At 44.0% G+C, this 111,785-nt stretch overlaps 2 protein-coding genes across 3 annotated transcripts in view; both read left to right on the top strand.

Moving 5' to 3' along the window:
• The first annotated feature begins 326 nt into the window (after positions 1-326).
• On the top strand, positions 327-68,695 carry LOC128693315 (protein masquerade). Its single transcript, XM_053782932.2, has 5 exons — positions 327-431; positions 30,274-30,326; positions 65,455-65,857; positions 66,889-67,035; positions 68,253-68,695. The coding sequence occupies exons 2-5, from the start codon at positions 30,291-30,293 to the stop codon at positions 68,522-68,524; spliced, it is 858 nt and encodes a 285-aa protein (XP_053638907.1). The 5' UTR covers positions 327-431; positions 30,274-30,290; the 3' UTR covers positions 68,525-68,695.
• A 32,624-nt stretch (positions 68,696-101,319) lies between these two features.
• Positions 101,320-111,785, top strand: part of ple (tyrosine hydroxylase ple) — a 127,969-nt gene continuing 117,503 nt past the window's right edge. For both annotated transcript variants that reach the window (XR_008407701.2, XM_053782931.2), the window contains exon 1: positions 101,320-101,815. Coding sequence is in view for 1 of the 2 variants with exons in the window: in XM_053782931.2 (XP_053638906.1) it covers positions 101,756-101,815 (60 nt within the window). In the remaining variant the exon portion in view is untranslated. The remainder of the gene's footprint in view (positions 101,816-111,785) is intronic.

Below are 111,785 nucleotides of genomic sequence, written 5' to 3' on the forward strand. Positions count from 1 at the left end.
ACATGGTGCGGTGTACATGGTGTGGTGTACATGGTGCGGTGTACAAGGTGTGGTGTACAAGGTGTGGTGTACATGGTGTGGTGTACATGATGTGGTGTACAAGGTGTGGTGTACAAGGTGTGTCTAGAGAAAGTCGTTCTTGACCTCCAGGGAAAGCTTCAATATTTCATCTGTTTCTTGTCTCGTAACTTAAATAATTCAATACTGAGAGTACAAAGCGCATTTTTTCTCATTTATAATGATCAATATTTCCACTGTATACATTTCCACATGAATAAATAAGGAGGAAAACGTCAATGTATACATTTGTATATTGGGAAGCGCATGCGCAAGTTGTGTCAGTAGTGAACCTGCTTCCTTACTTAGTACCATTGGGTTCAGTTGCGCTCTAGACACCGAGGTAGGACGTTGTTGTGCTCCTGTGCTTTCTGGTTAGTTTTGTTTCTTTATTTGGTTCTGAAATGTACGTTTAGTGTATTTATGTAGGTGGGTTTCCAAGATAGGACGTATCCTAGCTATTTTTAATTTGTAAAATGCGCTGAAATTCCTTATTAAAATGGAGTGCCTTGTTTTTCTCTATTTCGTTGTTTTCTGTATCAAGATTTTCAGGGATAAAACCACCACCCATGAGAGCGTCCGTATTAACTTCTATGTTCCTTGATTATATTCACGTCCATGTGGCATTAGATTCCTTCATTTTCCATTCCCTCTTTTAAAAAATATAACAATGAACACTGCAGTAGGCCTACTGGCCCATGCTAGGCAGCCCAAACTCGCATCCACTACTGCAGCTTTTCAACCCATGGTTCCATATTTGCCTACCCAAAGTTCAGCACAACTAGTACTTTCCTTTCTAAATCTAAATTTCTCTAACTTGAAACTTGCTGTGAGTACTGTCTTGATCTGGTATTTTCAATACGCTGTTTATATATATCTGCATGAATATACTAGATACAGGATATTGTGAAGGTGTCGTCAGGTCATATCATTAGTGTTCTTGTGTTCAGTATCTTTGTTATATTACCACTAATTGAGTCTGTGAATAAAACTGGATTCCTGGGCTGGGAGACATCTGGGAATGTCTTCCAACACCTGATGTCTTTCACCTAGCATAAATTAGATGGTTAGTGTTCATCCAACAGTAAATTAAGTGCCTGAGTGTTAACCTAACTGGGGGTTCGTCTAGCAGCAGTTAGGTACCAAGGTGTTCATCTAGCAGCAGTTAGGTACCAAGGTGTTCATCTAGCAGCAGTTAGGTACCTGGGTGTTTATCTAGCAGCATTTAGGTACCCTGGTGTTCATCTACCAGCAATTAGGTACCAGGGTGTTCATCTAGCAATAATTAGGTTCCTAGGTATTAATCCACTTCTGAGAGTCGCATCCTGGGGGAAGGATTAGAAGTGAGCTGAAGCACGATATTATTATTATTATTATTATTATTATTATTATTATTATTATTATTATTATTATTATTTCGGAGAAGCGCTAAACCCATATGGGCTGTTCAACTCGAGGAGTGGTGCAGACCCGATCCTCTTGTCCGCTAATCGTGAGACGGCTCCCTCACTTCTCCACAGCGGTAGGTGCTTTGCTATCTGTCAGGGGCTCCTGATCATATTCCGGGGTCACCACATCAAGAAGACCCGGGCCAGTACCTGTTCTGCCAAACCTGTCTCAACCTGGCTCTTGATCCAAAGAAGTGGGACATGTCTTCACCCTTCTTTGCACTGAACCTGAGTGCCTCTCCATTATTCTAGGCTCTGTGTAACCCCCTCTTAAGGGTTTGGCGGTCCCATCATGACTGAACAGTAAGGGCACAATGTGACCGCAGTAAGGGTACAATGTGACCGCAGTAAGGGTACAATGTGACCGCATTAAGGGCACAATGTGACCGCATTAAGGGCACAATGTGACCGCAGTAAGGGTACAGTGTGACCACATTAAGGGCACAAGCTGAGTTGCTCTCCTATTTCAGGTTCTACACTAACAACATGGAAATTTACTGCTGCCAGTACTAGGCTGCTACATTGTGTGGTCACTTACGAGGCTTGAAGGTGGCCTGGCAAGGTAGTTGTGGGCACAGAAACAACACATGCAAATCAGTGTGCACAAATGTAAGCTAATATTGGGAAACTATCACCATATCATTTGTAAATTCTCTAGATCTTAATCTATGGTTTGAGCCATCACGTAAGTCGCTCTGATTTGTTAAAATATCTTAATAAACAAAATTAAGATGGGAGATTTGAGAAAATATCATCAGTTTTCTTTAAACAAAGTATAATCTAACAACGGAAAATTTGAAGGGGAGTGTGCTTTTGCTGACCTTTTTACCACTGCAAAATTCGATTTATCTTAATACGGATGTCATAAAATGGATTATTATTATATTTAGGAGGGAACACTAAACTATTAGGAGCCATACAGCTCCCGGGGAGTGGAAAACAAACAGGTTAAAAACAAAGGAAGGACTCCTTCAGTTCCTTACAGCAAAATATCCGTCAATCACAAAACCCAGGGCAACACGGGTTTAGAGCAGGTCGCTCCTGCCTGTCACAGCTGCTGGATCACTATTGCAAACTCCTGGATGCTGTAGAGGGTAAACAAAATGCAGATGTAGTATACACAAATTTTGCGAAAACCTTCGACAGTTGTAATCACGATGTAATAGCGCACAAATTGCGTGATATAGGAATACCAGGAAAAATTGGTAGATGGATTTATAACTTCCTAACAAATAGAGCACAAAGAGTAATAGTAAACAGAGTAAAGTCTGAGGCAGCTACAGTGAAAAGCTCTGTTCCACAAGGCACAGTACTCGCTCTCATCCTGTTCCTCATCCTCATATCTGACATAGAGATGTAAGCTATAGCTCCGTGTCTTCCTTTGCGAATGACGCTCGAATTGCCATGACAAGTGTTCTCCATCGAAGACACCGCAAGACTCCAATCGGGCATAAACCAAATCTTCAAAGGGGCCACTCAGAACAATAAGTTCAGTGAAGATAAATTTCAACTGATCAGATATGGAAAACTTGAGGAAATTAAAATTGTATCAGAGTATACGACAAATTCTAACCATACAATAGAGCGAAAAAGTAATGTGAAGGACCTGGGAGTGATAATGTCAGAGGATCTCGCCTTCGATGGATAATGAGGACCTTCAAAACCAGGGACGCCAAGCCCATGATGATTCTCCTCACATCGCGTGTTCTCTCTAGGCTGGAATACTGCTGTACACTAACTGCCCCCTTCAAGGCAGGCGAAATGGCTGACCTGGAGAGTACAAAGAACTTTCACGGCACACATACGTACGATAAGGCACCTAAATTATTGGGAACGGTTGAAATCCCTTGATTTGTATTCCCTGGAACACAAGCGAGAGATATACATGATAATACATATACTGTGGAAAATTGCATTTATCTGAATGTAACTAATTATGTACATAACAGTAAATGATAACAAAGATAGTTATTATTTATCAATGTTACATAGACAAGTAGGAATTTGGGACACCTAGGTCGCAAAAAATGTCCCCCTTCGATACCTACCACTGTCATAACCACAAGTTGCTCTGGACCTATTAATTAAATGAAATATACATACACCAGGAATACTGGTAAATATATAAATTTGTGGACTGTATATTAAAAATAAATGGTTATATATATACACAATTACATAACAGAAGGAAAATATATCTTAATATCACTCACCAATTTGACTGGAGATTAATGTGTATCATACTCAGAAAACCTCACTCTAACTAAATCTATGAAAATAATGCTGGCCAGAATTACACTCAAATCTAGAGAGCTTATCTGAGGTTCCTGGAGCTGTCTTGTCCAGTCGTCTGATATCTCAAGTTATGCAGGAATGCACATCCACCAATTTCGCCTCCTATTTGAGAGGTGTCAACACAATTTTAACCTCTAGAGCACGAAAAATTCTTCCCATTACACCAACGTTTGTACAAAATTCAAAAACCAAGATGGTGAGTCTCCTCTTCTGCGCAGGCGCAGCTTCCCGTTTTCGATTACATAAATTTTAAATACAGTATGGCCATCTATTTACATTTAATAACTACTGTATTTCTGGAAAATATATACAGTATTTTCCACATATACACTTTGAAAATGCTAGAGGGATTAGTACCAAACTTGTACACGAAAATCACTCCCTATGAAAGCAAAAGACTCGGCAGGAGATGCAACATTCCCCCAATGAAAAGCAGGGACGCCACGAGTACACCGAGAGAGAACACAGTAAGTGTCAGGGGCCCAAGACTATTCAACTGCCTCCCAGCATACATAAAGGGGATTACCAACAGACCCCTGGCTGTCTTCAAGAAGGCACTGGACAGGCACCTAAAGTCAGTACCTGACCAGTCGGGCTGCGGTTCGTACGTCAGTTTGCGTGCGGCCAGCAATAACAGCCTGGTTGATCAGACCCTGATCCACCACGAGGCCTGGTCACAGACTAGGTCGCAGGGACGTTGACCCTCGAAACCCTCTCTAGGTATAGTCCAGGTAAGAGCCACTCGCTGGAATCAAGGATCTTCCTTGATGGAATCATGTATTATTCAATGTAAGGTCTGATGCATGTACCGTCTGATGATCACGTCCCTGATACTGTCCAGCCAGGCTGTTGGCGATCGTATTGGAGACAGTCCTCGGAATTTCCAGTCCTCCCTAGCACAGAAACAGTGTTTACAGTGAATGGAAATAGTCACAGGAAGAAAGTTAGGTTAGATTAGATTTAGTTTTGTTGACATTACAAGCAGATGCGCCTTTTTTTTTTCTTTTACCTGGGTTCGTATCCACGCGGTCACCCATCCAGTTACTGCCTGTGCTCTGGTTGTACGCAAACTGTAATCATGTACTATAATATAAGTACCACTACTAGGTATCAGTACCCACAGATTGTGAAATAAATTGCATGCATGAAAAAAGTTTGATTTTGTTTAATGAGTGGGAAGCATTAAACCCGTAGAGGAGATATAACACCTGGGGAATAGGAAGCATTCTCCTGGGAATGGGAGGCAGGTCCAATTCCCTGGATCAAGAGCACCCTCACCGGCATCACGGCACGTCATTTTAGGGGATTTTATTGAGAGGTTTGGATAACTTAGGGGTATTAGACTGAAAAAAACCCTAGGGACGAAACGTTTCTAAATAATATGTCCTGAGTGTTATACTTGCGTGTATTTCTCTGCAGTGTCAGTATACACTGCACTGTATACATGACACTCCCCACGAGGGAGGTTCCTTGTTGCTGGTGAGGGGCTCTTATTCTAAGGAATTGGGGGTGTTCTCTAATTCCCTGAATTAAGGCTGAATGCCTGCCATCCCTTCCCCCCTCACAGGCACTATATAATCCCTACGGGTTTAGCGCTCCCCCATAATACACGATGCTGTGTATTCCTGGTACTGCTGTATTTACACATTGCTCTTTTAACATAACAGAATCAGAATCCCTGCCGATAGCATGTGTGGTTCCCCAAGGTAGTATTCTGGGTCCCATATTATTCTTATGTTACGTAAATGACATGCCCACCAGTGTCAAGTGCAAACTCCTACTGTATGCAGATGACAGTGCTCAGTTAGTGTCAGGTAAAGATCCACAAGATATAGCTAATGTAATAACACTGGAACTGGAGTCCTGCAACAAATGGTTAGTAGACAATAAACTGTCGTTACACCTCGGGAAAACGGAAGCCATGCTCTGGCACGAAACATAAACTGAGGGTAAATAATTTTAATGTCCGGTGTAATGGGGAACCCATCACTTCAGTTTCCTCAGTAAAATACCGAGAATCCCCTTTGACCCATGCATGTCAGGAGAATTGATAAGGAACAGTGTAGTAAAGAAAGCGAATGCCAGACTGAAGTTCCTCTACAGACAAGCACAGTGTTTACCTACTGAGACTCGCAAGACTGTATGACTAGCTTTTATACGTTGTTATATGGACTACGCTTGTAGTAGTATAACCTTAACACTTCTGTTGCTTCTAGGAACTTTTTATTACATTCGTGGAGAGGGGAAGCTAAACCCATAGGAGTTATACAGCGCCTTGGGAATCCAATATCAAGGACGACACTTTATTTCCTCCGACAAGAGTCCCTCACAGGCTGGTGAGGGACTCTCAAGCCAAGGAATTGGACCTATCCTTCCTTTCCTTGAGATAAACCTTACTGTCTCCCATTGCCCTTAGGCGCCATTTGACTTATAAGGGTTTAGTACTTCCTCCTAAATAATAACGCTGGATGTGTTTCTCTCTCTCTCTCTCTTTCTCTCTTTCTCTTTTTCTCTCTCTCTCTCTCTCTCTCTCTCTCTCTCTCTCTCTCTCTCTCTCTCGTGTTGAGTGGCAATCTTATACACGAGTGTGTAAGTGTCTGTCAAAGTGAATGAATACACTGCAATTACTTTCATCAGTGTACACGCAAAACTGCCAAATGTAACCAAGCTTTAACCTGACTACATTATGCTATATCTGGCACTCGTCCCCTCAAGGGAGGTTCCTTGACGCTAGTGAGGGGCTCTCGTTATAGGGAGTTGGATCTGTGCTCCAGTTTCCTGAATTAAGCCTGAATACCTTCCACATACCCCCCACAGGCACTATATAATCGTATGGGTTTAGCGCTTCCCCCTTGATTATAATAATCTGGCACTCGTACGGGTTTACCATCTGTTCATTTTTTGTGTGTGAATATAAGGATAAATCCGTTAGTGTTTATAGTGAAAGTTGCTTCGTAAATTTATTTTATCTACATTTGTTACTATAGCTGCTTGTAGATTTACTAAGAATTTAACATTCCTGTGACATTCTAACTCATCATTTAACTACTATGATTCCCCTCAGCGGAGGTTCCTTGATGCTGGTGAGGGGCTCTTGATCTAGGGAATTGGATCTGTGCTCAAATTCCCTGAATTAAACCTTAATGCCTTCCCTCTCCCCCCCCCATCCCCCACAGGCTCTGTATAATCCCTATGGGTTTAACGCTCCCCATAATAATAATTTCCATGATAAAATTGTATTAGTTATCCTAGAGGGAGGTACCTTATATTAGCTGTTACAACAAATAAATCGATTACTAGATGCTTCTCGCTAGCAAGAAATTATGACTTTCTAATACCATAAAGAATGTTCTTCGTAAACAGTTAACTAGAGTGGAATTATTACCATTACTGTACTTAAATATATGCGTGCATGTAGTGTGAACTGCGTGTGGTGAATGGAAGTGTGTGTCGGAGCTCTGAAGTCACCTGGTCGAGCAAACGTAAATAACTTCAGCAAAGTGAGCACAGAAGAATAATGGCTCTACTGACCCAGCTGAGGGAACGCTGGTGACGCGCCACTGGTACCACCGCCAACACTGCCTGTCAACAACAGCTGCATACTTGTTCGTCATTTACTTTCTACACAAGATGAATGCACAGCATATATCATTATGAGCGTTTCTCTCTAATTGCTTAATGTGTAAACAAGATTTAGCGATATGATAAATAGATCCCGTCCTCATTCTTCAACCTTCCCTTTGACTAGAGGGCAGCAGGGAAGGACTTATAGCTAGATGGCAGCAGGTAAGGACCTATAGCTGGAGGGCAGCAAGGAAGGACCTATAGCTGGAGGGCAGCAAGGAAGGACCTATAGCTGGAGGGCAGCAGGGAAGGACCTATAGGTGGAGGGCAGCAAGGAAGGACCTATAGCTGGAGGGCAGCAGGGAAGGACCTATAGGTGGAGGGCAGCAAGGAGGGACTTATAGGTGGAGGGCAGCAAGGAGGGACCTATAGCTGGAGGTTGAAAGATTTGAAACTTTTATATTATGAATGTGAAAAATGTGAGCAATGATTGTAATTCTGAGTGTAATGTTAGAAAAATAAAAAAATAAATAAAAGTGTTTTGGAAAAACGTAGAATACGAGAATCTGTAGTTTCCAAGACTGCTGTATAGCCCATACGGGCTGAGACGTTTTTAAATATAATTTATCTTTGAAGACTGATAAATGTTTGCCACGTTGGGGTGACCATGTTGAACAAATAATGCCGAACAGGGGAGAAATTATTATTGAGTGAATCTGGCGGTAAGGAAAAAGAGAGGAAGGTGGAGGAGGGAGCACAAAGAAAGGAGAAAGTGGAAGAGAAAAGCTGACAACATACGGTATGAGAAAAAAAGTATGCAGGTGTGGAACACAAAAAATGACCGGATATCAGCGAGTGGTTGCATCGAGTCATGAAGAAAGAAGTGACGTTATTGTACTCCATGTTAAGAGGTAAACCCATATGGGTCACATTGCGAGAGCAGTTTTGGAGGCTCTACCATCATGTCAGGTGATCGTGAAACAACTGCTGCTCTGTGTTCTCAGGGAACAGCATGAATGCTGCAGCACGCATGAAATTATTTTGTTGCCATGATGGTGGTCAAGGTTTTGCTCGGTGGCACAGTGTACAAACTGCGTGGCATGTTGTCTGGTCAGCCACACACCAGCGGTGATGCCAGCCAAGAGCTCTGGAGATAATGTGACCTGGTGTCAAAGACAACTGCTACTTAACTACTGACAACAGTTTTCAAGATACTCTTCACGAGTCTGCGAGAGAGACTTCACGTGATCAACTTCATCCTCACATTATTCTCCCACTAAGGATATTAACAACCATAACTTCGTGTCCTACACTTATTTTTGCATTGTTTCCTGTCGTTATTATAATGGAAAGCGCAAAGCCTGTAAGGGTCACCTCGTTGGTGATAGTGTCTCCCTCGTTGGTGATAGTGTCTCCCTCGTTGGTGATAGTGCCTCCCTCGTTGGTGATAGTGCCTCCCTCGTTGGTGATAGTGCCTCCCTCGTTGGTGATAATGCCTCCCTCGTTGGTGATAGTGCCTCCCTCGTTGGTGATAGTGCCTCCCTCGTTGGTGATAGTGCCTCCCTCGTTGGTGATAGTGCCTCCCTCGTTGGTGATAGTGCCTCCCTCGTTGGTGATAGTGTCTCCCTCGTTGGTGATAGTGTCTCCCTCGTTGGTGATAGTGCCTCCCTCGTTGGTGATAGTGCCTCCCTCGTTGGTGATAGTGCCTCCCTCGTTGATGATAGTGCCTCCCTCGTTGGTGATAGTGCCTCCCTCGTTGGTGATAGTGCCTCCCTCGTTGGTGATAGTGCCTCCCTCGTTGGTGATAGTGCCTCCCTCGTTGGTGATAGTGTCTCCCTCGTTGGTGATAGTGCCTCCCTCGTTGATGATAGTGCCTCCCTCGTTGGTGATAGTGCCTCCCTCGTTGGTGATAGTGCCTCCCTCGTTGGTGATAGTGCCTCCCTCGTTGGTGATAGTGCCTCCCTCGTTGCTGATAGTGCCTCCCTCGTTGATGATAGTGCCTCCCTCGTTGATGATAGTGCCTCCCTCGTTGATGATAGTGTCTCCCTCGTTGATGATAGTGCCTCCCTCGTTGATGATAGTGTCTCCCTCGTTGGTGATAGTGCCTCCCTCGTTGATGATAGTGCCTCCCTCGTTGATGATAGTGCCTCCCTCGTTGATGATAGTGCCTCCCTCGTTGATGATAGTGCCTCCCTCGTTGATGATAGTGTCTCCCTCGTTGATGATAGTGCCTCGTTGATGATAGTGCCTCCCTCGTTGATGATAGTGCCTCCCTCGTTGATGATAGTGCCTCCCTCGTTGGTGATAGTGCCTCCCTCGTTGATGATAGTGCCTCCCTCGTTGATGATAGTGCCTCCCTCGTTGGTGATAGTGCCTCCCTCGTTGATGATAGTGCCTCCCTCGTTGATGATAGTGCCTCCCTCGTTGATGATAGTGCCTCCCTCGTTGATGATAGTGCCTCCATCGTTGGTGATAGTGCCTCCCTCGTTGATGATAGTGCCTCCCTCGTTGATGATAGTGCCTCCCTCGTTGGTGATAGTGCCTCCCTCGTTGGTGATAGTGCCTCCCTCGTTGGTGATAGTGCCTCCCTCGTTGATGATAGTGCCTCCCTCGTTGGTGATAGTGCCTCCCTCGTTGATGATAGTGCCTCCCTCGTTGGTGATAGTGCCTCCCTCGTTGGTGATAGTGCCTCCCTCGTTGGTGATAGTGCCTCCCTCGTTGGTGATAGTGCCTCCCTCGTTGATGATAGTGCCTCCCTCGTTGGTGATAGTGGCTCCCTCGTTGATGATAGTGCCTCCCTCGTTGGTGATAGTGCCTCCCTCGTTGATGATAGTGCCTCCCTCGTTGGTGATAGTGCCTCCCTCGTTGATGATAGTGCCTCCCTCGTTGGTGATAGTGCCTCCCTCGTTGATGATAGTGCCTCCCTCGTTGGTGATAGTGCCTCCCTCGTTGATGATACTTCCTCCGTCGTTGGTGATAGTGCCTCCCTCGTTGATGATACTTCCTCCGTCGTTGGTGATAGTGCCTCCCTCGTTGATGATAGTGCCTTTTCTTCGTGTCACACATAAATGTACAATACTCATGTGATAGAAAGTGTGCTTTGTTTTTGCCTGGTATTGTCATTCCCATGACTGGAAAAACCGTAAGACGCCTGCATGGGTTTAGTGCTTCTTTTAATTATAGTAATAAATCGCTTATAAACAACTGGGAACAAACAGGTTTCGATCCCATGGCAAGAGTAAGAACATAAGAACATAAGAACGAAGGAACACTGCAGAAGGCCTACTGGCCCATGCGAGGCAGGTCCAAGCCTCCTACCGGCTTAAGCCAATGCACCCAACCTAGTCAGGTCAGGTCACATTGACTTAACGGAGGAACACGGCAACCGACCTGGTAGCACAAGCTATCAGGTCTAACTCACACCCACCCACATCTACTCATGTATTTATCCAACCTATTTTTAAAGCTACACAACGTTCTGGCCTCTATAACGGTACTTGGGAGTTTGTTCCACTTATCCACAACTCTATTACCAAACCAGTACTTTCCTATATCCTTCCTGAATCTGAATTTTTCCAACTTAAAACCATTGCTGCGAGTCCTGTCTAGGCTAGATATTTTCAGCACACTATTTACATCCCCTTTATTTATTCCTGTCTTCCATTTATACACCTCAATCATATCCCCCCTAATTCTACGTCTTTCTAGAGAGTGCAGTTTCAGGGCACTTAGTCTATCCTCGATGGAAATAAATGGTATAAAATACCGACACAATGGCAATATAAACACAAATGCAGTATAATGTGATCCTTTATTGACTACGTTTCGCCCACACAGTGGGCTTTTTCAAGTCACAAACAGAACTACCTGGGGTGGAAGGAACGCGAGTATTTATAGTCCGGCTGAGGTCAGGTGAAGAATGCTGCATCTGATGATGTACCGAGTTGGGTTGTAGAGTCTAAAAACTTGGGCAGCTTGGAAAGGAGACTGGACAAGTCTGTGAGCAGACCCTCCACAGTGCTCCCATGTGCTGGCCATGGGCTCGAACCCTGAGTTACTAACACATTTTGAATATATAATATAATATATACATGTATATACAGGGAGGTACCGCCTATAGAACTATCCTGGGGACCCTCATCCTCAGAGAAAAGAATATATATCCATACACACACACACACACACACACACACACATATATATATATATATATATATATATATATATATATATATATATATATATATATATATATATATATATATATATATATATATATATATGACAATTTCATGAAAGATTGTGTGTTGCAGCGTGAAGTAAACTTTGTTTGTGTCTTGTTTACCTACGAGGCCCCTCAAGGAAGGTTCCTTGATGTTGGTGAGGGGCTCTTGATTTAGGGAATTGGATCTGTGCTCCAGTTCCCCGAATTAAGCCTGAATGCCTTCCACAACCCCCACCCCAGGCGCTGTATAATCCTCCGGGTTTAGCGCTTCCCCCTTGATTATAATAATAATAATACCTACGAGGCAGTGAAAGTCCAACATTCATTTCCGGTGTAACAGTGAGCGGTGCTTTTTATTCACCAGTGAGCGGTTGTGTGAATGTTTATTTATGTGCCTTTTTCTTTAACTATGATATAGTGATGACACTGGTCGTGATGTGATTACATTTAAGGACCCCACTGGAAATAAGTTACTCTGACTTTTCTGGGTTATCCTAGGTTCTCTACACATATGCTGCTATGTATGATAATTCTAGGTAACTGTATTTGTGTGTACCTGAATAAACTTACTGGAGCTGGTGGATGATCAGAATCACTTCACACTTTTGTTTTTCATTCTTCATTGCTTCAATTTCTTTCGTTCCTTCCTTGTCCTTCTCTTCACTCAGCACTCATCACCGTCTTATTGCTCACTCACTACTCACCAATAATTTCCTCATATCCATCAGTTAAATCTAAAAAGATGTCACCGTTAACGTCGAAGAACATCCTCGATATCTCGTGTTGTTCTGTCATTACATCAGAAGATTTAAAGATGGTAAAGCTTTAAATTGTGGTATTACTTCCTCTTTTCTCTTGTCGAGAAAATGTAAGAAAGACGAAGAAACTGCCAACTACCTTCCATGAGAGTTTCACTGATCAGAAGCGCAGGTGGTGTGCGTGTCGAGCCAATACAGTGATGCGACTTTCCACCAATCAGAGCATGGTACTCTGTCATCATTATACTGACGATCCATCAGATCACGGCGTTGTATCTACAGTCATTATATGATTAGTGGACGTAATAATGTAATTTCAACCCTTGTTTTAGCGCTTAGTTATGATTATAATAATAATCAGCCCTTGTTAGAAGGGCAAGGAATAAGATGAGTGTTAGTGGTAAGTAATTCAATCCATCCTGTAAATCGACGTTAGTACAAAACTTTGGCTAAGAACGTCATATGTGCGACTGTGATACTAGAATGATAAAGTGCGCTTGGTACGTTTATTTTTCCTCTTTCACCTTCAAAATCTTCCATCTTTATGTACTATGTATTTGTGTATTGCATTTGTTGCCCCTCATGGAAAGTTCCTTGACACTGGTGAGGGGCTCTTGTTCTAGGGAATTGGATCTGTGCTCCAGTTCCCTGAATTGAGCCTGAATACCTTCCATCCTTCCCCCCAGAGGCGCTGTAGTAATAGCTGATGGTTCAAGTTCCTCCTAACAAACCATCAGTTATTACTACAAACTGGTATAGTTCCGGTAAGAGGATAATGTCATATGTGATACCTATCTACAAAGCAGGAGATAAGTCGTTATATTCGAATTATAGACCAATTACCCTAACCTCTATCGTGGGAAAATTGATGGAATCAGTAATTGCTGAGGCTATTCGAAATCATCTTGAAAGACATAAATTGATCAGTGAATCTCAACACTGTACAAAGGCGCGTTCCTGCCTTACGAATTTACTAACTTTTTACACTAAGGTATTTGAGGCGGAAGATCATGGTAATGAATATGATTATTGTGTATATGGACTTCGGTAAGGCTTTTGATAGAGTTCCACACAAGAGATTGTTGAGGAAAGTAGAGGAACCAGAACAGGAGGGTAAATTTTACCTGGATGGAGGTGTGGTTGACAGACAGGCAAGAGAGAGTTTGACTAAATGGTGAGAAATCAGAGTGGAGACGTGTCACAAGCGGTGTTCCACAGCAGTCACTGTTGCTGACAATATACATAAAAGTCACAGATGGGGAAATAAATAGCAACCTACGCAAGTTTGCCGATGACACCAAAATAGTATGTCAGATTAATTCTGATGAGGACACTAGAGCGCTACAGGAAGATCTGAATAGATTGATGCAGTGCTCGGAAAAGTGGCAGATGCAGTTTAATGTAGGTAAATGTCGTCACCGCTCTACTGTCCTTACTTTTCCTTCCCTTCTTGCTGATGGACCTTCCTTTAACCCAAACTCTCTCATTGATTTTTTGACAGCAACTGATTTACGGCACAAACTCTGATGATGATGCCTCTAGTACTCCTCACAACCCTTTCTACCTCAATCTCTTGCTACCCTCTACCCCTGCACTATTCACTGTCCCGCTGCACTCCATGACCTAATAATCATGCCTCTCCCTCTTGCTACCCATTACTCATACATCCTTCCCTGCCTGGCGGAGCTGTATGACCCTTTTAGGTTTAGCGCTTCTATTTGATTATAATAATAATAATGTAGGCAAATGTAAAGTTCTAAGCCTGGGAAAAGTGAATAACCATAGTACTATAAACTGAATAATAAATTGAACAATGTACTTCTCAGTCACTGAAGGCGAACAAGATTTAGTTCTTATTAACTAATAGAATTCTTTGCTTCATATCAAAAAGTATAAATAACAAGAGTCGCCAGGTTATACTACAATTTTATATATTTTTGATAGTCTCATTCAGATTATACTGCACAGTTCTCGTCACCGTGTTACAGATGGAAATAAGTGCGATGGATTGCTTAGAGAAGGATGACAAAGTTGATCCTATGTATCAGAAATCTTTCCTACAGGGACAGACTGAAGGCACTGGACAGGCATAGAATTAGAGGGGGATATGACGTAGGTGTATAAATGGAAGACGAATAAAAAAGATATAAATAACGTGCTAAAAATATCTAACCAAGACAGTAGTTGCAACAGTGGATTCAGGTTGAAAAGGATATATAGAAAAGATATAGGAAAGCACTAGTTTGTTAAGAGTTGTGGATAAGTGGCTAACCCTTGTGGGTTTAGCTCCTAGTTTCCTCTTCAAGGGGGGCTCCTTGGCGTGGTGAAGAGGCTCTTGGTCTGAGGAATTAGCCCTGTCGGTCTTCTTCCTCAGACCGAACCTAATTACCCCCCATTCTCCCCTCCCCTATCCCATCCTCCCCATCCTCCCCTTTTTCCATTCCTCCTCCTCCTCTTCACCCCTCCCTTTTGCCCTTCCTCTTTTTGGCCTTCGGGATTTCTCCCACAGGCGCGCTAGTTCCTAGGTAGGGGAAAGGACACCGGGGTCCATCCCATTCCGTTGAGGTTCTTGGCGGTGGCGTAGTTTGCCGTGGAATCTGGATTGCCTGGGGATGTCCCGATCCCTCTCCGGTATCCCGGAGTAGCTTGGGGTGTCTTTTGGGCGACGGGTGTATCTCTGGAAGCCACCTTTCGGATTCCGGGGGTGGTGGCCGAAGGAGGTATGCTTTGTGGCGGATATCCGGCCGCCCTCTCTTTTGTCCACCGAGGTAGCTCGGCAGATGTGAGGTTGCTATCCCGGATTGCTGGTTTACTGGCATGAAGGGTAGGGTATGGCACAGGTTCCATGCTGCATCTGCGCTACTAGCGGTGTTGAGGTCCTCTTGGGCGCGGAGGGAGATTTTCGGCCCTTTCATTCCTCCTAGGAACTATTCCTCCCCGCTCCCCCCTTTTTTTATTCTTTTTTTATTTTTATTTTCTTTTCTTCTTTCTTTTTTTTTCTTAAAAACAAAAAGCAAAGGAGTAACCTAACCATGGAAGCCCTAGTCCATGAAACCACTACCCCCGGGCCCCTTCTTGATACCGCACCCCATTCTGACCCTGCCTTGTGTTTAGACCACTCTTCGGACACTCCTGATGCCCCTGTACCTCTTGCTGGTGCTGTTTCCTCACCCGCTTCAGGTACCGGGGCTTCGCCTGACTCCTTCGATTTGTCTGAACTCCGCTCTCCTTTGACTATGCTTCCGGCTTCTCCCTCTACGGTACGGCAATTTTCGAATCGCCCACCCATTTCATGCCGGACCAACTCCGGTCCTACTCCTAAACGCCAACGTCAATCTCCTGATGCTCTGTCGTTACCTTCCCATTCTACTCGGAAAAGACCGACACGTCAAGCACTCCCTCTCCACGCTCAGTTTCGGTCCACACAATGGACTAAATTCTTTACTTTAAGACCATCTTCTTCTTCTGCCTACCTTTCTGACCATAGTATTGCCAAAGCACTCCTGCATCATGTTGGCAGAGATATTTCATTTCACGCTCTCAAGAGCGGTACGTGCATCGTCACTGTCCAGAATGCTACCCAAGCTCATGATCTTTCTCTCCTTTCGAATATCGATACTACTCCTATCACTATTGAAAAACATCTTTCTCTCAATTCTTGTAGTGGTACTGTCATTCTGCCCCATACCATAGTCCAACAGAATTTCCAGTCATGTGGCAATGACATTTTTGAACAGCTGGAACTCCAGGATCTCCCAATCCTCAAAGTAGACACTTATGTCCTTCCTGCCCGGGGGCGGAGACGTTACCCTTGCAATGTGGCTCGTTTAACTTTTGACAGCCGAGAACTCCCGTCCTCTGTATATGTCGCGGGACATCGGTTACAAGTTCGAAAGGTGATACCTACACCGCAACAATGTAGAAATTGCTGGCGTTTTGGTCACCCAACGAAATATTGCAGATCTATGGCCGAATGCCCAGTCTGTGGTGCCGACGACCATTCTAATACATCTTGCAGTCAACCTCCATCTTGCCTTAATTGTAATGAAGCTCACCCTTCGTACTCCCGCCGTTGCCAGGTCTACTTAAATGAACGTGAAATCCGTTGCCTCAAAGAGGCAGAAGGTCTCCCTTATGCTATGGCAGTTACTCATCTCCGCCTCCAAGGGAGACTACCCCGTGTTTCTTATTCTCGTGTTTCCAAACGTCCCCCCACTTCTGGGGTCCCATCTTCTGCAGCCTCCTCTGTTGTTACCCCTCCCATAGCCACTACGGCATCTAATCCTTTAGCTGTCCTTGGCTCTGACGTCCCGACTACAACTCAGTCTGTTCTCACATCTTCGCGTCCTTCCTCACAAGCCCCAGTCTCGACAAGACCTCGTACGACACCTAATACCAATCGCCCCTCTACTCAGAAGTCCAAAAAATCCACATTGCTCAAATCTTCTTTGCCCCTTCCTTCCCTTCTTCCACCTCCACACTTTACCTTTCCAGTCTCTGTACCTAGTTCTTCCCCTCTCTCTGGCTCTATTACAAGTGTGGAGATTCACCCTCCTCCTCGTACTATGCCTTCCACCCCCGTCCCCTCCCAAGTTTCTCCCTCTTCTGTCACCTCCCAGGTTTCTGCCTCTTCTGTCCCCCCCCACACTTCATCTCCAGTCCCTTACACTTTTCCCTCCCCCTCTACTTTGGTACAGTCCATTACTGTCCCAATCTTTACTCACCCTCCTCCTCCTATCTCCAATATGGTCTCCCATACATCTTTGAATTCAGAAACACTTGAAGCCATTTCAGAATATATTGCAGAGACTAAACCTTCAATGGACACTGATTCACTTCCTGTTCCTTCTCTTCCCTCTCCTCCATCTTCACAACCCCATTCTTCGCAACGCTCCGTTCCTTCGCTACTTGAACATCTTCCAATGCCACCACATGTTGACTTTTCTAACCCCTCTAGTCCGTAGGTGCCTTTACCTACAGATTCCTGATATTTTCTTCATCGCCAATCATGGCCTGTTTACAGTGGAATATCCGTGGCCTCAGGGGTAATCGGGGTGAGCTTCAGATGTTGCTTTCCAGGTTTTCCCCTGTTGGTGCTTGCTTACAAGAACCCAAATTACACTCGGCTGTTTTCCAACCTATCTCAGGCTATAATTTATTGTATTCTTCGGATCCTTTCTGAGATGGGACCTTTAATGAAAGTGCCCTTCTTCTATGCAATGATATTCCGTACTGTCAACTATTTGTCCATACCTCGCTGCATTACACTGCAGCCCGTATCCACTTGAATAAGTGGTTTACAATATGTTTTTTATATCTCTCTCCTTCTCGAGCATTTTCTATCCCAGACTTTGCCTTTCTTGTTTCATCCTTACCACCACCACTTCTGTTACTTGGTGATTTTAATGCCCACCATTTCCTCTGGGGGGGTCTCATTGTGACTCACGTGGCATTCAGTTGGAGGCTTTTCTTGCCTCTCACCCCCTCCATGTTTTAAATACGGGTACTCCCACCCATTTTGATCCTCGTACTCATACTCTCTCTTGCATCGATCTATCAGTCTGCTCTTCCTCCACTGCACTAGACTTTACCTGGTCTGTTCTACCAGACTTACATGACAGCGATCATTTTCCGATCATTCTTACTTCTCCTTCCTATTCACCACCTTTCCGTAGCCCTCGCTGGCAATTTGATCGGGCAAATTGGGATCTTTACTCACACCTCACTGCTTTTAGTGAGGTTCCTTCTTCATCCTCCATTGATGAGCTCCTACACATCTTCTCGACATCAGTTTATACCGCAGCTTCTCATTCTATACCCCAAACCTCAGGCAGGCATTCTCAGAAGTGCGTGCCTTGGTGGTCTCCTGCTTGTGCTCGTGCAGTACGTTTGAAACGTGCTGCATGGGGCAGGTACCGGTACAATAGAACCGCTGAGAGACTTGTTGATTTTAAGCAGAAGCGTGCGATCGCTCGCCGTGTCATCCGTGAAGCTAAACGCACTTGTTGGCGAGACTATGTTTCCACCATCACCTCTGCTTCTTCTATGAGTGCAGTCTGGAAAAAAGTGAGGAAATTGAGTGGTAAATACTCTCCTGACCCGGCTCCTGTTCTACGGGTCAGTGGTGTTGATATAGCAAACCCTCTCGACGTTGCCATTGAACTTGGCACACATCTGGTCCGTATTTCCCTAGGGCTACATCTATGCCCCTCGTTTCTTTCCTCAAAGTCTGCCAGAGAGTTAGTACCCTTGGACTTTTCTTCTCTCGGAGAAGAACAGTATAATGTGCCTTTTACACTTCAAGAACTGGAGGCAACGCTCTCAGCTTGCCGATCATCGGCAGCTGGGCCTGATGACATTCATATTCGTATGTTACAACATTTACATCGGTCAGCCCTTGTAGTCCTCTTACACCTCTTCAATCTTATTTGGGCACAAGGAGTTCTTCCCCAGCTGTGGAAATCTGCCATTGTTCTCCCTTTCCGCAAACCGGGTACTACAGGACATGATGCCTCCCACTATCGCCCCATCGCTCTTACTAGTGCGGATAGGATAGGATAGGATAGGATTTCGTTCGGATTTTTAACCCCGGAGGGTTAGCCACCCAGGATAACCCAAGAAAGTCAGTGCGTCATCGAGGACTGTCTAACTTATTTCCATTGGGGTCCTTAATCTTGTCCCCCAGGATGCGACCCACACCAGTCGACTAACACCCAGGTACCTATTTGCTGCTAGGTGAACAGGACAATAGGTGTAAGGAAACGTGTCGGAATTTCCACCCGCCGGGAATCGAACCCGGGCCCTCCGTGTGTGAAGCGGGAGCTTTAGCCACCAGACCACCAGAACGCCTCGTAAATCGACGTTTAATGTGGTATTTAGAGACTCTCAACAGTCTCTCCGCTAGTCAATATGGCTTTCGTAAGGGTCGTTCTACCATAGACCCCTTACTACGCTTGGATACGTATGTTCGTAATGCCTTTGCGAATAATCACTCGGTTATTGCCATATTTTTTGACCTTGAGAAGGCATATGACACAACTTGGAGGTATAATATTTTGGCCCAGGCCCATTCCTTAGGCCTCCGAGGCAATCTACCATCCTTCCTTAAGAACTTTTTAACTGACAGACATTTCCGTGTTCGAGTCAATAATGTTCTTTCCCCGGACTTCGTTCAAGCTGAAGGTGTCCCTCAGGGATGTGTTCTAAGCACAACACTTTTTCTCCTTGCTATAAATGATTTGGCCTCTGTTCTTCCACCCAATATTTGGTCATCACTCTATGTTGATGACTTCGCTATTGCTTGTGCAGGCGCTGACTGTCACCTTATTGCAGTTTCTCTCCAGCATGCGGTCGACCGTGTTTCCACTTGGGCCACCACACATGGGTTTAAATTTTCAAGTACCAAAACTCACCAAATTACTTTCACTAGACGCTCTGTTATCTCCGATCATCCTTTGTATCGCTATGGCTCCCGTATCCCCGAACGTGATACAGTCAGGTTTCTAGGCCTTCTCTTTGACCGTCGGTTAACCTGGAAACCTCACATTACCTCTCTGAAGGCAACTTGTCACAGCCGGCTGAACCTTCTTAAAACCCTTGCTCATCTTTCTTGGGGAGCTGATCGTCGAACTCTGCTTCGCCTACATTCAGCCCTCGTTTTATCGAAACTCGATTATGGTGACCAGATTTATTCCGCGGCCTCTCCTGCTACTCTCTCTAGCCTTAACTCTATCCATCACCAAGGCTTACGTTTGTGCCTTGGTGCTTTTCGCTCTTCCCCTGTTGAGAGCCTCTATACAGAAGCAAATGTTCCATCCTTGTCTGATCGCCGTGATGCCCATTGCCCTCGTTACTATGTACGCTCTCACGATCTACACAATCCTTCCATTTATAGAATGGTCACCGATATTAGTAGACATTCTTTATTCGTTCGCCGCCCCTGTTTGCTCCGTCCCTTTTCTCTTCGCCTTCATTCACTCTTGTCTTCCCTTCAGTTACCACCTTTATATGTTCATGTAGCATCTCACTTTTCCCTACCCCCCTGGGAAGTTCCAGCTGTTCGGGTCTGTTCTTTCTCACTCCCTAGCTCGAAAGCTCAACTGCCTACGGTGGCTTCCCGCTCTCTTTTTCTTGATCACTTCCACTCCCATTCTCATGCCACCGCTGTGTACACAGATGGCTCTAAGTCTTCAGACGGCGTCGGATTCGCAGCAGTGTTTCCGGACAGCGTCGTACGGGGGCATTTACTATCTTCAGCTAGCATTTTTACTGCTGAATTGTATGCCATTCTTGCAGCACTTATTCGTATTGCATCTATGCCTGTGTCATCATTTGTAGTAGTCTCAGACTCCCTTAGTGCTCTACAGGCTATACGAAAATTTGATACATCTCATCCCCTAGTTCTCCGTATCCAACTTTGGCTACGCCGTATCTCTACCAAACATAAAGATATTGTTTTTTGTTGGGTCCCTGGTCATGTCGACGTACAGGGCAATGAACAGGCAGACACTGCTGCACGGTCAGCAGTACATGACCTACCAATTTCCTATCGAGGTGTTCCATTTCTGGACTATTTTGCTGCAATAGCTACCCACCTTCGCACCCGTTGGCAACAACGTTGGTCAACTCTGCTCGGTAACAAACTTCATTCTATTAAACCGAGCATAGGTGTGCAGCGCATGCGAATTGTGAGGTAATTACGTTTGATCCGAGGAAAGGGACGTTAGGTTAAATTCTAAGGATGTGGTGTGGTTCAGTATGATGGTGGCAGCAGTAGTGTTGTGGGAGGTTTAGTGTCAGAGCTTCAGGAATATAAAGGCACAATATGGTGATGGTAAATAAGACACTTGTTAGGTTAGGTTAGGTAAGGTTCGTCAGGAAACAGAACAAGTGTTTCCTGACACGGGTCTTTAGTCAGATGATGACCCGCCGTTGGAGCTTCTGGTCATCTGACCGAGACCTTCCGCTGACTTACCTGTCCACCCCTTTAAAAATAATGGTCATAATTATAACCTTTTAGTAAAGACACTTGTGCAACAGTTGGGAATTTTTCTTCTGGAAACGTTTCACCAGCCAGTGGCTTTTTCAGTCCATGCAGAGAAACGGTGGAAGATGAGGATGATGAGGTAATCAGTCCCTCAGCCTGGAGTCCATGTGTTCGGGTCATCAATCTTGGTCTGATGGACTGAACACATGGACTCCAGGCTGAGGGACTGATTACCTTCCACCGTTTCTCTGCATTGGACTGAAGAAGTCACTGGCTGGCGAAACGTTCCCAGAAGAAAGATTCCCAACTGTTGCACAAGTTCTTTTTTATCATCTTGTCGGTTTTCTAAATTATTTATTCCAACTCACAACATCATGGCTGGAGCAGTTCACTAAAATCCTCGTCAGGAAACACTTGCGCTGTTTCCTGACGCACCTGACCTGACCTACCGACCCGCACTGACGACAGGAACCTCGTGACTTTTCGGTCCTTCCTGAACCATTATTATTAACTTAGTAAAGGTTCAGGACGGACCAAAACCGCGTAATGAGATTCTTCTCTTCAGCGCCGTTTGTGTGTGTGTGTGTGTGTGTGTGTGTGTGTGTGTGTGTGTGTGTGTGTGTGTGTGTGTGTGTGTGTGTGTGTGTATGTGTATGTATGTGTGTATGTGTATGTGTATGTGTGTGTGTGTGTGTGTCTGTCTGTCTGTCTGTCTGTCTCTGTCTGTCTCTGTCTGTCTCTGTCTGTCTGTGTGAGAATTTTCAGGTTACGCATTACGACGTCATATGTTGATGTCTGCCAGGATGTCAGCAAGTACTCTTGTTTCCTAACGTGCTACATTGTGTATACAACCGCACATAGAGAGAAAAACTTAAAACGACGTTTGGGTCCGTCTTGGACCATTCACACTCCACACTGTGACTCGTGAGCTATCCAAGACGGACCCAAACCTCGTCATAAGCCTTTCTCCCGTGTGCGGGTTATTTGTATATTGTTCCAGTCTGTTGTCTGACTTTTTCTTCTTTACACTTAGTGTAATCAAAACAGTCTAATATTTACGAAATCGTAATAACATTATTGCATGACTGGCTTGCCATAGGTTCGAATCCTACCCGTCCTGTGAGCCATTCTAACCTGTTTTGAATCCATTTTAAATCGGTTATTTCATGATATGTGAGTAGTATATCAACTCTTTATTGCTTAACACTACCTTCTTCAGTGCTATCGTGAGGTCAGTCTGGCCTGGCTATCGTGAGGTCAGTCTGGCCTGGCTATCGTGAGGTCAGTCTGGCCTGGCTATCGTGAGGTCAGTCTGGCCTGGCTATCGTGAGGTCAGTCTGGCCTGGCTATCGTGAGGTCAGTCTGGCCTGGCTATCGTGAGGTCAGTCTGGCCTGGCTATCGTGAGGTCAGTCTGGACTGGCTATCGTGAGGTCAGTCTGGCCTGGCTATCGTGAGGTCAGTCTGGCCTGACTATCGTGAGGTCAGTCTGGACTGGCTATCGTGAGGTCAGTCTGGCCTGGCTATCGTGAGGTCAGTCTGGCCTGGCTATCGTGAGGTCAGTCTGGCCTGGCTATCGTGAGGTCAGTCTGGCCTGGCTATCGTGAGGTCAGTCTGGCCTGGCTATCATGAGGTCAGTCTGGGCTGGCTATCGTGAGGTCAGTCTGGACTGGCTATCATGAGGTCAGTCTGGCCTGGCTCTCGTGAGGTCAGTCTGGCCTGGCTATCATGAGGTCAGTCTGGCCTGACTATCGTGAGGTCAGTCTGGCCTGACTATCGTGAGGTGAGTCTGGTCTGGCTATCGTGAGGTCAGTCTGGCCTGGCTATCTTGAGGTCAGTCTGGCCTGGCTATCATGAGGTCAGTCTGGCCTGGCTATCATGAGGTCAGTCTGGACTGGCTATCATGAGGTCAGTCTGGACTGGCTATCATGAGGTCAGTCTGGCCTGGCTCTCGTGAGGTCAGTCTGGCCTGGCTATCATGAGGTCAGTCTGGCCTGACTATCGTGAGGTCAGTCTGGCCTGGCTATCATGAGGTCAGTCTGGCCTGGCTATCATGAGGTCAGTCTGGACTGGCTATCATGAGGTCAGTCTGGACTGGCTATCATGAGGTCAGTCTGGCCTGGCTATCATGAGGTCAGTCTGGACTGGCTATCATGAGGTCAGTCTGGACTGGCTATCATGAGGTCAGTCTGGACTGGCTATCATGAGGTCAGTCTGGCCTGGCTATCATGAGGTCAGTCTGGACTGGCTATCATGAGGTCAGTCTGGACTGGCTATCATGAGGTCAGTCTGGACTGGCCATCATGAGGTCAGTCTGGACTGGCCATCATGAGGTCAGTCTGGACTGGCCATCATGAGGTCAGTCTGGCCTGGCCATCATGACGTCAGTCTGGACTGGCTATCATGAAGTCAGTCTGGACTGGCTATCATGAGGTCAGTCTGGACTGGCTATCATGAGGTCAGTCTGGCCTGGCTATCATGAGGTCAGTCTGGCCTGGCTATCATGAGGTCAGTCTGGCCTGGCTATCATGAGGTCAGTCTGGACTGGCAATCATGAGGTCAGTCTGGCCTGGCTATCATGAGGTCAGTCTGGCCTGGCTATCATGAGGTCAGTCTGGACTGGCTATCATGAGGTCAGTCTGGACTGGCTATCATGAGGTCAGTCTGGCCTGGCTATCATGAGGTCAGTCTGGCCTGGCTATCATGAGGTCAGTCTGGACTGGCTATCATGAGGTCAGTCTGGCCTGGCTATCATGAGGTCAGTCTGGACTGGCTATCATGAGGTCAGTCTGGACTGGCTATCATGAGGTCAGTCTGGACTGGCTATCATGAGGTCAGTCTGGACTGGCTATCATGAGGTCAGTCTGGACTGGCTATCAAGAGGTCAGTCTGGACTGGGTATCATGAGGTCAGTCTGGACTGGCTATCATGAGGTCAGTCTGGACTGGCTATCATGAGGTCAGTCTGGACTGGCTATCATGAGGTCAGTCTGGCCTGGCTATCATGAGGTCAGTCTGGACTGGCTATCATGAGGTCAGTCTGGACTGGCTATCATGAGGTCAGTCTGGACTGGCTATCATGAGGTCAGTCTGGACTGGCTATCATGAGGTCAGTCTGGACTGGCTATCATGAGGTCAGTCTGGCCTGGCTATCATGAGGTCAGTCTGGACTGGCTATCATGAGGTCAGTCTGGCCTGGCTATCATGAGGTCAGTCTGGCCTGGCTATCATGAGGTCAGTCTGGACTGGCTATCATGAGGTCAGTCTGGACTGGCTATCATGAGGTCAGTCTGGCCTGGCTATCATGAGGTCAGTCTGGCCTGGCTATCATGAGGTCAGTCTGGACTGGCTATCATGAGGTTAGTCTGGACTGGCTATCATGAGGTCAGTCTGGACTGGCTATCATGAGGTCAGTCTGGACTGGCTATCATGAGGTCAGTCTGGACTGGCTATCATGAGGTCAGTCTGGCCTGGCTATCATGAGGTCAGTCTGGCTTGGCTATCATGAGGTCAGTCTGGACTGGCTATCATGAGGTCAGTCTGGACTGGCTATCATGAGGTCAGTCTGGCCTGGCTATCATGAGGTCAGTCTGGACTGGCTATCATGAGGTCAGTCTGGACTGGCTATCATGAGGTCAGTCTGGACTGGCTATCATGAGGTCAGTCTGGACTGGCTATCATGAGGTCAGTCTGGACTGGCTATCATGAGGTCAGTCTGGACTGGCTATCATGAGGTCAGTCTGGACTGGCTATCATGAGGTCAGTCTGGCCTGGCTATCATGAGGTCAGTCTGGACTGGCTATCATGAGGTCAGTCTGCACTGGCTATCATGAGGTCAGTCTGGACTGGCTATCATGAGGTCAGTCTGGACTGGCTATTATGAGGTCAGTCTGGACTGGCTATCATGAGGTCAGTCTGGCCTGGCTATCATGAGGTCAGTCTGGACTGGCTATCATGAGGTCAGTCTGGCCTGGCTACCATGAGGTCAGTCTGGACTGGCTATCATGAGGTCAGTCTGGACTGGCTATCATGAGGTCAGTCTGGACTGGCTATCATGAGGTCAGTCTGGCCTGGCTACCATGAGGTCAGTCTGGACTGGCTATCATGAGGTCAGTCTGGACTGGCTATCATGAGGTCAGTCTGGCCTGGCTACCATGAGGTCAGTCTGGACTGGCTACCATGAGGTCAGTCTGGACTGGCTATCATGAGGTCAGTCTGGACTGGCTACCATGAGGTCAGTCTGGACTGGCTATCATGAGGTCAGTCTGGATTAGCTACCATGAGGTCAGTCTGGACTGGCTATCATGAGGTCAGTCTGGCCTGGCTACCATGAGGTCAGTCTGGACTGGCTACCATGAGGTCAGTCTGGACTGGCTATCATGAGGTCAGTCTGGACTGGCTATCATGAGGTCAGTCTGGACTGGCTACCATGAGGTCAGTCTGGACTGGCTACCATGAGGTCAGTCTGGACTGGCTACCATGAGGTCAGTCTGGACTGGCTACCATGAGGTCAGTCTGGACTGGCTACCATGAGGTCAGTCTGGACTGGCTACCATGAGGTCAGTCTGGACTGGCTACCATGAGGTCAGTCTGGACTGGCTACCATGAGGTCAGTCTGGACTGGCTACCATGAGGTCAGTCTGGACTGGCTACCATGAGGTCAGTCTGGACTGGCTACCATGAGGTCAGTCTGGACTGGCTATCATGAGGTCAGTCTGGACTGGCTACCATGAGGTCAGTCTGGACTGGCTACCATGAGGTCAGTCTGGACTGGCTATCATGAGGTCAGTCTGGACTGGCTATCATGAGGTCAGTCTGGACTGGCTACCATGAGGTCAGTCTGGACTGGCTACCATGAGGTCAGTCTGGACTGGCTACCATGAGGTCAGTCTGGCCTGGCTACCATGAGGTCAGTCTGGACTGGCTACCATGAGGTCAGTCTGGCCTGGCTACCATGAGGTCAGTCTGGCCTGGCTACCATGAGGTCAGTCTGGCCTGGCTACCATGAGGTCAGTCTGGACTGGCTACCATGAGGTCAGTCTGGACTGGCTACCATGAGGTCAGTCTGGCCTGGCTTCCATGAGGTCAGTCTGGACTGGCTACCATGAGGTCAGTCTGGCCTGGCTACCATGAGGTCAGTCTGGACTGGCTACCATGAGGTCAGTCTGGCCTGGCTACCATGAGGTCAGTCTGGCCTGGCTACCATGAGGTCAGTCTGGCCTGGCTATCATGAGGTCAGTCTGGACTGGCTACCATGAGGTCAGTCTGGACTGGCTACCATGAGGTCAGTCTGGACTGGCTACCATGAGGTCAGTCTGGACTGGCTACCATGAGGTCAGTCTGGACTGGCTATCATGAGGTCAGTCTGGACTGGCTACCATGAGGTCAGTCTGGACTGGCTACCATGAGGTCAGTCTGGACTGGCTACCATGAGGTCAGTCTGGACTGGCTACCATGAGGTCAGTCTGGACTGGCTACCATGAGGTCAGTCTGGACTGGCTATCATGAGGTCAGTCTGGACTGGCTACCATGAGGTCACTCTGGACTGGCTATCATGAGGTCAGTCTGGACTGGCTACCGTGATCACAAGATAATATAATAATATATTTATTTACTACAAGTACATGTACTAGGTATACATTCCTAGATGACATCAGTGACATACTCTGCTACTCTCTAGAAAGCCCTTTGTTATGCAGAGCATTTCGAGCAAATTATGTCAGTTGTGTCCCAGGATGCGACCTTCACCAGGTTTACATAGTATCTTTCAAAGTTCATTTAGTATCGTTAAAAATTTATTTAGTGTCTTTAAGGTTCATTTAGTATCTTTTAGGGTTTATCTAGTACATGTATCTCTTTAAGGTATATTTAGTATCTTTTAAGGCTTATGTAGTATCTTTAAGGTTCATTATGTATGTTTTAAGGTTCATTTAGGGGTTATCAAGTGTTCACCAGCACTTACGCTGGGCAAAAATAATTTTTTATTACGTTTTTGGAACGCTAAACCCGTGGGGGTCACACAGCGCCTCGGGGAATGGGAGTTAATCAGGTTTGATCCAAAGAAAGGGAGGATAGTTTTAGTTCCTTCTAAAAGGAGCCTCTCACCTGTATCAAGGTGCCTTCAGAGGTAACAACCTTTAATGTAGCAACGTTAAGGCTAACTACTTGAAGGCTTAAAACTGCATCCTAATGATCTGAAGACTTAGCACACTTCAGTCAGGCACACTTCAGTCAGGCACACTTCAGTCAGGCACACTTCAGTCAGGCACACTTCAGTCAGGCACACTTCAGTCAGGCACACTTCAGTCAGGCACACGTCAGTCAGGCACACGTCAGTCAGGCACACGTCAGTCAGGTACACGTCAGTCAGGCACACGTCAGTCAGGCACACGTCAGTCAGGCACACTTCAGTCAGGCACACTTCAGTCAGGCACACTTCAGTCAGGCACACTTCAGTCGGGCACACTTCAGTCGGGCACACGTCAGTCAGGCACACTTCAGTCAGGCACACTTCAGTCAGGCACACGTCAGTCAGGCACACGTCAGTCAGGCACACGTCAGTCAGGCACACGTCAGTCAGGCACACGTCAGTCAGGCACACGTCAGTCAGGCACACTTCAATCAGGCACACGTCAGTCAGACACACGTCAGTCAGGCACACGTCAGTCAGGCACACGTCAGTCAGGCACACGTCAGTCAGGCACACGTCAGTCAGACACACGTCAGTCAGGCACACGTCAGTCAGGCACACGTCAGTCAGGCACACGTCAGTCAGGCACACGTCAGTCAGGCACACGTCAGTCAGGCACACTTCAATCAGACACACGTCAGTCAGGCACACGTCAGTCAGGCACACGTCAGTTAGACACACGTCAGTCAGGCACACTTCAGTCAGGCACACTTCAGTCAGGCACACTTCAGTCAGGCACACGTCAGTCAGGCGCACTTCAGTCAGGCACACGTCAGTCAGGCGCACTTCAGTCAGGCACACGTCAGTCAGGCACACGTCAGGCACACTTCAATCAGACACACGTCAGTCAGGTACACTTCAGTCAGGCACACGTCAGGCACACTTCAGCCAGGCACAAGTCGGTCAGGCACACGTCAGTCAGGCACACGTCAGGCAGGCACAAGTCAGCCAGGCACAAGTCAGTCAGGCACACGTCAGTCAGGTACACGTCAGTCAGGCGCACTTCAGTCAGGCACACGTCAGTCAGGCACACGTCAGTCAGGCACACGTCAGTCAAGCGCACGTCAGTCAGGTACACGTCAGTCAGGCGCACTTCAGTCAGGCACACGTCAGTCAGGCACACGTCAGTCAGGCACACGTCAGTCAGGCACACTTCAATCAGACGCACGTCAGTCAGGCACACGTCAGTCAGGCACACGTCAGCCAGGTACACGTCAGTCAGGCACACGTCAGTCAGGCACACTTCAATCAGACGCACGTCAGTCAGGCACACGTCAGTCAGGCACACGTCAGCCAGGTACACGTCAGTCAGGCACACGTCAGTCAGGCACACTTCAATCAGACGCACGTCAGTCAGGCGCACTTCAGTTAGGCACACGTCAGCCAGGTACACGTCAGTCAGGCACACGTCAGTCAGGCACAATTCAATCAGACGCACGTCAGTCAGGCACACGTCAGTCAGGTACACGTCAGTCAGGTACACTTCAGTCAGGCACACGTCAGTCAGGTACACGTCAGTCAGGTACACGTCAGTCAGGTACACTTCAGTCAGGCACACTTCAATCATACACACGTCAGTCAGGTACACTTCAGTCAGGCACACGTCAGTCAGGCACACGTCAGTCAGGCACACTTCAATCAGACGCACGTCAGTCAGGCACACGTCAGTCAGGCACACGTCAGCCAGGTACACGTCAGTCAGGCACACGTCAGTCAGGCACACTTCAATCAGACGCACGTCAGTCAGGCACACGTCAGTCAGGCACACGTCAGCCAGGTACACGTCAGTCAGGCACACGTCAGTCAGGCACACTTCAATCAGACGCACGTCAGTCAGGCGCACTTCAGTTAGGCACACGTCAGCCAGGTACACGTCAGTCAGGCACACGTCAGTCAGGCACAATTCAATCAGACGCACGTCAGTCAGGCACACGTCAGTCAGGTACACGTCAGTCAGGTACACTTCAGTCAGGCACACGTCAGTCAGGTACACGTCAGTCAGGTACACGTCAGTCAGGTACACTTCAGTCAGGCACACTTCAATCATACACACGTCAGTCAGGTACACTTCAGTCAGGCGCACGTCAGTCAGGTACACTTCAGTCAGGTACACTTCAGTCAGGCACACGTCAGTCAGGTACACGTCAGTCAGGTACACGTCAGTCAGGCACACTTCAATCAGACACACGTCAGTCAGGTACACGTCAGTCAGGTACACGTCAGTCAGGCACACTTCAATCAGACACACGTCAGTCAGGTACACGTCAGTCAGGTACACGTCAGTCAGGCGCACTTCAGTCAGGCACACGTCAGTCAGGTACACGTCAGTCAGGTACACGTCAGTCAGGCACACGTCAGTCAGGCACACGTCAGTCAGGCACACTTCAATCAGACACACGTCAGTCAGGTACACTTCAGTCAGGCGCACGTCAGTCAGGTACACGTCAGTCAGGTACACGTCAGTCAGGTACACGTCAGTCAGGCACTCTTCAATCAGACACACGTCAGCCAGGTACACTTCAGTCAGGCGCACGTCAGGCACACTTCAGCCAGGCACACGTCAGTCAGGCACACGTCAGTCAAGCACACGTCAATCAGGCACACGTCAGTCAAGCACATTTAATTCGAAATATTTTTGAACCCGAGAAACTGGTATTTGTTTTAAAATAAAAATAATATTGTGTAACCCACACGGGTTTAGCCCTTATATTTATAAATATAATAACTGACATGTTCTGTGTTTTTTCGTTCAGAGTTTTAAAACGAGAAGATGAAACCCGTGAACATCCTGGTGACGCTGCTGCTGGTAAGTCACAGTCTTACTGTGTTCTCTCTTGTCCTATCCACCTCCTAATTTATTTCTGTTCATTGTCACTTTTTCTTAAATTTACTTCTGTTTGCTGTTTATCCATAACTTTACTTATTTGATAGGGATTTTTTTTTTAATTTCGACAAGCTTTATTATGTCAGTGTTTTGTGTGTTAAGTTCTCCGAACCAGAATTACGGAAGACGTGACAAACATGAACTGCGTCTCCTTGTACACCTGTTGACACTCTACACCTAACAGTAAATAGGTCCCTGGATGTATGTCAACTATTGTGAGTGGTATCCTGGGGATGGGAGTAGTGTGAATGGTATCCTGGGGATGGGGGTTGTGTGAGTGGTATCCTGTTGATGGGGGTTGTGTGAGTGGTATCCTGTTGATGGGGGTTGTGTGAGTGGTATCCTGGGGATGGGGGTTGCGTGAGTGGTATCCTGGGGAGGGGGGTAGTATACCATAGTTAGGGTCAGTTTTTAACACAAACTGAGGTAGGATAACAGCTCTTACCTTGTACAAAAACAATAACCAGAGCGCCTCCACGTCATGAAGGCTAAAGGAGGTTTTACAGAATAATAACTGTAGGGACACAAATATGAACTAATGCGGCCAGCAGTAACACCCTCGTTAATGAGGCCCTGATCCACCAGGAGGCCTGGTCATGGACCGGGCCGCGGGCCATGTTTGAAACCAAGCTCACGTTATATATAAATTATGTAAGGTTATATAGTTGTAGCCATGTTGGAGACACAGGTTACTGATGTATACAACGTGATAGGTTATATGGTTATTTTTTCTGTATTGAAGGATACCGATCTAACTCTGATTTTCTTCTGATTTAAGTTAAATAACTTTCTTACGCTTATAAGGTGGAAAAAATAAACACAAATGCAGTATTTTACAACATAACTGAACCCCTTGCCAGGAAATTTCTTCATCCTTATCTTGCAGCTTTTGAAAATTGATGTTCAATGAGGACAAATTCCAACTACTCCGTTATGGAAAACTGGAGGAGATAATAACTAGAACAGAGTATACTACTGACTCCGGCCATACAATAGAGCGGAAAAATAATGTAAGGGACCTGGGAGTAGTAATGTCTGAGGATCTCACTTTCAAGGATCACAACAGTGCCACGATCGCACGTGCAAAGAAAATGATAGGATGGATAATGAGAACGTTCAAAACGAGAGATGCCAAGCCCATGATGATCCTTTTCAAATCACTTGTTCTCTCTAGGCTGGAATACTGCTGTACATTAACATCTCCATTCAAAGCAGGTGAAATCGCAGATCTAGAGAGTGTACAGAGATCTTTTACTGCACGTATAAGTTCTGTCAAACACCTTAACTACTGGGAACGCTTGGAAGCACTTGACTTGTACTCGTTGGAACGCAGGAGGGAGAGATATATCATAATCTACACTTGGAAAATCTTGGAAGGAATGGTCCCAAATCTGCACACAGAAATCACTCCCTACGAAAGTAAAAGACTGGGCAGGCGATGCAAAATGCCCCCAGTAAAAAGTAGGGGCGCCATTGGTACACTAAGGGAAAACACCGTAAGTGTCCGGGGCCCAAAACTGTTCAACAGCCTCCCATCAAGCATTAGGGGAATTGCCAATAAACCCCTGGCTGCCTTCAAGAGAGAGCTGGACAGATACCTAAAGTCAGTGCCGGATCAGCCGGGCTGTGGCTCGTACGTTGGACTGCGTGCGGCCAGCAGTAACAGCCTAGTTGATCAGGCCCTGATCCATCGGGAGGCCTGGCCATGGACCGGGCCGCGGGGGCGTTGATCCCCGGAATAACCTCCAGGTAACCACTGGAAAATCTCCCAACTCCTGCTCCAAATATCTTACTACTGGGAGATTTCAACTTGAGACACCTAAAATGGAGGAGTGTAGCAAATAATATTTTAGCAGAGATTCACACACACACGAGCTACTAAATCTCTGAATAAAATTCACCTTAAACCAGAAAATATTAGTGCCTACAAGACAAGAAAGTACGCTGGACCTCATCTTCAGTAACAACGACGATCTGATACGTAATATAACCGTATCAAAGACACACTCAAATCACAACATAACAGAAGTACAGACATGTATGCACAGGGCTGCTGACCAGCAAAATGTGATCAATCATGAGGGTGTCTTCACAAAATTCAACTTCAATAACAAAAACATACAATGGGAACAAGTCAACCATGTTCTCAATGAAACAAGCTAGGAAGATATCCTAAACAACACAGATCCCAACCCTTGCCTGGAAAAAATAAACTCTATGGTTCCTGAGATCTGCTCAAGGCACATTCCATTAAGAAAAAGAAAGATGTAAACTAGAAAGAGAGAGACGCTCCCTATATAGACGAAGCCGAAGAGCCACTGTGCTCCTGAAATACGAAGGGAGGTACTGGTCAATGAAATTGCAAATATCAAACTTAAGCTGAAGGAATCGTACAGGAGACAAGAATCGCAGGAAGAACTAAAAGCCATAAGGAAATTGAAAGAAATACTTATTCTGGTATGCCAAATCTAAGAGTAAAACAACCTCTAGTATTGGGCCCCTGCTAGGAGAGATGGGACATATATGACAGCCAAGAAATGAGTGAGATACTAAAGTCCCAATACGGCTCAATGTTCAGTGAGCTGCTACCTAGACCAAGGGTCGACAATCCAGACGAATTCTTTATGAACGAGACCCAAAATTTGGTTCTCTCAAGAATCTCTGATATTATCTTAACACCACAAGACTTTGAAAAGGCAATAAATGACATGCCCATGCACTCTGCCCCAGGCCCAGACTCATGGCACTCCGTGTTCATTAAGATCTGCAAGAAGCCCCTGTCACATGCCTTCAGCATTCTATGGAGAGGAAGCATGGGCACAAGGGTCATCCCACACTCACTAAATACTACAGACATAGCCCTACTCTACAAAGGTGGCAGTAAAGCAGTTGTAAAGAACTACAGACCGATAGCACTAACATTCCATATCATAAAATCTTTGAAAGGGTCCTAAGAAGCAAGATCGCCAACCACCTAGATACCCATGAATTACACAACCCAGAGCAACATGGGTTTAGAGCAGGTCGCTCTTGCCTGGTCCAGCTACTGGACCACTATGACAAGGTCCTGGATGCTGTAGAAGATAAACAAAATACAGATGTAGTATACACAGACTTTGCAAAAGCGTTAAAGTGTGACCATGGTGCAATAGCGCACAAAATGAGTGATAAAGGAACAACAGAAAAAGTTGGTAGATGGATCTATAATTTCCTGACAAATAGAACACAAAGAGTAATAGCAAACAGAGTAAAGTTTGAGGCAGCTACGGTGAAAAGCTCTGTTCCACAAGGCACAGTACTCGCTCCCATTCTATTCCTCATCCTCATATCTGACATACACAGAGATGTAAGCCATAGCTCCGTATCTTCCTTTGCCGATGACATCCGAATTGCCATGACGGTGACATCCATCGAAGACACTGCGAGACTCCAAGCGGACATCAACCAAATCTTCAAATGGGCCACTCAAAACAACATGAAGTTCAATGAGGAGAAATTTCAACTACTCAAATATGGAAAACTTGAGGAAATTAAAACTGTATCAGGGTATACGACAAATTCTAACCATACAATAGAGCGAAAAAGTAATTTGAAGGACCTGGGAGTGATAATGTCAGAGGATCTCGCCTTCAGAGACCAGGACAATGCATCTACCGCATCTGCTAGGAAAATGATAGGATGGATAATGAGAACCTTCAAAACTAGGGACGCCAAGCCCATGATTCTCTTCAAATCACTTGTTCTCTCTAGGCTGAAATACTGCTGTACACTAACTGCCCGTTCAAGGCAGGCAAAATTGATGACCTGTAGAGTGTACCAAGAACTTTCACGGCACACATAAGTGCGATAAGGCACCTAAATTACTGGAAACGGTTGAAGTCCTTTGATTTGCATTCCCTGGAATGCAGGCGAGAGAGATACATGATAATATACACTTGGAAAATGCTAGAGGGATTAGTACCAAACTTGCACACGACAATCACTCCCTATGAAACCAAAAGACTCGGCAGGAGATGGAACATTCCCCCAATGAAAAGCAGAGGCGCCACGGAACACTGAGAGACGACACAGTAAGTGTCAGGGGCCCAAGACTGTTCAGTTCCCTCCCAGCATACAAAAGGAGAATTACCAATAGACCCCTGTCTGTCTTCAAGAAGACACTGGACAGGTACCTAAAGTCAGAACCTGACCAGCCAGGCTGTGGTTTTTACGTCGGTTTGCGTGCGGCCAGCAGTAACAGCCTGGTTGATCAGACCCTGATCCACCACGAGGCCTGGTCTCAGACCGGGCCGCGGGAGCGTTGACCCTCGAAACCCTCTCCAGGTATACTCCAGGTATACCCGTGCAGGTCCGGGTCATACAACCTACCCAACATTCTCCACCTGACTCTCCACACTATGTATACTCACGTACTCTACCCAGGTGGTTCTGTTTGTGATTTGATTCCATTGTGTGGGCGAAACGTCAGTAAAGGTTAGCACTATACTGCATTTGTTTAATTTTTTCATCATGTCGGTATTGTATACTTTTTATCTCCACACCTGTAAGGTACAACTTAATCTAGAGGATACTGTACGCATATGCAGATGTATAGTCAATACAACCATATATGAATTCGTGTAAGAATATATACTTGTACATGCACACACGAAAATATCTGTGCCAGCATACATATTTTAAATGGGAATGGTTATTGTATTTCGTACTTTTTTATTTGACGAAGTTGCATATAACGTGGACATCCTGCCATTGTTGCATCATAACACCTGCAGCCAGGGCATTGTTGCATCATAACACCTGCAGCCTGGGCATTGTTGCATCATAACACCTGCAGCCAGGGCATTGTTGCATCATAACACCTGCAGCCAGGGCATTGTTGCATCATAACACCTGCAGCCAGGGCATTGTTGCATCATAACACCTGCAGCCAGGGCATTGTTGCATCATAACACCTGCAGCCTGGGCATTGTTGCATCATAACACCTGCAGCCAGGGCATTGTTGCATCATAACACCTGCAGCCAGGGCATTGTTGCATCATAACACCTGCAGCCAGGGCATTGTTGCATCATAACACCTGCAGCCAGGGCATTGTTGCATCCTAACACCTGCAGCCAGGGCATTGTTGCATCATAACACCTGCAGCCTGGGCATTGTTGCATCATAACACCTGCAGCCTGGGCATTGTTGCATCATAACACCTGCAGCCAGGGCATTGTTGCATCATAACACCTGCAGCCATTGCATTGTTGCATCATAACACCTGCAGCCAGGGCATTGTTGCATCCTAACACCTGCAGCCTGGGCATTGTTGCATCATAACACCTGCAGCCAGGGCATTGTTGCATCCTAACACCTGCAGCCAGGGCATTGTTGCATCATAACACCTGCAGCTAGGGCATTGATGCATCCTAACACCTGCAGCCTGGGCATTGTTGCATCATAACACCTGCAGCCTGGGCATTGTTGCATCCTAACACCTGCAGCCAGGGCATTGTTGCATCATAACACCTGCAGCCAGGGCATTGTTGCATCATAACACCTGCAGCCAGTGCATTGTTGCATCATAACACCTGCAGCCAGGGCATTGTTGCATCCTAACACCTGCAGCCTGGGCATTGTTGCATCATAACACCTGCAGCTAGGGCATTGTTGCATCCTAACACCTGCAGCCAGGGCATTGTTGCATCCTAACACCTGCAGCCAGGGCATTGTTGCATCATAACACCTGCAGCCAGGGCATTGTTGCATCATAACACCTGCAGCCAAGGCATTGTTGCATCATAACACCTGCAGCCAGGGCATTGTTGCATCCTAACACCTGCAGCCAGGGCATTGTTGCATCCTAACACCTGCAGCCAGGGCATTGTTGCATCCTAACACCTGCAGCCAGGTCATTGTTGCATCATAACACCTGCAGCCTGGGCATTGTTGCATCATAACACCTGCAGCCAGGGCATTGTTGCATCATAACACCTGCAGCCAGGGCATTGTTGCATCCTAACACCTGCAGCCAGGGCATTGTTGCATCCTAACACCTGCAGCCAGGGCATTGTTGCATCCTAACACCTGCAGCCAGGGCATTGTTGCATCCTAACACCTGCAGCCAGGGCATTGTTGCATCCTAACACCTGCAGCCAGGGCATTGTTGCATCCTAACACCTGCAGCCAGGGCATTGTTGCATCATAACACCTGCAGCCAGGGCATTGTTGCATCATAACACCTGCAGCCAGGGCATTGTTGCATCCTAACACCTGCAGCCAGGGCATTGTTGCATCATAACACCTGCAGCCAGTGCATTGTTGCATCATAACACCTGCAGCCAGGGCATTGTTGCATCCTAACACCTGCAGCCTGGGCATTGTTGCATCATAACACCTGCAGCTAGGGCATTGTTGCATCCTAACACCTGCAGCCAGGGCATTGTTGCATCCTAACACCTGCAGCCAGGGCATTGTTGCATCATAACACCTGCAGCCAGGGCATTGTTGCATCATAACACCTGCAGCCAGGGCATTGTTGCATCATAACACCTGCAGCCAGGGCATTGTTGCATCCTAACACCTGCAGCCAGGGCATTGTTGCATCCTAACACCTGCAGCCAGGGCATTGTTGCATCCTAACACCTGCAGCCAGGGCATTGTTGCATCCTAAAACCTGCAGCCAGGGCATTGTTGCATCATAACACCTGCAGCCAGGGCATTGTTGCATCCTAACACCTGCAGCCAGGGCATTGTTGCATCCTAACACCTGCAGCCAGGGCATTGTTGCATCATAACACCTGCAGCCAGTGCATTGTTGCATCATAACACCTGCAGCCAGGGCATTGTTGCATCCTAACACCTGCAGCCTGGGCATTGTTGCATCATAACACCTGCAGCTAGGGCATTGTTGCATCCTAACACCTGCAGCCAGGGCATTGTTGCATCCTAACACCTGCAGCCAGGGCATTGTTGCATCATAACACCTGCAGCCAGGGCATTGTTGCATCATAACACCTGCAGCCAGGGCATTGTTGCATCATAACACCTGCAGCCAGGGCATTGTTGCATCCTAACACCTGCAGCCAGGGCATTGTTGCATCCTAACACCTGCAGCCAGGGCATTGTTGCATCCTAACACCTGCAGCCAGGGCATTGTTGCATCCTAACACCTGCAGCCAGGGCATTGTTGCATCATAACACCTGCAGCCAGGGCATTGTTGCATCCTAACACCTTCAGCCAGGGCATTGTTGCATCCTAACACCTGCAGCCAGGGCATTGTTGCATCCTAACACCTGCAGCCAGGGCATTGTTGCATCCTAACACCTGCAGCCAGGGCATTGTTGCATCCTAACACCTGCAGCCAGGGCATTGTTGCATCCTAACACCTGCAGCCAGGGCATTGTTGCATCATAACACCTGCAGCCAGGGCATTGTTGCATCATAACACCTGCAGCCAGGGCATTGTTGCATCCTAACACCTGCAGCCAGGGCATTGTTGCATCCTAACACCTGCAGCCAGGGCATTGTTGCATCCTAACACCTGCAGCCAGGGCATTGTTGCATCCTAACACCTGCAGCCAGGGCATTGTTGCATCCTAACACCTGCAGCCAGGGCATTGTTGCATCATAACACCTGCAGCCAGGGCATTGTTGCATCCTAACACCTGCAGCCAGGGCATTGTTGCATCCTAACACCTGCAGCCAGGGCATTGTTGCATCATAACACCTGCAGCCAGGGCATTGTTGCATCCTAACACCTGCAGCCTGGGCATTGTTGCATCCTAACACCTGCAGCCAGGGCATTGTTGCATCCTAACACCTGCAGCCAGGGCATTGTTGCATCCTAACACCTGCAGCCAGGGCATTGTTGCATCCTAACACCTGCAGCCAGGGCATTGTTGCATCCTAACACCTGCAGCCAGGGCATTGTTGCATCCTAACACCTGCAGCCAGGGCATTGTTGCATCCTAACACCTGCAGCCAGGGCATTGTTGCATCATAACACCTGCAGCCAGGGCATTGTTGCATCCTAACACCTGCAGCCAGGGCATTGTTGCATCCTAACACCTGCAGCCAGGGCATTGTTGCATCCTAACACCTGCAGCCAGGGCATTGTTGCATCATAACACCTGCAGCCAGGGCATTGTTGCATCCTAACACCTGCAGCCAGGGCATTGTTGCATCCTAACACCTGCAGCCAGGGCATTGTTGCATCCTAACACCTGCAGCCAGGGCATTGTTGCATCCTAACACCTGCAGCCAGGGCATTGTTGCATCCTAACACCTGCAGCCAGGGCATTGTTGCATCATAACACCTGCAGCCAGGGCATTGTTGCATCCTAACACCTGCAGCCAGGGCATTGTTGCATCCTAACACCTGCAGCCAGGGCATTGTTGCATCCTAACACCTGCAGCCAGGGCATTGTTGCATCATAACACCTGCAGCCAGGGCATTGTTGCATCATAACACCTGCAGCCAGGGCATTGTTGCATCCTAACACCTGCAGCCAGGGCATTGTTGCATCAACACCTGCAGCCAGGGCATTGTTGCATCCTAACACCTGCAGCCAGGGCATTGTTGCATCATAACACCTGCAGCCAGGGCATTGTTGCATCATAACACCTGCAGCCAGGGCATTGTTGCATCCTAACACCTGCAGCCAGGGCATTGTTGCATCATAACACCTGCAGCCAGGGCATTGTTGCATCATAACACCTGCAGCCAGGGCATTGTTGCATCATAACACCTGCAGCCAGGGCATTGTTGCATCCTAACACCTGCAGCCAGGGCATTGTTGCATCATAACACCTGCAGCCAGGGCATTGTTGCATCATAACACCTGCAGCCAGGGCATTGTTGCATCCTAACACCTGCAACCAGGGCATTGTTGCATCATAACACCTGCAGCCAGGGCATTGTTGCATCATAACACCTGCAGCCAGGGCATTGTTGCATCATAACACCTGCAGCCAGGGCATTGTTGCATCCTAACACCTGCAGCCAGGGCATTGTTGCATCATAACACCTGCAGCCAGGGCATTGTTGCATCATAACACCTGCAGCCAGGGCATTGTTGCATCATAACACCTGCAGCCAGGGCATTGTTGCATCATAACACCTGCAGCCAGGGCATTGTTGCATCATAACACCTGCAGCCAGGGCATTGTTGCATCATAACACCTGCAGCCAGGGCATTGTTGCATCATAACACCTGCAGCCAGGGCATTGTTGCATCATAACACCTGCAGCCAGGGCATTGTTGCATCATAACACCTGCAGCCAGGGCATTGTTGCATCATAACACCTGCAGCCAGGGCATTGTTGCATCATAACACCTGCAGCCAGGGCATTGTTGCATCATAACACCTGCATCCAGGGCATTGTTGCATCATAACACCTGCAGCCAGGGCATTGTTGCATCCTAACACCTGCAGCCTGGGCATTGTTGCATCATAACACCTGCAGCCAGGGCATTGTTGCATCCTAACACCTGCAGCCAGGGCATTGTTGCATCATAACACCTGCAACCAGGGCATTGTTGCATCCTAATACCTGCAGCCAGGGCATTGTTGCATCCTAATACCTGCAGCCAGGGCATTGTTGCATCATAACACCTGCAACCAGGGCATTGTTGCATCATAACACCTGCAACCAGGGCATTGTTGCATCATAACACCTGCAACCAGAGCATTGTTGCATCATAACACCTGCAGCCAGGGCATTGTTGCATCATAACACCTGCAACCAGGGCATTGTTGCATCATAACACCTGCAACCAGGGCATTGTTGCATCATAACACCTGCAACCAGGGCATTGTTGCATCATAACACCTGCAACCAGGGCATTGTTGCATCATAACACCTGCAACCAGGGCATTGTTGCATCATAACACCTGCAACCAGGGCATTGTTGCATCATAACACCTGCAGCCAGGGCATTGTTGCATCCTAACACCTGCAGCCAGGGCATTGTTGCATCCTAACACCTGCAGCCAGGGCATTGTTGCATCCTAACACCTGCAGCCAGGGCATTGTTGCATCCTAACACCTGCAGCCAGGGCATTGTTGCATCCTAACACCTGCAGCCAGGGCATTGTTGCATCCTAATACCTGCAGCCAGGGCATTGTTGCATCATAACACCTTCAGCCAGGGCATTGTTGCATCCTAACACCTGCAACCAGGGCATTGTTGCATCCTAACACCTGCAACCAGGGCATTGTTGCATCATAACACCTGCAACCAAGGCATTGTTGCATCATAACACCTGCAACCAGGGCATTGTTGCATCATAACACCTGCAACCAGGGCATTGTTGCATCATAACACCTGCAGCCAGGGCATTGTTGCATCCTAACACCTGCAGCCAGGGCATTGTTGCATCCTAACACCTGCAACCAGGGCATTGTTGCATCCTAACACCTGCAACCAGGGCATTGTTGCATCATAACACCTGCAGCCAGGGCATTGTTGCATCATAACACCTGCAGCCAGGGCATTGTTGCATCATAACACCTGCAGCCAGGGCATTGTTGCATCATAACACCTGCAGCCTGGGCATTGTTGCATCATAACACCTGCAGCCAGGGCATTGTTGCATCATAACACCTGCAGCCAGGGCATTGTTGCATCATAACACCTGCAGCCAGGGCATTGTTGCATCATAACACCTGCAGCCAGGGCATTGTTGCATCATAACACCTGCAGCCAGGGCATTGTTGCATCATAACACCTGCAGCCAGGGCATTGTTGCATCATAACACCTGCAGCCAGGGCATTGTTGCATCATAACACCTGCAGCCAGGGCATTGTTGCATCATAACACCTACAGCCAGGGCATTGTTGCATCATAACACCTGCAGCCAGGGCATTGTTGCATCATAACACCTGCAGCCAGGGCATTGTTGCATCATAACACCTGCAGCCAGGGCATTGTTGCATCCTAACACCTACAGCCAGGGCATTGTTGCATCATAACACCTGCAGCCAGGGCATTGTTGCATCATAACACCTGCAGCCAGGGCATTGTTGCATCATAACACCTGCAGCCAGGGCATTGTTAACACTTAGAGTAGAACCCCAGGGACACACCTATATACATCCACCTTATCATACTACTACTACTACTACTACTAATAATAATATATTTATTATCTACACGTACAAGGTATACAGCCCTAGCTGACATCAATGACATACTACTATGAACATTAAAATGGTATAAAATACCGACAGGTTGTTAGGTAAGACACATATGCAACAGTTAGGTATCTTTATTATGAAACGTTTCGCCTACACAGTAGGCTTCTTCAGTCGAGTACAGAAAAGTTGATAGAAGCAGAAGATACTTGATTACATCGTCTTCAAGTATCTTCTGCTTCTATCAACTTTTCTGTACTCGACTGAAGAAGCCTACCGTGTAGGCGAAACGTTTCATAATAAAGATACCTAACTGTTGCATATGTCTTACCTCACATACTACTATATAGAAAGCAGCTTGTTATGCAGAGCATTTCCGGCAAATTAGGTCAGTTTTGTCCCAGGATGCGACCCATACCAGTCCACTAACACCCAGGTACCTATTTTACTGTTGGGTGAACATAGACAACTAGTGTAAGGAAACACGTCCGACGTTTCCACCTGAACACTTTGCTGGGAATCTAACCCGGACCCTCATCGTGTGAAGCGAGAGCTTTTGCCACCAGGCCACGGGGCACCACCACCATCTGCTGCTACACTGATGTATATGGCATGTCACCGAGGTTAGTGTCTAGAGCTACAATAGGCTGACAGCCATCACAAAGGATGACATCATCACACAAGATGACTTACATTATCACAAGGGATGGGTTACCACAGGATGACTTATTTCATCACATAGGTTGGGTTACATGCGGTAATGAAATTTGTCAGTCTCAGATGAGAGAGTTCAGAGTGTTCAACGAGGATATCGTCAACTATTCTACTTTCCAGCAGGGTTAATGTTACTTTTAATTGAGGGATCGCCATTTTATCTGACATATCACTCTAACGCTTGTCTGAAGTTTCCACAGGCTGAGGTCTCTTGATGACGGTGGAGAATTGACCAGGCAATGGTTGAATATTTTTTTCCATGGTTATAGTTGGTGGCTAAAAGTTGCTATATGACTCTGGTGGTTTAGCGCTTACTTTTGATAATAATAATAATAATAATAATAATAATAATAATAATAATAATAATAATAATAATAACAATAATAATAATAATAATAATAATAATAATAAAACCTGGTATCCACCGGAGTCCTTCAGGATGCCAGTCAAAACAGCTCGCTGATATCTGAGTGCCTATTTAGTAGCTGTATAAACATGGGAATTGAACTGGGACACTTTCAGGTGTGAGCCAAATGTTCCATTACTAACCTGCAAGTCATCTGAGACAACCGTCCCAGCTCTTGGTGTGTAGAAGTGGCATTTGTATGTTGTATTTGTGACTGCAGTGTCTGTTGGATTCCTGGCTGTCTGTGTGTGTTTGTGTGTGTGTGTGTATGTGTGTGTGTGTGTGTGTGTGTGTGTGTGTGTGTGTGTGTGTACTCACCTAGTTGTACTCACCTAGTTGAGGTTGCGGGGGTCGAGTCCGAGCTCCTGGCCCCGCCTCTTCACTGATTGCTACTAGGTCACTCTCCCTGAGCCGTGAGCTTTATCATACCTCTGCTTAAAGCTATGTATGGATCCTGCCTCCACTACATCACTTCCCAAACTATTCCACTTACTGACTACTCTGTGGCTGAAGAAATACTTCCTAACATCCCTGTGATTCATCTGTGTCTTCAGCTTCCAACTGTGTCCCCTTGTTACTGTGTCCAATCTCTGGAACATCCTGTCTTTGTCCACCTTGTCAATTCCTCTCAGTATTTTGTATGTCGTTATCATGTCCCCCCTATCTCTCCTGTCCTCCAGTGTCGTTAGGTTGATTTCCCTTAACCTCTCCTCGTAGGACATACCTCTTAGCTCTGGGACTAGTCTTGTACACGTGTGTGTACTCACCTAGTTGAGGTTGCAGGGGTCCTGACCCCGCCTCTTCACTGGTCGCTACTACGTCACTCTCCCTGAACCATGAGCTTTATCATACCTCTGCTTAAAGCTATGTATGGATCCTGCCTCCACTACATCGCTTCCCAAACTATTCCACTTCCTGACTACTCTGTGACTGAAGAAATACTTCCTAACATCCCTGTGATTCATCTGTGTCTTCAACTTCCAACTGTGTCCCCTTGTTGCTGTGTCCAGTCTCTGGAACATCCTGTCTTTGTCCACCTTGTCAATTCCTCTCAGTATTTTGTATGTCGTTGTCATATCCCCCCTATCTCTCCTGTCCTCCAGTGTCGTCAGGTTGATTTCCCTTAACCTCTCCTCGTAGGACATACCTCTTAGCTCTGGGGCTAGTCTTGTTGCAAACCTTTGCACTTTCTCTAGTTTCTTTACGTGCTTGGTTAGGTGTGGGTTCCAAACTGGTGCCGCATACTCCAATATGGGCCTAACGTACACGGTGTACAGGGTCCTGAACGATTCCTTATTAAGGTGTCGGAATGCTGTTCTGAGGTTTGCTAGACGCCCATATGCTGCAGCCGTTATTTGGTTGATGTGCGCTTCAGGAGATGTGCCTGGTGTTATACTCACCCCAAGATCTTTTTCCTTGAGTGAGGTTTGTAGTCTCTGGCCCCCTAGACTGTTCTCCGTCTGCAGTCTTCTTTGCCCTTCCCCAATCTTCATGACTTTGCACTTGGTGGGATTGAACTCCAGGAGCCTTTTGCTGGACCAGGTCTGCAGCCTGTCCAGATCCCTTTGTAGTTCTGCCTGGTCTTCGATCGAGTGGATTGTTCTTATCAACTTCACGTCATCTGCAAACAGGAACACCTCAGAGTCTATTCCTTCCGTCATGTCGTTCACAAATACCAGAAACAGCACTGGTCCTAGGACTGACCCCTGTGGGACCCCGCTGGTCACAGGTGCCCACTCTGACACCTCGCCACGTACCATGACTCGCTGCTGTCTTCCTGACAAGTATTCCCTGATCCATTGTAGTGCCTTCCCTGTTATCCCTGTTTGGTCCTCCAGTTTTTGCACTAATCTCTTGTGTGGAACTGTGTCAAACGCCTTCTTGCAGTCCAAGAATATGCAATCCACCCACCCCTCTCTTGTCTTACTGCTGTCACCATGTCATAGAACTCCAGTAGGTTTGTGACACATGATTTCCCGTCCCTGAATCCATGTTGGCTGCTGTTGATGAGATCATTCCTTTCTATGTGTGTGTGTGTGTGTGTGTGTGTGTGTGTGTGTGTGTGTGTGTGTGTGTGTGTGTGTGTGTGTGTGTGTGTCTGTGTGTGTGTATCTGTGTGTGTGTGTCTGTGTGTGTGTGTCTGTCTGTGTGTGTGTCTGTGTGTGTGCATATGTGTGTGTCTGTGTGTGTATGTGTTGGATACCTGACTGGCTGGTTCCGTGTGTGTGTGTCTTGGGATGTCTGGCTTTATATTTGCTTGTGTGCATTTGAGACTTTAATGACCATAATAACACTTGAGAATAATGAAGCGTTTCTCCTCTTTAATACACATGTATACACTTCAAAAGAACACTCACACATCGCACTCTTCTACAATATTCTTCCCATGCCTCGTAGCACAATAGAAAGTTACGCTTCAGTCTGATGGCTGCATACGGTAATATATAATGATCGTCGATTTGTTGCCATAACTACTAATTAAAAGCTAGAAATCCGACCATCCCAGCCACTGTAAATTATAGACATCGTGTGTCGAGCCTTCTGCTCTTAATGTACGTAGGAATCAAAGTCAGTTTAGCTCTGGTGATCACCAAGGTTCAGCACATCCACACCGATTTTCTACCTTCACTATTAATACAGTGATAGTGAAAATGACTGACAAACTACAGAGGATATATATATATATATATATATATATATATATATATATATATATATATATATATATATATATATATATATATATATATATATGTGTGTGTGTGTGTGCTGTATAGGTAAAACTGGTCAGTTAGCAGGGAGCTCATTCAAAATTAAGTCGTTTCTAAAGTCTTCTCTTATACCTTATTATAACAAGCGCAATTTAATTTAGCCTAATTTACAATAATTTAATAATAAACAATCACAATGAAATACATTTTTTTCGTTAGATTCAGAATTTCTGCGAAATTATTGCATACACAAATTTACGTTTGCCTTATTCGGCAAGAAGAGTGTTGCTGTTTAAGCCAAAAATCGCAAGTTTTACCTATTCGGCACGACATATATACATACATATATGCATACATATGATAACTTGTTATAATAAGGCAATATACTCGGATGTCATGATAATATAATGGACTGATATGCTGATCAAATAATATAATGATTAATAATATGAGAATTAAATGTATGTATGTATGATTGTAAGGTACACATGCATACAATCAAGTGTATGTATGTATGATTGTAAGGTACACATGCATGCAATCAAGTTTATGTATGGATGGTTTTTAAGGTACACATGCATACAATCAAATAATTAACAAGATACAATCTCCGTAATTAACATGATAACTCTAAAGTAAACATTGTCACATGTCCATATATAAGCTTGTTTTCCTCACATAATTGTTATTTGTTGAGGAGTATCTGAGTTGGTGGTTGAAATATAAAGATCTTCATTAATCTCTGTTTTTATCTACATGTGAGTCTTGTCTTGGTACTGACTAGTGTTTATTATTCTGATAACCATATACACACAACGTAGGTGGCCACATTTAGATAAGTACACACACACACACACACACACACACACACACACACACACACACACACACACACACACACACACACACACACACACACACACACACACACCTACAATCTGTGTTGGTGTGTGTTCTTTGGTTGGAAATGGCCACTGTATTAAAAGCATATATTTTAGACTAGACTCCGAGTAGAGTTGAGTAACCTGCGGCCTCAAGGGCATTAAATGCCGCCTTCTGAATGAATTATTTTTCTTGAAGTTATTATATAACTAATTTTTTTTTTACAAAATAGCCGACATTTTGCAGTATATGTAATCAAAATTACTTGAATGAGGCCTTATTAGATTACAATTGACTTTAATGCGGCCTTCCAACATAAAAATCTTCCCCACCACTGGGTCACTAGTGTGCCTCAATACACAATGTTTTCTGGTGGGTGGTGGTGTCAGGAAGCAGCGTGACTGGCTGACTTACGAGCTTCACCAAGTCTGATCATCCACAATAACACTATCACAAAGTCGTCTTCTAAATACAACTTTCGCTTCATAATGTATGAGCTTGCGCTACTTTTACAACAACCCAAACAAAACAAATAGTTATTTTATGTTAGGTTAACCTAATATTCATCTAGATTTGCGTCTAGTTAGATGTGGGTGATGGAGTTTTTGAGGGTGGTGTGGGTGGATGTAGATGATGTGTAGATGGTGGTATGTGGGTGGTGGGGTAAGAATGTGATCGATGGGGTGTAGGTGGGTGTGGGTGGGTGTGTGGGTGGGTGTGTGGGTGGGTGTGTGGGCGGGTGTGGGCGGGTGGGGATGGAGAAAGCTGCTATACATTGTCACGTCATCAGTGTCATTCTAACCGGAAACCTCCAGTGAGATTATTTGATTTGTTGCTACTTTACTTAGACAGAGCTATGGTCGAGTGCCCAGGGTGTCAGACATGTGTTGCTGCTTGTACTGAGCCCCACCAGTGCCAGTACTGTCTGGTACACCACCTCGTAGCCCTTCATCAATGCAGAATAAGGGAATATGAATCATCACAGTATAAATACGTATGATGAAGCAAACGCTGAACAGTGACTTCAAGAAAAATGTTTCCATGTGAAAATGAAGAACAATGGTCCAGTGAGCAACAGTCGCTTGGTGATGTGAGAATTACGAAGATATGACAAGTAATTAAACTCTCTGAAAAGTGTAAAGGTGGGTCCAAGAGCTGGAGATTATCCCCACCACCTCAGGTAGATAATTACACCTGAGCAACGTTTAACAGTAGTATTGAAGCTGTTTATACCATTAGAGAATTCTGACACAAAGTTGTGGAACAACGGGTAGTAAGATGTAGCTGGTTCCCGGGAGTCAGCGAGGCCGCTCCTAGACCAGGCAGTCACCTGGATGATAGTTTGATCAGTTACGTTGGAACGGGGATTTAACGTAGGCACAACAGCTCGGCTGATCAAGAACAAACTTAAAGAATTTATCAGGGTACAGAAAATAATACATCAGTAGCATCTGGAGCACACAGGTCACCCATGCTAGTATTAACCAAGAGCAACGTTGCTTAACTTGGCTGGTGAGACGAGGAGCGGTGTACTCAACGAGGCATGATATTAAGAAGCCTGAAAAAATATATAACCGGCAACACTTACAGAAAGTTGTCGAAGCCACAAAGTGATGAGATTCTGTCAAGTAAGAAACAAACACACCAAGACACGGAAAGAAATGTTTTAACGAATTAAAAAAAAATGTGTAACATGAATCACTAATAGTCAAGTTTAATGAGACTTTCTGAATCAGAGGAGGAAATGTGCCAGGTGATAACTAGTTTCAGAGAGTATTTACAGAAGAAAATAATGTGCACCATTACTGTTAAACATATAATTTACTCGACAGTAAAACATAACCACATAAAATGTTTTATATGTTGTACTAGCAGCTTTAGAACTTGATGTGAATTAGAAAATTAAATAAGAATGAAAATACAGTTGTTAGAACACTCATGTGTCTGGTGTCCGGTTGAATACAGTAGTCAGAACACTTGTGTCTTGTTTCCGGCTAAGTACAATAGTTAGAACACTTATCTGTCGGGTGTCTGGCTAAATACAGTAGTCAGAACACTTATGTCTACTGTCTAGTGTCTGGTTGAATACATTAGAACACTCATGTGTCTGGTGTACAGCTGAATACAGAAATTAGAATATTTATCTGGTGTTCGGGGTTTGCTTCACTTACATAAAACCTAATACAACTTACAAAGTATGATATACATGACAGCGAGTCAATGTAAACTCTGGAGTCTGAGACAACCCTGGGTGAGAACAACAATGCTGAGATCGTCTTGACAAAGTAACAATGACAGCAACACGGGTAAACAAATCAGAGGGCATGTAACATAATATATCCGGTAGACTAGAATTCCGCAGTATAACATGACAGGATTGTCTTGAGGTTACTGACCAGGTGGTCGTCAAGTGAGCACTGGTCGCCCTGATGTCTTGACGAGGTAACTTGGTGATCCTGACGTGTAACTGGACGTCTTTGATGTGGTAACGTGGAGGTCCTGACGTGCAGCGGGATGAGGTTTAGCGATCCTTCTGTAAATATATAAAAATGTAACTTTGCTTTCTAATTTAGGTGTTGTAACTTTGCTTCCTGCTCTGTGTTGTAACTCTGCTTTCTACTTTTGTGTCATCCGTGGATTTTTACATTGTACATGAGCCGTGAATCTAAATGGCTCTTACCTCCTTTACGCCTTGCACTTGTCTGGATTAAACTCCAGCAACTAAGTAGTGTGACTGCTACTACTACACTCTGTGTCCTACCTGCATTTCCAGTGTTCGTATTGTGTGTGTGTGTGTGTGTGATGTCTGTGGTATCTGTGTTGTCTGGTCTTCATTATTTAGTTGTCATGTGAAATTACAATGTTTCCATTGTTGTCTTCCACACTGCCTCCTCTTGGTCTTCCCACATTGCTGTCTTCCTCTTCTCCCTATGGGTGCTAAAATATCTTCCTACACATTTTCTCTTATCATTTTCTCTGATCTTTTTATGATCATATGTATTTATTTTCTTCCTGTTTTTCGTGTTTGTATTTCAAATTTCCTAACCTCGAAAGACATACTGTAGTGTCTTCTTAATTCTACTGCTATATATTTTGATTTTTCTCTGATGTAAGTTTTTTTTTTCGTTTTCGCCGTCTCTATATCGAAAAGCTTATGTGATGTTGAGTAATACATCACGTGTCTCACTACCTTGTTTGTGGTTTTCCGATGATAACCTCTTGTGTGTGATTATCTCCAGAGTGATTTCTCTCTCTCAGATATTTTTAAGTTTTTATCACAGTCTGTGTTCATGTAGCTTGATTTACTTTTATTTTATTTCCAGTAAATTCCTACTTTGCAGAGTTTTCTAACATGTTCAAACTTTAAAAAGAAAAATAGCGTCTTACATTCAGTAAAATACGGTATCCTCTTTTTGTAAGCAGTGATCATTTTTTTGGTACAGTACCTGTACAGTACCGTGTTTAGACTTGTGTCACATCCCCAAGCTGTCTCATTCTGTAGATGCAAATATAAATATATTCCAAAATTTGTGTAGGTCAGTTGTTAATATACAGTAGTATGGAGATGCTGGTGATGCTAGAGGTTCAATCCCAGTGACCAGATTTACACCTTACCAGTTATTTCCTGTTATTCTTTGCATTTATCTTCTTCATTGTTATAGTTTCTTGTTATTTCCTATTTTGTTGTAATGCAGATTATCCTGCTCTGAGGAACCCTTCTGAACTGCATTACTTCCACCCATTTCTATCCTGTATAATTTTCACTCTCGTGGCAGCTTATTAGTATGAGTAAATAATTCATTGAACTGAAACTCATCGGTCTGGTAAGTATTTGTTCTCTTTAGTGAGGCAGGAGGTGTCAGTGAAGTGAGGAGGGAGGTGTTATTGAGGCGAGGAGGGAGGTGTTATTGAGGCGAGGAGAGGGGGTGTCAGTGAGGCGAGGCAGGAAGTGTCGGAGATTTCAACCCTGCCTTAGGAAGTGAGTCAAGCCAGCCTCACCACACACTCATACACTGTACTTTAATTAAGACTCTCCATTCCCACTAATGTAAAGTTATACTGGCAAATTAAACGACAATGTGTACAAGACAAAATAAACGACAGAGCACACAAGGAAAACTAAACGACCAAGTATACAAGACAAAATAAACGACAGAGTATACAAGGAAAACTAAACGACAAAGTATACAAGACAAACTAAACACCAATACACATTTGAGATAAACGAAGAGTAAACTCTTGTATTGCAAGAAAAGTGTTTATCCAACTTGTGTTACTACTTCCAGCAGTCTGGTCCACATTTATCACAATAAAAGAGAAGAGGGAAGGAGAGGGGAAAGGAGTTAAGGTTAGAGGAAGAAGTGGAAGGGGAGAGGAGCGGGTAGGGGAAGACAGAGAGAGGCGAGGGGAAAACAGAGACTGGCGAGGGGAAGATGTGGAGAGGGGAAGACTGAGAGAGTGAATGGGGAGGATGATATATAATTTCTTTTTGACACGAGCGGCATCATCCACTGATGATCGTAGTAATTTTGGATCATGTTACAAACATTCGTCTCCTGTGTGTGTATTCACCTAGTTGTACTCACCTAGTTGAGGTTGCAGGGGTCGAGTCTAAGCTCCTGACTCCGCCTCTTCACTGGTCGCTACTAGAAAATTGTGTGTGTGTGTGTGTGTGTGTGTGTGTGTCTGTGTGTGTGTGTGTGTGTGTGTGTGTGTGTGTAAACAATATTAGTTCTCCCCACTTCGGACTGCCCCGCTGAACTCTTCCTCCTTTCTTTCCCATCCTTACCCAACATTCTTAACTCGTTAGCAACCTCAAAGTCCTCGCTTATCCTCAAACTCTCATTTTCTATAGAAAAAATATATATGTAGGGCACCAGTTGTCGTTTTCTCTGTGGGGGACCCAGTTTTTTTCGTTCAAAACCCATTACAACTATTTTTTCTGAGTGTCCACTTTCACACTCCGTGATGGTGAGAGATAACCAGAATATTGAAGGGGCGGGAATAATGACTTCTCACTTGATGTTGTGGTTGTTTCCTTGTCTTTGTTGTGGTGGCTCTCATCTGATTTTTGTTGTAGTGCCTGTCAGCTGATCTTTGTTGTAGTGGCTGTCAGCTGATCCTTGTTGCAGTGGCTGTCAGCTGATCTTTGTTGTAGTGACTGTCAGCTGATCTTTGTTGTAGCGACTATCAGCTGATCTTTGTTGTGGTGACTGTCAGCTAATTTTTGTTGTGGTGACTGTCAGCCGATCTTTGTTGTGGTGACTGTCAGCCGATCTTTGTTGTGGTGACTGTCAGCTGATCTTTGTTGTGGTGGCTGTCAGCTGATCTTTGTTGTAGTGGCTGTCAGCTGATCTTTGTTGTGGTGGCTGTCAGCTGATCTTTGTTGTGGTGGCTGTCAGTTGATCTTTGTTGTGGTGACTGTCAGCTGATCTTTGTTGTGGTGGCTGTCAGCTGATCTTTGTTGTGGTGACTGTCAGCTAATCTTTGGCGTGGCGACTGTCAGCCGATCTTTGTTGTGGTGACTGTCAGCTGACCTTTGTTATGGTGACTGTCAGCTGATATTTATTGTGGTGGCTGTCAGCTCATCTTTGTTGTGGTGAATGTCAGCTGATCTTTGTTGTGGTGACTGTCAGCTGATCTTTGTAGTGGCTGTCAGCTGATTTTTTTTTGTAGTGACTGTCAGCGGATCTTTGTTGTGGTGACTGTCAGCTCATCTTTGTTGTGGTGAATGTCATCTGATCTTTGTTGTGGTGACTGTCAGCTGATCTTTGTTGTGGTGACTGTCAGCTTATCTTTGTTGTGGTGATTGTCAACTGATCTTTGTTGTGGTGACTCAACTGATCTTTGTTGTGGTGACTGTCAGCTGATCTTTGTTGTGGTGACTCAGCTGATCTTTGTTGTGGTGACTCAGCTGATCTTTGTTGTGGTGACTGTCAGCTGATCTTTGTTGTGGTGACTCAGCTGATCTTTGTTGTGGTGACTGTCAGCTGATCTTTGTTGTGGTGACTCAGCTGATCTTTGTTGTGGTGACTGTCAGCTGATCTTTGTTGTGGTGACTCAGCTGATCTTTGTTGTGGTGACTGTCAGCTGATCTTTCATCTAGAGACAAGGTGGGAAATAAAATTACCCTAACGTTACAATTATAATAAACATTCCTAGTAATTACCTGGTTACACTGGAAAACAGTAGGATACCCACTCCATACCTTCACTCACTGGCAGGGTACCCACTCCATACCTGCACTCAGTTGCAGGATACCCACTCCATACCTGCACTCAGTGGCAGGGTACCCACTCCATACCTGCACTCAGTGGTAGGGTACCTACTCCATACCTGCACTCAGTGGCAGAATACCCATTCCATACCTGCACTCAGTGGCAGGATACCCATTCCATACCTGCACTCAGTGGCAGGGTACCCACTCCATACCTGCACTCAGTGGCAGGATACCCACTCCATACCTGCACTCAGTTGCAGGATACCCACTCCATACCTGCACTCAGTGGCAGGGTACTCACCACATACCTGCACTCAGTGTTAGGGTACCCACTCCATACCTGCACTCAGTGGCAGAATACCCACTCCATACCTACACTCAGTGGCAGGATACCCACTCCATACCTGCACTCAGTGGAAGAATACCCACTCCATACCTGCACTCAGTGGCAGGATACCCACTCCATACCTGCACTCAGTGGCAGGGTACCCACTCCATACCTGCACTCAGTGGCATGATACCCACTCCATACCTGCGCTCAGTGGCAGGGTACCCACTCCATACCTGCACTCAGTGGCATGATACCCACTCCATACCTTCACTCAGTGGCAGGGTACCCACTCCATACCTGCACTCAGTGGCAGGATACCCACTCCATACCTGCACTCAGTGGCAGGGTACCCACTCCATACCAGCACTCAGTGGCAGGATACCCACTCCATACCTGCACTCAGTGGCAGTATACCCACTCCATAACTGCACTCTGTGGCATTGTGCCAACTCCATACCTGCACTCGGTGGCAGGGTACCCACTCCATACCTGCATTCGGTGGCAGGGTACCCACTCCATACCTGCACTCAGTGGCAGGGTACCCACTCCATACCTGCACTCAGTGGCAGGATACCCATTCCATATCTGCTCTCATTGGCAGGGTACCCACTCCATACCTGCTCAGTTCCAGGATACCCACTCCATACCTGCACTCAGTGGCAGGATACCCACTCCATACCTGCACTCATTGGCAGGATACCCACTCCATACCTGCAGTAAGTGGCAGGGCACCCACTCCATACCTGCACTCAGTTGCAGGATACCCACTCCATACCTGCACTCAGTGGCAGGGTACTCACTCCATACCTGCACTCAGTGTTAGGGTACCCACTCCATACCTGCACTCAGTGGCAGAATACCCACTCCATACCTGCACTCAGTGGCAGGATACCCACTCCATTCCTGCACTCAGTGGCAGAATACCCACTCCATACCTGCACTCAGTGGCAGGGTACCCACTCTATACCTGCACTCAGTGGCATGATACCCACTCCATACCTGCACTCAGTGGCAGGGTACCCACTCCATACCTGCACTCAGTGGCATGATACCCTCTCCATACCTTCACTCAGTGGCAGGGTACCCACTCCATACCTGCACTCAGTGGCAGGATACCCACTCCATACCTGCACTCTGTAGCATTGTGCCCACTCCATACCTGCACTCTGTGGCAGGGTACCCACTCCATACCTGCACTCAGTGGCAGGATACCCACTCCATACCTGCACTCAGTGGCATGATACACACTCCATACCTGCACTCAGTGGCATGATACACACTCCATACCTGCACTCAGTGGCAGGGTACCCACTCCATACCTGCACTCAGTGGCATGATACCCACTCCATAGCTGCACTCAGTTGCAGGATACCCACTCCATACCTGCACTCACTGGCAGGGTACCCACTCCATACCTGCACTCAGTGGTAGGGTACCTACTCCATACCTGCACTCAGTGGCAGAATACCCATTCCATACCTGCACTCAGTGGCAGGATACCCACTCCATACCTGCACTCAGTGGCAGGATACCCACTCCATACCTGCACTCAGTTGCAGGATACCCAATCCATACCTGCACTCAGTGGCAGGGTACCCACTCCATACCTGCACTCAGTGTTAGGGCAGCCACTCCATACCTGCACTCAGTGGCAGAATACCCACTCCATACCTGCACTCAGTGGCAGGATACCCACTCCATACCTGCACTCAGTGGCAGGGTACCCACTCCATACCTGCACTCAGTGGCATGATACCCACTCCATACCTGCACTCAGTGGCAGGGTACCCACTCCATACCTGCACTCAGTGGCATGATACCCACTCCATACCTGCACTCAGTGGCATGATACCCACTCCATACCTGCACTCAGTGGCAGGGTACCCACTCCATACCAGCACTCAGTGGCAGGATACCCACTCCATACCTGCACTCAGTGGCAGTATACCCACTCCATAACTGCACTCTGTGGCATTGTGCCCACTCCATACCTGCACTCGGTAGCAGGGTACTCACTCCATACCTGCACTCAGTGGCAGGATACCCACTCCATACCTGCACTCGGTGGCAGGGTACCCACTCCATACCTGCATTCAGTGGCAGGGTACCCACTCCATACCTGCACTCAGTGGCAGGGTACCCACTCCATACCTGCACTCAGTGGCAGGATACCCATTCCATATCTCCTCTCATTGTCAGGGTACCCACTCCATACCTGCTCAGTGCCCGGATACCCACTCCATACCTGCACTCAGTGGCAGGATACCCACTCCATACCTGCACTCAGTTGCAGGATACCCACTCCATACCAGCACTCAGTGGCAGGGTACTCACTCCATACCTGGACTCAGTGTTAGGGTACCCACTCCATACCTGCACTCAGTGGCAGAATACCCACTCCATACCTGCACTCAGTGGCAGGATACCCACTCCATACCTGCACTCAGTGGCAGAATACCCACTCCATACCTGCACTCAGTGGCAGGATACCCACTCCATACCTGCACTCAGTGGCAGGGTACCCACTCTATACCTGCACTCAGTGGCATGATACCCACTCCATACCTGCACTCAGTGGCAGGGTACCCACTCCATACCTGCACTCAGTTACATGATACCCACTCCATACCTTCACTCAGTGGCAGGGTACCCACTCCATACCTGCACTCAGTGGCAGGATACCCTCTCCATACCTGCACTCTGTAGCATTGTGCCCACTCCATACCTGCACTCTGTGGCAGGGTACCCACTTCATACCTGCACTCAGTGGCAGGATACCCACTCCATACCTGCACTCAGTGGCATGATACACACTCCATACCTGCACTCAGTGGCATGATACCCACTCCATACCTGCACTCAGTGGCAGGGTACCCACTCCATACCTGCACTCAGTGGCATGATACCCACTCCATACCTGCACTCAGTTGCAGGATACCCACTCCATACCTGCACTCACTGGCAGGGTACTCACTCCATACCTGCACTCAGTGGTAGGGTACCTACTCCATACCTGCACTCAGTGGCAGAATACCCATTCCATACCTGCACTCAGTGGCAGGATACCCACTCCATACCTGCACTCAGTGGCAGGGTACCCACTCCATACCTGCACTCAATGGCAGGATACCCACTCCATACCTGCACTCAGTTGCAGGATACCCACTCCATACCTGCACTCAGTGGCAGGGTACCCACTCCATACCTGCACTCAGTGTTAGGGTACCCACTCCATACCTGCACTCAGTGGCAGAATACCCACTCCATACCTGCACTCAGTGGCAGGATACCCACTCCATACCTGCACTCAGTGGCATGATACCCACTCCATACCTGCACTCAGTGGCAGGGTACCCACTCCATACCAACACTCAGTGGCAGGATACCCACTCCATACCTGCACTCAGTGGCAGTATACCCACTCAATAACTGCACTCTGTGGCATTGTGCCCACTCCATACGTGCACTCCGTAGCAGGGTACTCACTCCATACCTGCACTCAGTGGCAGGATACCCACTCCATACCTGCACTCGGTGGCAGGGTACCCACTCCATACCTGCATTCGGTGGCAGGGTACCCACTCCATACCTGCACTCAGTGGCAGGGTACCCACTCCATACCTGCACTCAGTGGCAGGATACCCATTCCATATCTGCTCTCATTGGCAGGGTACCCACTCCATACCTGCTCAGTGCCAGGATACCCACTCCATACCTGCACTCAGTGGCATGATACACACTCCATACCTGCACTCAGTGGCATGATACCCACTCCATTCCTGCACTCAGTGGCAGGGTACCCACTCCATACCTGCACTCAGTGGCATGATACCCACTCCATACCTGCACTCAGTTGCAGGATACCCACTCCATACCTGCACTCACTGGCAGGGTACTCACTCCATACCTGCACTCAGTGGTAGGGTACCTACTCCATACCTGCACTCAGTGGCAGAATACCCATTCCATACCTGCACTCAGTGGCAGGATACCCACTCCATACCTGCACTCAGTGGCAGGGTACCCACTCCATACCTGCACTCAATGGCAGGATACCCACTCCATACCTGCACTCAGTTGCAGGATACCCACTCCATACCTGCACTCAGTGGCAGGGTACCCACTCCATACCTGCACTCAGTGTTAGGGTACCCACTCCATACCTGCACTCAGTGGCAGAATACCCACTCCATACCTGCACTCAGTGGGAGGATACCCACTCCATACCTGCACTCAGTGGCATGATACCCACTCCATACCTGCACTCAGTGGCAGGGTACCCACTCCATACCAGCTCTCAGTGGCAGGATACCCACTCCATACCTGCACTCAGTGGCAGTATACCCACTCCATAACTGGACTCTGTGGCATTGTGCCCACTCCATACCTGCACTCGGTAGCAGGGTACTCACTCCATACCTGCACTCAGTGGCAGGATACCCTCTCCATACCTGCACTCGGTGGCAGGGTACCCACTCCATACCTGCACTCAGTGGCAGGGTACCCACTCCATACCTGCACTCAGTGGCAGGATACCCATTCCATATCTGCTCTCATTGGCAGGGTACCCACTCCATACCTGCTCAGTGCCAGGATACCCACTCCATACCTGCACTCAGTGGCAGGATACCCACTCCATACCTGCACTCATTGGCAGGATACCCACTCCATACCTGCAGTAAGTGGCAGGACACCCACTCCATACCTGCGCTCAGTGGCAGGATACCCACTTCATACCTGCATTCAGTGGCAGGATACCCACTCCATACCTGCATTCAATGGCAGGATACCCACTCCATACCTGCTCTCAATGGCAGGATATCCACTCCATACCTGCACTCAATGGCAGGATACCCACTCCATACCTGCACTCAGTGGCAGGGTGCCCACTCCCTACCTTCACTCAGTGGCAGGGTGCCCACTCCATACCTGTACTCAGTGGCAGTGTACCCACTCCATTCCTGCACTCAGTGGCAGGGTACCTTTTCCATACCTTCACTCAGTGGCAGGGTACCCACTCCATACCTGCACTCAGTGGCAGGGTACCCACTCCATACCTGCACTCAGTGGCAGGGTACCCACTCCATACCTGCACTCAGTGGCAGGGTACCCACTCCATACCTGCACTCAGTGGCAGGGCACCCACTCCATACCTGCACTCAGTGGCAGGGTACCCACTCCATACCTGCACTCAGTGGCAGGGCACCCACTGCATACCTGCACTCAGTGGCAGGATACCCACTCCATACCTGCACTCAGTGGCAGTATACCCACTCCATACCTGCACTCAGTGGCAGGATACCCACTCCATACCTGCACTCAGTGGCAGGATACCCACTCCATACCTGCACTCAGTGGCAGGATACCCACTCCATACCTGCACTCAGTGGCAGGATACCCACTCCATACCTGCACTCGGTGGCAGGATACCCACTCCATACCTGCACTCGGTGGCAGGGTACCCACTCCATACCTGCACTCAGTGGCAGGATACCCACTCCATACCTGCACTCAGTGGCAGGATACCCACTCCATACCTGCACTCAGTGGCAGGATACCCACTCCATACCTGCACTCAGTGGCAGGATACCCACTCCATACCTGCACTCGGTGGCAGGGTACCCACTCCATACCTGCACTCAGTGGCAGGATACGCACTCCATACCTGCACTCAGTGGCAGGATATCCACTCCATACCTGCACTCAGTGGCAGGATACCCACTCCATACCTGCACTCAGTGGCAGGATACCCACTCCATACCTGCACTCGGTGGCAGGATACCCACTCCATACCTGCACTCAGTGGCAGGATACCCACTCCATACCTGAATTCAGTGGCAGGATACCCACTCCATACCTGAACTCAGTGGCAGGATACCCACTCCATACCTGCACTCAGTGGCAGGATACCCACTCCATACCTGCACTCGGTGGCAGGGTACCCACTCCATACCTGCACTCAGTGGGAGGATACCCACTCCATACCTGCACTCAGTGGCAGGATACCCACTCCATACCTGCACTCAGTGGCAGGATACCCACTCCATACCTGCACTCGGTGGCAGCGTACCCACTCCATACCTGCACTCAGTGGCAGGATACCCACTCCATACCTGCACTCGGTGGCAGGATACCCACTCCATACCTGCACTCGGTGGCAGCGTACCCACTCCATACCTGCACTCAGTGGCAGGATACCCACTCCATACCTGCACTCAGTGGCAGGGTACCCACTCCATACCTGCACTCAGTGGCAGGGTACCCACTCCATATCTGCACTCGGTGGCAGGGTAATCACTCCATACCTGCACTCAGTGGCAGGGTATTCATTCCATACCTGCACTCAGTGGCAGGGTACCCACTCCATACCTGCACTCAGTGGCAGGGTAATCACTCCATACCTGCACTCAGTGGCAGGGTATTCATTCCATACCTGCACTCAGTGGCAGGGTACCCACTCCATACCTGCACTCAGTGGCAGGGTACCCACTCCATACCTGCACTCAGTGGCAGGGTACCCACTCCATACCTGCACTCAGTGGCAGGGTACCCACTCCATACCTGCACTCAGTGGCAGGGTACCCACTCCATACCTGCACTCAGTGGCAGGGTACCCACTCCATACCTGCACTCAGTGGCAGGGTACCCACTCCATACCTGCACTCAGTGGCAGGATACCCACTCCATACCTGCACTCAGTGGCAGGGTACCCACTCCATACCTGCACTCAGTGGCAGGATACCCACTCCATACCTGCACTCAGTGGCAGGATACCCACTCCATACCTGCACTCAGTGGCAGGATACCCACTCCATACCTGCACTCAGTGGCAGAATACCCACTCCATACCTGCACTCAGTGGCAGAATACCCACTCCATACCTGGCGTTTAGGTGATTGCAATATGTACAGAGATTTGTATGTCTCAGTGTTTATACAGTAAAAGTTTACTTTAATTTATATTTTTATTGATTGAAGTATTCTTGACTGGTGGTAAACAGGTTACGAGCAACCTTAGTGACCTTTGTGTAGTCGATAGAATTTCAACCCCATTAACCAAGCAGTAATGAAGAAAATACACTGGCTAAGACCCAGTTTTTATGACTAAGTTTCGCCCTGTGTAGAGTTTTCTTTGCCCCTGCGGTTTGTGTTCACTCACACTCAAGTAGAGTTAATTTTCCAACAATTATATCTAACGTTAAAATTCACAGCCATGAGCTGATAGTCCCAGCAAGTTCTAACGAGTAATTTCAATGGGTAATGACATTGATAAACAAGGAGGAGACGAGGATTAGTGTCTCATCCTCAACTTGTATATGTGAGAACGTGTACGTAAATGTTTCAGAGAACCGAAAAGTTGATAGCTTAGACACCTGTGCATCACTTGGGTATCTTTATTGTGGAAAAGTTTCGCCAACCAGTGGCTTCATCAGTCCAGTGCAGAGAGGAATGGTTGAAGATCGAAAGGAGTTTGAGGTAATCGGTCTTTCAGCCTGGAGTCGATGTGATCAATCCATCTATCAATCGTATCATGATTGATGGACTGATCATATCGACTTCAGGCTGAGGGACTGACTACCTCAAACTTATTCTGATTTTCAACTCTTCTTCTCTGCACTGGACTGAAAAAGCCACTGGTGTCTAATCAATTAACAGGGAAGAGGGTGCTAGTCCAAAGTGGCTAGCTTGGCTTTTGTCCTGCTCTGTTGTGCCAGGCATCTGCTCTGTTGTGCCAGGCACCTGCTCTGCATCGTCCTTTCTATATGTCCATGACGAGAGAGTTCAAAAAAGAAACTAAATGTTGAAATGTGATGAAAGAATAAAGAGAGGAATTTCTTGAGGCGTGAGGGTGTTGCAACAAGTAAGAACACTAGGTTACATAGTAGATGCCAACGTAACACATGAATACAGAAGTAAATATGAGAAAATTAGAAGTTAGTATTGGTTGGAGTGCTTACAGTAACATCATTTTATTAATGCTTGAGACGCTAGCCACGTTATGGAATTCGATCCTCTTGCAGTTGGGTGAATCCAATTCGATGAATATGTAAGAAAGGGGGAGAGAGAGAGAGGAGGGGAGAATTAGAGATAGATATAGATGGATGGATGGGGGATAGGGTGGAACGAGTACAAGAGAGAAGAGTCCGCCCCTGTTATCCGGGACCAGTGAAAGTTAGGGATGTTTTACATCTCTCGTTGAGCCCTGGAGAGATCAGCACTTGATTACCTCAGCTCTCCCTTCCCCAGTGATCACTTGAGTTAATGTCACTGTTTATCACAGGTCTACGTTGTGCTGACACAGAGGAGAGAATGGGAAATTCTTGTATAACATGTTAACACTTCACACCTCACTGTAACGTATGTACGAGCCAGAGGGAGTTACTTCCGCGTCCTCGCTGACTCTCCAGGCTCGGGCTAGGACGTGCACTAACTTTCTCCTTACAACAGAAAAAAACGACCTTTGGTATATACTTGTTTACGTAATATAGATGTTACTTCTCATGGTCAGTGATGAACGCATTTCTAAAGTTTTTCAAGCTTAGCACTTGCTTGCTAATTTTAACCAAAATTTCACAAGATATTACACAATTATCAATGTTCATAAAGTTTTGTCATTAAAACATGTTATTTTCCTAGCAGAGGCGATATCTTCCATTAGGTTATTCACATGGACGTGAAATCTTCTAAGTTATGCGCACTTGTTATGCACATTAAAGTGTTTGTTTATATTAATAAAGCACATTGATTTCTTAAGATGAGACATGCCATGTCATTAATTTCTTAACAAGATAAAACATGGCATGTCATTAAGGCAGTTAAAAAACTGTGTCTTTTCAGGGGTCCATTCACGGCTATTATTCACGCCTCTTAACTCTTATCGACCACTTTTACTGATTAATGGCCTCCACGGACCGATCATATGCCTACTTTTGAAACTGTACATGATATTTGCCTCCTGCTACCTCTTTATCTAGCGTTAGAACGTAAATAATACCCTGAGTATTGTGTATGTCCTCCACTCCACTAGCCTTGACAAGTAAAGTTCCGTAAGTCTCAGCTCGTAGTCTCTGTCTCAATTCAGAAACCAACCCTCGTTGCTAACCATTGCATCTCCTCTACTTTCTACGTCCTTGATCAGGCGCGGGTACCATGCTGGTGCCGCATACTTATATTTGGGCTTAACGTAAATTCTTTATATTGTCCTAATGTAATCTTAAGGTTCCTGAAGGTAGTTCTTAAGCTGCTTTTTGTAGGTTACGGTGAAATTATACGGTTGATGTAAACTTTTGATGATGTTAGACTTGATGCTATGCTTACCGTGTTACACTCACCTCAGTATGATGCTTACCGTGTTACACTCACCTCAGTATGATGCTTACCGTGTTACTCACCTCAGTATGATGCTTACCGTGTTACACTCACCTCAGTATGATGCTTACCGTGTTACTCACCTCAGTATGATGCTTACCGTGTTACACTCACCTCAGTATGATGCTTACCGTGTTACTCACCTCAGTATGATGCTTACCGTGTTACTCACCTCAGTATGATGCTTACCGTGTTACACTCACCTCAGTATGATGCTTACCGTGTTACTCACCTCAGTATGATGCTTACTGTGTTACTCACCTCAGTATGATGCTTACCGTGTTACACTCACCTCAGTATGATGCTTACCGTGTTACTCACCTCAGTATGATGCTTACCGTGTTACTCACCTCAGTATGATGCTTACCGTGTTACACTCACCTCAGTATGATGCTTACCGTGTTACACTCACCTCAGTATGATGCTTACCGTGTTACACTCACCTCAGTATGATGCTTACCGTGTTACACTCACCTCAGTATGATGCTTACCGTGTTACACTCACCTCAGTATGATGCTTACCGTGTTACACTCACCTCAGTATGATGCTTACCGTGTTACTCACCTCAGTATGATGCTTACCGTGTTACACTCACCTCAGTATGATGCTTACCGTGTTACTCACCTCAGTATAATGCTTACCGTGTTACACTCACCTCAGTATGATGCTTACCGTGTTACTCACCTCAGTATAATGCTTACTGTGTAACACATATCAGTGTGATGCTGTGTTAGACACAGCTCAGTGTGATGCTGTGTTAAAGCTCAGTGTGATGCTGTGTTAAAGCTCAGTGTGATGCTGTGTTATACCCACCTCAGTGTGATGCTGTGTTAGACACAGCTCAGTGTGATGGTGTGTTATACCCAGCTCAATGTGATGCTGTGTTATACCCAGCTCAGTGTGATGCTGTGTTAGACACAGCTCAGTGTGATGCTGTGTTATACCCAGCTCAGTGTGATGCTGTGTTAGACACAGCTCAGTGTGATGCTGTGTTATACCCACCTCAGTGTGATGCTGTGTTAGACACAGCTCAGTGTGATGCTGTGTTATGCCCAGCTCAGTGTGATGCTGTATTATACCCAGCTCAGCGTGATGCTGTGTTAGACACAGCTCAGTGTGATGCTGTGTTAGACACAGTTCAGTGTGATGCTGTTATACCCAGCTCAGTGTGATGCTGTGTTATACCCAGCTCAGTGTGATGCTGTGTTAGACACAGCTCAGTGTGATGCTGTGTTATACCCAGCTCAGTGTGATGCTGTGTTAGACACAGCTCATTGTGATGCTGTGTTAGACCCAGCTCAGTGTGATGCTGTGTTATACCCAGCTCAGTGTGATGCTGTGTTAGACACAGCTCTGTGTGATGCTGTGTTAGACACAGCTCAGTGTAATGCTGTGTTATACCCAGCTCAGTGTGATGCTGTGTTAGACACAGCTCAATGTGATGCTGTGTTATACCCAGCTCAGTGTGATGCTGTGTTAGACACAGCTCAGTGTGATGCTGTGTTAGACACAGCTCATTGTGATGCTGTGTTAGACACAGCTCAGTGTGATGCTGTGTTAGACACAGCTCAGTGTGATGCTGTGTTAGACACAGCTCAGTGTGATGCTGTGTTAGACACAGCTCAGTGTGATGCTGTGTTAGACACAGCTCAGTGTGATGCTGTGTTAGACACAGCTCAGTGTGATGCTGTGTTAGACACAGCTCAGTGTGATGCTGTGTTAGACACAGCTCAGTGTGATGCTGTGTTATACCTAGTTCAGTGTGATGCCGTGTTATACCCAGCTTAGTGTGATGCTGTGTTATACCCAGCTCAGTGTGATGCTGTGTTAGACACAGCTCAGTGTGATGCTGTGTTATACCCAGCTCAGTGTGATGCTGTGTTAGACACAGCTCAGTGTGATGCTGTGTTATACCAAGCTCAGTGTGATGCTGTGTTATACCCAGCTCAGTGTGATGCTGTGTTATTCCCAGGTCAGTGTGATGCTGTGTTATACCCAGCTCAGTGTGATGCTGTGTTAGACACAGCTCAGTGTGATGCTGTGTTATACCCAGCTCAGTGTGATGCTGTGTTATACCCAGCTCAGTGTGATGCTGTGTTAGACACAGCTCAGTGTGATGCTGTGTTATACCCAGCTCAATGTGATGCTGTGTTATACCCAGCTCAGTGTGATGCTGTGTTATACCCAGCTCAGTGTGATGCTGTGTTATACCCAGCTCAGTGTGATGCTGTGTTAGACACAGCTCAGTGTGATGCTGCGTTAGACACAGCTCAGTGTGATGCTGTGTTAGACACAGCTCAGTGTGATGCTGTGTTAGACACAGCTCAGTGTGATGCTGTGTTAGACCCAGCTCAGTGTGATGCTGTGTTAGACACAGCTCAGTGTGATGCTGTTAGACACAGCTCAGTGTGATGCTGTTAGACACAGCTCAGTGTGATGCTGTGTTAGACACAGCTCAGTGTGATGCTGTTAGACACAGCTCAGTGTGATGCTGTGTTAGACACAGGTCAGTGTGATGCTGTGTTAGACACAGCTCAGTGTGATGCTGTGTTAGACACAGCTCAGTGTGGTGCTATGTTAGACACAGCTCGGTAATAATTATTTTTTTAGGCGCATGATTCATTTTCACTGGTAGAATACCTAATATATATTATTGGCAATAAAGTAGGGAAATGAGCAAAGAGAAACAAACATATAATAACGTGTAATAACGTAGGCAACAGGTCAGCAGATAAATGTACAATATATGGAGGAAGTACATAGTTTTATGGTACCGATGTATGGTTTGTCAAATTCTTGGCATCCTTGGTGTAACCTTGAGGCTTGGTGAAAGCTGCGCCACATCCTGCCTTAAGTGGGGTGTGGCACACTCACATGGAGACAGTCTAGGGGATTAAAACAGTCGGCTGGAGTGACAGTTTTCAGTGATGAGCTTCAACTAGGATTTTTCCTCTGAACTTAAAAATAAGATTTTTTTATATCTATTATTTATTTTGTGTATATGTAGAGTAGTTGAGGTTATGTGTACATATAGTGGTTGAGGTTATTGTGTGTACATACAGTGGTTGAGGTTATTGTGTGTACGTATAGTGGTTGAAGTTATGTATATGTAGAGTGGTTGAGGTTGTATATATATATAACGTAGTTTAAAGTTATTATATGTGTGTAGATTGATTTAAAGTTATTATATGTATGTATAGAGTTGTTGATGGCATTACAATTATAGATCTTATTTTTATTATGTTAACGACAAGGAGTGTCGTGAGGAGCATCACTGGTTTATCCCTCCTACAGGTGACAGCAGTCAACACTGCGCCAAACAACTGCCGAGGGAGGAGGTGTCGAACCCAGGGAAGAGTCAACAGCACCACCACCACACCTGCTACCACAACTACCAACGTCGACACCACCACTATCGCCGACACCACTACCATCAACGCCACCACTGCAGCCTCAAGCCGCAAGAGACCCTCACTGTGGCGTCCAAAGTCCCGTACTGCTGCCACTGGAGCTACTACCCAGGCAGTGGCGGAGACAGTGACGGAGGCAGCTAAAGAGTTGACGAAGGAGGTTACGGAGGCAGCAGCGAGGGAGGAGCTGACAACAGAAGAGATACGACGTGTTGGTGTCAACGGGTGGCTGGCTGCACCAACAGCAGCACCAACAAAGGCCCGCATCACACCCCAGAGGAAGACAGGTACGTCACAGTGGTACATTTGCCCCGAAGTACACCTCTCATAGGGAAGGGTAGACATTTTTTTCTTAGTGTGAAAAGTCTACTAAAGCTAGTGCTAGCCACATGCTCCCCACATAGTGGGAAAGAACGGCTGGTGTACCCGTGTTACGGATCTTTATCACTGAAAAAATCAATGGATCACATTGTGTTCTACTTAGATATAAGAAACAATATGAATGAGTGTGGTCGGGAGGAAGAGCATGGTGGATATTGTGGATCTGATACCAGTATTTCTTGAAATGGCTTCCATTTTTCCCTATAAAGCCTGAATTTACCTATTAATGCGCATTACCAAATGTGTCAGACTAGGTGCACGAGGGAAGATAAATTCTGTGACACCAGAGTCATTAATCTTGCCAGAGAATAAATCACAATATTATGGATGAAATAATTCACTCAAACAAAGTGCATATAAAAACTATATGAAATTTTTGTAAGTTCAGTTTTCCCACACTGTGTGTGCTTTATTGATTAATATAATCAAGAATACCATACTTCCAAATGAAACATTAAATAATGCACTTTCTTTCATGATAATGAATGCAAATTGCTCTGGAAATAAGTCATAATTTTGGTTTTATATAAATATTATTTTTATCAATTATAATTTGATAGCATATAATGCTGTTTGCATCTAATTGTTAATGAATATTTGTTGTTGCACCCTCCAACACTTGCCTGTGCCGCATCTCTCACACCCTCCATCTCATATTCCTTCGTCTCCCAATTTCTTCTTTCCCTGAAAAATTCTTTAACTTCTATCTCTTCCTCTTCTTCCGACTCTCCACCTGCTTATGAAATTTGTCTTAATTTGTTTCGTCCTTATCTACTCCCTACCTCTCAACACTATCCTCTTTACCTCGATGTTTTCCTAACTTTATTCCTTCTTCCTCCCACCATTCTACTTCCACATCCAACTCAGCTCTTCTTATCTGAAATATATTTTTCCCTCATTACTGTTACTCCACCCATACCTTCCTGCTCTCCCACAGACAGGCCAGGACTGTGTGAAACACCCAAGGCGTTCGGGATCATGTGCATGAGTCGTAAAGATCAATGTAAACATGACATTCAGTGTCCAGACTCCTGCAAGTGTTGCCTTGTGGGAGAGTGTGGCCGTCTCTGTGTCAAGCCCAAGCGTAAGTCTCGTGTCTTAAGTGTTAGTCTGTATCTAGCATAAATCTGTCAAGTCTGTCAGTTATATGCCTCTTTTAAGTGCTAGTCTTTATTCAAAGTGTTGCAAGCCTCTCTCACATGTTAATCGTTAAAGCCTAAGAATCTGTTCAGTGTGAGTCCCTATGTCAAATACTAGTCTTTGTCACGCCTTACATAAAATTTCATATATAAATTAGTCAAGGGACAAGAAGTCGGGAAGCCAAAGGATGTTCTTGTAGGTCACCTGTAATTGATTTCACTGCTCTGGTCCCAGACCAGAACTCCTCGTCAGTTAGACTTAAAACAGTGACGCTGCTTTAGGAAGACAGATGGCACCAACAAACTATAAATTATAATGAAAAAGTACCTTCATAAACAACTTGGAGAATATACACCCAAAAAGTCTCACATCATAGGGAATTACTTTATAATGTACTGAATTCATTTAAGTAATCTTTGCAAATAAGTGTTGTTCCTATGATGCGCGACTTTGTGGACAACTTGCATTTGTCTCGGTTCCCAGTAATAAGAAAGTTGGTGTTTCCAGGTGTGAGTTCCACTCAGACTTCCTCACCCAACATGGGTAATGATGTGATGAGTCGGGATGTAATGTAGGATAAGTCTTGGGACTGATGTTAGGATAAATGATTGTTAGGGAAGTGGTAGGACGTGTTAGAATTGGATTGGTGTCTGAATATTCAAGACGGTTGTTAGTGTATAGAATGTATTTGGACGAATATTATATTGGGTGTTAGGACGAGTTAGAATGGATGTTAGAATGAGCATTAGAATATTTTAATATTAATTTTTGGAAATGTTAATATTAGGACGTGGTAATATGAATATTGGATAGTGTCTACATGACACTATCTATTGAGATTTACATACTATATGTAGCCTTATAAGATATCCCTTCCACCATGTTAACGTATTAAGTTAGAAGCCAGACGACTGCACGGGTGTCGGTAAGACTGCACTTAACCAGTATACTGATATTCAAGAACATCAGTCCGTAAACTAATGAACTCTCGTGGTATGTACACAAAGATGCACATCTCTGTGTATATATCCACTGTAAAATCCCTGCTTCCCCATCACCTTCATCTTCCCACCTCTTCGCTCCATGCTCTTGCCTTTATTGGGCGTTTGCAGAATATTGATTATCCAATGAATGCTGATAAAAATCTTTTATTTCCATCAGCTACTTCCGATGACTCAAAGGAGCCGATAAAGAGTGGCAACTCTAAGAAGAGCAAAGAGGAGAAGGAGGAGAAAGTGGGTACAAAAGAAGAGGTCGTAGAACAAGGAAGCAAGACTCAGCCACGCGAGGCAGTCCAGACAACATCAGAAGCAACCAGCAAAACCCCGAAGGATGTGGATAAGGTGAACACGGAGGAAGACAAGAAGAAAGGATCGGATAAAGGGACTCCAACAGAAACAACGGGTGCTGTCAACAAAGACTCAACCGTTTAATATATTTTTTAAACAAAATTGAATACATTAGCAATGTGCTGCTACCATATTTTACATGATAGAAAGAGGAAACAAAAGCATATCTGTTTCCCTGTTATATTCCATCACACAGGATGTATTCACACATAGTGTTGAAATCTGTCAGCTTGAGCTAGGAAACTTCACTAGGGCACTGAGGATATTTTCAAGTATTTCCAATAAGGGTTCATCAGCTACGGGAGCTTCAGAGGTTCCGTTCCAACACAGGTGGAGTTGCTGTTACCTGTTAATTGCCATCTCTCACGATGGTCTATCCAACACACACGAGAAATGATCTTTTATGACATCTCCATCACATAAGGGATAACTATATATAGATATATATATATATATATATATATATATATATATATATATATATATATATATATATATATTGTATATATGCATGCATACCCTAGAAATGTATTATAATTGTAGTGTAGTGTTTCCTGGTTCTGGGAATGCGTGTGTCTGTTAATCACTTGTTTACACAAGCAACTTGTTTACCCTTCAAGTATTATATTGTTACATATATTGTACCTAATTATTTACTTGTTTATATTTAAGGATATTTAAGTTGATTTTTCGTATTTTATTTTTTTGCCTACGACTGAATTAGAATTTTTGAAGTTCTTAAGTTTATTTATTGGTTTTAAATTGTGAAATCTGATGGTAATGTTGACTGTAATAATCTTCTTACATTGCCTATAAATTATTCTCTTTCACGTAGGGTGATAATGTTATTTAATCCAAGTTTTCGTTTGCTTGTTAACGTTGATAAAGGCTGGAACTTTATACCTTACTGAGTTATTATTAGTCTTATTATTTGTTTTAGCACTGATTGACCTATACGGATTTAGTTTTTTTTTTTTTGTCAATAGAACAATAATTTGTATGGTAAGTTTGAAGAGGCAACATAATTGTGGAGCGAAAACCATAACGAAGGCGGTTGATGTGCCTACGTCTTTCCGAGACTTTACCCTCAGTGACTGCTGCATCACACTTCACCTGCCCCCTCAACGTCTACCGGAGCCTCCACCTTAGTGACTGCTGCATCACACTTCACCTGCCCCCTCAACGTCTACCGGAGCCTCCACCTTAGTGACTGCTGCGTTACACTTCACTTGCCCCCTCAACGTCTACCGGAGCCTCCACCTTAGTGACTGCTGCATCACACTTCACCTGCCCCCTCAACGTCTACCGGAGCCTCCACCTTAGTGACTGCTGCGTTACACTTCACTTGCCCCCTCAACGTCTACCGGAGCCTCCACCTTAGTGACTGCTGCATCACACTTCACCTGCCCCCTCAACGTCTACCGGAGCCTCCACCTTAGTGACTGCTGCATCACACTTCACCTGCCCCCTCAACGTCTACCGGAGCCTCCACCTTAGTGACTGCTGCATCACACTTCACCTGCCCCCTCAACGTCTACCGGAGCCTCCACCTTAGTGACTGCTGCGTTACACTTCACCTGCCCCCTCAACGTCTACCGGAGCCTCCACCTTAGTGACTGCTGCGTTACACTTCACTTGCCTCCTCAACGTCTGCTGGAGCCTCCACCTTAGTGACTGATGCGTTACACTTCACTTGCCCCCTCAACGTCTACTGGAGCCTCCACCTTAGTAACTGCTGCATCACAAATCACTTTCCCCCTCTACGTCTACCGGAGCCTCCACCTTAGTGACTGCTGCATCACGCATCAATTGCCCCGTCAGTGTCTACCGGAGCCTCCACCTTAGTGACTGCTGCATCACGCATCACTGCCCAGTCAGTGTCTACCGGAGCCTCCACCTTAGTAACTGCTGCATCACAAATCACTTTCCCCCTCTACGTCTACCGGAGCCTCCACGTTAGTGACTGCTGCATCACTTGCCCCCTGATACCTTTATTAAGGCGTTACAACGCCTTAATAAAGGTATCAGGATATGTAGGCTGATAATTGGGGTTTCAAGCCTATCGACTATGCTGAGGGTCGTTATAACTTCTTCACTACTAGACAAGAATACTTTAATCCCTAAAATATGGATTCAAGACAACTGGGCATATATACGCTGAGAGATGTGCACCTCTCTGTATATATCCCGTGAGACGCATAAAACATCATTACATTTGCTTCTGAAATATTTTGTAAAGGATATCAACAGCGTTAAAGTTTATTTTTTTTTGTGAAAGTTACTCATAATTATGTTTCAAGTCACAAATAAACTATTTTTACAAATACATTTGTTTGTGTTAACTGGCAGGATTGAAACCTCAGTTTAAATAATGTTGCAAATGTAGGTACTGTGTTTTTTTTCGTGTGTGTGTACTCTCCTATTTGTGGCTGCAGGGGTCGAGTCACAGCTCGCGTGCGTGCTAAATTTTAAATGACTTTTGATCCAAGGGAATGGAGTTTTCCATCCTGGTATCCGATCTTAGTACCAACCATTCCCCAAGCTCTGTTGGATGACCTCTGTGGGTTTAGCGCTTCCTGGAGAGGAGAGTAACACGCAATGCTTGTTACTCTCCTCAGGGGAGGTTCCTTGATGCTAGTGAGTGGCTCTTGATCCAAGGAATAGGAGTTATCCTTCCCTTGGACCCAACTGGATGGCCTCCATTCCCGGGCGTTGTATGACCCCTACGGGTTTTCCGCTTCTCCCTAAATACATTACTAGGAAACACTGTACACTGAACATTGTACAGCTCACATTGTACACCTCACATTGTACACTGCACATTGTACATCTCATATTGTACACAGCACATTTTACACTGCACACCTCATTGTACGCTGCACATTGTACGCCTCACATTGTACATTGTTCGATGTGCACTGCACACTGAACACCACATCTCATTGTGTACCTCACATTTCACATCACACTATGCCTCATTGTACACCTCAAACTGTGCACTTCACATTGTACACCTCACAATATACACTGCGCATACACCTCACAATGTACACTGCACCTTGTACACCTCACAATATACACTGCTCCTACCCCTCACATTGTACACTTCACAACTAGTAACAGACTAACTTCACATTATATATTTCCATAGTTTACCTCACATTATACACTTTACACTGTACATCACATTAGACTTCTTACAGTGTACATCTCACATTCATCCCATTACCTGCCAAATCTAGCGCAAAAATCACATCCAGTATTGGCTCCCTGCTTAAACGATATGGCACTTAGTGATGACAGCAAAGAAATGAGTGATATACTGAAGTCCCAGTATGACTCAGCGTTTAGTGAGCCGTTAATCAAAGGAATATTGCTGTATAGTAACAGCCCCTTTCAAGGCAGGATAAATAGCAGACCTAGGGAATATACAGAAAGCTTTCACTGCACGTATAAGTACCATAAAGCACCTAAATTCTTTGGAACGGTTGAAAGCCCTTGACCTGTACTCCTTGGAACGCAGGCGAGAAAGATACATAATATACAATTGGAAAATCCTAGAGGGACTAGTCCCAGATCTACACACGGAAATTTAGCGCTTATTTTTTATAACAATAATAATAATAATACACACAGAAATCACTCCCTATGAAAGCAAAAGATTAGGCAGGCAGTGCAACATCCCCCAATGAGAAGCAGGAGCGCCACAAGTACACTGAGACAATACAAAACGTGTACAGGCCCCTAAAGCCAGTGCATGTACCCGGCACTGTGGTTCGTAAGTCGGTTTACGTGCAGCCAGTTGTAACAACCTGGTTGATCAGGCCCTGATCCACCGCGAGGCCTGGTCACAGACCGGGCCACGGGGGGTATGGACTCTCGGAATACCCTTCAGGTATACCTCCTGTTCATCCAAGTGCTGCTTGACCCCTACGGTTTAGCGTTTTCCCTTAAATCTAATGAGGATTCTGCAAGTGAAGACAAACCACGGAGGAAGTTGACATGTCAGGCAGTAACTGACCTGTTATAACTTTTTGCTGTTGTAACTGATTAATAATTCAGTTACAACAGCAATAATTTATAACACACTAGTTACTGCCTTACATATCAACTGATTCCATGGTTTGTTTTGTCTATTACCTCATTCCTAGTATATCTCCTTCCATTATGACTGATTTTCACGGTGTCGAGTTACTTGGCTATTTTAACTTTTTAGGTTTAAATAATAAGATATTACAAGGACCCCAGTGAAAATATTAGGACGTGTTTCCTTAAGTTAATTTTGTTTATTATTATTGTTGTACTTTTTGTGTCCCGTGGTCTGGTAGGCAACGCTCTCGCCTCACACACACTGATTGTCCGTGGTTCGATCCCCGGCAAGGGTGGAAACATCGGGCGTATTTCCTTACACCTGTTGTCCCGTTCACCTATCAATCAAGCAAGTAGATACCTGGGTGTTAGTTGACTGGTGTGGGTCGCATCCTGGGAGACAGTCCTCGATGACGAAGTACCTTTCGTGGGTTATCCTGGGTGGCTAACTCTCCGGGGTTAGAAATCCGAACAATTTTAGTCAGATACGTATGTAATGTGACTAAAATTTACATGCTGTTGTTTTAATAAAGGGACTCCTAAATAGAACTTCTTAGTAGCGTTTTCTTTTATTTGCTACTAAAGAAAACGATTTTTAAGACATACTTGTTGAGGAAATGACACTGGAAAAATATATAATATTTAGTAATAAGTAAGGTACAGGTACACATAAGTACAATTATGATACATAGTAACATGTGTGTAAATTACCTGGGTCCTTGTACTGTCATTGCCAAGGACCCCAGTGGAAATATTTCAGTCACTCTGGCTGACTTTTATGATAATCAAAGTAATTGTGTGTACTTGAATAAGCTTACTTACTTGGTACTTTGTTCAAGCCTAAGATACAGGAGAGTTCAATGAATAATAGAGCCGTGTTACGAATGACTAAAGTCAAGTTATCAGTGATACTAGCTGGGAGGCTGTTGAATAGTCTTGGACCCCTGACACTTATTGTTTTCTCTTAGTGTATTGACTACACCCCTGCTTTTCACTGAGGGTATGTTGCGCCATTTGTCGAGTCTTCTTCTGTTTAAGAAGTTATTTCTGTGCGCAGATTTGGACCCAGTCCCTCTAGAATTTTCCAGGTGTAAATTATAATGTATCTTTCTCGTCTGTTCCAAATAGTATAGGTCAAGGGACTTCAAACGCTCCCAACAATTATTGTGCTTGACTGAACTTATACATGCAGTAAAAATAATCTGTATAGTCTCCAGATCTGCAGTTTCACCTGCCATAAAAGGGGCTGTCAGTGTACAGCAATACTCCAGCCTAGAGAGAACAAGTGACAAAGAGGATCATCAGTAATACAGTTAACTATATTATGCAAGAAACTACAAAATATCGGCATTGGCTCTGTAGACTGCTGTAAATCATACCTGAAGAACAGGTCAAGGTCAATAATACATGATTAAAACCCTGGCCGATCAGACGTGGAGTTCTGCTAGGGGAGTATCTTGGGCCCCCTGTTTTTCTTGTGCTATGGAAAACGACATGCCTATTAGTGTTTAGAGCAAACTCTTATTATATGCAATGACAGTACTCTCCTAGTATCAGGTAAAGATCCATAGTATACAGCGAAAGCACTGTCTGGCAGTAACAGATAAACTTTCGCTCCACTTAGAAAATAACAGAAGCCCTACTATTTGACTCAAAAAATAAACTGATCGGGTAAATAAATTTAATATAGTGTGTGACGAGGAACCCATCTCAACGTTAAGTTCAGTGAAATATCTAAAAATATTCTTTGATCCGTGCACGTCAGGTAAATTGATAGAGAACAATGTAGCTAAAAGAAAGACAGATTAAATATCTTGTTTTGACCGGCGCAGTTCTTACCTGCTCAACCACCTCATCAATCATCCTGGCAACTTACCTGCTCAACCATCTCATCAATCATCCTGGCAACTTACCTGCTCAACCACCTCATCAATCATCCTGGCAACTTACCTGCTCAACCGCCTCATCAATCATCCTGGCAACTTACCTGCTCAACCACCTCATCAATCATCCTGGCAACTTACCTGCTCAACCACCTCATCAATCATCCTGGCAACTTACCTGCTCAACCATCTCATCAATCATCCTGGCAACTTACCTGCTCAACCACCTCATCAATCATCCTGGCAACTTACCTGCTCAACCATCTCATCAATCATCCTGGCAACTTACCTGCTCAACCACCTCATCAATCATCCTGGCAACTTACCTGCTCAACCATCTCATCAATCATCCTGGCAACTTACCTGCTCAACCACCTCATCAATCATCCTGGCAACTTACCTGCTCAACCACCTCATCAATCATCCTGGCAACTTACCTGCTCAACCATCTCATCAATCATCCTGGCAACTTACCTGCTCAACCACCTCATCAATCATCCTGGCAACTTACCTGCTCAACCACCTCATCAATCATCCTGGCAACTTACCTGCTCAACCATCTCATCAATCATCCTGGCAACTTACCTGCTCAACCACCTCATCAATCATCCTGGCAACTTACCTGCTCAACCACCTCATCAATCATCCTGGCAACTTACCTGCTCAACCATCTCATCAATCATCCTGGCAACTTACCTGCTCAACCACCTCATCAATCATCCTGGCAACTTACCTGCTCAACCATCTCATCAATCATCCTGGCAACTTACCTGCTCAACCACCTCATCAATCATCCTGGCAACTTACCTGCTCAACCACCTCATCAATCATCCTGGCAACTTACCTGCTCAACCATCTCATCAATCATCCTGGCAACTTACCTGCTCAACCACCTCATCAATCACCCTGGCAACTTACCTGCTCAACCATCTCATCAATCATCCTGGCAACTTACCTGCTCAACCATCTCATCAATCATCCTGGCAACTTACCTGCTCAACCACCTCATCAATCATCCTGGCAACTTACCTGCTCAACCATCTCATCAATCATCCTGGCAACTTACCTGCTCAACCACCTCATCAATCATCCTGGCAACTTACCTGCTCAACCACCTCATCAATCATCCTGGCAACTTACCTGCTCAACCACCTCATCAATCATCCTGGCAACTTACCTGCTCAACCATCTCATCAATCATCCTGGCAACTTACCTGCTCAACCGCCTCATCAATCATCCTGGCAACTTACCTGCTCAACCACCTCATCAATCATCCTGGCAACTTACCTGCTCAACCATCTCATCAATCATCCTGGCAACTTACCTGCTCAACCATCTCATCAATCACCCTGGCAACTTACCTGCTCAACCATCTCATCAATCACCCTGGCAACTTACCTGCTCAACCATCTCATCAATCATCCTGGCAACTTACCTGCTCAACCATCTCATCAATCATCCTGGCAACTTACCTGCTCAACCACCTCATCAATCATCCTGGCAACTTACCTGCTCAACCATCTCATCAATCATCCTGGCAACTTACCTGCTCAACCACCTCATCAATCATCCTGGCAACTTACCTGCTCAACCATCTCATCAATCATCCTGGCAACTTACCTGCTCAACCATCTCATCAATCATCCTGGCAACTTACCTGCTCAACCATCTCATCAATCATCCTGGCAACTTACCTGCTCAACCATCTCATCAATCATCCTGGCAACTTACCTGCTCAACCATCTCATCAATCATCCTGGCAACTTACCTGCTCAACCATCTCATCAATCACCCTGGCAACTTACCTGCTCAACCATCTCATCAATCACCCTGGCAACTTACCTGCTCAACCATCTCATCAATCACCCTGGCAACTTACCTGCTCAACCATCTCATCAATCATCCTGGCAACTTACCTGCTCAACCATCTCATCAATCATCCTGGCAACTTACCTGCTCAACCACCTCATCAATCATCCTGGCAACTTACCTGCTCAACCATCTCATCAATCATCCTGGCAACTTACCTGCTCAACCATCTCATCAATCATCCTGGCAACTTACCTGCTCAACCGCCTCATCAATCATCCTCGCAATTTTATCTCCATAACTGTCCTATGCTGTTCTGTCTTTCCTTTGACAATTTTCCTGGTTCAGAAAGTGGTAAGTTCTATGGTAATGATGCATAATTGTCTGATTGTGTGATAGCAGTTAGATACTATTGGGTCACGTTTGGCTTAGTGGCCAACCACTGCGCAATCCGGGTTAGTTCATTAATTAGTTGTTTGTAATTATTTAAGTCTAGGATTTGTTTATATCTTTCAATGATTTTATTATTGAAAGAGGATATTGTAGTTGCCTGTTAATTATTATTATTATTATTATTATTATTATTATTATTATTATTATTATTATTATTATTATTATTATTATTATTAGTTCACAGCCGGGCCAAATTTGAGACCTCTTTGGGAGGGTGATAAAAAATTACCGCCACTATCTGTTTAATTTTGGCAGCATCATTTCAAGCCAGAAATTCTGCAGATTAATACCTTACAAGTCTGGTCTTGAGGTGTAATTTATTTTTATTAGATAGTATAAACTGTGCCTTAATAAATTGTGTTACCGTCGTTATTATCGTCTTTATTATGTTCCAGAATTAGATGTGTTTATCAACTGAATAATTAAGATAAGAGTGATAAAATATTTGCCTTAATTACCAGTGAGATGGAGGACGTGGGCGGCTACGTGACCGGTCATTACGAACTGCTCAGAAAATATATTGTGAGAGTATATCAAACAGACGGTCAAAGTTATAACTCAGATGAGGAAGGTGGCCTCTAATTGGCACGTTTACCTGGAGTTTACCTGGAGAGGGTTTCGTGGAGGTTATCACACAGTTTATGCTGCATGATGATAACCTGTCTTTCTCAAAGTTGTTAAGGTTATCACACAACTATGTATACTATGTGCTGACAACCTGTGTGCTGACAACCTGTGTGCTGACAACCTGTGTGCTGACAACCTGTGTGCTGACAACCTGTGTGCTGACAACCTGTGTGCTGACAACCTGTGTGCTGACAACCTGTGTGCTGACAACCTGTGTGCTGACAACCTGTGTGCTGACAACCTGTGTGCTGACAACCTGTGTGCTGACAACCTATCGCTTCCTCAGAATTATCTAGGTTATCACACAGCTTTTTATACTGTATGCTGATAATATACCTCAATATTATCAAGGAAGTTCGCCTCTCATCAGTAAAATAATTTTCAGAAGAATGTTGACCTTTGTTAAAGGGGTAAATAATAAAAGAAGACTCTATAAAATTTAAAAGATCTTTGAAATTGTGTTGTCACCGCGTTGTCAGTTCTAGTGTCAAGTGTTAACCTCCAGCTCCGCCGCCTTTGACTCTACAATCTTCAGACGTTGACTCTGTCGTCTTATTCTCCATCAGATTTACTATTGGAACTGCGCGTATAATTTTCACAATATTCTCTTGTGTATATTCTACTGTTTTACAATCCTAAAACCGAAGAAATATTTCTTAAAACTCCTGTAATTCATTTTAGTTTATTGAGATTCCGTCTGTGTCTCCTCTGCTTCCCCATTACTCCAAACTTCAAAATCTTTCACTGTACGCCCTGATTATTTTATATTTAGGATCATACCTACCCTGAGTCTTCTCTCATTCGAGGTTGTTAGGTTTACTTCCTTTAACTCTCTTCATAACATCCTCCTAAGTTCCAGAACTGGTCCGGTTGCGAATCTCTGGATCTTTCTGAACTTCCGTAAACTCTTGAGCAGGTGTGGACGCCAAGCTGCTGTAACATAAGATGAATTTGACGTATTTCGTATAAAGTGTTCTTAACGTTTCTGTGTTCAGGTTCCCGACTGCAGGTACGAACATTTGCCAGCTGTGTTAATGCTGCCGATGTGATGTAGTTAATGTATACCTCTGGTAAGAGGGCCAACACTTCAAGTTTTTTTTTCTTTTTCCGATATTTGAAATTGCTTTCCTCTTCTATGCCTTGCCATAGGTATACTCTTGCTTTCAGTTTTTTGTCTTACCTGACAATGACTGAGGTTGAATTCGAGAAGCCACTTCTTTGACTATACTAGCAAACCATGGAAGCGTTCTTCTGGTTTATCCCTATAATTCTCTCTTCTAATACGACTCATTAATTGTTCGTTATCTACAAAAAAAAAGAGAAATAAGATCAAGTTCAGTTCAATCATTTACTTATATTGAGAATACAGTGAACGTGTGTGTGTGTGTGTGTGTGTGTGTGTGTGTGTGTGTGTGTGTGTGTGTGTGTGTGTGTGTGTGTGTGTGTGTGTGTGTGTATGTGTGTGTGTATGTGTGTGTGTGTGTACTCACCTAATTGTACTCACCTAATTGTGGTTGCAGGGGTCGAGACTCAGCTCCTGGCCCCGCCTCTTCACTGATCGCTACTAGGTCCTCTCCCTCTCTGCTTCCTGAGTTTTGTCATACCTCTTCTTAAAACTATGTATGGTTCCTGCCTCCACTACTTCACTTGCTAGGCTATTCCACTTCCTGACGACTCTATGACTGAAGAAATGCTTCCTAGCGTCCCTGTGACTCGTTTGAGTCTTCAGCTTCCAGTTGTGACCCCTTGTTTCTGTGTCCCCTCTCTGGAACATCCTATCTCTGTCCACCTTGTCTATTCCCCGCAGTATCTTGTATGTCGTTATCATGTCTCCCCTGACCCTTCTGTAGTCCAGTGTCGTCAGTCCGATTTCCCTCAACCTTTCCTCGTACGACATTGCCCTGAGCTCTGGGACTAGCCCTGTTGCAAACCTTTGTACTTTCTCTAACTTCTTGACGTGCTTGACCAGGTGTGGGTTCCAGACTGGTGCTGCATACTCCAGTATGGGCCTAACATACACAGTGTACAGTGTCTTGAACGATTCCTTATTAAGGTATCGGAACGCTATTCTCAGGTTTGCCAGGCGCCCGTATGCTGCAGCAGTTATTTGGTTGATGTGTGCCTCCGGTGACGTGCTCGGTGTTATGGTCACCCCAAGGTCTTTCTCCCTGAGTGAGGTCTGTAGTCTTTGTCCACCTAGCCTATACTCTGTCTGCGGTCTTCTTTGCCCCTCCCCAATCTTCATGACTTTGCATTTGGCTGGATTGAATTCGAGGAGCCAGTTACTGGACCACATGTCCAGCCTCTCCAGGTCTCTTTGCAGTCCTGCCTCATCCTCGTCCGATTTAATTCTTCTCATCAACTTCACGTCATCTGCGAACAGGGACACTTCAGAGTCTATTCCTTCCATCATGTCGTTCACATATATCAAAAATAGCACTGGTCCTAGAACTGACCCCTGTGGGACCCCGCTCGTAACAGGCGCCCACTGTGATACCTCTTCACGTACCATGACTCGTTGCTGCCTCCCTGTCAGGTATTCCCTTATCCATTGCAGTGCCCTTCCTTTTACGTGTGCCTGATCCTCCAGCTTCTGCACTAATCTCTTGTGGGGAACTGTGTCAAAGGCCTTCCTGCAGTCTAGGAAAACGCAATCTACCCAACCCTCTCTCTCGTGTCTTACTTCTGTTACCTTGTCATAAAACTCCAGGAGGTTTGTGATACAAGATTTGCCTTCCATGAACCCATGCTGGTTTTCATTTATAATCTTGTTCCGTGGTTTTACCCAGCAGCATGAAAGGAAGTGCACTACTGCCTCTCGTTTGTGTTGTCTGAGACGCGCATGAGTGTAGTAGGATACAGACAGGATGTCAGCACAGCATATCTGTGGGACATGTAAAAAAATCCTTGGAAGGAAATCCAGAATCACATGCAACCTATGCTCTTCCAAACACCATATCTCTTGTACTAGACTAAATACAGCCTCAAAAAATGACCTCGAACTAGCAAGGTGCTTCTGGTTGTGCAATAAAGATGTAGAACTTTGGGCAGGTATCAGAAAGGTACTAAGGAGAGTAATAAATGATAAAAATAATCAAGAAAACAAGGATGACCTCTTGGATAGTCTACCAAAAATATATAAAACATGGGAGCAAGAGATAGTGTATCAAAAAATGCAGAATGTCCATACCACAACAGATGACTCGAAACTATCTAGTCACCCACTTGGTGCTAAGCTAGACCCATCCCCCAGTCATAGCACTAATACCCACAGTGCTGGTGCTCGCCCAGGCTCCCCCAGTCATAGCACTAATACCCACAGTGCTGGTGCTGGCCCAGGCTCCCCCAGTCATAGCACTAATACCCACAGTGCTGGTGCTGGCCCAGGCTCCCCCAGTCATAGCACTAATACCCACAGTGCTGGTGCTGGCCCAGGCTCCCCCAGTCATAGCACTAATACCCACAGTGCTGGTGCTGGCCCAGGCTCCCCCAGTCATAGCACTAATACCCACAGTGCTGGTGCTGGCCCAGGCTCCCCCAGTCATAGCACTAATACCCACAGTGCTGGTGCTGGCCCAGGCTCCCCCAGTCATAGCACTAATACCCACAGTGCTGGTGCTGGCCCAGGCTCCCCCAGTCATAGCACTAATACCCACAGTGCTGGTGCTGGCCCAGGCTCCCCCAGCCATAGCACTATTACCCACAGTGCTGGTGCTGGCCCAGGCCCAGGCCCAGCCGCTGACCCAGACCCAGCCCCAGCCCCCAGCCCCAGTGCTGACCCAGACCCAGCCCCCAGCCTTACTGCCAGCCCAGACTCTCCTAGGGACACTACCAAAACCACCACAAAAACAGTAAATATATACAACCATCTAAAACCGTAAATATACAACCATCATTGCACAAGACCGCCATTGTGACTTTCTGCATGTGTGATCGAATGAGTGAGAGTGTGTAGATATGAGTTAGAGTATGAGAGAGAGTAAGAGTGTGAGTGAGAGTATGTGAGAGTGTGAGAGAGTGTGAGTGAGTGGGTGGGCTGGATAAGTGGGTGTAGAGGGATAAGAGACTAGGCCGGACGAGAAGGCTTAGCAGGGAAGAGAAGAGCTGATGTCAGCAGTGTTGTCAGCCAGCCCACACTCACTGGTGTCAGCAGTGTTGTCAGCCAGCCCACACTCACTGGTGTCAGCAGTGTTGTCAGTCAGCCCACACTCACTGATCTCAGCAGTGTTGTCAGCGAGCCCACACTCACTGGTGTCAGCAGTGTTGTCAGCCAGCCCACACTCACTGGTGTCAACAATGTTGTCAGTCAGCCCACACCCACTGGTGTCAGCAGTGTTGGCAGTCAGCTCACACTCACTGGTCTCAGCAGTGTTGTCAGTCAGCCCACACTCACTGGTCTCAGCAGTGTTGTCAGCGAGCCCACACTCACTGATGTCAGCAGTGTTGCCAGACAGCCTACACTCACTGGTGTCAACAGTATTGTCAGTCAGCCCACACCCACTGGTGTCAGCAGTGTTGGCAGTTAGCCCACACTCACTTGTGTTAGCAGTGTTGTCAGTCAGCCCACACCCACTGGTGTCAGCAGTGTTGTCAGTCAGCCCACACTCACTGGTGTCAACAGTGTTGTCAGTCAGCCCACACTCACTGGTGTCAGCAGTGTTACCTGGAGGTTACCTGGAGGTTATTCCGGGGATCAACGCCCCCGCGGCCCGGTCCATGACCAGGCCTCCCGATGGATCAGGGCCTGATCAACTAGGCTGTTACTGCTGGCCGCACGCAGTCCAACGTACGAGCCACAGCCCGGCTGATCCAGCACTGACTTTAGGTATCTGTCCAGCTCTCTCTTGAAGGCAGCCAGGGGTTTATTGGCAATTCCCCTAATGCTTGATGGGAGGCTGTTGAACAGTTTTGGGCCCCGAACACTTATGGTGTTTTCTCTTAGTGTACCAATGGCGCCCCTACTTTTTATTGGGGGCATTTTGCATCGCCTGCCCAGTCTTTTACTTTCGTAGGGAGTGATTTCTGTGTGCAGATTTGGGACCATTCCTTCCAAGATTTTCCAAGTGTAGATTATGATATATCTCTCCCTCCTGCGTTCCAACGAGTACAAGTCAAGTGCTTCCAAGCGTTCCCAGTAGTTAAGGTGCTTGACAGAACTTATACGTGCAGTAAAGGATCTCTGTACACTCTCCAGATCTGCGATTTCACCTGCTTTGAATGGAGATGTTAATGTACAGCAGTATTCCAGCCTAGAGAGAACAAGTGTTGCTCATACTTTTTTCATTATAGATTAAAAATGTCAAAGTTGGCACTACTTTATTTTACATTAAATGATGTCAGTAAATATAAATAATTGATAGCTTCCTTATTCTTTTAAATAAAAGAGAATGTATATAAATAATTTCCCGGATAATTCACCGGCCACTTGATATCTGTACTTGATATTAGAGAGTATGATCAAACAACAGATGTAAACAATAATATCACTCTATGATCAAACAACAGATGTAACCAATAATATCACTCTATGATCAAACAACAGACGTAAACAATAATATCACTCTATGATCAAACAACAGATGTAACCAATAATATCACTCTATGATCAAACAACAGATGTAACCAATAATATCACTCTATGATCAAACAACAAATGTAACCAATAATATCACTCTATGATCAAACAACAAATGTAAACAATAATATCACTCTATGATCAAACAACAGACGTAAACAATAATATCACTCTATGATCAAACAACAAATGTAACCAATAATATCACTCTATGATCAAACAACAAATGTAACCAATAATATCACTCTATGATCAAACAACAAATGTAAACAATAATATCACTCTATGATCAAACAACAGACGTAAACAATAATATCACTCTATGATCAAACAACAAATGTAACCAATAATATCACTCTATGATCAAACAACAAATGTAACCAATAATATCACTCTATGATCAAACAACAAATGTAAACAATAATATCACTCTATGATCAAACAACAGACGTAAACAATAATATCACTCTATGATCAAACAACAAATGTAACCAATAATATCACTCTATGATCAAACAACAAATGTAAACAATAATATCACTCTATGATCAAACAACAGACGTAAACAATAATATCACTCTATGATCAAACAACAGACGTAAACAATAATATCACTCTATGATCAAACAACAGACGTAAACAATAATATCACTCTATGATCAAACAACAGACGTAAACAATAATATCACTCTATGATCAAACAACAGACGTAAACAATAATATCACTCTATGATCAAACAACAGACGTAAACAATAATATCACTCTATGATCAAACAACAGACGTAAACAATAATATCACTCTATGATCAAACAACATATATAAACAATACTATCAGTATCATCAAACAAAAGCACGTGAAAAATGAGAAAGAAATTTTTCTTCATCAGTATTAAAATAGGGAAAGTTTTCTCTACCAATTTATAGTGAAGTTTGTCATGAACTTACTGCAAGTTGCAATGAGTAACTTGTTTTAGGATCAACTCTCAGTGTAAATATTAAACAACTTAACACTGAATATAACAATAAATGATGGTTTAGTAAGAAATAAAACTGTGTCAGTTTAACTCGTCAGTTTCAACAGTCATCAGAAACTCAAAAACGTCTAACCAACATTCTCATTTGTCATATTTTTATACCTCAAACTTCATTGATATCAGTGATTTTTTTATATCATAGTTTTAATGAAATCAGTGTTGAATACGATGTAGATAAAATTTCAAAAAACCGTCTATGGCAGTAATTTATACGACAACACTATTGGTACGACTGCTATACACTGTCCCTGTTGCCTCAATTGATTTTCTTTCTTCTTTTCCTGTACAGAAAACTTGGCACTCCACCTACCTTTTTCTTCCACATTTCTATTCTTCCAAGTGTCTGAATAAATTTACTTTCTCCATATTCCTTCCAGTCTCATGTCGAATTTTCCATTGCCTAAACTTTTTTCTTATTCCCATCACCTGGTTCTTTTCTATATTTGTTCTTGACTACCGTCCCTCTCATACCCTCCCGACCTCCTCCACCAACATTTACAATTTCTTTCCGAACTTTTCTAAAGCAAAGTCATCATCAGCAAACATCAACTATGACAACTCCCACTTCATATCACATTCATTATATAAAATTTAATCCTACGCCTCTACACTACACCGTACCGGTCACCTCTATTACAATTCCTTCTATAAATATATTAAACAACTATGGCGACATCACACATTCATGTTTGAACCTACGTTTAACGAAAAAAAATCGCCTTCTCTCTTTAGCATCCTAATTTTTGTCCCGCTCTCTTCATAAAACTCAAATGTTATTAATTACCTACTACCTATTCCACACATAAGCAACTCCTGCCACATTGCTCCCTTATCTCCTTATCGTTTAACTTTTTTTTAATTCATAAATCCAACGAACAGCTATTTGCTCTTTCATATTTATTGCTCACTTATTTATTTTAAAGTAAGCACTTGGCCCACACATTCATTTCCTTTTCCAAATCTTCGTTGTTCCAAATCTTCGTTGTTCCAAATCTTCGTTGCTCCTCTGCAATCCTACTTTCTGTCTTTCCAGGATCACATTTCAAAATAATTCTTCCATACATTTTACCCGGTATCCTCAGTAAATATATTTACCTATAATTACAGTCCTCTCTCCTGTATCACTTTCCCGTATAGAAGAAAAGTATTGTTCTCACAATATTGAGCTATCTTCACCCCGCAGCCCTGCCTCACGCACGTCCCCCGCAGTCCTGCCTCACGCACGTTCCCCGCAGTCTTGCCTCACGCACGTCCCCCGCAGTCCTGCCTCACGCACGTCCCCCGCAGTCCTGCCTCACGCACGTCTCCCTCAGCCCTGCCTCACTCACGCCCCCCGCAGTCATGCCTCACGCACGTTCCCTGCAGTCCTGCCTCACGCACGTCCCCCGCAGCCCCGCCTCACTCATGTACCCCGCAGTCTTGCCTCACGCACATCCCCCGCAGTCTTGCCTCACGCACATCCCCCGCAGCCCTGCCTCACGCACGTCCCTCTGAGCCCTGCCTCACGCACGTCCCTCGCAGCCCTGCCTCACGCACGTCCCTCACACTCACCTACGAGATCTTATTCTTCCTCTCTCAGTGCATAGAACTTCTGTCTCCCTTTCATCAGCAACATTTAACAACTCAAAATATTCTGGCTATCTTTTCGGTACATACTTGCTACTCCGTATCTTACGTTCTTATCTCTTTCGTTCTTAATGCCAAGTCCAATTGCGTTCCAGATTTTCTTGTCTTTTTAATCTCCCCGAATTTATTTCGTATTCTCAACGAAAATTTGCTAGTCAAGAGTCACCCATTATCTCACTTACTCTCTTCATGCGCATCCTCAACACTCATTTAGCCTTTCTCTTATATGTTGTGCCTGATAGATAAAACTTGGGGTTTTGGCTGAGATAGAAACGCTCTTCTTGCCGAATAAGACCAGCGAAAATTTGTGTATGAAATATGGCGCGACACACCCACACATACACACATAGTGCATGTCAGCTGAGATTCAGACCTTCAGTGCAGAATTAAATCCTTTATATTTATTTCCCAGGACAATCCAACTCTCCGGCTTAAGCCTTCCACTCTAAATTGCCATATTACCCTCGGCAGAGTTATACAATAATCCAATACTATTACTTCATATCTCTTGTTAAATAGTTCTAGCCTAACAAGACCTTCCAATTAATAATGTCTATGTTAAATTGGTGACATCTATTTTTAATCAGGAGGATAACATATAAACATGTATTAATATAGCTTGTTAACTGTCATACTTTATTTATAGAAAATGCATGCAATGTAAACCTGGACTAATATTTAAATTACAAAAAAGCACTCATTTTTTATTAAACGTGATTCAGTTATATTCTTTTCTTCACTCGGCACTGCTACACTCACTGCAATGGTCACCATTTAATCCGTATATTTCCAGATGTGGATGACCATTGTATCAGGGTCAAGAAGATGAAAACATCTGAGTTGAGTTTCCTAGGTTAGTGCTACAGGCGCTGTGATACACACCATCTTCTTCCTTCATTAATGTTTTGCAAAGAATCAAGACTCTTAAATAGCTTTCTGAAGTTAAGTGTACCATTGAACAACGTTGAACCCCTTTGTGTCGCCCTAACATACTAGTCTATATCGCTGCCATGACTACAAGGTGGAGGGTTCCCTAGCATGCTTACACATACTCTACCATGCATATCTAGTCACACAGGAAGCCTCTGCCAGGCCTATACAGCCTTTCAGGTAACCATTTGATGAAAGTGCCACTAAAATCTGGAATTCATTACCTGTGAATATAAAAGAAAGACTGTTTATAAATTCAAGTCTCTTCTCAAAAATCACTTACTCACCTACAACTAAATAAATACTGAATAATTGTATCACATAAATTGTATCTCATAAATGTTTCTCATTATTGTATCTCGTAAATGTCAACCTGTGACCCACTCAAACTTTGTTATTTTTTTAATTACATTACCTAACAGAATACTCCATTCTATTGAATGCTCAGCAACACAGTAAATGACTATATGACCTGTCTTTGTAATACTCATTTGTGCTAAATTGTTATCTGTTTACAATAATGTTTTTACCACTGAATATATCACTGCTTAGTTAATCTTAAGTTAATTTTAAGCCTGCCCATAATGTTCTGCATACAAGGGGCTTTGGCATGTTGCACTGTAATAACTGTATTCCTTTGTACTTCTCTATATCATGTTCAAATTAATAAATAAATAAAAAAATATTCTGTTCTGATATTGTTGCTGTTCTTGGGTTTTGGTCATAATTTATGCTTTTCAACATGGTCCCTCAATCAGCCCCAACAGGACTCACTCCGGCAGTCCCGTAACAGAAGAGTTATGTCATCTTTGAGGAAAAGAAGTTAATCATTGGATGTTTAAAGAAGCAATGTGTTTAAGGAAACATTGCTGTGAAAAACTTCTAAAGCTAATTTGTCATGTGAACTGACAGCTAGTTCAAAACTGGAAATTAAAACTGGCAGAAGTATTGATCATTTTTTACACAAATCATTTTACAGGCTAAGAGGTGTTATTCTACCTCAATACAAAGTCCAGCCCTATCTACCAACTTCTAGGATGCGACCTACAACAGTCGACTAACACACAGGTGCCTATTTACTGCTAGGTGAACAGTGACAGCAGGTGTAACGAAACGTTCCCTATCCCCACCTTTTTCACAAGTGTAGGGGATCGAACCACAGATACTCAGTATGCGAAATGAGTGCATCGCTAACAGAGCCACGGGAAGACTACATAGTGGGCTGCTAATGGTCCAGAGCGAACTGAAGCCTTGTCCCATTACATAACGCCAATTTGCGAGATAATTGTGAATTATTCTAACCGCCGCATTGTGAATATAATTGTTTTCGTAATGTGAATTCTTTACCTGGCATAGGTTTCTCGCCACTGAATATTCCCACATCGATTCAAGTTGTTGATGCCAGTCGACTGGTATTGAGAAATCCTGACCATAAACATCCAGATACGATATTCAGTAACTCATTCAGAAATACTGCCCAGTGTTTGAAAAACATTGTCGAGCTACTTGTTGACCACCAATAGAGCGCTCGGCTTACAACCAAAAGCACCTGGGTTCGGTTTCCAGGCGAGGCGAGACATACGGGCAACTTTCCTAATACCTGTTGCCCCTGTTCGCCCAGCAGTAAACAAGTTCCTAGGAGTTAGTTGACTATGCGAGTTCCATCCTGGGAAAGAGGACCAGAAGAACTCCAGTGGAGATAAGCCACTCTGCTTGGCTTTCTTGGGTTATCCATGGCTGGGAGAGCTAGTCTCCGTGACCGTGTCAGCGATACTGGACACGGAACCTGGAGGCTACCTGGAGGCTACCTGGAGGTTATTCCGGGGATCAACGCCCCCACGGCCCGGTCCATGACCAGGCCTCCCGGTGGATCAGGGCCTGATCAACCAGGCTGTTACTGCTGGCCGCAAGCAGTCCAACGTACGAGCCACAGCCCGGCTGATCCGGCACTGACTTTAGGTATCTGTCTAGTTCTCTCTTGAAGGCAGCCAGGGGCTTATTGGTAATTCCCCTAATGCTTGATGGGAGGCTGTTGAATAATCTTGGGCCCCGGACACTTATGGTGTTTTCTCTTAGTGTACCAATGGCGCCCCTACTTTTAATGGGGGGTATTTTGCATCGCCTGCCCAGTCTTTTACTTTCGTAGGGAGTGATTTCTGTGTGCAGATTTGGGACCATTCCTTCCAGGATTTTCCAAGTGTAGATTATGATATATCTCTCTCTCCTGCGTTCCAACGAGTACAAGTCATGTGTTTCCAAGCGTTCCCAGTAGTTAAGGTGCTTGACAGAACTTATACGTGCAATAAAGGATCTCCGTAGACTCTCTAGATCTGCAATTTCACCTGCTTTGAATGGAGATGTTAATGTACAGCAGTATTCCAGCCTAGAGAGAACAAGTGATTTGAAAAGGATCATCATTGGCTTGGCATCTCTTGTTTTGAACGTTCTCATTATCCATCCTATCATTTTCTTTGCACTTGTGATCGTGGCACTGTTGTGATCCTTGAAAGTGAGATCCTCAGACATTACTACTCCCAGGTCCCTTACATTATTTTTCCGCTCTATTGTATGGCCAGAGTTTGTAGTATACTCTGTTCTAGTTATTATCTTCTCCAGTTTTCCATAAGGAGTAGTTGGAATTTGTCCTCATCGAACATCATATTGTTTTCCGTTGCCCACTGGAAAATTTTGTTTATATCTTCTTGGAGGTTAACTGTGTCCTCAGCAGATGACAGCCTCATGCAGATCCTAGTATCATCCGCAAAGGATGATACGGTGCTGTGGTGTATATCTCTGTCTATGTCTGATATGAGGATGAGGAATAAGATGGGGGCGAGTACTGTGCCTTGTGGAACAGAGCTCTTCACTATGGCAGCCTCCGATTTGACTCTGTTGACCACTACTCTTTGTGTTCGATTTGTTAGGAAGTTAAAGTTCCATCTCCCCACTTTCCCAGTTATTCCTTTAGCACGTATTTTGTGCGCTATTACGCCATGATTGCATTTGTCAAACGCTTTTGCAAAGTCTGTGTATATTACATCTGCATTCTGATTTTCTTCCAGTGCATCCAACGCCATATCATAGTGATCCAGTAGTTGTGAGAGGCAGGAGCGACCTGCCCTGAATCCATGTTGCCCTGGATTGTGCAGATTTTGGAAATCCAGGTGATTTGCAATCCTGCTTCTTAGCACCCTTTCGAAGACTTTTATGATGTAGGACGTCAGAGCTATTGGTCTATAGTTCTTTGCTAATGCCTTGCTGCCACCTTTATGGAGTGGGGCTATATCCGTTGTTTTAAGTGACTGTGGAATTTCACCCATGTACTTAGGGCACGCGAGAGGGGTTTCTTGCAGTTCTTAATGAATACAGAGTTCCACGATTCTGGGCCCGGGACTGAGTGCATGAGCATGTTGTCAATGGCTTTTTCGAAGTCTATCGGAGTTAGAGCAATGTCGGAAATCTGGCATACATTTATGGAGTTTTGAGGCTCATTCATGAAGAAATCATTTGGGTCGTCGATCCTCAGACTGAGTAGTGGCTCACTAAACACAGAGTCGTACTGGGATTTCAGTATTTCACTCATTTCCTTGTCATCTGTGTAAGTCCCATCCTGTCTGAGTAAAGGCCCGATACTAGATGCGATATTTGCCTTGTTTTTGGCATATGAAAAGAAATATTTCGAATTTCTTTCAATTTCACTAATAGCTTTAAGCTCCTCCTGTCTCTCCTGGTTCATGTAAGAGTCATTTAACTTAAGTTCGATAGTTTCCACTTCCCTGGTCAGCGCCTCCTTTTGTGTATCAGATATTCTAGCACTCCTGAGGAGCTCAGTGACTCTTCGTCGTCTTCTGTAGAGGGATCGTCTTTCTCTCTCAAGTTTACTCCTGCTTTTCTTCTTTCTTAGGGGAATATGCCTAGAACATGCTTCAGCTACGAGGAAGTTGATCCTTTCAAGGCACTGGTTTGGATCCATGTCATTTAAGATATCTTCCCAACATGTTTTATTTAGGACATGGTTTACCTGGTCCCAGATGATGTTCTTGTGTTTCCATACTTCTGTATTTGTCAGCTGACACACAACACTCACACTGTCAGTGCAGTACTCATTGTCAGTACAACATACACACTACAAGCACAGCAACGGTACACCGGTTGTCTATGTTTACCCATCAGTAAAATGGGTACCTGGGTGTTAGTCGACTGGTGTGGGTCGCATCCTGGGATAAGGACCTAATTTGCCCGAAATGCTCTGCATAAGAAGCGACTTTCTATATAGTAGTAAATCATTAATGTCAGCTAGACCTTGTACATCTACTGGTAGTAAATAAAGATGTAATTATTATATAGCAACAGTAACAATATAAACACAACAAGGACATTATAAACTTAGCAACAGTAACAATATAAACACAACAAGGACATTATAAACTTAGCAACAGTAACAATATAAACACAACAAGGACATTATAAACTTAGCAACAGTAACAATATAAACACAACAAGGACATTATAAACTTAGCAACAGTAACAATATAAACACAACAAGGACATTATAAACTTAGCAACAGTAACAATATAAACACAACAAGGACATTATAAACATAGCAACAGTAACAATATAAACACAACAAGGACATTATAAACTTAGCAACAGTAACAATATAAACACAACAAGGACATTATAAACTTAGCAACAGTAACAATATAAACACAACAAGGACATTATAAACATAGCAACAGTAACAATATAAACACAACAAGGACATTATAAACTTAGCAACAGTAACAATATAAACACAACAAGGACATTATAAACTTAGCAACAGTAACAATATAAACACAACAAGGACATTATAAACTTAGCAACAGTAACAATATAAACACAACAAGGACATTATAAACTTAGCAACAGTAACAATATAAACACAACAAGGACATTATAAACTTAGCAACAGTAACAATATAAACACAACAAGGACATTATAAACATAGCAACAGTAACAATATAAACACAACAAGGACATTATAAACTTAGCAACAGTAACAATATAAACACAACAAGGACATTATAAACTTAGCAACAGTAACAATATAAACACAACAAGGACATTATAAACTTAGCAACAGTAACAATATAAACACAACAAGGACATTATAAACTTAGCAACAGTAACAATATAAACACAACAAGGACATTATAAACTTAGCAACAGTAACAATATAAACACAACAAGGACATTATAAACATAGCAACAGTAACAATATAAACACAACAAGGACATTATAAACTTAGCAACAGTAACAATATAAACACAACAAGGACATTATAAACTTAGCAACAGTAACAATATAAACACAACAAGGACATTATAAACTTAGCAACAGTAACAATATAAACACAACAAGGACATTATAAACTTAGCAACAGTAACAATATAAACACAACAAGGACATTATAAACATAGCAACAGTAACAATATAAACACAACAAGGACATTATAAACTTAGCAACAGTAACAATATAAACACAACAAGGACATTATAAACTTAGCAACAGTAACAATATAAACACAACAAGGACATTATAAACTTAGCAACAGTAACAATATAAACACAACAAGGACATTATAAACTTAGCAACAGTAACAATATAAACACAACAAGGACATTATAAACTTAGCAACAGTAACAATATAAACACAACAAGGACATTATAAACTTAGCAACAGTAACAATATAAACACAACAAGGACATTATAAACTTAGCAACAGTAACAATATAAACACAACAAGGACATTATAAACTTAGCAACAGTAACAATATAAACACAACAAGGACATTATAAACTTAGCAACAGTAACAATATAAACACAACAAGGACATTATAAACATAGCAACAGTAACAATATAAACACAACAAGGACATTATAAACTTAGCAACAGTAACAATATAAACACAACAAGGACATTATAAACTTAGCAACAGTAACAATATAAACACAAGGACATTATAAACTTAGCAACAGTAACAATATAAACACAACAAGGACATTATAAACTTAGCAACAGTAACAATATAAACACAACAAGGACATTATAAACTTAGCAACAGTAACAATATAAACACAACAAGGACATTATAAACTTAGCAACAGTAACAATATAAACACAACAAGGACATTATAAACATAGCAACAGTAACAATATAAACACAACAAGGACATTATAAACTTAGCAACAGTAACAATATAAACACAACAAGGACATTATAAACTTAGCAACAGTAACAATATAAACACAACAAGGACATTATAAACTTAGCAACAGTAACAATATAAACACAACAAGGACATTATAAACATAGCAACAGTAACAATATAAACACAACAAGGACATTATAAACTTAGCAACAGTAACAATATAAACACAACAAGGACATTATAAACTTAGCAACAGTAACAATATAAACACAACAAGGACATTATAAACTTAGCAACAGTAACAATATAAACACAACAAGGACATTATAAACTTAGCAACAGTAACAATATAAACACAAGGACATTATATACACAACAACAGGAACAATATAAACTCAACAAGGTCATAAACACAGCAACAAGAACAATATAAACACATCAAGAATATTATAGGAGCAACAACAACAATGTAAACACAGCAACATAAACATTACAAGCAACATTACAGTCACAACAAGAATATCACAAGTGCACAACAACAAGAATATCACAAGTGCACAACAACAAGAATATCACAAGTGCACAACAACAAGAATATCACAAGTGCACAACAACAAGAATATCACAAGTGCACAACAACAAGAATATCACAAGTGCACAACAACAAGAATATCACAAGTGCACAACAACAAGAATATCACAAGTGCAAAAAAACAAGAATATCACACACAAATAACCCGCACATAAAAGACAGAAGCTTACGACGACGTTTCGGTCCGACTTGGACCATTGACTTTGTCAATGGTCCAAGTCGGACCGAAACGTCGTCGTAAGCTTCTGTCTTTTATGTGCGGGTTATTTGTGTATCGTTCCAGTCACGGTATTGTGCCTTTTTGTTATTTATTTAACAAGAATGTCACAAGTGCACAACAACAAGAATATCACAAGTGCACAACAACAAGAATATCACAAGTGCACAACAACAAGAATATCACAAGTGCACAACAAGAACATTACAAGCACAGTAACAGCAACATCAAGCACAACAGCGAGAATATTGCAGAAATAAAGAAAAAAAAAGTTTAGATTTTCAGCGTTTTAGACATTCTCACAACATAGCAGAGATATTAACATAGCTGAGATAGTAACATAGCAGATATATTAACATAGCTGAGATAGTAACATAGCAGATATATTAACATAGCTGAGATAGTAACATAGCAGATATATTAACATAGCTGAGATAGTAACATAGCAGAGATATTAACATAGCTGAGATACTAACATAGCAGAGATATTAACATAGCTGAGATACTAACATAGCAGAGATATTAACATAGCTGAGATAGTAACATAGCAGATATATTAACATAGCTGAGATAGTAACATAGCAGAGATATTAACATAGCTGAGATAGTAACATAGCAGAGATATTAACATAGCTGAGATAGTAACATAGCAGAGATATTAACATAGCTGAGATAGTAACATAGCAGAGATATTAACATAGCTGAGATAGTAACATAGCAGATATATTAACATAGCTGAGATAGTAACATAGCAGAGATATTAACATAGCTGAGATAGTAACATAGCAGAGATATTAACATAGCTGAGATAGTAACATAGCAGAGATATTAACATAGCTGAGATAGTAACATAGCAGAGATATTAACATAGCTGAGATAGTAACATAGCAGAGATATTAACATAGCTGAGATAGTAACATAGCAGAGATATTAACATAGCTGAGATAGTAACATAGCAGAGATATTAACATAGCTGAGATAGTAACATAGCAGAGATATTAACATAGCTGAGATAGTAACATAGCAGAGATATTAACATAGCTGAGATACTAACATAGCAGAGATATTAACATAGCTGAGATAGTAACATAGCAGAGATATTAACATAGCTGAGATAGTAACATAGCAGAGATATTAACATAGCTAAGATAGTAACATAGCAGAGATATTAACATAGCTGAGATAGTAACATAGCAGAGATATTAACATAGCTGAGATAGTAACATAGCAGAGATATTAACATAGCTGAGATAGTAACATAGCAGAGATATTAACATAGCTGAGATAGTAACATAGCAGAGATATTAACATAGCTGAGATAGTAACATAGCAGAGATATTAACATAGCTGAGATACTAACATAGCAGAGATATTAACATAGCTGAGATAGTAACATAGCAGAGATATTAACATAGCTGAGATAGTAACATAGCAGAGATATTAACATAGCTGAGATAGTAACATAGCAGAGATATTAACATAGCTGAGATAGTAACATAGCAGAGATATTAACATAGCTGAGATAGTAACATAGCAGAGATATTAACATAGCTGAGATAGTAACATAGCAGAGATATTAACATAGCTGAGATAGTAACATAGCAGAGATATTAACATAGCTGAGATAGTAACATAGCAGAGATATTAACATAGCTGAGATAGTAACATAGCAGAGATATTAACATAGCTGAGATAGTAACATAGCAGAGATATTAACATAGCTGAGATAGTAACATAGCAGAGATATTAACATAGCTGAGATAGTAACATAGCAGATATATTAACATAGCTGAGATAGTAACATAGCAGAGATATTAACATAGCTGAGATAGTAACATAACAGATATATTAACATAGCTGAATTAGTAACATAGCAGAGATATTAACATAGCTGAGATAGTAACATAGCAGAGATATTAACATAGCTGAGATAGTAACATAGCAGAGATATTAACATAGCTGAGATAGTAACATAGCAGAGATATTAACATAGCTGAGATAGTAACACAGCAGAGATATTAACATAGCTGAGATAGTAACATAGCAGAGATATTAACATAGCTGAGATAGTAACATAGCAGAGATATTAACATAGCTGAGATATTAACATAGCAGATATATTAACATAGCTGATATAGTAACATAGCAGAGATATTAATATAGCTGAGATAGTAACATAGCAGAGATATTAACATAGCTGAGATAGTAACATAGCAGAGATATTAACATAGCTGAGATATTAACATAGCTGAGATATTAACATAGCTGAGATAGTAACATAGCAGAGATATTAACATAGCTGAGATATTAACATAGCTGAGATATTAATATAGCAGAGATATTAACATAGCTGAGATAGTAACATAGCAGAGATATTAATATAGCTGAGATAGTAACATAGCAGAGATATTAACATAGCTGAGATATTAACATAGCTGAGATATTAATATAGCAGAGATATTAACATAGCTGAGATAGTAACATAGCAGAGATATTAATATAGCTGAGATAGTAACATAGATATATTAACATAGCTGAGACAGTAACATAGCAGAGATATTAACATAGCTGAGATATTAACATAGCTGAGATATTAATATAGCAGAGATATTAACATAGCTGAGATAGTAACATAGCAGAGATATTAACATAGCTGAGATAGTAACATAGCAGAGATATTAACATAGCTGAGATAGTAACATAGCAGAGATATTAACATAGCTGAGATAGTAACATAGCAGAGATATTAACATAGCTGAGATATTAACATAGCTGAGATATTAATATAGCAGAGATATTAACATAGCTGAGATATTAACATAACAGAGATATTAACATAGCTGGGATATTAACATAGCAGAGATATTAACATAGCTGAGATATTAACATAGCTGAGATATTAACATAGCAGAGATATTAACATAGCTGAGATATTAACATAGCTGAGATATTAACATAGCAGAGATATTAACATAGCTGAGATATTAACATAGCTGAGATATTAACATAGCTGAGATATTAACATAGCAGAGATATTAACATAGCTGAGATATTAACATAACTGAGATATTAACATAGCAGAGATATTAACGTAGCTGAGATATTAACATAGCTGAGACATTAACATAGCAGAGATATTAACATAGCTGAGATATTAACATAGCTGAGATATTAACATAGCAGAGATATTAACATAGCAGAGATATTAACATAGCAGAGATATTAACATAGCTGAGATATTAACATAGCAGAGATATTAACATAGCTGAGATATTAACATAGCTGAGACATTAACATAGCAGAGATATTAACATAGCTGAGATATTAACATAGCTGAGATATTAACATAGCAGAGATATTAACATAGCTGAGATATTAACATAGCTGAGATATTAACATAGCAGAGATATTAACATAGCTGAGATATTAACATAGCTGAGATATTAACATAGCAGAGATATTAACATAGTTGAGATATTAACATAGCTGAGATATTAACATAGATGAGATATTAACATAGCTGAGATATTAACATAGCAAAGATATTAGCATAGCTGAGATATTAACATAGCTGAGACATTAACATAGCAGAGATATTAACATAGCTGAGATATTAACATAGCTGAGATATTAACATAGCAGAGATATTAACATAGTTGAGATATTAACATAGCAGAGATATTAACATAGCTGAGATATTAACATAGCAGATATATTAACATAGCTGAGATATTAACATAATTGAGATATTAACATAACTGAGATATTAACATAGCTGAGATATTAACATAGCTGAGATATTAACGTAGCATAGATATTAACATAGCTAAGATATTAACATAGCTGAGATATTAACATAGCTGAGATATTAACATAGCTGAGATATTAACTTAGCTGAGCTATTAACATAGCTGAGATATTAACATAGCTGAGATATTAACATAGCTGAGATATTAACATAGCTGAGATATTAACATAGCTCAGACATTAACATAGCTGAGATATTAACATAGCAGAGATATTAACATAGCTGAGACATTAACATAGCTGAGATATTAACACAGCTCAGACATTAACATAAATCAGATATTAACATATCTCAGACATTAACATAGTTTAGACATTATTTTAATTCAGATATTAACAGAGCTCAGACATTAACATAGCTCGGACATTAACATAATTCAGATATTAACAGAGCTCAGACATTAACATAGCTTAGACATTATTTTAATTCAGATATTAACAGAGGTCAGACATTAACATAGCTTAGACATTAACTTAGCTTAGACATTAACATAGCTCAGACATTAACATAGCTCAGACATTAACATAGCTTAGACATTAACATAGCTTAGACATTAACATAGCTTAGACATTAACATAGCTCAGACATTAACATAGCTTAGACATTAACATAGCTTAGACATTAACATAGCTCAGACATTATCATAGCTCAGACATTAACATAGCTCAAACATTAACATAATTCAGATATTAACATAGCTCAGACACTAACATAGCTCAGACATTAACATAATTCAAATATTAACAGAACTCAGACATTAACATAGCTTAGACATTAACATAGCTCAGACATTAACATAGCTCAGACATTAACATAGCTCAGAAATTAACATAACTCAGACATTAACATAGCTCAGACATTAACATAGCTTAGACATTACCATAGCTCAGACATTAACATAGCTTAGACATTAACATAGCTCAGACATTAACATAGCTTAGACATTAACATACCTCAGACATTAATATAGCTTAGACATTAACATAGCTCAGACATTAACATAGCTCAGACATTAACATAACTCAGATATTAATATAGCTCACTCGTTAACATAGCTCAGACATTAACATAGTTCAGACATTAACATAGCTCAGACATTAACATAGCTCAGACATTAACATAATTCAAATATTAACAGAACTCAGACATTAACATAGCTTAAACATTAACATAGCTCAGACATTAACATAGCTCAGACATTAACATAGCTCAGACATTAACATAGCTTAGACATTAACATAGCTCAGACATTAACATAGCTTAGACATTAACATAGCTCAGACCTTAACATAGCTCAGACATTAACATAACTCAGATATTAACATAGCTCGGACATTGACATAACTCAGACATTAATATAGCTCAGACATTAAGATAACTCAGACATTAACATAGCTCTGACATTAACATAGCTCAGACATTAACATAGCTTAGACATTAACATAGCTCAGACATTAAGATAACTCAGATATTAACATAGCTTAGACATTAACATAGCTCAGACATTAACATAGCTCAGACATTAAGATAACTCAGATATTAACATAGCTCACTTATTAACATAGCTCAGACATTAACATAGCTCAGACATTAAGATAAATCAGATATTAACATAGCTCACTCATTACCATAGCTCAGATATTAACATAGCTCGGACATTGACATAACTCAGACATTAATATAGCTCAGACATTAAGATAACTCAGACATTAACATAGCTCTGACATTAACATAGCTCAGACATTAACATAGCTTAGACATTAACATAGCTCAGACATTAAGATAACTCAGATATTAACATAGCTTAGACATTAACATAGCTCAGACATTAACATAGCTCAGACATTAAGATAACTCAGATATTAACATAGCTCACTTATTAACATAGCTCAGACATTAACATAGCTCAGACATTAAGATAACTCAGATATTAACATAGCTCACTCATTAACATAGCTCAGACATTAACATAGCTTAGACATTAACATAGCTCAGACATTAACATAGCTCAGACATTAACATAGCTCAGACATTAACATAGCTTAGACATTAACATAGCTCAGACATTAACATAGCTCAGACATTAACATAGTTCAGACATTAACATAGCTCAGACATTAAGATAACTCAGATATTAACATAGCTCACTCGTTAACATAGCTCAGACATTAACATAGCTTAGACATTAACATAGATCAGATATTAACATAGCTCAGACATTAACATAGCTCAGACATTAACATAGCTCAGACATTAACATAGCTTAGACATTAACATAGCTCAGACATTAACATAGCTCAGACATTAAGATAACTCAGACATTAACATAGCTCAGACATTAACATAGCTCAGACATTGACATAGCTCAGACATTAACATAGCTCAGACATTAAGATAACTCAGACATTAACATAGCTCAGACATTAACATAGCTTAGACATTAACATAGCTCAGACATTAAGATAACTCAGATATTAACATAGCTTAGACATTAACATAGTTCAGACATTAACATAGCTCAGACATTAAGATAACTCAGATATTAACATAGCTCACTCGTTAACATAGCTCAGACATTAACATAGCTTAGACATTAACATAGCTTAGACATTAACATAGCTCAGACATTAACATAGCTCAGACATTAACATAGCTCAGACATTAACATAGCTTAGACATTAACATAGCTCAGACATTAACATAGCTCAGACATTAACATAGCTCAGACTTTAACATAACTCAGATATTAATATAGCTCAGACATTGACATAGCTCAGACATTAACATAGCTCAGACATTAATATAACTCAGACATTAACATAGCTCAGACATTAACATAGCTCAGACATTAACATAGCTTAGACATTAACATAGCTCAGACATTAAGATAACTCAGATATTAACATAGCTTAGACATTAACATAGCTCAGACATTAACATAGCTCAGACATTAAGATAACTCAGATATTAACATAGCTCACTCATTAACATAGCTCAGGCATTAACATAGCTCAGACATTAACATAGCTCAGACATTAAGATAACTCAGATATTAACATAGCTCACTCATTAACATAGCTCAGACATTAACATAGCTTAAACATTAACATAGATGAGACATTAACATAGCTCAGGCATTAACATAGCTCAGACATTAACATAGCTCAGACATTAACATAGCTTAGACATTAACATAGATCAGTCATTAACATAGCTCAGACATTAACATAGCTCAGACATTAACATAGCTCAGACATTAACATAGCTCAGACATTAACATAGCTTAGACATTAACATAGATCAGGCATTAACATAGCTCAGACATTAACATAGCTCAGACATTAACATAGCTCAGACATTAACATAGCTCAGACATTAACATAGCTCAGACATTAACATAGCTCAGACTTCAACGTTGCTAAGACATGCTCATGACATGTCAATAATGAAACGCTAAGAACCGACGTGCGTAGTAAATTAAATTGATTAAAAACTTGTTAATCTCCGTTCATAAGTGGCTACGTAGACATCAATCGTACTTTGAGTTGAGTGATGTTACTCAGAGCATACGTCAATATGTGGCATTTTGTATAGTGAGTGTGAGAATTTGTTTAGTAAACACTTTATAAGGCCACCCCATGTTTAGACCTAATAAAGACTTCCTGGTCTCCGCCCAGTCTTGTACTATGGCCGTTTGGTCACCGGTCACAACCTTGCCTCGGCAAACTTACAAGAAAATACTATATCATCTGTCATAATTACAGAGTGCTGGCGCTCTGGTAACCGCCATGAGTCCAATAAAATCAGAGCTGAAGAGCCAGGAAAGTGATTGTCCTTGTAGAACGCACTATTCCCGCGACATCGGCATGACAATATTGCTTTTAAGGAAAATTCTGTTGCGGTAAATCACTTTCCCAATGATACAAGTGCAACATTTTTACGTGACCTACGTGTGTAACCTTTCCCAACCGCACTGGTCAGGCGCAGACAAACTAGCCTATGGCAGCGGAGGGAACGCCTGGCGGGAACCAATCCGCGGAGGTCTTCAGGTTGGTGGGCGGAGTCCCTGCGTCTTGGACTGGTTTTAGCTCTTGCTTAGTCGGTGGCTTTCGTAAGCTTGGCATGTAATAAAAGATCGTTGGGCCATTAGACCTATTCGACACGCGACGCTAAAGTGCTTTCCATTGTCGCCAGGAAGCCACTTTCCCGGCAGGGCTCCCGCCACCCATAATCTGCGACAAGAAGACGGAGAGCCACCACCACTACCACCACCACAACCACCGTCCAGGACAGTCGTAGCCCGGCTTCCTCCGTCACCACAGCCACCATCCTGGAGTTCGCGCGTTACGGCATATTCAAGTACTGCTGGCACTGTGACACTGACCTGACTGGGCGGAGAGCAGTCGTGCTAGGGCCACACACCGGACAACATCTCCACGCCTCTCACCATCCTTTAACGCCAGAAGACATGAAAGCAGCAGAAGCCAGCCGCGAAAGGTTCGCCTTCAACAAGTCCTACAGCATTGAGGTTAGAGAGCATGGTCACACATTTAACTTAATGGTTCTCAGTCATTGATTAGCATACAGCCAAGATTTTTTAGAGGAAAGAAATTATTGATATTTGTTATATTAAGACAACAGCCCAAAATGAACAGAGGTATAGTAAGATATGGGCAAGATATTGTTAATTAGAATTTTTTTATTAACACATCGGCCTTCTCCCACCAAGGTAGGGTGGCCCAAAAAAGAAAAAATTGCATCATCACTCACTCCATCACTGTTTTGAGATTAGAGAAATGTTATTCAAAAGAACACATCCACTAGCGTGGATAAGTATCGTGAAGGTACCAGTATCAACCAAAAACAACATTTGTAGTTAATAAAACATAGGAATTAAGAAGATGGGTAGAGAGAGAGAAGTAACTGACAGCAGTTGGGGAATTCGTGACAATACTTTTTATGTCAAAAAAATACCGTGGATGTAAGGAAATCATAGACTCAAAGACAGGCGATACATGGAAAATCTTGATTACACTAAATCAGTTAGGGAAATGATTAAGAAAGTCTGGCTGCTGGTGCGTCTGGCTAGAAATGTCAACAAGATCAGAACTAACAACCAGATTTTAACTAACACCCAGACCTTCACTAACATCCAGACCTTAACTAGCAACCAGACCTTAACTAATCACCAAGGCTTGACTAACAACAAGATTTTAACAACCAAACCTTAATTAACACCCAAACCTTAACTAACAACCAGACCTTAACTAACACCCAAACCTTAACTAACAACCAGACCTTAACTAACAACCAGATATTAACTAACAACCAGACCTTAATTTACAACCAGACCTTAGCTAACAAATACGTATTAACTAACCACCCGACCTTAACTAACAAACACACATTAACTACCATATCTTAACTAACAAGCACGCATTAACTAACCATCGGACCTTAACTAACAAACACAAATTAACTAACCACCAGACCTTAGCTAACAAACACACATTAACTAACCACAGACCTTAACTAACAAATACACATTAACGAACCACCAAACCTTAACTAACCATCAGATTATAGCTGACAACCAAACCTTATTTAACATCCAGACCTACACTATTAGACCTTAACTAACAACCGGATGTTAACTACCAGGCAAAAAGTAACAAGCAGATCTTAACTAAGAACCAGGCGTTAATGACTTTGACCATCTTATCCTTGACCCAAAAGACCATTAACCTGAGGACTAAGAAGAAAGTTGAGAAAATCAAAGCTCTCGTTAATGGCCGGGTAAAAGCAATTATCTCCTGGAAGAGTAATTAGCGATTGGTGTTAGCAATTATCTCCTGGGAGGGTCGTTAGTGATGGGTGAACACCTTGGGAGGAATTGCTGTGAGAGTTGAAGTCGTTAGTCTCCGAAAAAGAGGGGTCAAGAACTGGAACTTCACAACCGTAGGTAAAACTCAAAGGGATTTGCACAAGCAGGTAGTCCAGTAGACAGTTGTACAAGCAGGTAGTTCAGTAGACAGTTGTGCCAGCAGGTAGTCCAGTAGACAGTTGTACAAGCAGGTAGTTCAGTAGACAGTTGTACAAGCAGGTGGTCCATTAGACAAAATTGCATAAACAGGTGGTCTAATAGACAGTTGCACAAGCAGGTGGTCTATTAGACAGCTGTACAACCAAGTAGTCCAGTAGACAGTTGTACAAGCAGGTGGTTCATTAGACAGTTGTATAAGCAGGTGGTCTAATAGTTGTACAAGCAGGTGGTCCATTAGACAGTTGTATAAACAGGTGGTCTAATAGACAGTTGTACAAGCAGGTGGTCAAGTAGACAGTTGTACAACCAAGTAGTCCAGTAGACAGTTGTACAAGCAGGTAGTCCAGTAGACAGTTGTACGAGCAAGTGGTCCATTAGACAGTTGTATATGCAGGTGGAAGGAGGAAGTCGTAGAAACATTTCTAGAGCAGGTGGTCGCTAGCAGTTCTACAAGCAGGTAATCAGTAGCAGTTCTACAAGCAGGTGATCAGCAGCAGTTCTACAAGCAGATGCTCACAAGCTATTAATTCTACAAGCAAATGTTACAGATACCTTTCTACTTAACGGGTAATCACAAGATATTCTACAAGCAGGTGGTTTCCGAGACTGTACTGCTAGCAGACATCCACAGGTTGTTCTACAAGAAGGTGGTCGAAGAAGCAATTCTATAAACAGGTAATAACAGCCATTTCTGCAATTAGATAGGTATTTTAGCAGTTCTACAAGCAGGTGGTCACTAAAACACTTCTATAAGCAGGTGGTTACAGACTGTTCTATAAGCAGGTGGTTACAGACTGTTCTATAAGCAGGTGGTTACAGACTGTTCTACAAGCAAGTTGAAGCAAACAATTATGGATATAAAAACAAGCAGATACAGAAGCGGGTAGACTTACCCACAAGCAGATACAGAAGCGGGTAGACTTACCCACAAGCAGATACAGAAGCGGGTAGACTTACCCACAAGCAGATACAGAAGCGGGTAGACTTACCCACAAGCAGATACAGAAGCGGGTAGACTTACCCACAAGCAGATACAGAAGCGGGTAGACCTACCCACAAGCAGATACAGAAGCGGGTAGATCTACCCACAAGCAGATACAGAAGCGGGTAGACCTATCCACAAGCAGATACAGAAGCGGGTAAAAATAGCCACAAGCACATACAGATGCGGGTAGACCTACCCACAAACAGATACAGAAACGGGTAGACCTATCCACAAGCAGATACAGAAGCGGGTAGACCTACCCATAAACAGATACAGAAACGGGTAGACCTACCCACAAGCAGATACAGAAGAGGGTAGACCTACCCACAAGCAGATACAGAAGCGGGTAGGCCTACTCACAAGCAGATACAGAAGCGGGTAGACCTACCCACAAGCAGATACAGAAGAGGGTAGGCCTACTCACAAGCAGATACAGAAGCGGGTAGACCTACCCACAAGCAGATACAAAAGCGGGTAGACCTACCCACAAGCAGATACAGAAGCGGGTAGCCCGACCCACAAGTAGGTACAGAAATGGAGAGACCTACCCACAGACAGATACAGAAGCTGGTAGACCTACTCACAAGCAGATACAGAAGCGGGTAGACTTACCCACAAGCAAATACAGAAGCGGGTAAACCTCCCCACAAGCGAATACAGAAGCGGGTAGACCTACCCACAAGCAGATACAGAATCGGGTAGTCCTACCCACAAGCAGGTACAGAAGCGGGTAGACCTACTCACGAGCAGATAAAGAATCGGATAAATCTACCCACAAGCAGATACAGGACCGGGTAGACCTACCAACAAGCAGATACAGAAGCGGGTAGACCTATCCAGAAGCAGGTACAGAAATGGAGAGACCTACCCACAAGTAGATACAGAAGCCGGTAGACCTATCCACAAGCAAATGCAGAAGCGGATAGACCTACCCACAAGCATATACAGAAGCGGGTAGACCTACCCAAAAGCAGGTACAGAAGCGGGTAGACCTACCCACAAGCAGATGCAGAAGCGGATAGACCTACCCACAAGCATATACAGAAGCGGGTAGACCTACCCACAAGCAGGTACAGAAGCGGGTAGACCTACCCACAAGTAGATACAGAAGCCGGTAGACCTATCCACAAGCAAATGCAGAAGCGGATAGACCTACCCACAAGTAGATACAGAAACCGTAGACCTATCCACAAGCAAATGCAGAAGTGGATAGACCTACCCACAAGCATATACAGAAGCGGGTATACCTACCCACAAGCAGGTACAGAAGCGGGTAGACCTACCCACAAGTAGATGCAGAAGCCGGTAGACCTATCCACAAGCAAATGCAGAAGCGGATAGACCTACCCACAAGTAGATACAGAAACCGTAGACCTATCCACAAGCAAATGCAGAAGTGGATAGACCTACCCACAAGCATATACAGAAGCGGGTAGACCTACCCACAAGCATATACAGAAGCGGGTAGACCTACCCTCAAGCAGGTACAGAAGCGGGTAGACCTACAGTGGTAAAGCCATGAACTGGTGAAACTACTAGCTGGTAGATACTTGAAGGTAGATACATGAAGGTAGATATTTGAAGGTAGATACTTGAAAGTAGATACTTGAAGGTAGATACTTGAAGGTAGATACTTGAAGGTAGATACTTGAAGGTAGATACGTGAAGGTAGATACGTGAAGGTAAATACTTGAAGGTAGATACTTGAAGGTAGATACTTGAAAGTAGATACTTGAAGGTAGATACATGAAGGTAGATACATGAAGGTAGAAAAATGAAGGTAGATACTTGAAAGTTGATACATGAAGGTAGATACTTGAAGGTAGATACATGAAGGTAGATACTTGAAGGTAGATACTTGAAGGTAGATACTTGAAGGTAGATACTTGAAGGTAGATACATGAAGGTAGATACTTGAAGGTAGATACTTGAAAGTAGAGACATACAGGTAGATATATGCAAGGAGATACCTTCAGGTAGATACACAATGCTTCAAGCACGCAAAATAAACCACTAACTGTCGTGGTTGAGCAGTCACGAGATTTTCTTGTTTAGACTCAGCTAGGCCTGGTGATGAACCTGGCTGCCGGGGCCTGACCCCTGGAACACCTTCCAGGTATGGCGGACTTCGCACCGAGTGTACCAGTATTGAAAATGACGGGAGATGAACTCCGACCATCTTTAGTGTTCAAACGCACAGGAAATATTACTAATATTCTGTTTTTTTTCCAAAGTTACCAGAGTTATTATAAACATTTCGCCTGTGTCCAGACTTTTGGGTCGCCCTGTGGAGCGCAGGGTGGAAGTAAGACCAGCAGTGTTGAAGTTACTGGTAGGAAGGTTACGATGATCATTGCCACCTTCTTATTAACATTGCTCGCCTTATTTTGGAATTACATTCTACTATATTACATGATAATTTTATTTGTTTACGACAACTGTCGCAGTGCTGTGGCTGCACAGTGCGACAGTTGTCAGAAGTGACGAGGCTCGCTCATCTAATTGTCTCGCTGCTCTTAAGTGCGTGTGCTCGTGTATCTAGACTTTCTATACTCTCTGAAACCCTTACCTAATATAACTAAGATATACTCTATACCCTTTCCTTCCTTATTTTCTTGGTTGCCTTTATCTCATGTTCGTTCCTGCCTTTCTACTTGTTTACCTCGCCACGTTCAACCCATTGCGTCCAGTGTTGATCAAGGCAACAATAGGTCTCTGCAGACAATACTTCGTTAGGTAGGACCTCTGCAAATGTTCCAGTTTTCATTTTCAATAAACATAAACAGCAGATACGACGTATATCACCTCTGCTGCGTAGATAACGTGTCCGTCACGATAAGGCTCATTTATCTTCTATGTTAACCTGTACAACGTTGGGGCACTGACCTAAACATACAACATTACAATGATGGGAATTTGTCCCGCAATCAGTGTGTGCTGCTGCTCTTATTAGTCCATCCCTTCCTCCCTAAATCATCCCATAAACTGTCCCCAAACCAATGCCTTCTCTTCCTGAATCATCTCATGATCATTTTCTCTGAATCATGTCATGACCCTTCTCTGAATCATCTCATGATCATTTTCCCTGGATGATGCCATGATCCTTCTCTGAATCATACAACAATATTTTCCTAAATCAAAGCTCTGCCTAAATCATCTCTCTACCCGGTTATCGTCTCACGACATCAGTCAGGCTAATCCTCCTTGCCTCTCTCCTTCTCTCCCCTAATGTATTCCAATCCCACTTCACCTACTTGTCTGTTCTTCAGTGTCGTCTCTTTTACTATGGTTTTGATTTTGTTACTATTTTCCATCACTATTCAACTGTCTTTGGACTTGTAACCTCCAATGTTTATTTGTTGACATATATCGACGTAGCCACCAGTATGCTGATCAACCTCGTCTGTTCACATGACCTACAACATCTTACGATATAATATCTATTTCTGAAGGACTGAACCAATAAGTCAGCAAAATACCACGATCATATGATCACTGAGTCGTCACCTCCATCACATAGTCATTAAGACACATGTGCAACAGTTGGGTATCTTTATTGTCGAAACGTTTCTCCTATACAGTAGGCTTCTTCAGTCAAATACAGATGCAACAGGTGTAGTAGTGAAATGAAGATAATGTAATCAGTTAATCAACATTGGAGATATGAGGTGGTCAGTCCCTCAGCCTGGAGAAGAGTTCAGACCATGGAGTTGAACTAGTTAGTTGGTTTCGAACGATATCTTTCCAAATCATGGAGCTGAACTCTTCTCCAGGCTGAGGGACTGACCACCTCACATCCCCAAGGTTGATGGACTGATTACAGCATCTTCATTTCACTACTACACCTGCTGCCTCTGTATTTGACTGAAGAAGTCTACTGTGTAGGCGAAACGTTTCAACAATGAAGACACCAAACTGTTGCACACGTGTCTTAATCACCAACTTGTCGGCATTTTTTAACATTTTCAACATAACAGAATTTGGTTAAAACAAGCCTATATGATATTATCCTGACGCCAAATGACTTCGAACAGGCGATAAATAACATGCCCATGCACTCTGCCCCAGGGCCAGACTCATGGAACTCTGTGTTCATCAAGAACTGTAAGAAGCCCCTATCACGAGCTTTTACCATCCTATGGAGAGGGAGCATGGACACGGGGGTCGTCCCACAGTTACTAAAAACAACAGACATAGCCCCACTCCACAAAGGGGGCAGTAAAGCAATAACAAAGAACTACAGACCGATAGCACTAATATCCTATATCATAAAAATCATCTTTGAAAGGGTCCTAAGAAGCAAGATCGCCACCCATCTAGATGCCCATCAATTACACAACCCAGGGCAACATGGGTTTAGAGCAGGTTGCTCATGTCTGTCTCAGCTACTTGATCACTACGACAAGGTCCTAGATGCACTAGAAGACAAAAAGAATGCAGATGTAATATATACAGACTTTGCAAAAGCCTTCGACAAGTGTGACCATGGCGTAATAGCGCACAAAATACGTGCTAAAGGAATAACAGGAAAAGTTGGTAGATGGATCTAAAATTTCCTTACAAACAGAACACAGAGTAGTAGTCAACAGAGTAAAGTCTGAGGCGGCTAAGGTGAAAAGCTCTGTTCCACAAGGCACAGTACTCGCTCCCATCTTGTTTCTCATCCTCATATCTGACATAGACAAGGATGTCAGCCACATCATCGTGTTTTCCTTTGCAGATGACGCCCGAATCTGCATAACAGTGTTTTCCATTGCAGACACTGCAAGGCTCCAGGCGGACATCAACCAAATCTTTCAGTGGGCTGCAGAAAACAATATGAAGTTCAACGATGAGAAATTTCAATTACTCAGATATGGTAAACATAAGGAAATTAAAACTTAATCAGAGTACAAAACAAATTCCTTCCACAAAATAGAGCGAGAAAACAACGTCAAAGACCTGGGAGTGATCATGTCGGAGGATCTCACCTTCAAGGACCATAACATTGTATCAATCGCATCTGCTAGAAAAATGACAGGATGGATAATGAGAACCTTCAAAACTAGGGATGCCAAGCCCATGATGACACTCTTCAGGTCGCTTGTTCTATCTAGGCTGGAATATTGCTGCACACTAACAGCACATTTCAAGGCAGGTGAAATTGCTGACCTAGAAAATGTACAGAGAACCTTCACGGCGTGCATAACGGAGATATAACACCTCAATTACTGGGAGCACTTGAAGTTCCTGAACCTGTACTCCCTGGAACGCAGGCGGGAGAGATACATGATTATATACACCTGGAAAATCCTAGAGTGACTAGTACCGAACTTGCACACGAAAATCACTCACAACGAAAGCAAAAGACTCGGCACACGATGCAACATCCCCCCAATGAAAAGCAGGGGTGTCACTAGCACGTTAAGAGACAATACAATAAGTGTCAGGGGCCCGAGACTGTTCAACTGCCTCCCAGCATACATAAGGGGAATTACCAATAGACCCCTGGCAGTCTTCAAGCAGGCACTGGACAAGCACCTGAAGTCTGTAACTGACCAGCCGGGCTGTGGTTCGTACGTTGGATTGCGTGCAGCCAGCAGTAACAGCCTGGTTGATCAGGCTCTGATACACCAGGAGGCCTGGTCACAGATCGGGCAGCGGGGGCGTTGACCCCCGGAACTCTCTCCAAGTAAACTCCAGGTAACTTTCATGATGTGACTAAGATCGTCTTATTTCTTCCGGTGAACAAAATACATTTCTTTGTTTGTTTTGTCTGTTGACAGTTCATACATGCAAGCCTTTCAGTTTATACTACAAATGTTTTGTTGGATGACGACCCCGGGAAATTGTGACCAGTTATGAACGTTCGTCTTGTGCTCCGTGAGCCACTTGTTCTTAAACTTCTGTATGTTTACGATAGTTATTTGTTTGGACACTTCTTTTGTGATTAAGATTAGCTTTTTGAGATGGGGAGCCAAAGATTTTTGCGTAAAAATCCTGGAAGTCACCCATCCTTCACTTAGCAAGGGCACCAGGACCTGAGGAGGTCGTGAAGGACTTCTTGTTGATGGTTTAGAAAGACACGTAAGCAAACACTATAACATATTTATTAGAAAACGTTTCGGTCCTGGGACCTTGATCAAGAAGTGATCAAGGTCCCAGGACCGAAACGTTTTCTAATAAATATGTTATAGTGTTTGCTTACGTGTCTTTCTAAACCAACTTGTCGGTATTTATTACCAAGGTTTATACCACTTCTTGTTGATGTTTCTGCTCTTAAATTTGTCAGTCTCGTATTTGCTGCAGCGGTTATTCGGTACAGGTGGAAACATTAGGGCGTATTTCCTTAAGACACCTGCTGCTCGTGTTCACCTAGCAGTAGACAGGTACCTGGGTGTTAGTTGACTGGTATGGATCGCATCCTGGGAACAAAATTGACCTAATTTGTCCGAAATGCTCTGCATGACAAGGGGCTTTCTATATAGCATGTCACTGATGTCAGCTACGACTGTATACGTTTTACATGGATCTGTAGAAATAAAGATTATTATTATTATTATTATTATTATTATTATTATTATTATTATTATTATTATTATTTTTTTTTTTTTTTTTTTTTTTTTTTTTTTTTTTAAAGCCTCAGGCGAAATGCTGGGAACTATGCTCACCCCCAAGGTCCTTCTCTTTCAGGGAGGTTTGCAGTCGTTGTCCCTTGAGCCTGTACACTGTTTTCGAACGTCTTTATCTTCCGATTTTCATAACTTTGCATTTACTGGGGTTAAATTCCAGTAGCCACTTGTCAGACCAGTCCTGCAGCTTATCCAGCTCCATTTGTAGTCTTTCTTGGTCTACTACTGTTTGTATTCTCATTACTTCACATCATCTAGGATCAACGATAATGCTGACTCGATTTTCTATGTTCACATACGAAAGAAATAGTACCGGTCCAAGTACTAATCCTTGTGGAACCCCACTAGTCACACTCACCCATTCTGACACCTTCCTGACAGTAACTCGTTGCTTTTTTCCCGTTAAGTGTGTGTGTACTCACCTAATTGTGGTTGCAGGGGTCGAGTCATAGTGTTAATTACCATTTTGTCCAAGGCACATGTCAATTAGTGTGTGTGTGTGTACTCACCTATTTGTGGTTGCAGGGAACGATTCATAGCTCCTGGCCCCGCCTCTTCACTGATTGCTACTGTGTGTGTGTGAGTGTAGGGGGAAATTGAGTATACGTATTTATTAATTTCTCGCCTCTTTTTCTCCCTATGGTAAACGCAAAATTGAGAATAGATTGCTAGTTACTTGTGACACGTCTCGTGGGGAGAGTGAGGGAAGTAGTGAGAGTGAGAGATGGAGAGAGAGGGGAGAGGGAGATGGTAGGGTAAGATCAAAAGGTGGGTAAGCGGGAGGGGAAGAGGGATGGGTGGATGATGAGAGAAGAGTGAGAGTAGAGTGACGGATGGAGTGAAGAAGAGCCTGTGTTGA

This window comes from Cherax quadricarinatus, chromosome 28 (genome assembly GCF_038502225.1).
Source record: "Cherax quadricarinatus isolate ZL_2023a chromosome 28, ASM3850222v1, whole genome shotgun sequence".
Taxonomy (NCBI): Eukaryota; Metazoa; Arthropoda; class Malacostraca; order Decapoda; family Parastacidae; genus Cherax; species Cherax quadricarinatus.

Coding starts and splice junctions, on each gene's coding strand:
- LOC128693315 (XM_053782932.2), top strand. CDS start 30,291: ATGAAACCCGTGAACATCCTGGTGACGCTGCTGCTG. Junction 30,327..65,454: donor TCCTGGTGACGCTGCTGCTG/GTAAGTCACAGT, acceptor TCCCTCCTACAG/GTGACAGCAGTCAACACTGC. Junction 65,858..66,888: donor CACACCCCAGAGGAAGACAG/GTACGTCACAGT, acceptor GCTCTCCCACAG/ACAGGCCAGGACTGTGTGAA.